The following is a 108,761-nucleotide window of genomic DNA, read 5'->3' on the forward strand; positions in this document are numbered from 1 at the left end:
CTAAACTTCTAATTCCATTTAAACTTTTTAAAAAAGATTTTAGCTCCAGCTCAAAGTTTGGTGTTACTTTTTCTATTAAGTATTGTTTAGGTGCTGTGATGGTTGATTTTTTATTTTATAAAACAGTGCTGATGAAAATTTGTTTCTGCTTCAGTGTAATATGATTCATTCATGATCTCAAAGGAGTTACTCAAGTCGACGAAGGGGAGAAGGCTTATTTACCACCAGCTTGAATATTTACTAGATTAACACATCCCTAGCAGGGGAACTTGGAAGCTCACAGTGTCTATGTGAGTCTGGCAGGAAGGGGCATTAAAAATGGAAAATCCCATTCTAGTATGTAATTTCCATGGTGCTCTGAGCTCCTGAGCTGTTGTTCTGAGTGCAGACACACCTACAAAGTTCTGAGTTCTTTTTCTTTATCTTCTTAGTATTACAAAGTGCTGCCCTGTATATAAAGATATAGCTGAGACCCATAGTTACAAGCCTGTGATATGGTGTTCCACATTGTAGCAAGAATGAAAGTGCATGTGTAACGGCAGTATGGGCTCAATGGGAGCCTGCACCATGCTGCTAATAACAGGCTCCTGGCATTAAGGTCTGCCTCATAGAGGGGAGCAGTGTATTATTATTATTATAATCAGAAAGCTCTAGGAAATTCAGTCGGCATTGCCACACAGTAGAGGGTTGAGGAAAAGTGTGTTCAAAAACTGAACTGCAAAGCTGTAACCACAAGCCACCAACCACCCAGGGATACTGTGCAGGGATTTTCTGATTGTGTTGCCTTCTCCCTGTTGCAGCTTGACCTTTATCAGTAGGATCAGATCGCAATCATACACCCACACCATTTTTGGCAACAGCTCATGATCTAAATTAGTACCACTGAAATGATCACATTTACTGTGGGCGAGACTTTCTGTAGGAGCAGGAAAGAATGGAGGGAAATGGAAATCAGTCTCGGGATATGAATGACCCTTCATCACTGAACTCTCACAGTCAGCCTACATTTCATTAAAGGTAACAATGCTCATGAGAAGTAAAACAGCTGCGTTGCTGTGAATCAGCTCTAACCACTCAGTCACAGACTTTATGAGGAACCCAAATAATCTGTTAGCCCTGACTACAGTGTATATGTTTGATTGTGACCAGCCAGTAAATATCTTGGTTTCGGCCAGTGGAGTGCAGTGATTTGTGGTTTTGTGTTGCAGAAGCATGCATAAATTGTCAGTTTTATACCCTCAGAGCTACCAGCGAGTGGCAGAGAATCAGGTCTGGCGTTCCACTGACGGCCTGGAGAATGGTGATGCTGCGAGACCCATTCATTCTGATGTGCTCAACTGTAGCTGAAACATTTAGGTGTAATTGTGTAATTTGGCCTGATATGTACCTGGAGTTTGAGAGACCCTGGTTTAGGTTTTTTTAATGAATATGGTTTGATGAATTTTACTCTTCAAGAAAAATATAAGACCCTTGAGCCATATAATTCAAGCTGCAAATAAATGTATTTTCCAAAAAATGCAACACTGGCGTGTAACCCCCACCTCCCTCCACATGTGTTTAAAAGGTATCTGATTTTTTATTTTGTTTTTATAAATGTTACAGCATTTTATCAGCACCGATTTATGTATAGTCATATGATTAATAACAATATTTGTTATTTTTTTCTTAATTTCACCAACAACATTAATCAGTTATAATTAATGCGCTGTCAAAAAACTATTAATTTTAATTTCCTGTTACTGTGGATGACAGACATGTTAACAGTATTTGTTTATTTGTTTTTCTGCTGGATTTAATTAACTTGAAAGTGAAAATACATTTGGAGATTTAGTGCTCCTCTGTCGCTATCACTAAAATATTTTTCAGAAGCGTTAAAAAAAAAAAAAAATAAATAACAACGTTTAACACAACATATTAAAATATGGGAAGGAAAAATGAGAGGAGAGTGATATAGTGGGTTGGACACATGTCTGACCATTCCAGTTGATTTTGACACCATGGTTGTGGGCTGCAGATGCATAAAAGATGTTATCGCTTCTTTGGGAATTGCTTTACACAGCACATGGGGGTTTAATTGCTGCTGGCAATCAACCGTTTCCTCAGCCTACCATTCAATCTTTCAGAGCTTTACTGAATTTTTAAAGGCGAAAAAAAAAAAAAAACAGTTTCTGTAGCCTTGCCCTAAGTCTTCTTATATGAGCTAAGATAAACAACTCTGTTCTTTTCAGACTCTACCAGCAAAGAGATGAATTTTCATCCAAAAAAAAAAAAAGAAGGTGGGAGGTTCTTCTACCGTAAATCTGTTGGCACATTATTTGTGTTTTTTGAATAAGGGCCTGTATGGTGCTTAGATCAACTTGCTAAGATTTTAAAACTGCTCACGTTTTCTGACAGAATGTAATGATAAAACTGATCTCTGGTTAGTGTAAATGATTGTGTGTCGCCAGTTCTTTACGATTTCATACCTACATGAATGCCTCTGAATGTACAAATTAGCCACCATCTGTCACATCAAGATGCAGCTGAAGACTTCTCCTCAAATCTAAAGGGAAAAGGTAGCAACATAAAAACAGGAATAGCAAATTGGATTGAATAAAATCACTCTTCAGCTGTATTTGTTGGAGCGAGCCACAGAGGGTGACAGAGCAAAGAGAATGAGAGAAACAGGGCTTCATTGTTTCTCATAATAACTGTACTTTGTCTCCGAACAGAGACCTGAAACAATACCAAGCATGGGTAAACAGTGCATTCCTGGCAATGCACAACCAGGAACTGTGCTTTACATACCAAGCATGAGATAAACAGTGAATGACCAGCAATGCACTACCAGCAACTCTGCTTCACACTCACGGACAGTCTAAAAGGTGGCACATACAGATTTAGGAACCGTTCCACCTAATTCCGGGGCAGTAAAACCCAGTTAAGAGAAGTTTCAATCTTTAAAAATGTGTTTGTTTAACTTTGACCAATCACTCAATGATAACCACAAACTTTATTACACATTCCTCATTGCTGCTGTCTGCTATTATTTTTAGTAAAAATATCACCTAACTATTAAATTGATACATTATTGTTATTTAAACAAATGCATTCTGCATTATGCTAAGGTAGTCTGCATTTAGTTTTTAGAGTGATCCACTAGACATATCTCAATCAAAAACATATTTTTTGCCATGAACAGTTTGAAGTGGGCTGTTTTTGATTAAGATTTAACTTTTCGACTGAGAAATTATAGCCCAGCTAGTGCAACGAAATAGTAGTCGAACTATGTCACCCTGCACCCTTAGCAACGACGTTTTACTAAATGTGCCACTGAGGACCTTTATTTTGTTGGCTTGTGTTTGTGTTTTTTATCCAGCTTGACTGGATTGATATAAAACTTTGTGTTTGAAGAGTGGTTTCAAATTCTGTTGCCATCATATCCCAAATAGTCTTGAGGACAAGTTACATGGAGCCACCTGCTCTTTTCAGATAATATCAGGAGACGTGAACCATCTGTACACTCAGTGCATACTGTACAGCACACAGCTAGCGAGAAGATGTTTCAGTCCATTACAACAGCCTGCTCCCCATAGTAATCATGTACTTCCCAATGCAGAGTAAGTTAGCAGAATCTGATGTTGTGCGAAGAAATGTAATTGCCTTGTAGAGGGTTTCCTGTGAGGCGCTGGTGTTCCTACAAAGACCTGGGGGAAATTGGGTAGGGGAGAGGAAACCCAGTGCACAGGTGAGACTGAGCGCGAACACAATTCAGAAACACTGTGTCCCTAATTACTGTGTATTTACATAGCAGTTACATAGTAAATACATGTGAACTTACACATAATTACAGTGGTAGTGTGCATAGTTACAATGTACTTAACATCTACATCTTTTTGCACAATAAAGTACACAATTGTATTAGAAAAGGGTTAGGGTTAGGGTTAGGGTTAGGTTTAAGTTAGGTTAGAGTTAGGGTTAGGATAGGGTCAGGGTTAGGCTTAGGATTATATCATAGACAAAAATGCACACCTTAAATACATTGTAACTATGCTTAATAGCTTTGTAATTATGTTTAAGCACACAAGTATTTACTATGTACGTATTATTTAACTACATGGTAATTAGAGGCATTTAATGTAAAGTTTTACCCACTTTATTTAAGAAATAACAGGCTAGCATGATGAGAATTCATAAAATTCCTTTACTGGTACTGGGATAAGGAAAAAAACTAGGTCTATAATGCTTTTATAAACGTCTTACTGGACCAGTGACTAGTCCAAGATCGGTGCTAACTGGGGACTGCAGAACAATGTTAACTACACCCCTGCATGCCATTAAATCAATTCAAACTATTAACACTTTGGATGAAAACATTTTCTCAAAGCTTCTCTTGTGAAGCAAAGGCACAGCTGCAGGGATCTGTGCATGTGATGAAGCCAGCAAGGCCTGGAATGCTTGGACTGATACAATGTCCCGGGCTGGAATCCTCTCAGTGTGAGCTTTTTTTCCAGAATATTTTATACATTGTGAGTTACACTTTAGTTTAGAGGGGTGCCTTATAAAAAGTTGCATACCATCTAATAATATTAATTTTACTATTAACATGCGTAGGACATGATTAGAAATGAGACCATTTGAATTTGTTTTTCATGTCGGTTTACCTAAATGGGGTTTCATTTAGATTCAGGAATCTGATGCACTCCAGGCTGCCCAGCAGTGAACGGACTGAATCCGCTAAAGATGGTGCTGATTAAAATAAATAAAAACAAGTTATAGAACAAGGAGGGAAGGAAAACAGTTACCTGTAGAACAGTCAGCAGCCCAGGAGACGTGGAAGTTACTGGAAATCACCGGGCTTGGCACTGGTTTGTAAACTCTCTGGTTTCATAATGTCTGGCTGGCATCGTTGAGTGCAGTGATGGGCTCTGTGGTGGACGGCCAGCGCTGTCCCAGAAGATGCTTTGTTTTTGTTGTAGTTCCATTTATTCTGTTAGTTTTGTTCAGAAGGGACAAGCTCACAGTGGGGTTTTTATGCTTTTTAACATAATTATTTGAATTTACAAAGTTAAAGTTACAAACTTAATTCACTATCGGTTCATTTATTTTCTGGCTTCTTATATTTGATAGATGATCAGATGTTGTATTTTACTAAATATATTTCATGTATGTTTAATTACCTGTATGCATTCCATAACAAATGATCTTGATCACGTTTAAGGCCTGCATTCATGCATGAATTAACACTGCTCACAATCCCCCCGGTGGGAGAGTAAGAGGGTATGAATTAGTGAAGAATAAAAAGTTGATTAACTAGGAACAAATGGAGTGGAAAGGGAACTGAAATGTTTTTTTTTTCTATCACAATGAATTAACAGGGCTGAATTCACAATGAATTGCTTCAGAACTCAGAGGAGGTGTATAAGATATTCAGGTGTTATTCCTGTGATATTGAGATGGAATTCATTATGAATATGCAGTCATTAAGGTTCTCATCATACAAATAAATCAATAGTGACGGTGAAACAATCCATTTTAACTGCTGTTTGAAACAAGGTCTGTAATAATGAATCAACTGTATTTGACATTCAATCGTTATCCAACCCATTCAAGTTGTGTCTACTACAACTCACTATACACGTTTTTCTATCTCTGTTTTATAACATTTGAGTTTTATCACATCTCTTATGAAACGCAATGAGTTTTGTAAGGACAGGTAGTTACATCATTGTGGCTAACCCTAACCCTAACCCTAACCCTAACCCTAACCCTAACCCTTTCATCTCCTGGTGTGTGTTTTCCTTGTAGCTCTCATTCCAGTATCCTGTCCCTCTCTTCATTAATAATACCCATCTGTATGACTGCTTGCCCAACAATCCCTATTCATAGAGCTACATCCTCTTTGCTCCTATTAGTCAGCCTCTCAAGGGTTCCTTATGATTAACATGCCTTTCTCATTTCTATATCATTAATCTGTCCAAATAAATATGGCCAGGAAAGAGAAGATGCTTTATCACACAGTTGAATGTTTTTAAATCACATGCATGGCATCCAGATCAAGCCGTGTTTATCCACATAGAGCCGACTGAAGACAGAAATGGCATCCACTCTTTTCCACAGTATGTTTACTGGTATTCCGGGTTATAAGAAATGCTGAAACGAGGCATTGGTTTAACAGGGTGATGGTCCCAGCTTACCTGCACCCACAATCGTATTATTCTCTCTGGAACACGAGGATTCTTGGAATGCAGGAAACAGCAACTTGCTCGTGTTCACAGGCATTAATATTTATTTTGCCGCTGGAAGAATACTTCACACAAATTACAAACAGGTTGTGCACAAATTGACAAGATCCCAAATCAACGAAACGCCCTCCTGCTGACAGGATCCATTATTCAATAAATCGTTACACCTGGAATGATTTAACACAAATCAACTATATTATTTAACATTCACAGAAAACATTCATGTATTTTACATTAAACATCGCCTGCACGTTACTGTTTAACCTGCATGAATACTGTCGATAAACTGTCACATTAATCTATGTTCACTCGATATCGTTATCATTATTTGTTTATTTAGCAGGCGCGTTACAAGATACGAGACTAGGGTGTGTGAACTATGCATCAGCTGCAGAGTCACTTACAGCAACGTCTCACCTGAAAGAGCACAGGGAGGTTAAGTGACTTGCTCAGGGTCACACAGTGAGTCAGTGAGTGAGCCAAGATTCGAACCGGGGACCTCCTGGTTACAAACCCTTTTCTTTAACCACTGGGCCACACAGAAGCCTAGGCAGATTGCGAAGAACAGCTACATTTTTCCACATTTAGACCCATGACAATATAGGAGATCTCAAATTAAAAGCAAGACAACTGCATTCTCCCAGCGTAAATTTCTGGTTCTTCTTCAAATGCAGTCCTGTGCAAACTGATCTCACAGTACGGGAAATCAAGATCTCTTACTGACATGAAAATATTTGATGCTTGTGCTACGGAAATATTCAGCCATTACAACTTAATTATTGAGCGTTATAGGTTCATCCAATTGCAAAAAAACCCCCAAACAACTGCAAAATAAGGGGAACCTGCCGTGTACCTGGAGCTCAGTGGCTACTGATTAGTAACAAGAATGTTCTGCACACGGTCTCTAGTGATCATGTTTTGTGGTGAGGCGAGAGGGTTACTGGAATGCAGTGATAGTTGGACCGTCAGGTTACTTGCACACAGCGTTGCTTAAATATCAAACAATCTTCCGCAGCTGCAGGGAACAGAAGGGGCTTTATTTTCTAAAGATTATTTAGTTTTATTCTCTTCGGGAAGACAGGCATTTATCTATTTCCTTCCTTCCTTCATTATTAATAAACTTTGAAACTCAACTCCCCCTTGCCCTAAGATAATAACTATTTCTTTAGACAGCTCTCAAAGGATGAGCTCTGCCAAACAATCAGAAGTTATAGGCTGGTCAATAGTGCGATTATTTTAAGGGCTGCTCTGTGTGACGCGCTCATATATTGCAAGTTTTATAGCCTTAATAGTTTATGTAATTTGTGCAAAACCTGTGCAGGGGTGGACATCTGAAATGGAGTGTCTGTTTGATTCAGGGAGCAGCATACTGTACTTTATTAGTTACATATATAGTATGTGCAGAAGCTAATGTACAAAGCATATGTATGGGACACAGTATTATACTGCCACATGACCCATTAGACTTGTATAAGATGTGTGTGAGGATGCAACTATTCGGCAACAATCATGAGAACGCAGGAGCATGATAGTGGATGTCAGTTTGACTGTCTTCTCCCTCAAAGCAGGGGCTGCATTAACCACCATCAAAACAGAACGCCACCACAAGAAAGAACAACTCTGGTCGCAAGAGGGTCATGACTATGAAATCCACAGACGTGAGCAATATGTTGTGACAAGCAACAGTGCTATGGTGGCCCACATTGCAAAAACCTTCAACACTGGACAAGATACAACAGTTTCCACATGAACAGGGCCCTGTGAATATCATGGTAACCTTGCTTTCAAGTGTAACAAGGGACTATATTGGCTTGAATGAAATGGTTTTAATTATGTTTGTTTCACGTGTTACTTTCTAGAAAAACTGGTTTCTTTATTATCAAGCAGCAATGTTTACATTTCTGTGGTTTCTGTGCAACACACTGCAGTGGAGCAAATGAAGTTCTTCACAAGTTCAGAGTTCTTTTTTTTGGCGATCACTTATGAGTCAATATGCGACTCCCACAATTCAAAGCAATTAATCTGGAAATGAAGGGTGCAATAAAAACAGACTCCTAAAACCCAAGCACACCCTGGCTGCACAGGATAGTTCCAAGAATGTGGGGCAAGCATCGTGAACACTGCATGCAAGGTAAGACTTGTTTTGGAGACAATCTAATCCTGCTGCATTGCCATTTCTCTTCTGTTAACTCTTGTGAATTCTGTAAAGTCAAGCCAGATAACCCCTATCAGTGGCAGCCAATTCTTTGTAATCCCTCTTGTTTTATCCTTTCTTTCCATATGTATACTGAGAGATATGTTTTAGATTCTTGTCTTGGCAGTAGGATCAATCATTTGGTAAATAAACAGTTGCCAAGATGCATAAGAACATATTTTTCCTGCAGAATATTGGGATAATTAAAATTTTCAGCTGTAAGTGATTTATGATCTTTTAGGCAACAAACTGTCTGGTGCATTCTGCCTTAGTTTACTTTCTTTAAATGGGGATTCATTAAAAGAATGCAGCACTTCAGTTATTTGCTTGTTCTATGGTGTCATTCAATCAGACAATTCAAAAGTGCAGCATGTGGTGCTGTATGTTTTAAATTAACCCTTTGCGGTCCTATGATTTATTATGTAATAACACAGTTGGGTTGAAATATGATCTTCCTCACTTTAGAAGTGGGATTTTATAAAAAGAGGAAGAAAACAATTAATTATTAACAGAAAACAGAGATCAGAAATCCAGCAATCAGTAGCTGTTTTGGCCTTTCATCCTTTTTGAACTTCCACCTTTCAATGCTTGTTTAACTTGACAATTATTACCCGCGGATTCATTACATATTTATGAAGTGTAATCACTGTGGAATTCAACGTGTTTTCCCTCCTTGTTTCAATCTGGCAAGGCCAAAGCAATACTTTTGTTAGGCCTTGTTTTCTTTCTGTTTCCTTCTGCTTGCTTTCAACAATGTGTTTGCAGGACAACCATTCCCAAATGAAAAGACTTTCTGACCCAGCCAAGGCATGTAAACAACAATCTGGATTCATTGGTTTTGGGTTGCCCCCTTCCTGGTCCGTGATGTCACCACAAACGCCACTCAAGCCCATCTGATCAAGGGAACAAAAATGAGATTCTAATCTTCACATTTTTCAGTGTATTTAAGAACCACCCCTTGGATTATACGGAGGGGTGAAAGGCAAAGACCGTCCCATGTGAAGCCATGTTATTGCTGTTCATTGCCAGACGTCAAGCTGGAAACCCCAATTCCATCCATATAGCGTGTCTGCTGGCTTTGCTATCCGTACCTATATACTTCTTGCCAAGCAGCTGATCTGGCTGTTAATAATATCATTTACAAGATCTAAAACCCTAAGCTTGTCTGTTCATGGTATCTATTAAATCATAATGTGTGCCACAGTGCAACCTCTTGTTTCAAGAGTGCTGTCGCATGTTCTTTGAATGTAACTCTAGCTATCAAGATACCTAACCCAATTATTATTAACTCAAAGTGCTGTCAGTGTGGGAAGGAATTGTATATGCAGAATTGTATTTAGGTGTTTGTGCATCACGTTAATGGGTCTATATTTTGTACTAGGGACATGTCACAGGCAAATTTCCCTCTGTATAGAAGATGCAGGAAATTTACAATTTCCCTATTGTGGAAAATTGGGCCCATGAAAGTAATAATGACAGGCTCTAATATGGGTCAGATTTATAAATAGTAATATATGGGTTCAAAGCTGTAAAAGGCTAGGAAGTTCACTTATAACATATCTGACTGATCTGCCATCATTATTGCATAATTTGGGAGTTCGCAGAAAACAACCCTGGCTTTAATTGGTGGTAAGTTTTTCCAAAACACAATTATTTAGTCTATAACCAAATAACAAGGCTTTTGGAAACTCCTTAATCTAGTTTTATACTCTGGGTTTTTTTTCCCTCTGAACAAACGATAGCTCAAACCTATGAAAGCTGAGAGGGAGTTGAACCACAGAAAACGTTTGATGGGGATATCAGGAGAGCAAATCTCAAACCACAAACCCTCTGTCACAAAGACTGTGGTATAGGAAGGATCATTATTTTGTTTTATTATTTATTTATTTTTTTGCACGGTAGCTCACAACCAGATCAAAAGGGTTGTACCAACAATAACAATGTAATGTTTCATTGTCACAAAGAAGTGCGTGGGTAACCGCTAGACAGGTTCTGTTTATACATTCCTGTCGAGAGATAACCTCATCCTGTACTGAAACCCTTCTAGGTACAGTCAGTGCTATTTATCGCGTGTGTTCCAAAGCTTAATTATTTTCCATAAACCGATGATCAGCTCCTGAGAAGGAAATCACGCAATAAACAATAGTCAATGGGCAGGGTAGCATCGGTAATCAGCCAGTATCTCCAGCATGGACGCATAAGCAGAAAAATGGCGAATTTAAGAAACACGTTTTCATTTCTGAGTAGGATAAGAATAGTTCATCTGTGGGGAAAGACTACAGCCAACACAACCCTTCATCAATCCGTCCCAGAGCAATAAATACACACCGTGCTCTCCATCATGCTGTATGCATGCCTGATCTACTGTCATCCTCTTCTGATGCTGAAGCTATTTCCCAGGAAGGGAAACCTGTCAGCAAAGCAACACTATTAAGAATAATGTGTTCACAAAAGATCTCAGCAGTCGCTTTTTAAGAAAATTGACGCAAGCAGTAAAATAAGACACAGGAATGGATTTGTGGCTCGGTCAAATGTCTATGTTTTCTTTTTACTGTCAAGCTGTCAGTCAATAAATTGAACTAGTCTGATGCATTCATGTCAAGATGATCCATAAACACTGAGAACCAAAATTTTGTAATTGTGACCTAATAACACCTTTTTCTTCATTTTAACTCAGTTAATGTTAAGCATTTAAGGTTCAAAGCTATAAAAAAGAAAATCATTGTGCAGAAAAATAGAGTTACCACTACAGGCAATTCCCAGTATTTAACGTCTGACTGTATTTTTAAATAGACCCAGACAATTAAATGATGAATGAGACAGACCCCACCAACAAGAATGCTATCATTCTCTCTATCCTATATTTATACAATGCTTGCCAACATGTTGAGTTTACTTTTTTTTATCCCCAGTGAGTTGTGGGTGAACAAGTCCATTACTCTTCCTTAATTAACACTGACATTGTGTGTATCTAACAAGCTTACAGTACAAAAAAGAGGATAAGGTGCCAGTACTGTCTCAGACAAAACTCGATGCATGGTCTTTACGTATATTAGATAGGGAGGCATTTACTTATCGGGCAAACCTGCGGTTGGAACTGCTTTTGCCTTTTATATCATGGTAATCTGTGGGGATATCTGTAAAAGCCGGACAGAGTATATGGACTCACAGAATTATTATTATTATTATTATTATTATTATTATTATTATATTATTATTATTATTATTATTATTAATAATAATAATAATAAATAATAATAATAATAATAATAATAATAATAATAATAATAATAATAATAATTTATCTCAGGATCCTGAGTTAAAATAAGAAGGTAAACACCCTTGAAAGCCAGCTCTGACTTTTTACTCAGTACAGCTACAGTAACAGGCAGCCTGAGAAAAGAAACAGGAGGGACCCACAATCCCTGAGATAAAACATTAGAACCTCAGAATTTAGTGGCTGATGGGATGGATGAAGCATACTGCACTGCCTAGAAAGCCACAACTGAGGGCTTTGGCAATTAGAACCAGGCTGTTAGGAGATGCCAACTCTTTTTCAATCCTGAGAAGGACTGGGTCTGAGGTCTGGAAACTCCCGTCCAGCCCCAGAGTAATACAGCACACTCTGATCAGAACTCTGTTGGCCCTGTGGTGAGATGTTACAGCCCACCTTTGTGAATAAGCAACTGCCGTGCGTCAATTGCATTGCTTTTTGGATCCAACACACATTCCTGGTTTCTTTATGTTGGTTTTCAAAATCTCAAATTATAAATTGCAGATGACAATCAAATCAGGCCTTGGTATTTAGATTGGGAGCGCAGTGTGTTGATGTCATGTGTGATGAAAGTCAACCTGATGTAATGTAGGCAGCCTTTGCATTTGCCTATTGTGATGGAGACTGTACTGCAAGCAGGGTTTTTTGTCTGGCAGGCGAGAATTCTAAAGTTTGCAAATGATAAGCCATATGGAGAAGAAGAAAAAAAGGTGTTTTTGTTGCAAAAAAAAAAGAACTCTATATACATAAAACACACAAAACAAAACTCTCTCCTGTTCTATGTACTGTAACTACATATGCTAAGATGCGATGTCTATGACTAAGAACATTTTAAAAAAATGACACTCCATAAGGAAAAGACCAAAAAACGAACCCTCTTAAGAACAACAGCGTTGCCGCTCCTGTTCATTAGACTAGTCGACCCGCCACTGGTATTGTTCAAACCGGAAGATTATGATAAAAGGTTGGCAAGCAGCTCCCAAAACCCCAATCCACATAGAGATGAGAACATGAAGGATATGTGGGAGCTTCTGTAAATCAAGGGCAGTACATTAGGTCATTAGGTCTAGGGAACCAAAATGAAAATTATCCCGAGTTGTCATCATGACCCACGCTATACCATCAGACACTTCATCTTCATCACCTCCAGCAGTACCAAACACAGACAGAGCTCTTTGAAAGAAAGCCCCTTCAGAATGCATCTGAAGGATGATTGTTGGGGTGCAGAAGGCAGAATACGTACCAACACTCTTCAAAAATACACAACATGATCAGCAAGGCAATACTGCTAGTCATTTTGGAGCATGTTTAGCAAGGCCTTCCACATCTGTTAATATTTTTCATTTTACGATTAACTATTCAAACCTTTTCCATGTGGACGTCTCCCTGTATTTTAAACATTGTCACTCTTGCTGTAAAGCTGGTTTCACAGTTTGTTTTTACTAGATGCTACAGCAAATACAGCATATTTATAAAACATGCTCAACTCTCTAACAGTCTTACCCTGTTCTGAAGTAATGAGCACTAGCCAATCAAACAATCAATTAAATTATTTATTTATCCAGTTGAATCAATTGAGAAAGTTGTCATTTACAATAAGGACCTGGCTAGAGGCTCACAACACCACAGCGAACAACATGAAAAGCACATGAGCAATCAGTCTTAAGCTGTACAGTGAAGAAGAACGCTCCAGTCTGAAGACTCCATTCTCAGGCTTACAGCACTGCTATCCTAAACATTTCTCATCTCTCCAGCGCTGGCTTTACTCAGCACTTTTATAATGAGTGTAGCGTAAACACTCCAGTCTGAGCTCTCCAGAGCTTTCATTAACAATGACATACATATTCTACCCCCTCCAGCAGCATAACCCTTTAAGATTAACTGCACATACTGGTGCTGCACGTTCACCACAAATTCTTGGCAAAACAAAGTGGAAAAAATGTGTTCTCAAGCATCTAATTTTGGCACTTTATTTGAAGCTTAACATTTTCTTTTAAATGAACAGTAATTACAGCTGTTTGTATAGAGAGCAGTGCTTTAACAAAACCTGCTTCAATGAACAAATGCAAATCAATAATAAGGATATCTAAACATTGGATAATTGAATCTATGCTTCATATTACAAGTGCAAAATGGTATGCAGTGTATCCCTTCTGCAGGCTTTCCAGCAGGTGAGCTGCAAGACCAAACCAAACTTCTGATGCAACTTAACAAAGCAGTAGCACACTGTGCTGGTCACATATATTTGCACATGTTGGAACACTTGTTAGCCAATGAGACTGCTGCTTCTATTCGTGTCATTTTATAACACACGGTACAGTATCCCATGGTCCCTGCTGAAACTGGATTCTTTCTTGAACTTTGACAATCATAACATTCTCAGATCTCAATCACACCACTTCCTTCGCTCAACTCCCTTTTAGTTTATTATTTGAGATGGTTTCATTTATTGTGAAGACAGTGTGTATTGTTGAACTCTCTGGTAAAGGATTGTTTTTTTTTTAGAGCCCTGAAGAGCCTGGGCATTAGTTGCAATATTTAATGTGATTATATCTGTATTGAAGATATATAAGATTGTCTGAGAGTTTCACGTATAGACTTGCTTCATCCATCTGTAAGAGATTCTGTGGTGCCTTTGTGTGATTGCCTTTAGTTTCCAAATATGGCATCATTATAGCATCAACAGCAACCAACCTTGTTGCGTGTCCCACTGTTTTTCCAATGTCATGTGCCTTGAAGATATTGGCATATCTCAGTAGGTACAAGTGAAGTTTCCATTTCTTGGGAATATTGGACACACATGTACAGTATGTTGGTACAGTAACGCTATGCGGGTGGCAAAAAATAAAAGCTGTTTAGTGTTGTACAGTTCTGCCCAAAACTCATTTCACCCTCAACTTTTTTTTGTATATGTAGATTTTCCTTTTGTTTGTCACTGAGGTTCGTACTTATAAAGATGACGCTTCCCATGGGATACATATCACCATCTACATTACACGCTTCTTGAATATGAAATCATTATGGGCTCTTTGTGTAATACTCCATTAAAATGTGTTGTTTGTTAGGTAACTACTATTATGTGTTTTATGTTGGAGTGGTTAATAAAATAGGATATAACGTAGGTTTAAAAATATATATATATTGATTCACCTTTACTCTTTTGGAGGTGCTTCCCGCCAGGTTTTGGTGATGGTTGAACTGCACGCTAACACAATGTTCAGCCAGAGCTGGAGCCTTGTTGTGCTGGAGCACATATGACTCAGTGGACGTACATGACAGATGGTAAAGCCACATTTTATAGCATGATTCGTAATTCACAGCCCAGACTGTGTGTAATGAGTAACTGTAGACATCCGGCCTCATTATACATGGAAAACGCTTGTGTTGCCAAACTGCATGTCACAGAGTGTCACTGTCACAGACTTTTTTTCCTTGCATATCATCCTCCACATACCCTCCAGTTTTCACGATGCTCTGACAATGCTGCATGAATTATGAATCGTCCTGTGTTACACGACAGATCGTTTTACATGCAGTATCATAACACTCGTTTAGTTTTCTCTTGAGAAAAAAAAAGACTCAGTGGCAAAAATCGTTTTAGCCTCTGTAGTTTATATGTAATAAACTGACAATCCCTTCCAATCCAGTTTACATGGTGCTGCATACATGCTTGTGGCCCTTTCCACAAACATTTGAACAGAGAGGAACCTTGTTAATCTGATGAGCCATGGCAAGACATCTAAATGTTCCTGCTCCAGGAACTCTATTTCATGTGCTGATGTGTTGGCATTCTGTATGCCAGCTCATAGTGGACAACCATGGACCACGTTACAGTGGGATTTGCATTATTAAAAAGGAAATCAGTTGTCTCGTTGCATGCGCTATCTCCCATGTGTGAACACTGAGATGGAGCAGACTTAATTTTCTGGTCCGAGGTTGCCTCTGTTTTAATGAGTTGTCAACGCCTGCGTCGCCAAGGGCTCCTGGTTTAGAAGACATTTGATGCAAGCGAGTGCACAATTTTCTTTGTGAAACGGTCATGAGCTAGCCTAACGTATCTTTCCGGACTGCCCCACCCCAAGAATTTGGCATGGTCTTGATGCTAAATGTTAATTCAATCAGATGCAGGAGTTGACAGAGTAGTAAATAGAAGTTTATATGCAGTGCAGTAACTGAGAAATCATGGACTTTACTGCAGGACACACTGCAAGGCTTGGAGAGAACACAGAGTTCATTTTAGATTTGATTCAACATTTATAATAGCTTTTTAAGGATAAGGTCTGTGTTGGCATCCTTGTCCAAATCCATGCCGTGTTTTACACCCTCCGCGTATGCAAGATTCGGTTTCTATTTCTCTCTTTCTCTGCTTTTACGGGAAATTAAGACAGGAAATAGTGGCTAGAACAAAAGCACCTGCCATTGCTGACGACATTCGACGGTTACTTCAGGATTATCGGTGTTGTCGTAAATCGAAACATACCGAAAGATAGATTTGCTTAACCAAGAATCATTAGACACATTTTATTAGCATACTGAACTTCTAGTAACACATATAGGAGGTAATGCATTCGTTTCATTTCTACAAGTATTTCCACAAAGTGTCTTTCTCCTTCTGTTCAGAATGCTTTACTTTAAGACAGAGCTGTATGTTTTATATTTTTCCTAAATAAGAATCACATTGTTAATACTGTTGTTAGTGCACTGTACAAGTGCTGCTGTGAGAATCATCAAGCAGACTAACAGCTGTATTGCACAAGACTATGCAACACTGCAGCAAAATTCAGAACACAAATAATGATCATTCCTAACACATCCAAATCCTAGCAATACATTTGTGACTGGGTGTAACAATCTGGAGGTACATGCTTCACACTGTAAGGGAACAGTAGGTGGTCTGCATTGTTTTGTAGACCTATAGACATGTCATTGCCTAAGCATATATTATTTTTTTCTTGTAGGAATGCAATCTGGTGCAGGTGGAGAAGGCAAAACATTAGGGTAACATGTGTAATAGATAATAATAAAAAAGGGGGAAATATGCACTGTATGCTCACAAAGTTTCAAATGCAAATGGTGTAAAAGCTTTTCCCATGGAGTAGATGTCATAAAATGTAAGCAGTTTGTCTAATGAAATCAGATAAAAGTCACCACATGTACGTTTCTTTTTTCTTTTACAGCCAACTATAGTGATTTATTTAGGCTTGTGGTGTTTTTAGTTATATTATGTTGTGTGTTGTTGCTGATGAGAACCGCACTGGTGCCACTCCATGTCTGACTCGGGAATTGCAGCCTCGCTGCTCACACGCTGTGCCTGCTGTTGATTAGTGATGTCACTGCCTGTTCTGTCTCTGACTCGGGAATTGCAGCCTCGCTGCTCACACGCTGTGCCTGCTGTTGATTAGTGATGTCACTGCCTGTTCTGTCTCTGACTCAGGAATTGCAGCCTCGCTGCTCACACGCTGTGCCTGCTGTTGATTAGTGATGTCACTGCCTGTTCTGTCTCTGACTCGGGAATTGCAGCCTCGCTGCTCACACGCTGTGCCTGCTGTTGATTAGTGATGTCACTGCCTGTTCTGTCTCTGACTCAGGAATTGCAGCCTCGCTGCTCACACGCTGTGCCTGCTGTTGATTAGTGATGTCACTGCCTGTTCTGTCTCTGACTCGGGAATTGCAGCCTCGCTGCTCACACGCTGTGCCTGCTGTTGATTAGTGATGTCACTGTCTCTGACTCGGGAATTGCAGCCTCGCTGCTCACACGCTGTGCCTGCTGTTGATTAGTGATGTCACTGCCTGTTCTGTCTCTGACTCGGGAATTGCAGCCTCGCTGCTCACATGCTGTGCCTGCTGTTGATTAGTGATGTCACTGCCTGTTCTGTCTCTGACTCGGGAATTGCAGCCTCGCTGCTCACACGCTGGACCTGCTGTTGATTAGTGATGTCACTGCCTGTTCTGTCTCTGACTCGGGAATTGCAGCCTCGCTGCTCACACGCTGTGCCTGCTGTTGATTAGTGATGTCACTGCCTGTTCTGTCTCTGACTCGGGAATTGCAGCCTCGCTGCTCACACGCTGTGCCTGCTGTTGATTAGTGATGTCACTGCCTGTTCTGTCTCTGACTCGGGAATTGCAGCCTCGCTGCTCACACGCTGTGCCTGCTGTTGATTAGTGATGTCACTGCCTGTTCTGTCTCTGACTCGGGAATTGCAGCCTCGCTGCTCACATGCTGTGCCTGCTGTTGATTAGTGATGTCACTGCCTGTTCTGTCTCTGACTCGGGAATTGCAGCCTCGCTGCTCACACGCTGTGCCTGCTGTTGATTAGTGATGTCACTGCCTGTTCTGTCTCTGACTCGGGAATTGCAGCCTCGCTGCTCACACGCTGTGCCTGCTGTTGATTAGTGATGTCACTGCCTGTTCTGTCTCTGACTCTGGAATTGCAGCCTCACTGCTCACATGCTGTGCCTGCTGTTGATTAGTGATGTCACTGCCTGTTCCGTCTCTGACTCAGGAATTGCACCCTCGCTGCTCACACACTGGACCTGCTGTTGATTAGTGATGTCACTGCCTGTTCTGTCTCTGACTCTGGAATTGCACCCTCGCTGCTCACACACTGGACCTGCTGTTGATTAGTGATGTCACTGCCTGTTCTGTCTCTGACTCGGGAATTGCAGCCTCACTGCTCACATGCTGTGCCTGCTGTTGATTAGTGATGTCACGTCGCTGTGATTGACAGCTTAACCTTTTGCTTACAATTATAGCTGCTGTTGATTAGTGACTCCACTGCCTGTTCTTACTCTGACTCGGGAATTGCAGCCTCGCTGCTCACATGCTGTGCCTGCTGTTACTGAGTCACGTAATAATGATTGACAGCTTAACCTTTTGCTTACAATTATAGCAATTTGTGGACTCCATAGCAAATACTTACAATATTTAAAAATACTACTACTACTACTAATAATAATAAAATAAATAGTATAATCATTATTATTGTTATTATATTTAATAATAATAATAATAATTAGGAATAATAATAGATAATTTTAATAATAATAGTTTTGTTTTTTACTCTCTTACAGGGGGAAGCAAGCAGAAGTCATTGAAATAATATCACATGCCTAATGATTAAAATGCCATACTTCAGTGGCAAAGATTTGACTGAGTGCCAGAACGGTTCACTTCTGTCTGCTTCTCAGCTTTGCAACTCTTACATTCTTACATTTTCTAAAGCCTGTCACAGTGTTCGTGAAACTGGAGTGGATTAAAGTCTGAGTTATGTTCAATATAATGACAATGATAATAACTGTTCTGAATTTGCTCCAAAAGGCTTTTCAGTATGTTGCTACAGTCAGAACCCCTGTATTTGCTTATAAAAACGTACTTCACGAAATGATGGCCACTATAGAATTAACACATTTTGCATCTTAAAGCTGAATGAAACCAGCTAAATAATGTTACGTTAAAATATTGAATTGCATTGTAGTTGTCCATAGTATTTAACGAAAAAAATGACAAAAATTGACATTTTGAAATCTAACATGAAATACTGTGCTACTATTACTTCTTTTGGTAGAATTTTGCGATATAATTTTGTAGTTTCTTTGATTACATGATGAAAGCTCTGAATTATGTTTATATAGTTTTTATAGTTTCAATCCTAAAATTGTAGGTGATGCAAAACTTTTGGCCGTAGCTGTAGATCTACATTTTTGCAGGTAAGCCAGTTTGGAATTAAAATTGTGCTAGTGTGGTTTTGTTGAGAAGTGACCAAAGAACGAACAGCCCTGAGCTTTCAGATTGAGCCCAGCATTAGAGACCATGTTGAAACTGTGTAGATAACAAGTCTCCATTGAGCTTTGTGCAAGTGCAAGTTTGCTGAAAATATCTGGGTGTAAGTGCTGTTTCAAAATTTTATTTGCTGTTATATACAATCGATCAAATTAACCCAAGACACTGCTTCAAACTTAGCACAGAGAGAAGAACAAGAAATGGAAGTTTAGAACAGAAAGCAGGAAGTACTTTTTTTTTTTTTAGTTATGAAAGCATAGCCTAACAGGTGAAGTAGTGGGATCTAAAAGACTGGGAACATAACAAAAGACTACATGATGTGGTTTTAAATGAGTCCCCCCCCCCCCATAGGGGAGTATGGTGTGCTAGCAAGGGACGAGCCTTGAAGGGCCAAATGGCCTTTTCTTGTTCCCAAACTTTTCCTATGTTGTTATGCTCATATGTCTTTATATATTGTTCAACCACCCCCTGGTGGCAAAACACTGCCTTACAGGGTGTCTGTCACAGACATTATCCTTCACATATCATCCTCCAAGTACCTTGCAGTTTTCGTGATGCTCTGACAATGTTTATATACACATATATACACACACACAGACAATGATACTACTGACGAGATGAAAATAAATCACTTTGAAAATCTAGCCTCTTTAATTTGCTTTATCAATAAGTGACAATGTAATACTTAGCGTTACGTTCTGAATAAATTAAACGGTACAAAATGGTCAGAAACAAGTATCTAATTCTAATAGTCATTGACAGAACTGGGCTTGTGATAAGATTAGGGTGGGGAAGCTTGAATTGAATAAAGATTGTAGAGAGACCAGGATCAAGAAGAGAAAGAAAAGGAAGTGATAAACGGGGGACGTGATATAGAGAGGGGCAAAAGAAGCCAGCTTTCTGATTGTTTTCACACCATTATCATAGCATTTAAGTAATTTAATTGAACAATTTATTAAATATGGGAATCACCTTTTTTTTTTTTTTTTAACTAATACTTAAATAAGTTAGCATGTTAGTTTTCATAGCAAAGCACTGAAATGTAATATTCTAATTGAGCAGGTATATTAATTATTGTCAACATAAGTATTACAAAAGACTCTGCAAAATCAAAAAGCTTAGCAGTGCATTCTATAATAGGTATACTAAGAGCCCAATTCAGTGAGCTCTCAGCTTCTGTGAGAGAACGAGATAAGACTACAAAGTGGCATGGCATACAGAATTTACTGCAACAACGTATTGAACGATAATGACAACAAGACTAATACCACGGGATGTTTTCAGCACAGTTGTTTTGTTTGGTTATTTAGCAACGCTATAACGACAGTAGCGCCACAATTCCAATTTAATCTAAGGGGAAAACATGGACTAAGATGGTCTGCTCCGAGCACATTAGGGGAAGGCTCTAAGAGAGGAAGGAGGTTGTGACAGCGAGAGGGTTGTTTTATTTTAATTCTAGAGGGAAGGTTCCTCTGCTCTCAGACAGCCCTTGCAAAGCCGATTCGGTTGTTCCTCCGGTCGAACTCCACATAGTAGCGGCTGATGAAGTTGGCACCAAGGACCCAGATGGGACCAGTGGGCGGGGGCACGTCCAGACCTGAAAAAGTCACCACACACAAGTCCTCCCCAAACTTGGAATGCTGTTGGCAAGGAGGGGACAGGGAGGCAGTCAGTTTCACATAGAGACGAGCAGAGACTGTTAAAACTGTCCTCAACGCTACTCAGCTCTATAGCATGTTTATAGTGAGTCCTAGTCTAAAGACTCCATTCTCAGCTCTCCAGCACTGTCATTACCAGCACCTCAATAATAATGAGCACTAGTCAAAACAGTCCCATTCTCAGCTCTCCAGCACTGTCATTTGCCCTGCACCTGAACAGTGAAAGAACTATAAGAAGGAGAAACTAGGTTCAGTAGCATCAACATACCCAGTGAATGTAATCTTCTCCAGTCAGTTCATAGTCATGGCCTCCGAAGCTGAAGAAGATACTGGGCAGGGACTTCACTCTGCCACAGTCTACCGTGTACTGTAAACAGGAGAGGGCAGAAAGATAAGCAAGCAGTCCTGGACACAATAACACAATGATACAACAAATGATATAACTTATCAGAAACGCTAAAGAAGGCAGAGCCAGGACTGACAACTGCCTGCTTGTCCACAACTTTCACCTTCGAATTTATGATTTAATGTATGAATTTATGGATGGATCCATTAGTATTTAGAATACACAATCCATTACTTTGCATATCCAGTGTAATGCATAGCGTAGCGTATTCAAAAGTTATGTTCTTCCCTGGGGAGTGTGAAGCACTGACAAGTGCAGCGCTTTGATTGGCTGAGCCTCCTCTTTTTTCTACGTTACTGCTCACAGACACTTTTTGCTCTCTACACTTATTCCCATCAGTTACAGATTGTTTTCATGTTTATGAACTGAAGTTTGGCACAGTGGTGTAATGGGACCATATGTGAACAGAGATCCGTCATAGTTTACGGAAATGAATGTGTAGCTCTTCAACAGATCCCTGCAAGGAGAAACCTCTGTCTCATCAAGCGCTAAGCTGTGAAACCAAATGGTTGATCCAGGAGGCCAGCACGCAAAATGAAAGCTCCCTTTCACAGCAAACCCACATTCTGGTAAAAGATTTCTAAAGCCCGGTACAACTGTAGGGATTAGAGAGCCTCCAAAAGTGACAAATTACCAGGTACACTTATTATAGAGGGCTGTTGTAAAAAGGAAAGGGGCCATGATATATTTATTCAACTACTTTCCCAGTGAGTTATTTAAAAAACACCCTAACCTCCACAATAACAGAGCTCATATTTATTCTGAGATGATGTATTCTTTTTATTATTTAAGGAATTTACCCATGACCAGAAAGATGTGTTAATTATTTACATTTATTAAATAAGCCCTTTGGCATTCTGGCAACTCCTTCTACTACAAAGATGAAATTTGTTGATAATAATTCATGGAACTGCAAAGGCTTAGGGTTTAATTAATAAGGTGCTGTTATTAAAGCAATGATGCCAGAAATAACAAGCATTGTTAAACAACTTGACTATGACTGATGAGTAATGGCTGTCATTCTGCTGCTATGAAGCAGCTTTACATGTACTATACCATGCATGTATGTGCTTATTACTGAAGGCTTTTGATATACTCTACTACAATTTCCAATGATTTTAGGGTGCACCACATTATACACCAGCTAATTTGCTTCTCAAATCTAAATCTGTATTGTTCCAAGGTCGCTGGGGTAATTGTACAACTGTTTTGCAATTCCTAAAATGTTCCCATAGAGCTACTTGAAAGAGTCGCTTGAATTGCCCTTTTCGCTGACCTCTCCCTCTGCCAGTTCAGTCGCTCCAATGGCTTTCATTAGGATTGACACAGAGGAGGCGGGGCCTGTAATGTAGGAGGAGCCGGTGTCAATCACAGCCGTGCAGCCTCCTTTACAGAACAACAACTCCATGCCCACTGACACCCTGCAAGAGAAGGGGAGAGGATGTGTCAGAAAGAGAGAGAGAGGGAGAGAATGTATGAGAGAGGGGGGAGAGGGAAGAGGCTGAGGGACGGGCCAAAGAGATAGTGTCTGAAATAATGTGAGAGAAAGGAGGAGAAAAAGGCCTGTTTGAGATAACAGATCAAATGCTTTTGCAGCATTTTGTGAAAGATCAAAATGGCGGTCTGCGTTGCAAAACTAGCAGCAAACAACACTTCGTATACTAACTTTCCAAGTTGCTTGTTACTAGTTTTGTGTCATCTTAAGTTACCAAACTGGTAACAAAAGGGTGTATATGAAAGGTTGCAGAAAAGACAGTGGTAAACCAGCAGGTTAAAAAGGAAGAGTTTGACAGTGAGAGTGCTGAGTGATTTATGGAAGCTGCTGTTGATATAGTACCTATATCAAAGTGTTTCCTACCCTTTCATCTGGATCTCCCACTTTCCTTTCTTGCTGGTGCTGAGGTAGTTGAATTCTCCGGTGTAATAGTTGGGGTCCGTGCCCCCCAGCACAATCTCTCCACCTGGCTTTTTGTGGGGGTCCCTGCCACACAAGTGAAAACATTATTTATTTATTTTTTTTACAAGCCTCTTTTTGGAATGCATATTGATTGTGTCTGAGGTTTAAACTCTATAGGGGGTAACTCTGTTTTAAACGCCAACTCACTACGGAATGGGATTGACCCTGGGAAACCCACACAGTTCCCAAGAGTGGTTTGGATGCTACCAAATTCAATCTAATAATTAAAAAATTAATGTTTCAATTATTAGCTTGAACACATTATTTTATATATTCTTTTAAGATAATTTCTATATTTCACTGCAGCATTTGTAATGTCAAAATAGCACAGTTCGCTTATAATTAATATTGTTTTTAATGTTATAACTTGTACTCACTAAGAGTTATGCCCTAAAGACAATGTGGTTTTGTAGGAAGCTATCTTGACAAGTAATCATAGAGGAATGTTAAACATACCTGCTATAATACACTGAAAAGACCTCCTCTTTGAGGCTGTGCTGAGACAGGATCTGGTCGAAAACAGGGGTGATACCGTCAATGGCCGAGTTGGGGTATCCCATCCCCAGAACTCCATCAAACTTGGCAAAGATGAAGGGCAGAGCTGGTAGAGCCGTAACTTCAGCAAACACCTGGATGACAGGGATACCTCCCACCTGAAGGGGGCGACAGGGAGTCGTGAGAAACATGACCCTTTCACAATAATTGATGTACCTTATGCATATATATATATATATATATATATATGGTATGGAAATTTATAATTTCTCGAAAACAAATAATTTTAGGAAAAATCTTTTGTAGCAAAAGTTTTGTTTTTATGGATGAGGAAAACATGTTACAAGAAATAGATATACTGTACAAATATTTATTTCAGCCTTTTTTTTTTTTTTTAACAAAACTCCAAAAACTCCAGAAGTTTCTAGAAATGATACATTTCCACTGGGATATGCAACCTTTGACTACAAGTGTACATACAGTATAGTGTGTGTAGTGCGTTAACTGAAAATAGCATTTGTAAAGTGTTCTAGACTACTGTTGGTTTATTGTCAAGAAAACCAAACTTGATTTAATTCATTAAAAACTTCAAAACTTTCCTAAACGCTGCTATAAAATAAAGTTTTCCTCTGACACTGACTTGCTAGACAGAGACTATGGTAGCAGCTAATACTTCATTCTGATTGGATCCCCTGTCTATAATTTTCCTAAGTACGCCTGGTATGCTTTTTGCTTTGCACACGGGTATTGTCAAGGAATAGTTAAGATGATGATGCCAGGTGTTGCCTGCAGGGGTCAGGAACGACCTGGCAGTAAAATATTGAACCCCACAGTAAATTCACGTATAATCCCACAAAGGTTAAGTTTTATGCGTTTTTAAATGTTATCACTACAGATTAAAATCATTATCATTAATCATTAATAAAGTATTGACGGTATAAATGAAAGCATGGCATGGACCTTTGATTTGAGACCAAACAGAAAGTACGAGCAAGACATCTGAAATATTTTAACGCAGTGCTCTCTGTATTGCTTCAATGTGTGCAGACTGTAACAAGGTAGAGGCTGGGAACGAACCGGCTGCCCTGCTCACCGCAAGTGCGCGTCTTGACCACAATGCAAAAGCGCTGGGGAAGCGTGAATAAAATCACCAGATGAATGCATCGGCACTGCAGGACAACACGGGATACAACAAAGGCCATAGAATAGGTTCCATGCGTTTTGGGACCCTTTCAAGTTTCTCCGCTTACCACCACCAGGTCTTGACTGAGGAAGCCCCTGACGTTGCCAGAGCCGTACTGAATAGAGAAAGCCGTCCCGTTCGCTATGTGTGTGTTAGACTTGGAGGAGTCGTATCTGTTGTGTGAAACTGGGGAAAGCAAACACATTCCAGTTATTGATTTATTCAGGACTAGTGGCATGGTAGACTGCAGATCATTCAAATCTACAAATAAACCGATCTGCATAGTATATGGAATATGCATTTTGTAAAATACCTTATGTCACCCAATACTGCTCTCTAGGGGTAATTGGGGGTAAATGCTCGTAATTAATAAAACACAGTACTGTGTTTCACAATATTTGAGCGTATCTTTCTTCCACACATAATGAATGGAAATGCAGAGCTGCCACATATTGTGCCAGACGTTACACGGTGTTATGTTGGGCACTCATTATAGAGAGCAGTCTGTGGGACGTGTGTGTGTGTGTGTGTGTGTGTGTGTGTGTGTGTGTGTGTGTGTGTGTGTGTGTGTGTGTGTGTGTGTGTGTGTGTGTGTGTGTGTGTGTGTGTGTGTGTGTGTGTGTGTGTGTGTGTTATCCGTCTCTTATGTGTATCGGTATGGGCGGTGTGTGCAGCTGTGCTGTATGAGGACTCACAGCAGGCAGTGTACAGGGGAGAGCAGCTGTAGGAGGGCACCCACAGGTTGGAGGAACCGGTATCAAATACCACGTTGAAAATCTGGGGCGGGGAGCCGATACTAATCTCTCCGAAATACTGAGTCTGGAGCAAAAAGGTGAAAAAGAGAGAAGAGAGGGATCAGATTTAATACCTACATTTACAGACCTCTGTGATTTTTAAAATAAAGTTATTACAAAAGTAGAGAGAATAGCAGGTTTATGCTCTTACATCATAGTAGTTGGTGAGCGGGGTAGTCCCGTTGCTAGGGTGTGGATTCACGGCTTCCTTCAAGCGCAGTTCCGCAAAGACCTCCGCTGGCGTCACTCCCATGACGCGCAGGGTCTCCCGCACTGAGGGCATCTTCCTCAGAGCGATCCTGGAGAGTGAGGGGGAGAGGGGCTTGGGCAGGGGGTTAGGACCTGGCTAAGCATGCTGCTCGAAACGACAGTGAGACACCTATTGCTTAGATCCGGAAGGTATCTGCTGTATTCCCACCTCCATCCAGGTCTCAAAGTAGTTTATTATTTCACTATACTGTATCTGTAAACCCTGGTATTATAAAAAGGCATATACTTATGTTAACTATAAATATAATGTAGTCTAGATATGAGATGTACAGCCACACTAGCACAATTTTAATTCCACAATTTTAATAATAATAATAATAATATAATTTAGATCTTTTATTTAACAACATGTAATCAAATACACTACAAAGTGATATCGCAAAAGTGTACCTGAAGCCATAATAGTAGTACAGTATTTCATGTTAGATTTCGAGAGGTCACATTTTTTAATTTGTCAGGTTTTTTGTTAAGTATAGGGGAACTACAATGAGGTATGTAATTCAATATGTTAACGTAACATTATTCAGCAGGTTTCATTCGACTCTATGATTAGTTAATTCTATAGGGTGATGCAGAACCTTTGGCTCTAGCTGTATTTCAGTTTGCTTGCATTGTAATACCAGCAGATGTCAATATAATACTGTATCAATACTGATTAGGATCATCCAGACTGACTGCAAGCTGCCAACAGAAATTTTCCCTGTGCAATGTGTGTGATTTTTTTTTTTTTTTATATGCCCTTCAAAATGTAAAATATAAAACAGTTCTCTCATCACATCACCCAAACAGTCTTCTCCAGCCTAAATCACTTTTAAAGGATAAAAAAAAAAAAAGAAAGAAAAAAAAGTCTCTTTTGGGGTTAAAAATTAAATATTCTGAGATTGTGCCCTTGCTTTGGTCACATTCACTGCTGATGCTGCACATCTGTAAAACTACTCAAGGTTGATTTGTTCTGGAATCCCATTTGGTCTTCTGGAGTACGGCTGACTGTGCTGCTTACCTCCCAGTCCCTCGGCTCTAATCATTAGGCCAGGGGTACACAATCTCGCTCTTTTGAAATTCAGGGCTCCCCTGGTCTTTGCCCCTCTCATATCCTATACTACACCATTAAATAAACATCCGTCAAGGTCCTAATCAGTTCATTTAGATTTTACTTCGATCACAGCCTGGGAATGAGCTCAATACACTCCTCCAGTGTATCACAGTATTTCACTTCATAAAACCAGCAGCATGCAGAGAAACCTCTAAATGATTTGAATATAAATTAACAAATGCCCTTACCTTGTGATGGCTTGGCTTGAGCTTATCACCAGCGCCAGCAGAAAAGCAGCCCACCAGCGCATTGCAGTTTGAGTTTGCAGTGTAAAGATTCAGAATTGCCAAGATCCAACAGTCTGCGTCTCTGAAAACTGCCTTTCACGCTCTTCCTTTTATACCATCTCTCTCCTGCGTTTGACTGTGACCCGCAGGCCCAAGTTTTAGTGTGCCCCCCCCCAAACACCAGCCCCTCCTTGCTGGATCAGGCCCAGAGCAGGGCAACCTAGGGGTCGTGCTGAGACAGAAAGCAGTGACAGAGAGACCTGTCAGTGAGGTCCAGAGAGTGCACTGCTTCAACAGGAGGTACCCCTCATCGCCTGGGGTTGGGGAGCTGGAAGTGAAACAGTGAAGTCAGAAAGAGATTGAGAGAAATGGGTATTTTTTACCCCAAATGACCAACAGCCCAGAGACGGAAGAGCTGTTGCTTTTAAAGCTAGTGGTTACAGCTGAGGGACTAGGAGGGTAGCAGTGTGGCTGAGGAACTGGGAGGGTAGCAGTGGTTAGAGCTGAGGGACTGGGAGGGTAGCAGTGTGGTCTAGTGGTTAGAGCTGAGGGACTGGGAGGGTAGCAGTGTGGTCTAGTGGTTAGAGCTGAGGGACTGGGAGGGTAGCAGTGTGGTCTAGTGGTTAGAGCTGAGGGACTGGGAGGTGTGGTCTAGTGGTTAGAGCTGAGGGACTGGGAGGGTGAGGGTGGTTAGAGCTGAGGACTGGGAGGGAGGCAGTGTGGTCTAGTGGTTAGAGCTGAGGGACTGGGAGGGTGTAGCAGTGTGGTCTGGGAGTGGTGGTTAGAGCTGAGGGACTGGGAGGGTAGCAGTGTGGTCTAGTGGTTAGAGCTGAGGGACTGGGAGGGTAGCAGTGTGGTCTAGTGGTTAGAGCTGAGGGACTGGAGGGTAGCAGTGTGGTCTCTTTGATTAGAGCTTAGGGACTCGTAATCCAGACAGATTCTGCATTCCCCTAACTGAAGGTACATGGCTGTTGCCAGTAGCAATAACTTTACCAGGACTAAACAAACACTGTCTCCTCAGATGCATTGCTCTCTAGGCTGTCCCATATAATACAGGGTTCCTGGGAGGGGTCTCAGTCTTGTTCTCACAGCTGAGCGGCTTTCTACTGGGATTAATCACAGGGCCTGCAGCTAGAAGGAGCTTGGCTTCATAGTCCTCTGATGCACAACACAAACTGGTATTATTCTGCTGATGTTACAGAAAGAGGAATATCAGGCTGTTTGTGTAACTTCTGGTACACGTCATGCCGTCTTCTTCAGGAGCAACGCAAAGACTCATATTTATTTCTACATGCTGGAGTCTTGTTTCACAAGTATTAGAACTATATATATAGTTCAGACATTTCCAAAAAATATGTAATAAAAGCAAACAGTTCAGCTGCACATGAGTAGATTTTAAAACTTTAGGAAGATTGAGCATGCTTGTCGTAGAGGATCCATCCAGTGTTTTGAATGAATCCACTCAATTGCCCCTCTTAATCTTGTGCTGTGTGTGATGAATGAATGGCTTGTTTCTTTTCTGTTTATTCTGTTTAGCCATATTTGTGTTGCTTGAGACACACCATGAGACAGATTGCAGCAGGGGTGAAGAAACAGTTGCTCTAATCAACATTTGGGCTGACAGTTCAATCCACAGAAGCTTGGATGGAAGCGTCAGTAGCAAGCTGCCTTGATATGTGCATTGTTTACATACGTCTGTCACCCAGGTCAACCCTGCTTTATCAAAAGCAGTGTGAAATCACGTAACCAACCCGCATGACACCGGGTCCTGATCTGGGTAGGTTCCGACCCGGGTAGAGCATGCCAATGTGAAAGGGGATCGTTGATATATGAAATGGTAGCTGTATCAGTCCAGCGATGATAGACAGATGGAAAGAGATGGGATACCTTTTATTGCACTAAATAAACAACAATTAATCACAAGTTTTCAAGACCTCAAAGGTATTTCATACAAGTGAAAATAGGAAAGACAGATTGATGTTTAAATGATAGTACAAACAAAATAAAAGTTTTATTGTTTGAAATAGCTGGAACCATCGAATTTTCTGCACTCTCTCTCTCTCTCTCTCTCTCTCTCTCTCTCTCTCTCTCTCTCTCTTTCACTCATCTAATTCCTGTGAGTTAGACTCAGTTCCCACAGCTCGCCCAAAGGTCAAACCCAAGGTCAGCGCTGTGTACACAAGCCTGCTCCGCTCCGACGAAAAGATGTTAATGTTCACGTCAAAGAGATGCAATAACAGCAGGGGCAAAGATTGCATCTACGCGCGGCAGTCTTTCCCACTGCCAAACAGTGCCAGACAGGGCAACAGTACAGAGAAACTGACTTTAACGAAACTTGAAGAACTCACATCTTCAACCAAAGAGCAAACACAACAACAGCCAGTATCCATGGACTACATGCCCCGGAGGGGAACGCTGTATATTACATAGCTTCCAAAACATGCTTATATTTTAAAGCATTTATTAGACCCAGCGGAAATACTGACTATCATTGGGCCTGGAATTCAGTGTAATGACTATGGCTCGTTTAGATAGATCATTGCAGACTATAGATCGATTTCATTACTCCAAATAAGTTAAGATTACGTTGAAAGAGAAAATTGCTCGTCGATGAAAAAACAGCTTATCTCAGTCTGTCTTTTCAATCTGGCATAAACCACTCGACTGTTTCTGCTCTCTGGCAGGACTCCTGACACATAAACAAAGGAATTGTGGTCTAGTAACAACGGCCGTTTTCAGTAGAAACGTTACTGCTTAATAAGCAAAGAGCACTCAAACTATTATACTGGAATTAAAACACTGTGTCTCTTATGACTTGAAAATATGTAGAAGTAGAAGATATTGAAAATATGTAGAAGTTTGGTTCTGAAAAATTATGCTGAATAATTCAACACTCTTACGAGATGTGGACTGGACTTAATATCTTATGGAGTGAGGGATTTCCATGATGAATAACCTGTATTAACTAAAGAATGAATTATAAATCCAAACAACAGGCTGTAAACCAAAATAATAGGTTTTAGTCGGCATTTGAATTTGAAGAATTTGCATGTTACTTAGCAGTCTGTTTAAGCAGATGTCATTGATAACTGTCCAATCCCTTCTCCAAATCCATTCCGCCCATTCCAGGTTGTCGGAGACCGTTAGCCAGATGGCCAGTGTGAGGATTGCAGTGAGAGCTCTAATGCATGTTTTTGGAAGGCAGAGAGTGGCACTTATGAGCCATCCTGTGACCCCAGGTCCCATGTGGCCCCAGGAGCTGGTTTCCCACAGTCAGAACTTTGAAAGACCCCGGGAGCGAATCACAGAGGACACAGGCTCTGCGTCACTCCCCTGCACCGGCACACGCTGCCCAGACACTGCCCGCGGGCGTGGGAAAACACAGGGGGTTGGGGAGACGAGGTGAGCCTGCTTACCAAACCAACCCAACAAGACTGGAGAAGTGCCACAATAAAACACTTACATTGCATTCAGTAAACAACATACAGTACTGTACTGCATCACAAATTATGTCCCTGGAAAAATCACCTTAAAGAATCATATTTTAAATTCTATTTTATATTTTTGTAGTCTAATAATCTACCTGTATACATTTAATATAAGTAAATTATTATTATTATTATTATTATTATTATTATTATTATTATTATTATTATTATTATTATCTAAAAAATATCTAATATCTGAGTACTAGTATGTGAGATTAAGCAAAAATGTAGGACTATTCTATTATTCTATTATTATATCCTTGGACAATTTCGGATTACCTTGTGTAAAGGCTTGACGATTGCTTACATCCTAAAGCCAAAATATTGTCTCTGATCTCCGGCTTTCTACATGACTTACACTGTGTGTCTGCCTTCTGTCTACAGCAGAGGAGCGAGGACAGCGATCCTCCAAAAGCCAAGGCATTGGAGGCAAAACCAGCCCTCTCATGTTTACATGTCTTAATAGAATATCAAACGTATTGTTCAGTAAAGGCTAAGGTATGTCTCATTCCCAGGGTCAGAAGTTTCAGAATTGCTCATTCTGAAATTGCTTTGTGATTGATAGCAATCTTAAACAGATGGGTGCACAGAAAATGACAAGGCCATTGCAAGGCTATGCTTACTAAATGTATGCAATCCTTTTCTTCCATGTATTCATTCATTTATTTTTTAAATTAAAATGAATAATGTACTTGGTCTCTCGAATTGAGGATCTTAAAAATAACCAGTTATGAAAACTCTTTCTAGTATTCTTGTCTGTACAAATATATTAAAAAAATCCACAGGGGGGGGGTTCCTGTTTTAATAAATGAAATGATGTCAGTATTTTTGTAGATGTAGACATCTGTATATTTTGTATAATGCTTACTCTCTGTAGTTTGGTTGTAAAACTAAACTGTATTTTGTGGGATAGTAAAATAGCTGGAAACGGAGGACTGTGCTTATTCATTGAAGGTGTAGCAACTCTGAAGCAGTTAAAATAAGTATATATTAACAATCGTCATTAAACACGGGGTGAATATATGTGAATACAAAATAGCTAAACCGGAACGATTTCACAATTTTACTGTTTCTGAGCGAGACAACAAACTAAGGCTGGTCACCTCATGCTTATTTCTAATGGCTGCGAGTCAGATTTCTAGGGAGCAACATGTGCACTGTGAAAAAGAGGACCGGTTTTTATTTAGCTAATCAAAGGGATTACCTTGACATGAACTTGCCGAAGAGTTCTCTGGTCACTGAAATAATGATCACAACAGCTAAGCCTATGTTAATCCTACTACCAGAGTACTGTCTGAAAATGGAGAAACGTGTTAATATTTTATTGAGTGGCAATGCTGTGATAACATGCTTTACAGCCTGTTTACATACATGTCAATAAAATTGTTGCTTTTAGCAGCTGTCCAATTGAGTCACATTCTCACAGAACCTCTCGATTGAGAAAGCGTTATACGAGCCAAGTGTAATCCGGGAAATACCATTCCTTGGTACTGGAAACAAATAAAAGGAATGGCTTTCCTGGAAACACGTCTCCTTCTTTGTGATGAGTTATACAGTAACAATCATTATAATAAAAGAAAACATAATATTTAGTTCCACTGTATATAAAACAGACTGGATCTACCATCGTGGGGATAAATCATTTCAGAAACAACAGGGAGATAACTGTGTTCTCAGTGAATACAATCCACAGTCATGTTTTTTATACTAGCGAGGAAGGAAGTTGTTCTGCTAGATGTGTCCTCTTGTTGTAGCTGTTGTGTGAGAAGAAATACTGGACGTCACTTTTTAATGTCCTTGTTTTGAATTAGAAAAGAAATAACGGAAAACCAGGCATTTGTCATCCAGTGGCAGGCTGTGCTGTGCATCAGCTGGAGCCTTTGTGATGTTCCACGTGTACATTGGTTCTGAGGATTAAGGGCTCATCTACAATGATTTTTTTTTTTTTTTTTTTTTTTAAGGTGGTCAACAGACAAACCACTCAAACATTTGATAAAACTGTGTATCCGTCCTTGTTTCCGAGATTTTTTTTTTTTTTTTTTTCCGACTTCTCCTTCCAGATTTTATTAATCCTATTCAGGACGTCATATCTGAATTTCCATCTCTATAATAGCAATGCCTATGGCTCTGATTGAAGTGGAAATGCTAGCTCAAGGTAAACTACACTGTTGTGACACATTAGTAAAATGCTGCCACATGGCAGCTTTTTTTCATTGTGTTTGATAGTACAATACACACTATGCTATATAACAAAATAATAAGTTTTAGTCTGAGCAATTTGCATGTTACTTAGCAGTCTGTTTAAGCAGATGTCATTGATAATTCCCCTCTCCAAATCCATTCCGCCCATTCCAGGTTATCGGAGACCAACAGTCAGTGCTGATTAAAACACAGGCTTTATAATGTTTCAAACGTTACCCTGCGTGGTGTTGTTGACCAGGGCACGTCCTACTGTATGTAGATAAAGTTTAGTGGTAGTAGTTTGAAAACATAACTGGGGCACTGTCACGGGTGGCTGGTGGGTGACATCAGATCAGGAAGAGACAGACACTAGTATTGTGGGTTTATTTATTAAATAAAACTAAATAATTGAACAAACAAAACACCAACCAGCTGAACACAGTTTCCTTCATTTTTATTTTTTAATTCAGCAATTACAGTTGAAAAAAAAACCCAAAACATTTTTATCAATGTTGGACTGGGATAAACATTTTAAAAAACACACAGGGTGGTTATTCTGCGCTGACAGTGATAGAAAGCAGGACTTCTTATTTAAGAGGTAGCGCTGAAGAGCTAAATGTCTGATATGCATGCTTAGGCACTGGAATGAAAGATCACCTATAAATTTTTTTTTTTTTTTAAACTAGAAAACAAAATATTTAATTGACTTCAAAATTGCTCGGCATTTAAGGGCACGGCATCCTACTAAAACTCAACAAAACTAGTCCAGTTCCATCCACATGCAAAAAAATAAAAGCTTTGCTATAACTTCTGTTGAAGTGCCACATTTGTGAGCAGAATTTGAACTTTAATACAGGCAACCCTGTCATTTGGGTTTAAAACTGGGGGATAAGAGTGGAGAACCAGTGTTGCAGTTTGAACGCAGTAGTAGCTACAGCTAAAGGACAGGTCAATTTGGGTTTGTGTTGGCCTCTGCTGCTCTCTGTGCTAGCAGGCCGGCTTGACGCTTCCCGTAGCGGAGACCGAATGAGTTCCAGTTGTAGGAGGACATGTCCTTCTCCCGCTTCTCTGCTGGGGGGAGGGGCCTCACTGGAGTTGGGCGTTCTTTCAGGGGTTGCTCCGCCCTGAACAGCAGGCTGGCCAATGACATGGGAGCTTTCCCAGGGGACAGGGGAGTCCCCAAGGAAAACGGGATCTTTTTCTCGCTCAACATGTCCAGCATAAGGAGTTTTAGCAGCTCTCCTGGAAACAAGCAAAATGTATTTACTTTATATTATTATTATTATTATTATTATTATTATTATTATTATTATTATTATTATTGCTATTATTATTATTATTATTATTAATTGGGGTTATTACTCACTGAGGCTACAAGTCTCAATTACAGGGCAGATGACTGCAATCTAAAACAATAAGTACAGATATAGATTCAAGTACAATAATAAATCCCTCTTGCTTTGCTATTGTTAGTTTATTGCTGTATTTTCATTTGCCCCACAAAACCAGTGTGTAAAACTCAACCCTGTCTCGATACAATAACAAACTGAGGCTACTGCTAGTTCCATATGTCTCAATCTGCAACCGGACATTGCACAAATGCATCATTGTTTTGTGTGATTGCTATTTAATACAGCAACCTGTGCATTTTTTGCAGTTGGAGTTATAAAACCCTTGTGCCCAGTACAATGTAAGTGCAATAGGTGACCTTCACTCTCAGCTTGAGTTGGAGAGATTGAGTTCTACCACCGAGTTCGAACCGGGACTGAGGGAGTCCCAATTAAAATGGATCTGATCTCATCTGATGGAAAAATCTTAAATGGCTTTCGTCAGCCCTTGAGGAAGATGGAAACTTAGCATATGACTCTCAGGGTGACCATCTGGCTTTCCTTTCTCTATCTGTCTTGGTTTAACTAGTCGATCGCGGATATTCTGGGTTAAAAGTATCCACTATGGAAGGGGTACCTGTAGCAGAGGCATAGACCCATAGCTGCATTCTGGGTTTGAAAGGTTTGTGGACCTACCTGCAGGTTTGGGGTAGCTGATTGGTGGTCCATCTCCCAGGGGCTCTCCTTGCTGGGCTCTGACCAGCAACACCAACAATGGGAGCACCAGTAAACTCATAACGGAGCCTGGGACGGGCGTGGAGGTCAGCTGATCTGTCTGTCTATCTGTCGGTCAGCTGTTTGGATACTCTGGTGCAGTTTAGAGTTGTCCTGTCTTTTGCTCAGATCGTGTATTTCCCTGTAGACAAAATTCAGACACAAGCTAAACTTATAAGCACTTGTAATGTTTTGAATTTTCACAAAACAGAGATTTTTTTTTAGGTGGTCTTCCTGACATTAAATTGAAACTTCAAGTAAATGTTCCTGTACTAACCTTACATACCCAAACAACAGGGATACAGTCTTTATATATAACAGTTTAGCTTTTATCTTGAGAGCATGGTTAGAAGTAATATGCATTGGAAAACGTTTAAATATCCTAACAAGTTTTTCCATGCACCAGTACAATCTCATTGTTGAGCGTTTGTGGGTTTTGTTCAGAGCAATGACAGAATACAACCAGTTAGAGTTGATCCCTTGGTAAAGTTTAATGAGAGTACACCAGTCCGAGCAAGTCATTCATTTTACAGTGTGGAGCTAGATGCACACTGATGAAGAAAAAAGGGATCAAACATCACTTACTTCATCCAGTTTTGCATCACCCTATATAATTAACTTAGTTTGCTTCAGAAAGTCGAATGAAACCTGCTGAATAATGTTACATTAACATATGAACTGACACACCACTTTGTAGTTTTCCCTATACTTAACAAAACACTGACAAAAATTTAAAAATGTGACATTTTGAAATCCAACATGAAATACTGTACTGCTGTTATGGCTTCCGGTAGACTTTTGCGATATCATTTTGTAGTTTCTTTGATTACATGATGTTAAACAAAAGATTTAAATTATGTTCATATCATTTAATATCTCAATCCTAAAATTCTAGGTGATGCGAAACTTTTGGACATAGCTGTAGAGCCAGCATGCAAGTTAAAAATTCAGGTGTGATTCTAAGCACCATATGAAGAGTTTGAAGATGCCATGAGCATACAGAAAAGACGATAACACCGCTAATCTCCTATTATATTACAAACCAGGCATTCCCTACCTTTTAAAAGACCTTGAAGTGTTTCTAAGTAACCCTAACGTGTATGCGTTACAGACTGCAGTAAATCCCTTTGAGAATTGACCCACACTGGGCACACTGGGAAATTTCCCATATGAAGGCAGCACATCAAGCTGTGGCCAGCTGGCTGTGAAGATGAAAGAGACTATGGCCACGGCCACCCTGCTCACCTGGGAGCAGGGAGGCAGGGAGAGAAGGTCATATCAATTGAGAAGGGGAGAACAGCGTCGGTAGATGAAAGTAGTTCCCAGTGGGAGGGTAGGCACTCTTCCACCTCTAAAACGCACATCAAAAGGATTTGCGTCACTAGACTGGAGGTCGATTTTACACCCTCCATACTACAAATCCATTTGTCTAGCTATAAAAAAGTAGCCCTGCTCACTATTGGTGGCTTTTTGTTTTGGTAAAGTGATTATTTAATTAGCTGGCATAAATTAACACAGATGAGGTCTACCAAATCACAAAAACCATGTTTTTTTTTCTTAAACTTAAAAGTTTTCTATTATTGACAGTGGTCCCCATAACTCTATACTCAAATCTAGTGGCACCTGTTTTATAGAAACAAACGTTGCTGAACTTTTAAATCAGTTTAAATTATCAATAGGAAGAGCATAGTGAATATACTTGATCAGCACTGATACCCTTGAGAAAGTTTCACTCTACCTATGCAATACCTGCAAGTGATCATTGCACTGTACTGTTGCAATGGCTGTTGCTTTCACTGCACTTCATTATTTTCTATACAAATGCATTCACTCTTCTCCACTATACTTGCTTGCTTGCAGAACATACAAGAGAGTGAATGTGAAGACCATGCACTTTGCAGATACCTGGTAGAGATGAGTGCTTACCTTTGTCCTTGTCTGCTTGGAGTACGGGGGGAGCCTCGTTCTCTCTCTGCAGCTGAGTCAATCTTTAGATCTCACACAGGATTCAGAACTGGCGTTTGTCTCTGAAATGGGCTCCCTTTTTATATCTGCCCCAGCTTTGCGTCACTCCTGCTAGACCCTTCTTTGAATCGTCCACCGCTCTCATTTTTTTCCAGGGACTCATTTCGTTGCACTTGTTTTACAATTTGCTTGGCTTCTTTCTCCGAACAGGTTGAAACAGTGAATAGCGGATTGAAATAAACCTTTTTGTGTCTTCATAAAAAGCAAAAAGATAAAATACCATAAAGTGTTGTTTCATCTCCATTTCTTTTTATACAGAGTTACTTTTAGTTACTATTGGATTGCAGACTGCAGTTTCTTTTAGTTATTTACACAGTGAGTGAATCAGTATTAGCTGAAGTGGTATTCGAACCCAGGACCTGCTTACATCTGTGGGTTTGTGATGGCTCTGCCCATGGGTGTCATCCATGACAGTCCTGATGTGAGTTACGGTTCTGATACTAACTAATAAAACCGAGAGAAATGGAGTGCCTTCTCTTAGACTGAGCTCCCATTACTTCTGCCCCATTGGTTTCATACCTCCAGGGTTGCAGCTGGCTTGATGTTATACAGACGAGTGACATGGACGGAGATGGTGTTTCTCAGCCCATGAAACTGTTAGTTGCAATGCCATAAACCTTGTTGCTTTCTCTTTCATTCTGGAAGAATCATTTTCGACTATTTTTTTCTTTCTAATAATAACATAATAAAATGGAGGCCTGTCTTGCACTTTCGGTAGAACTGTCCAAAGGGAAAATAGAGGACTAGCCACAGTGACTCCTAACAGCTGTACCTTCAGTGACTCTTCAAAAGGAACAGATATGCATTTACTGCAAATGGGTCCATTTTAAGCCTTGTGGCGACGTGTATAAAAGACCAGAGTTCAGTCACAATTTCAAAAGAAACTATATTTGATTGACAGCGTCGAGCACCAGATCTCTGAGCTTATTAAGCCCCAAAAGCTTGTAGAGAGACATAGGGGAAAAGCAACATAAATGACTAGTGCATAAACAAATAATATGAGAGGGAAGCAGGGTCTTTACACTGTCACACTGCACAGTCGAAAGGATAGCTGTGTAAAGGGTAATGGAAGGTGGGAAAAGGCTATGTTAATACTATAGAAATAGTGAGATGTTTTCCATGGCATTTTACATCTCTCTCTCTGCTGTAGTATTTGTTCCCACTCCCGGAATGACAAATCAGAGAGGACACATTCAAAGTTTAATGACGCAGGTTAACACATTTGTGTATTAGAAATCACGTATAAGAAATCAGTTAAGGATTTGTCAACAATCCAGTTAATCTTGTGTTTAACCCTTTCATGCATGACAAAAACAGTTGGAAAAAAATAGTTTTGAACATAATAAATATATTTTTTTATTGTCATTTTTTTTCTATTTCTTTTGCTTTATATGGATATCCTCATATACAGCTCTGGCCAAAAGTTTTGCATCACCCTATAGAATTAACAATTATTATTTTGTTTCATAAAGTCCAATGAAACCTGATGAATAATGTTAACATACTGAATTATATATCACTTTGTAGTTTTCCCTATACAAAATACTGACAAATTAAAAAATGAGACATTTCAAAGTGTAACATGAAACACTGTACTGCTATAATGGCTTCCAGTAGACTTTTGCAAAATCATTAGATTATGTTAAATAAAAGATCTAAATTATGTTCATATGATTTTTTTTTTTTTTTAATTATGTTTCAATTTTTCTATTCTAGATGATGCAAAACTTTGGCCACAGCTGTGAGGCTATGCATTTGTGTCTTCCATATGTCCCCCAAGACTGGAAGAGGGTTATCTGTCCCCATATGAGGATAGATTTTTTATATGTGTTTAATGGTAGTTCTGGGTACAATCTCTGGTTTTGCGGTTTATAATAAGTATTCACTTGTTGATGCTTTAAAAATATAAATGAAGTGACGTGGTTACATTAGTCAGGCTTTAAAAATCATTTTGCGACCTGGTTCTTATTTTGCCCCTTTTGAAAATCATGCTGTGTGTGTAGGGTTTTTTGTTACAACAGAAATAACAGCACAGACTGGGCAGACTGCACCAGATGACACTAAGAGACACCCCGTACACAAGGCATTAAATAACAGCGGAGCACAGTGAACAGTGCCACAGGTCTCTGTCGCCCACGACTGCACCATCGCAGGACGCAACCTGACACTTGCTCGACTCTCTGCTCGAAAGAGTCATTGGTTTTGTCACTTTTATTGTTTTAGGTTTATTTCGGATTCTTTTACGGATTCATCTTCTTTTTTTGAAGGCTTGGAGAAGTGCAGCTCCATGTTTCATTCTTCAACTGTCAAATTAAATAAAGCCACCCCTTCAATTCCCCATTCGTTATGAAGAGAGTGTATCTCAGTTTGCCTATCCTTCCTCTAATAGTAACAGCACCAGTTCTTCTTTTACGATGATGCTCTTTTCTTTGGTACTGCACTAGGTTCTTGTGGTCCAGGTCACACCATGGAGCTGCTGTTCCCTGCTAGCTTGTTAAACAGCTGGAGAGAAACAGAGGAAAGCTGGCGCTAGCCTGGTGCATGGTACAGTAACTACTGCTACAGGTACCATTCAGAAATGATGAGGAAAGCAAGCTTAACATAGAGAATCCAGTATGCAAAGAGCGCACACCAGTGCCACCTAGTGGTTACTTAGCAGCTCCTTGAAAAATCTCCACTGTTATTTTTTAAACAGCCTGGGCAGAGGAGAAGATTGAAACTCATCAGAATAAAATTTAAAAATCTCTTACCAAGCTGAGGAATGGAATATTAACCAGCGAGCCAAGGAATCCAAATGCCACTGGGAAGAAGGTCCTTTGGGTTAAAACAAAGAGAAACTGAAAAGGGGAGATTCAGTCTTTTCAAATGTAACCCCTTAACTAAGTGTTTTAACAGTTACCACACTGCTGTGGTGCCCTTATCCTCAGCAGTTACAGCCCCACTCCATGAGACCAGGCTCATGTCAGCACTGTTTACCCACTCCGGGTCCTCCTCCCAGACCCTGAGTGAAACTGGAGACCCCTCTCACTCACTTGAAGAGCTGCACGAAGCCGTAGGTCTCTATCACCATACCGACAATGGGCCAGCGCAGCAGCACCAAGGCCACGCCCCCCAGGAAGAAGGCGGAGCCTCTCAGTTTGGAGCGCTGGAAGAAGAAGTTGAACATGCGCTGCAGTCCGATGATCACAGCAAGCCCCGCCAGGAAGAGGATCTGCAAAAGCAGGCAGGAATCCCGTCGTTCCTTACTCAGTTTATTTGAGTACTACTGCTACTCTATGTTTGTTAACAAGCTTAACTCAAAACACCCTCTGTTACAATGTTAATCGTTACAGGTGCCATTTTAAGAAGGGTTACCTACGTAAGTTCCAAGTATGTTCAACTACACAGTTTCTGAGGTGTACTGGCAGTTCAGTAGGATAAAACAAATGAGAACACTTACAGTAATGGTAATCCCAATAAAAATTATGAAATTGTGGGGCTGGCCGTACAAAGATCAGGCCCCAAGTATGGGGCTGGCAAAAAAAGCAGTGACTTACGTTTCCAAAAGCCAGCAGGACTGAGTCGAAGTACAGCAACACGCCAAACAGAAGGAAAAACACACCGAACCCCATGAACCCCACACCCACCTCTGAAAGACATGGGGAGGGACGAGGGATAAGACACAGAATAGAGGGGGGGTGCAAACAGACTGGCAAACTGCACCTTAACAACGCGCTCTGCCCACACCAGCCCTTAACCAACTCCTTAATAATGATCACTCCTCAGCTCTCCAACACATCACCTTAACAAGCATTCCACTGGATAAGGGCTAGGGGAAGTGTGTCATTTTTTAATGGTTCGACAAGAACAGTCTTGGATGTGAAGACCAGCAGTGAAGTAACAAAAACGACGAGTGAAACTAAAACAAAGATTAACAAGAAGCGAGGGGAGTACTTACTCTGAAATTCTGTTATTGAAATCATTCTGATTTCAGTTCCTCGGAGAGAGTAGTGCTGCGTCGACACCCACAAACCACAGCTCTCGCACTCTGACCCCCGGTGCTGTCATCAGCACACCTGGCCAATGATTAACCAGCACAGGGCAAGCCCTGATAGAGGGCTATGGGTGAAGAACCGGTGGAAGAGGCGAGGAACCATGGTTTGTTTCCAAGGCTATTTATTTTCACTTTGACTATGGGGAAGTTCATTTTTCTTGCCACAACACTATATATTCACTTCCTGTGCAGCAGGTAATATGACTTGTATCTGCTCACTGGCTTTATTGATTATAGCCTTTGCAATAAAATACATAAATCATTTGATAAATGCAAAAAATGATTGTTGTTCTTGGTGAAAAGCATTGTTTGTTTTTGTTAAACCAAAGCAGCATTTTAGTGATTTCACAATGCCCCCTTGTGCCCATTCTGTAAAGGGACGCTAACTAGTAAAACATATCTTTAAACGAGCAGAACTGGGACTGCATGCACAAACATACCCTGGTCTAAGGTGAAACAGCTTCCTTAGTAAACATGGCTGTCACTTGTAGGCAAAATCCCTTCTCAGACCCTTGTCCTTTTAGCTTTCCTTTCTTTTTGCAAGAAGACAGTTCAATCGATACTCTTCCAGACACACAGAACACATTAAAACAAAGAGAGACAAATTATTTTTTTCAACGCTTTTACCAAATCTGGTTCTGAGACCTACCCAAGAGTTATTATTTTTGTGCCACTGTCCTTTTAGCAGCTTTGATAAAGGAATACATTACAAAATTGCAATGCCAATGCTGCATACAATCACAATACACATATTTGCCTTCATCACAGTTGTGGTTTTTACTCTGCTAGGAGGATTGTGGCTTTAGAATTGAGAACTCATACCATTGAGTTGGGATTGATTTGTTTAAAATGTTCTGTTCCTTGATGAAGCAAGGAAATGCCACTCACTTGCACAGCTTTTTCAAAACTCACAATTCATGTTTGAAGCCGTTATTATCCACCTCCAAAACTAGAATTAGATGCCACAATATAATTTGCATACAACTTTGTGGAGAGCCTTTTTCTAAAGAGAAACATACAGTAGATTGATCATGTCAATGTCATGTACATGAAGGGGGTATTATATTTAGACACATCATAATGTATAAATATATGGAGATGTGCTGTCAACACTCTATATACACGGTGTGTATGCGTGAATGGAAGAATCTAGCCCCCCCCCCCGCCCCCCCCCCCCCCACCCCCCACCCCCCCCCTATATATATATATATATATATATATATATATATATATATATAGCACTTTATATATAGCTTTGGTCCTTTTTGCATTCTGAACCGATACTTTGTTATAGCTGTTTTTCATTTTTCATAAATACACTAATGAATGTATGTATGTGCAATGTTCAGCATATAGTATATTCAATACTAGTTGTACTGTTGTATTTATGATTTGTTATGCCAGGATCCTGGTTTAAAGCATTGAGAAGAACATATCCATGCTGAATGCTGTAGATTTAAATGAGATGTGTGCTTACCCATGATATGCATTTTAATTACAGCCTTGTAAGAATGGTGGATGCATATGGTTTATGATCTCATACATTATCTAGTAATGTAGATACAACACTGGGCACATGAGAGTGTTAAGGTTTACTGTTATGATTTATTAAAACTCCTTCAAAAATAAAAATAATAATAAGGAATTTGTTTTGCTTTTAAATACGTACATCTTCAGGTTAGCTATAAACAATGAATGCATTCACAGGAATTTAAAGACGACAGCTCTTTTCAATGTGACAGGTAGGCAAGTCAGCACACCGAAAGGGAAACAAAAACGGAGAATGCAGTTTAAACCCAACAGTTAAAACGCTGGACCTATGCCTGAGTTTTAGAATTGCTTTGCCTGGATTTCAAAGGAATGGTTTTGGATTTAGGATAGGCCAACAGCTTAATTGCAAAGGTCACAGATGTACTGTCCGCAACAGGCATGGGGCTACTGTTGCAATATCTCATTTTTAGAGATCGCCTTTTTGAAATAATTCACTTTGACACCAGAATGGTTTATTTCAGCACTAAATCAGTGACGTCAGCTGGTTTGCACCAATCAGAGTTTGTGAATCTTGAGTTGTTTCTTCCACTTACAATATTTCTAGTCAGGCTCTTTGCTGACAAGTTGACAGGACTGTAGAAGTTGAAAGAGTAGCGTCATGGAAATGCTTCTGCCAGGGTTAAGTGGCGGTTTCTCCTTTTGTCCTTCCTTATACACTGACGATAGGTCTTTGAATGTAAGGATAAGGCAGATGAAGCCCAAGACAGCAGCCAAAAGCATTGACAAGCTTGTCGCTATCAATTCAGTCACTTGGAATGTAAGCTGGTGACCCATCTCGGAGTTAACATAAAACTAACGACATCACAAGAGATCATTAATGATCAACATAAAACAATGCACCTTTATAGAGCAGGCGTTGGTATAATTATATCATTGAACTAGCAAGCTTAATATTCTAAGGTCACTTCTTTTTCACACCTTTTCTTTTATAGCAATTAGCAATAACATCATGTTTGTAGCTTATTATTATTAGTTACTAGTTACTATAATGCAAAGGATATGTATATAATTACATTCTATTATAGCTCTATATGTTTTATCATTATAGACGTATGAAAGAAAGTGCTGGGAGGTACTGCATGGACATCAACAAACATTCACAGTTGGCAACAAGCCCTATTTAACGTGAAAGCCTTAGACTTGAGAGATCTAGATGTGTATAAAAGAGCACTGAGCAAATCACCTCCCGCACACACACACACAGGCAGACGCAGACACACACACACAACTGAAGCTGGAATGGACAGGTTCAGTCTGTGCTTATGCAGTTGCTACAGTCTGCATTTTGCATTATGTTCCACTCAACGAGACTGAATCCATGGCTGCTGGTGCACTGGTACCAGTAGAAAAAGGACTGGGGGGCAGTTTGCACACTGGTTCAGTTTCGATCCTGTTTGTAAAGCTTATTTACCAAGAAAGCACAGCCAAAGCATGAGTTTCCTTCTGGTCTAGAGTACATGAAGGACTGGGATGCATATTGTGCAGTCAGAGGTCCACAGAGATGCTGGGTGCGTTTAGTTGACCCCAAAGTTTTTCATCCCAGTATGAGACAGACTGTACTGCACCTTTCACAGGGAGCCCCACTAACCCTCACTAGATATTCAGCTTCGAAGTCGATGATGCTAAGACTGCAATGTGCGATTCCAGACTTTAAGGACAGGGTCTGCATGAAATATTTTCCCGCTACTTCAAAAGTCTTGGACAACAAATTGCACATTCAAATCTCTCCACAGAAAAACAGGGGGAACGTGTAGTTCTCAAACCAAATATCTTACTCCCAACTGCAAACCATTTCTAAAGCAGATGTAGATCCCTCCAGTCTGGCTGGTTTCTTGTATGGTAAGAGACCAAAGAGAAGGCAGGATAGCTGTACCAGACGATTCTGGTGCCCCCTTGTGGTGGGAGGGACAGCATGACAAGCAGTGCCTCCTGCTTCCTAGTTTATAGGGTTCGAAGTCTCCTGGGCTTCCAGGTGTTGAGATTGTTTTTAAAATTCTCGTACAGCTGTAAAATAAATGAATGAAAAAATATACTCTCTCTGGAAAAAAGGGTTTGTTCTTTTCACTTTGCTGCTTTTTTTTTTTTTTTGGCGATCTTTAAGCGCTCAGAACGTTGATCCGTGGAACTTCACAGCAGACAGGGCCTGAGCTGAAAAGAGAGAAGGCGTGTTACAGATTTCCCAGTGAGTTCCAGTGGAATACTGCTGGCAAGGCTGCTTACTAAAGCTTTATAGTTTTTTGCTTTCTAGACTGGAGAAGGTGATCACTCAAATTCAAACTGACAGATCTGTGAGGTGCTCCTGAGTGCTGCGAACCACACTATGACATTTCAAAATATGCATACGTTTTGTTTTACAACCAAAACTTTGGCCACTTCAATAAAAAGATCACCATCGTCCTGATTCTCTCTTATTGATAGCAATATAAAGCTACCTTTTGATATTATTGCCACTCTTCTATTCACTATTAAGACCACCATCTGCAGTCTCAAACATATCAAAACAGTATTAAATCGCCTCTCTAATAAGACCAACATGCTGTAACCTATCAAACCCTCTGCAAACTTGGATACAACTCATTTGCACTTTTGGTTCAGATTAAAAATAAATAACTATAAGAAATCAAGACAGTAAATTGGATTGGTATGCATGGAAGAAAACTACAAGAAGTAACATTGCAATGACTTGACAAATGCTATGATTATGTATCTTCAATATTAAGGCCACCACCCAATTAAGACACATGTTGTTGGTTCTTTGATTGACCTTTATAGTGAGGACAAAGGTCAAGGAAGGGTCCATACGACCCTCTGGTATGGTTTTCTAATAACAGTATAATGAGATTGATTCATTTTTCTGTTGTGTTTTGGTGGTTTGGGTTAGTCAGTGCTAGTCAATGCACACACAAAGCAGTAGACAATGCTTTGTGTAAGTGTTGTGTTGTGTCTAGAATCGTTTGAACTGTGATATGCTTTTCCCATGGTGTACTGCAGTATACTTTCAAAAGGGGTGCTTTGACTTTATCTGATATTAACAGCTGTCAGTTACTGATTGACGTACAGGGACTTGGAGTTCACAAACATGAAAAATGTGAGCGGAGAATCAGTAATTTAATATATGTGTTATTTAAAGGAAGGCGAAGATTTGTGGTCCAAAATAAACAGTTCCCCAGGCAGTGATTTCCAAAGTATTTGGCTAATGAAAACTGGCAGTCTTCAACTAGAAACATCCTGTGGATTATGTTTATAGCTCTGGAAACGAGAATTAATTCTTCATTTCTAGCAGTCTATGGTAAAAACAGTTCACTGGGTGGGGCAGTGTCTGGTGAGTGAGGGAGAGGTTTAGAGAGATGATTCAGCCAATAATAATAATAATAACAAAAACAACAACAACAACAATAATAATAATAATAATAATAATAATAATAATAATAATAATAATAATAATAATCCTTTTAGTGTAGTTATACATGTAATGGCCTTCGTTCAGTCGTGGAAACCAATGACATTTTTTAGGCATGCTCTTTAAATCCAGGATGAATGGGATGACCCAATCAGTGAGTTTGCTATCCACTACTATGTCCTGCCTCAGTGTGGTGGGCGGGACTCACCTGTGCAGACTTAGACCTTCATGAAGTGGGAGGAGTCAGTGAGGTCAGCGATGGGGGGAGGGGCTGGGTCGGTCGGGGAGGTTGGAGGGCTGGGGGTAACGCATTGAGCTGGAATGGAATGGTATGGAATCAAACCCAACAAAATATAAAATAAAAAATAAACATGTCATGTGTGAGCACCACCGCTACCCAAACAGAGCTGCAGCACCAGTAAACACCAGGCGAGGGTGCTATTCAGACAGTATCACACTTTGTTCTGCATTTTACAAGGTAGAGTACAGTCAACACACTGTCAGAACAATCAGAAAGGATGACAAATTTAAGTTTTAAAAAGGTCTCCTAGCAACTGAAGAAAGGCACCGTTGTGTATGTGGTTTCTTTTGGTTGCAAATATTTGTACAAATCATGAGATGAAGGAAATGGATTGCATGGATATATAACTGAATTCAGTCTCTCTTTTTGTTTTTCTGTCTAGACTGCAATCAGAAGATATAAAGGGTGAACGGCTGCCATTATAGTACAGTGGAGTACACAAAACAAAATCACGTCTCAAAAGAGCAAAGAGTACACAATGTGTGAACTGGGTTATTCTGCTGTAACGTTTTCACATTCCCACACCTGTTACCAGCAGTGCACACCAATTTAAATACATTTTAAAAGGCATAATGCATGTTTTTTACGGCCGACTTGAAAAAATACTGCAGAATTACTCAATTGTTCGACTGCACTCTCTCAGCTCTGCTTTGATTCAGTCCGCTCTGCTATGGGGCCCGTGTCATGGTTTTGTCTGGAAGTGCCCTGAATTTAGACTCAAAAATGAACTCCTGCTTTGCGAGCCAGATTGGGTCTGAACCACAGAAGGGAATCCTAAGTGGAGAGGCTCTCCGGATAGAGGCCAGTCTGTTTAAAGCTGACTCGTCTCCTCACCAGAGAGCAGGCGACTGCGTCGGGACGCCTCAGTAGCAAGAGCACACGAGATCTCGATCCGCTTCTCCTGCTCCTGCCGCTGCTGCTCTGTGTCGGCTTGCCCATCCGCTGGGCCGTCCAGCAGAGGCACGATGTTCTGTAAACTGATGACAGGAGGGAGGGGGGCGGAATGGGGTGAGAACAGGAGGGAGGGGAGCGGAATGGAGAGATCATAGGAGAGAGGGGAGCGGAATAGGGTGATCATAGGAGAAAGGGGAGCGGAATGGGGTGAGAACAGGAGGGAGGGGAGCGGAATAGGGTGATCACAGGAGAGAGGGGAGCGGAATGGGGTGAGAACAGGAGGGAGGGGGGCGGAATGGGGTGATCACAGGAGGGAGGGGAGCGGAATAGGGTGATCATAGGAGAGAGGGGAGCGGAATGGGATGAGAACAGGAGGGAGGGAAGCGGAATGGGGTGATCACAGGAGGGAGGGGAGCGGAATGGAGAGATCACAGGAGGGAGGGGAGAGGAATGGAGAGATCACAGGAGGGAGGGGAGAGGAATGGGGTGAGAACAGGAGGGAGGGGAGCGGAATGGGGTGATCACAGGAGGGAGGGGAGCGGAATGGAGAGGTCACAGGAGGGAGGGGAGCGGAATGGGGTGATCACAGGAAGGAGGGGCGCGGAATGGGGTGAGAACAGGAGGGAGGGGAGCGGAATGGGGTGATCACAGGAGGGAGGGGAGCGGAATGGGGTAAGAACAGGAGGGAGGGGAGCGGAATGGGGTGAGAACAGGAGGGAGGGGAGAGGAATGGGGTTATACATCTACAACTTCAATCCTCTAATCCTAATATTGGATGAAACTGAAGATAAAAAATTCAAGTCATGTATAACAAACTTAAGCGAATTTGTCAAAGAATATAAATTTAATATAGTATGGCTATGGCCATTTTGCAATCACCTAGACTTTTAGGATTGAGACATAATAAAAAAAAAATCATAATTATCAACACAATTTAGATGTTTTATTTAACATCAAAGAAAATACAAAATGATATTGCAAAAATCTACCAGAAGCCATAATAGTAGTACAGTATTTCATGTTAAATTTTGAAATGTCATATTTTTCAATTTATGTCAGTTTTTCGTAAATGGAAAAATACAAAGCAGTATGTAATTTAATATGTTAACGTAACATTATTCAGCAGCTTTCATCGACTTTATGAAGCAAAATTCTACAAGGTGATGCAAAACCTTTGGCCCTAGCTGTACAGAGTAAACTGCAGAGTAAATGGTAGCACAGTGATGCCGTTTGTGTTAAAAGGGCAGCATACTTGGACTTGGCGATGAGGGTCTTGATGCGCTGCACCTTCTTCTTCTTCTCGCGGATTTCATCTGGACTGAGGGGTAGGTCAGGGTCACTATCCAGGTATCGCTCTGGAATGGGGACTTTGTCTGGCGTCGATAGCTGGGGAGAGAGGGGTCTGTCAGTGCTACACATCATCTAAATGCAGTCAGTCGTCAAGGTCAGTCAGATCCATGAGTACCCCCGACACTAACCTCTCTGCTGATGTCCACGTTGTAGTGCTCGGGTTCGATCTCCACCCGGCGCAGTCGAGCGATCTCCTCCCGCGGAGACTCCATCCCCTGCCCTCGCACCGCCACCTCCAGGTCCTTGATGTCCACCTCGTGAGAGGTCAGCCGTCGCCGCACCTGCGCCAGAGCAAGCCAGTCAGATAGGGGCAAGGAACCACAGGCACCAATGACAACGCGGCAGGGAACTTCACCTACCAATCATTTCTGGCCAATAGAGGACCCCCCACAAAACAGGGAGGACAGGCACAAGTAAGAAGCAGACAGAGAACATCTACCAACCAGAGCAAGAAAGAAAGCAAAGAAAGGTATTTTTTGTGGGGCAGAAAGAGAGCTTGGGTGTCTACTGTGCAGTTTAATGCTAAGAGAAGGAGGAGAGGTAACCAGCCTGCTGGTGCATTGTGCAAGATGAAGGAGGGATCTCGACTCGTACCACTCTGTAGTTGACGGCAGGCTTGATCCCATCAATCTGCTGGTTATTAGAAAGCTGCAGGCTGTTTCTCTTCTCACGCATTGAGCTGCTCTGGTGTCGCTTGATCCTCTCATTCTGCTCCTTCACGCTCATCTTCATCTTCACCTCGGCAGGGAACACGGCACTCTTCGGGCGCTCCTGTAGGGTAAATAAATAAACCATTGCAGGGTACATATTTCAAACTGGACCATGGGATTGCTCTGTGGGTTCTGATACCACCCTCTAGTGTTAGATGGTAGTATTGCACTGTGGGTCAGCATGTCTTACCTGAGAGATGTGTCCATTGGGCAGTTTGATGTTGTCGCGTCTGCGGTTGGTGAGAGACGGAGAGCTTGTCTCCTCTTTGAAAGGAGACTTGGTCCTGGGAGGAATAACGCCCACTGCAGACAGCATGGAGATAAGCAGTTGTTGTTACTGTGCAACAACTATACACACACGTAGTTCTAATGTAAAAGTAAGGCCTGTAAGTTGTGTAACAAAGTGCAGGTAAAAGTATAGGATGGAGTATATATTCCACCGCGGACTGTACACAATAGCTGTGTGTTGTAAAGGAAAGTGTAGTTCACTTGTCATAGAACCCTGAACTACATTTCCCAGGATACCATACATGTCCAAACAGGTACTTACCTGGTGTTAATTAAAAACAGTTAAGGTAGGTACTTAAGCAGGGTTGAAGCAACAGCGCTGGGTCTTTGACAAGGCTCAGTCCTTCCCACAGACCCAGTGTGCTGCAGCAAACTCCAAGGTATCGTTTCTACCCTTTATTAAAGAGAGACAGAAAGTGTATTTGGCTCCTGCTGTTGCGAGTCTCCTTTGTTTACACTAGAAGACCGTGGTAAAGAACCGACAACTGAGACTAAAAGCGCCCCACTTTGTCTCAGTTGGTATAGGTTGGCATAATAGTTAAGGCAGAAATGCAGACAATACGAATATCAGCATTTAAAATACTGTTATTATTTTGCAATAGCGCAATTGTTCTTTAAGAAAATTCCCAATGGGAAAATGCCATTTTTTTTTTGCCCGCTCCTACCTTTGTTCTGATTGTTCAGCTCTGACTCTCCAGGGCTGGGTTTCTCTGCTGGCGGAGTATCTGATCGGAAACTGAACTTCGACTGCAAACAAAAAAGAAAGAAGCACTAAAGGCTCAGTGTGTGGACAGCTAGGGAGTGCTGGTGTGAGCGCAGTTCACAGGGTAGTGTATAGTAGTCTTTTTGGTGGAATTGAATCTGGCTGCATGGCCCCGGTGCAGGGGGACTAGGATTCCTGAAATGTGCAAAGCTCTGCTCTGTACCGAGTGTTCCACTCCCATACCAGGTGTGGCGAACAAGATCATCAGGCTTTTCTGAACGAGAAGCATTCAGTTATTTCTATCAGTCAAACAGGAAAGAAAACAACGAGTGGAGCGCTGGGTCCCACATGCAGTCATAGGAAGTCTTTAAATCAGAGAGGGAAGTTTTCAGTTATATAATTTTATCATTAAAATGTTCTTCTGGTTATTTTAGGTCTGTATGCAACATATGCATTCTGGACTGTTATTGATAATATTCTGTATTATTATATTATGTGTAAGGATTCAGTAACAGGCAGCCAAATTCAACCCAGAGCTGTTTCTAAACACAAAAACACACACACACACACACACACATTAGACAGATCACCACAAGGACACAAAAAAATAAATTTAAAAAATGAGTATGGAGCGAGGGGGTTGGACAGCACCTCCTACCAACCCACAGCCCTTTCCGTAAACTATCAAGTGCTGTGTACAATGACAACAACGCTGCAGTGTACAATGACAACGCTGCAGTGAACAATGACAAAGCTTGCTGCATCTGCCAATATGTTTTACTCTGACGCGCTTTATTATACCAGTTTGAAGGGACCAGCGTAGTAAAGCTTGTTTCTTGAACAACCTTATATTGGTCTCATTCCATTTACTCTTCCAGGACCCATGGATTTAAAAGGTGGTCAATTAAATAAGGAGGCGGGGTGGTGGTGAACGAATGAGCATAAAGAATCTGGTACAGAAATGAAGTGGTGAGTTGGGGGATGAGCGGGAGGTAGCGGGGTTGTGGTGGGAGTCGAGGCTCGACTGGTGTTAGTGTGTCCGGTCCGGGTCGGTACCTCTCCCAGTCTGCGCTCATCCTCATCCTCACTGTCAGGCCGCAGTCTGGCTCTGCTGCTGAGCCACAGGGTGTTTTCGAGGGGCAGGGGTGGGACAGAGGGGGGGGTGGTAAGGAGGGACTCCAGGGGGAGGTAAGATTTGGGGAGCGGGGGTCGAGGAGGGCCCATGTCCTAAAGCAGAGAAAGAAGGTGACAGAGACAGATAGAGATAAAGCAGAGAGCGTTAAGTAGCCAAGCCAAGCTGGACACAAAGCAGAGACACTGAGGAGGTAGGCTTTTGGGTAGGTGGGGGTTAGATATGGTAGGGTCCTTCCGTTGCTTGACTGTGCAACCCCAAACCCACACTTTTCTGTATTTCAACAAGAGGGACTGTTTCAGGATTTCTGTGATTTTCCAACAGTGCAAAATGTCTAATAAGTTTTCATGTTTTGATAGAATGTAGTGCCAACCCTATGAACAAACCTCTAAAATAAGTCAAGAGTTTGCATTTGACATAGCTGAGCTCCTGTGACCCTGGAAGTAAAAGAAAACATCATAATATAATTGGACGGACATCGATTTATTCATTTTTTTTCCCTGTAATGATCTAGTAACATCGGGGATGGTAGATATTTTTATAACTGAAATGTCTGGAAAGTAAGCAGCAAGCAAGCAAGAAAGCAAGCAAGCACATGTGAAACATGAAAAACAAAGAACAAGAAAAAAACAACATAAACAGAAGATTTTCTGCAGGACCTTGAGCCTACAAGAACCAAACTAAAAGGTATCCTTGTCTTGAGGGGTTAAAATGCTCACATGTGATCCCAGGAGAGCCGAGTGAAGGCAGTATCAGAAAGTTGTGAGAGTGTGAATCTAAGCAGGCGCTACTCACCTCAATGACGACCTGCTTGATGGGGGAGCCCTGAGACCCCGAGACTGGAGAGAAGGGACTCAACGGGCTGGTCAGGCTGACGGAGCTGAGGGGGCTGGCTGGGCTGTTAGTGCTGAAGGACCCAGATGCCCTGCTGGTCGCTGAGAGACAAAAACAGAGAGGATGTACTACCCAAATGGTTTATCATGAGTACCCCATTCTGCCTCATTAAACTAATCAATCTGAGACCTTGTTCTCCTTAAATGCCACTATTGTGAAACCTTTCACCCCCTTTAGGGTAGACCTGGTATACTGTGCATTGTAGATGCAGTGTTTGGGTGGATACGGTCTCTGGTTGGCAACAGAATAAAGGATCTTTACAAAGTGCCAGGAAATGGAGATAAGAAAGGTGTTGCTTGCATATTTCTTCACAAAAACAAAGAAAACAATACGTCATTCTTTAACTGCTGCAGCACTCTGTCACAAGAATCAGTGAGGCTTGAACTAAGCCAACTAGGATTGATATTGCACCAAATATATCTTAACTTAAACCAACCTTCTCCAATGCAATGTGTCCTCTCAACTTCCAGGTCCCCGGTCCCTTCACGACTGGCCCCAATACCTCCCGATTTATCACTATCAGTTAGTTATGGCCCTGGTGCCCAGTTTGTCCCTGTCTGTCCTCAAGTCCCGTTACCTCTGTACTTGGCGGTGTCAGTCCCCCAGGAGGGGTTGTTCTTGTGTAGACCCTCTAGCACATCCTGGATCCTCCAGAACTCCTTCTGTGTGTGTCTGTGAAGAAGCTCGTTCTGAAACGAGGAGCAGTCTGTTAGGTTGAACACTGAACACAAAAGAAAAAGCCCAGGAACCACCATCCTCGACCGGTCATATAAAACAAGCGATGGAGAAAGGGTATTGGGACACTAGGGTCACAGAGATATGTAGGACAGGCATCTCACCAATATGATGGAACACAGTGCCAGCCAGTGCAATAAACTGCATTAGGTTATCTTAAGACTAGATTATTTATATAAAAAAATGCATCCAGACAAACACAGACATAACCTTTTGCACCTAAACAAAGCAAAAGCTTACTGCCCATTATCAACCCTGTGACAGCGCAATCTGAAATCCAGAAACAAGCTTGAATGACTTGCTATCATCCCAATCACAGTGAGACCTCGGCAGACGTGGTAATCAAACCCACACAATGATCCTGGAACATACACACGCACTGCCTCAGTCTCTTCTAAACGACACAATCGCACTGTCCATTGTTAATCCATGTCAGTATTACACTGCTGTTCCACTGCTATTTTCATTCACAAGACCTCCCACAGTCAATATTAAAAAAAAACTATAATTAACCACATAGAAAATACACATACTGGATTAATGCATTAGTGATGAGCACTTTAAATAATTCAGGCACAGTTGGTGAATAATTGATTTGGAAAGCCTGTTGTAAAGAGTTATGACCTCAGGTAATTATTAAAGCAATGAGAAACATCCTGCCTCTGCCTTAACACAACATCAAAGCAGCCAAAACAGGGAGCTGCATTTCATATCCAGGTTAACAGTTAGTGTTTCTATATTATTGTGCACGAAGGTGGACAAAGAGAAAAGAGGGGTATGCTCTGAAGTCTTTGTGAAGCCCTGTAAGGCAGGTTAGCTGTCAGTTTACCTGCCCTCCTGCATGAAGCTGCTCCCAGAGATCGCTGTGCACGGCCCCCACCTCGTCCTCCAGAACCTCAAACTCCATCTGCGCCGTCGCCAGTACCTGTGGGTGTGGCATTGAGCACAGTGAGCACTGCACTACACAAATGCCATTCACACCCACTTACAACATCGTCCGCTACCCCCATCTGTCAGTACAAGCCAATCTCTTCCATTGCTGGCAACTACCTAGCTGGACTCTTTCACCAAAGAAGACCTGACCCCAGTACAGATCCCCCACTATTCCCCATCAATACAGTCCGATCACAGCTACCCTGGGATCTTAAGCGCCAGGTATTTCAGGGATTCTTTGACTAGTACAGATCCCCAAATTCTAGGCTCTGGTACAGTAAAGTTCAGCAATTCAGGGACTCTTTCATCAAAGGAGGGCTGGCTACAGTACATAACCCCGAAGCCTAGTCTCTTCAATCACACCCTAACCCTTGGCTCCAAGTCTCCCTGCCTCTTCTTACACTGGAGGCCTGTGACAGCTCCCCACGGATGTTGATCAGCTGGTTCTGTAGAGCCTCTTTCTTGAGCTGCAGCTTGTCTACGATGCTTGGCTGATTCCGGTACAGGTCCAGCTCTTGGTGAGTGGCAATCAGCGCTCCTTCCAGACCGTCCTAAGGAAGAACAAACAAACCCAATATTCACCATTCTGGGACCGTCTGTTCCTTACCTCTGCAGTTGTTCCCTCTACAGTCACCTGCTTGCACTGCTGTACACCGGTCCATTTATCTGTGGGTATTCATCTTATGCAAGTAGATTTGCTTACTGATGACGTTTTATCATAAAGGAAGGCTGAAAAGACTATCCAATAGAATTGGTCCACTGGGCGCTATGTTGTTGGTTCAAAGGGGTGGTGGTTAGAGTTCTCTGAGTCTGGTTACCTTGTCTACTCGCAGGCTCTGCACGGTCGCCTCCTTGTCTTTTAGGATCCGGTTCTGTTCACACAGCTGGCCCAGGAGTTTCTGAAGGAGAGACAGAGTGTGAGAGAGAGAGAGAGAGAGAGAGAGAGAGAGAGAGAGAGAGAGAGAGAGAGAGAGAGAGAGAGAGAGAGAGAGAATCAGAAACAAGGGCAGTGGGAATCCACACACTTATGTGAAATTCTTCTGCAGTTTCATCATACAAGACGGACAGAGACGGATGGACGAAGGTTCTTACATCAATATCAATTTCGTTGGTCTTGTAGGCTGGCAGCATGTCCCTGTAGACTTCGTGATATGGAGAAACCTACATGAATACAGAGAATGCAATCATTAAAAATCCCTCCTAAACCACACTGTTTCATAGGGAACCCTAACCTCACACTCTCTGTTCTATGTCCCCTTTCTTTCTATGAGTCTGCAGCTCTCTATCACTGTTCTCCATCTCTATCCATTATTATCTCAATCCACCCATTAAGGGAGCGCGCTTGTCCTTGGTGAGAATGATGACTGCCAGCATCTTACAATGCTGACCAGATGGTTGTGCCCCAACGTCCTTTTGTATCCCGCAGATTTGTACATCAATATGAACAATTCTTTTGGTGGTATAACATGCTAAAGTGGCATACTTATTGTATTATTCACACCACAGGTGCAGGTATTGTGCATGTTTATTAAATGAGAAAGAGACTCTTGCACTTAATACTGATCAGCGGCTGACTTCTTATCCATCATGTCGGTATGTTGAGTACCTGAGAGTCACTTGTTAGCTACAGTAGCACAGGATACACAAAAGGTACAGTATTGATGTGTTTCATGTGAGCTGTCCACAGTGATCCATCACAGTGATTTATGCAGTACGAAACAGGCTATATGTTATAATACCTCACTGCTGTGGATCCACTGTTAGTGATCTAATAAGATCCATCTTATTAGTGATATGGAAAGATGACACACAGAGAAAAGGCATGATAGGAATGAGTTAATTCTACACCACAGTGTCAGTCATGGCTGACTGACCACGCCCCTCCCCCGAATTCTGCACCAGACTGTCCGTGTCTCACCAGGGGTCAGGGTGCTAACACTTCACATATATAACGAGAGATTCGGGGAACAGAAAGAGACAGGCAGGCTTTTAGGATACTCAATAGTCCAGATGAAGAGCTTCAGTCACAGCATTATATGTTCATGACATGACACTGCCCATGTGAGGAGCTTTAGCGTCTTCCAAGCAGATAGGAGTACATGGACAGACTTCTCACAGTATCTCCACACACCATGAGTGTGTGGAGATGGGAACAATGTCCAGGGGGGTGAGGGTTTGAGCAAGCTTGCCACCCTGGTGAAGAACCTTTCTTGGGCCACTGGGTACATATACAGTGTGAGATATTTTATATATTATATATACACACACACACACACACACACACACACACACGGTATATATAGTGTACACCTTATATACTATGCAACAAGTATATATATACTACCGTTGTTTGCATATATAGAGTATATATGTTTGCTTTTACTGCAGTATATAAGTTTAAATGTACAGTTAGCCCTGTCTATTGTTAGCACTTAGGAACGCAACAGGAGCACGAAGCACAGGCTCATCTGTACATATTAACATTTTCTTATTCACCTTTAATTACGGGAAGCGAGTGGGAGATGCATTGTTTATTTTTATTGTCTCTGCTGTTGGGGGAGGCCTACCTGCTGATCAAGGTATTCCAGATTTCTCTGCAACTGCAGGTCTAGGATATCCTCCTGAGCCCAGCAGCCACGAGAAACAGACACAAAGAAACAGTGAGGCGAAGGGAGCAATCTGAGTCGCAAGCGTTGAGCACTTTATAAAAGGCAGCAGTGAAATGAAAAGGTTACAACAAGAGAAACGCAGGAGTCCTCTGTGCATGATTGCCTCGTGTCCCGAATTGTGGGCTGAGACTAGACACCTACCATTTTGTCCTGAAAAGACGGGGAGGCAGGGTAGTTGTAGCGGTACATTTCCTGGGTTATTGACCTTCTGTCCCGGGGATACTCGTACTAGACAGAGAAAGACAAAAAGAGAATAAAACAGGGCAGTAACATGCCAACCAATAGGAGAAACATCACCAGTCTTCAAGTGAAGTGTGGTGATGGGCATATCATGGGCATATCGCTTGTAATCTGTGTGTAAATCATTAATAAAATAAGACAACTGAAACCACCAACCCATTTCCATGCACCCAAAACATGAATGTTCCACACTAAACACATATCAACTTGTCAAGCTGCTATCCATCTAATCTGAAGGTTATTATATATAAAATGTAACCACATTTTGCCACTTGCAATTACTATCCAATTCTGTAGTCGCTTAATAGTCTTAATGGTAAGATTGAGAGCCGCTGCTTCAAACACAGCATGTAATTACCTTTGGTGAGCTGATGGATCGCCTCATGGTGTGAGCAGCTGGGTCTGCGTATATGTGGCCGTCTCTGTGGTGGCCCCTCTCAAAGCGGGCGCTGGGGGAACGCACGGGGGAGAAGGCTCGGGAGCCAGGGGGGTAAGGACCCTGAGAGGAGGAGGGTGAGCGAGGCACAGAGCGTGAGCGAGGATGCAGGGAGAGGTGATGCAGGGAGCTCTGTGCAGACTGCAACTGAGCATAGTAGGCAGGGTGCTGGGCAGGAGACACAGCGGCCAGGTTGGGGGCTGTCCAGACGTATCCTCCCCTGACCCCCACCTCCCGTGTACGCTCCTGGGGGTACACGGCTCCATCCCGCAGAGATCGACGCCGATCCTCAATGGCCCAGTGGGGAGGGACCCCCTCGAAGCCAGACTCTGAGCAGATGCTGTCTGGGCGCACCCCTGGTGGGTACATCCCAAACTCATTCACAAACTGGGGGCCATACACCCCATAATACTCAGTTGGGGTACCAGGGCTCATAGAGTAGTAACGGGTTGGACTACAGGACAGAGGCAGAGAGAGAGAGAGAGAGAGAGAGAGAGAGAGAGAGAGAGAGAGAGAGAGAGAGAAAAATAGTTTAATTTCTCAAAAGACAGTAGCCTAAAGTTTGTGTTATTATAATTAATTCCCCTTAACTGGGGCCCTGGGAGAGGGGGGGGGGTGTGAAATATCAATGCATGTAAAAGACTCCTGGTTCACCCTCTTACCTACGCAGGTCCCCTGGAGGTGGAACAATCCTTCGCTGGTTCACCCACTGCTGCAGCTTAGTCATGGAGCTCTTCCTTTGTGCAAGCCTTTCTGGCTGTGTGCGAGGCACAAACCCTCTCCGCAGCACAGCAGCCTCGCGGGAGTCGCGAGGGTCCCGGGGTGCCTGAGGCCGGAAGGCTGAGGTATGTGGGACGTGTTCCCCCCAACCGTTGGGCTGGCGCTGCCTCCTTTCTCCCCTCTCCTTCCCTCTGCCATCAAGTTCAGCGGTCATGGGCGACCTGGGTGTCGGGGGTGTCATGGCCTCTGCAGGGATCGCCCCGTTGAGCTCTCGCTTGCTGGACTCTCGAATCTCCGCTCCCCGGCCATCACCCTCCCCTCGCTGCCGAGGCTCTGCCCCCTTTGCCACAATCACCATATTGTCAACCGCTGGGGGGATGTTCTCCGAGTCGTTGCTGAAGGAGGGAGAAGAAAACTAATTGTTACATTTCAACGCTCAGCTCTTCCCGTTTAAAGAGAAAGAAATAATTCAGCTTCCCGCAATCTGTTTCAGCTGATCTCGCAAGAGCCTGGTAGCTCAGATTGATGGCACCCGACCTTAACAAAAACAACTTGGTTCTGGTCAAGCGGATTTACCCATGCAGCAAAATCCTCTTCTTACATAGACTTCCCTACTGAATTTATATTTGCACATAAGCCAACAGGAACTTCATTGATAGCCACAACACATTTCCTCAGTGCAGGGAAGAAAGACAATTCCTAGCTGTGTCTCTGTAGCCTCTCTGTGGTTAAGAAAGAAGATCAGCTTCACGAGGAAAACAATTAGCAGCTTTTTTTTTTCAATGCTAAATGAATATTTTTTTGATTTTTAAAGTAATTTATGCACCACTGCCGTGTGCTGTTTGCCAGGGTGCACTTGCTAAAGAGATGTTACAGGTGGGTGTCCTGTGCTACAGATAAATTATAACATCAACCAAAGAGGATCAAACCGCTGTCACACTGCCTAGCAAGGCCAGTGCAGGGCCAGCTGCGAGAGCTGATTACACACCATTATTCCTCAATGAATTAGGTCAGCATGGAAAGAACCTCAGTACAAATATTATGTGCACTGGGGATGAATGTATTCTTGTGTAAGTGAGTGTACAAAGAGTGTACCTCTGTAGGCGAGTGTAAATGAGTGTGCGCATGTAGGGAAACTGTGTACCTGTTGGTGTATTTGCCCAGCCTTTTTACAGAAAATATATATTTTTTTTTTTTAACTTGGTATTAATTGTTAATTCAAATATGATTTTCACTACAAGTACAGTAATTTACTTTCTTTTAAGCATTAAATACCCAGCAGTTGGCAGTGCTGTATCAGCTCATGGGTTTGTTCTGAATGTTGCTGCTTGTACCTCTGTGTCAGCTGGATGTGGACCTGGGCAGCTTCACTCATCACTCGGACCCAGGTCTCCTGGTCCTCCTGGCTCTCCGCGCTGAAGAAGTAGGTCCTGACCCCGGCGTGCTCAGCCTGCGGACAAAGCGAGGAGCTCCCGTTACTGTGGCCGTATCCCTCCTCCTCCCGGCACCACGAGGCCTGCAACAGAAACAAGGAACAAGCATTAGACAGGCAGTGCAGCCAGGCAAGGACAATCAACCTACAAGTGCAGTGTGCTTCTTAACACTCACAAGCAGGTCCATCAGTGGCATAGATAGTTTTCCTGCACGCGACAGACCGACTATCCAATACCATTGTCTGGTCCATTACGGACTGAATTGAAATCAACGTGGCAGTGGACGTATTTCCTATATTTAAATGATTTAGACTGCGCAAATGGGATTTTTGGAACCTCTAAGCAAGATCATTTTCCCCAAGTTGCATTTTTGTTTTCTTTCCCAGTTTATTTGGAGTTCAAACTACTCTCAACATCACGGATGCCTTATTTAGTGGACTCGCAGTTCTCTGGTATTGCTATAGGTTCTAATTCAATAACTGTTTAGCAAGAGAAAATAACAAACATTCAGGGAAAATATAAATTGAAGCAACAGCTGAACATGGGGCAGTAGGTACCTTGATGGTCAAGTTAATACTGTTTCATATTTAACCATAATTATTGGCATAGATTTATATCTAAAAAGTTAATTGAATCAAACCCCTGTGCTAATGGTGATTACCAGTCAAGGGCAGCACTTTTCAAATAAGCTTAACGTTTTAATTACTGGTGAATAGATCTGAGATAGATTTACTAAGCGTGCATCAATCCAATACAGAATAATAATTAAACAAACAACAAGGAAAAGCAGTGAATGTTTGAAAATGACAGATATTCACAAATCCCTTCACTGAAGAAAAGCTGCTGCTTGATGATCCTGACATGCAGCTGAAATAGAAAAAAATAACAAAAGACAAGAAAAAAAAGATACATCACCTACAGTAAGGGGAGCTCATCTTGAAATTCAGACAGGCACACTGGAGGACACTGCTCAGGGGTCCTCGCACAACAGGTGTGGACAGAAAAAAAGAGAGAATAATGGAAGTCAAAGAAGAGCACCCAGCTAGCAGCAGAAGTGTGGCCGAGGGCTCTGGCACCTGGTTAATCTTTCACCTGGAGCGATGCACATTTTCATTTTGATTCAAGTTCTGGTCATGTTCCTGACAGCATCGCAGCTGATATATTGCAGTTCCTTTCCTGGAACTGCTAGTACTCAGTTTAGCACAGTCATTTAGAATTTTTCCAACACGTTTCTAATGGTTACACTTTACATTTTTAATATGAGATTATATATTTTTTAAAATCCCAAACACTATTGTGTTTCCTGATTTTCCAAGCATTATCTCACTGCAGAAAGATATAAAACATTACCAATAATCTCAAATTCGAACCACAGGGCGGCACTGTTAGCTTATTTATTTTATTTTTATTTTAGTAGAGGCCAAGGTGGAAGGACCGACAGGTGTAATAAATAACAATCGAAAACTTCACCCAAGTACGTTAACTCTGCAGGGAGGTAAGGCATCATTTGTGAAGATTTTACATACAACAAAGCACAGGCAGGAGATACAGTGCATACTCTAACGATCATACATTTTGCAACCTACTATTTAAGGTAATAAAGACACAAGACTATTCATGTGAGAATGGGCCAATCTCTTTAGACAATGTACTTGAGATAGGATGGACTGGTACAGGCACAGTCATTTTTAAGTTCCATTGCCAAAAGGGAGGCTTTGCACCTTGGTGGATTTGGAGTGTTCACTAAAAATGACTAGTATTGCTGCTAACCAGCAAACTCTAAACAGAGTGCCCTGGTTCAGTCTGGATACAGATAACACTAATATATAGCCCTCTATAGCAAAAACTTCAGTCACATGAGTGATTTAAAACTGTGAAGATTGCACAGCAATTTCGATCCATTCCCGCTCCATGGCGACAGGTGAACCTGACAGGATTGCAGGTGGATCTATTAAGCTTACAAGAGTGTTTCAAACTGCTGTGCTTTTGATATTTTAATAATCCCAGAATAATCAAATTATATTTGAGTAATAATGGCAATTAACCACTGAGGTGCTGCTGTTTTCTGTACAGCTACAGTATGGGGAGAGTGGTGAGGAGGTATTCGCGAGGAGGTGTGGAACAGCACGCATGATAAACTGTAACTGCTCACGGGTTTACTGGTCCTGTAGGTACAACATTTGAACCCTCCAATTTACAATTCCAAAACAGCAGAAGTGGTTAGAACTAGTCAAAACCCAACTGAATCTTCTCAAAGTCAATTCAGTTCATCCTTTTCGAGAGTGCCATAAATGTGGAAGTTGTTCAGTTAACAACTGATTTATATTTTTATCAGTATTGTTTCATATATGAAACTGGGACTTTGATGAATGAGCTTTTCTTGTTTATATGCTCATGTTGTGCCCTGTATAATAATTGTATATATTTTTTTATGGTTTGTGTACTTCTCTATTCTTTCACATGCTCGCCCATGCTATCACTGTACTGCACTCCACTTTGCCGGAGTTTCACCAGGGTACACCACAGTCTTTTTTATAGAGGTGGAGCTGTTTTTTAAAATAAAACCAGCTACTGTACTCTAACCTGGTAAACAGGGACACAGAGAAAGATACAGAGAGGGGGTCCAATTCAACATGTCAAAAGAACGTGGGCTACATTCCTAAAGCTATTTACTCAGCACTGCCATTAGCGCATTTTGTTCATCGTAAACAATAAAAACCCAATTACAAAATGGAATGGAAACCACATAACTTTCAAAGCTAAAACGAATGCTTGTTTTGTCATGGTTTGACCACTTTATTTTTGCGTGATTTTATGTAACTTGCTATTGACGATTTGAGGTAAATAGCTTTGAAAATGTAGACCTATGTCTGAAGTTTTAGTTTTTTTTTTTTCCTTTACAAGTTAGGGCTATATTTTCAAAGCATATACTCCAGCTTTTCTCATTTTGTTAATTAATTAAAGAACAGCGGAACCGCTCTGAAAATATGGTCCTTGGTTTGGATTTCTGTTTGTTGAGTAGCAATGCAGATGGGTGTAATGTAAACAGCTGCAGATCATGTAAAACCCAAAGTTAACATACAAGTGCAGTTTTTTGCACTCAATATGCCAGTGTGTTGACTCTGGCAGGTGGACAGCTGTGTTTGGGGTACATGATGACAGGTAATGTGGGCCAGCAACAAGATACCCTTGAGGCAAAAAGTTAACTGACTCCCCCCCCCCCCCCCCCCCCACGACTTCAGCTAGTCATGTGGAACCTTTTAATTGACGTGAACACAACAGGGCTGCCCGGCATTAGCCACAAAAAAAAACAAAAAAACATGTCTTCTATAAATACCGCATGTCTAAAAATGACTTTGATATGACTTTGTTTCAAGTGAGAATGATACATTGTAATTCTGAAAATGATTAATCCCTGTTCTATTATTGTTGAATCCTAACAGTAGAAAGATGTCTCCAGAACATTTGTGTTATAAAAACAAAAATGCTGCACCATGCCGGTAGACAAACAGCCAAGGTTATTCAACAACCTACAGATAACCCACCACGGTACAGCTCTTCCTGCGGGCCGCAGAGGGAGGGGGGTTGAAGGAGTTAACAGGCTCTGGGGGGGATAGAGCAGTCACACCGTGCACAGTGCAGAGCTGTGACTGCAACAGTACGGCTATCCAGGAGGAAAACAACTCATTATTCATGTATGAGCTGCGATGCTTGGTGAGAAAAAAAAAAAAAAAAAGCCTTTTAAAAGAACTGAACCCTCTCCCTCAATTTTATTATACCATTACCTAAACAGTCCTTTAGAAATCCGAGCACAGCTGTTAGCTATCACACCCACTGGGGATCTGAAACAAACAGCGTTCGGTGGTCCTAATAAAGCACTGCAATGCTTTACCTGGATCCAGTTCCATCCACTGTCATACGACTGAAAACATCACCACTGTGTGCTGGTGTAGATGCCTTTGTGCTGCCATTTCCCCTCAGTACAGAACCATTGCCATCCTAGCACCATTGCATTGCCATAGAAGATCATTTGGAAAGGATTGGGCTAGTGTTGAGGTGTAGGGTCTCTCAGTGGAGAGATGTAAACAGTACACTTGAAGTAGTGGTTCTGCTTGCTTTCTTTCTGCTAGATCAAGTTGAACTGACAACTGCTGGAAAACACTACTGACAAAGTCTACCACTGAGCTTACCAGAACTTCTAACCACGTTCATAATCCAAAACTGCCACCAGGGGTGCCAGTGCTCCTGGGCACAAGAGCAAAGGTGAGGTTTACAGAAACAATGTGAAAGGGAGGGGAACAGGGTTTGGGATACCCTTGTTTCCACTATCCCTGCGGGGAGATCTGATTGCACAGTGCTTACAGCATTGCAGGCACTGCAATATCAAGGCAGAAAAGGCAGTAATTACTCCCCGTTATATAACCCCCCCCCACACCCACACACACACCCACACCCACACCCAAGGACCCCAGATTGACTGACTGACCTTAAAGGCGTGTTTCCGGTTGATGTTGTCCGACGGCTGGAGCAAAGATATCCAAAAGCTGAGCAGAGGGATGCTTCCCAAAACGGCTTCCTCCTTCTCGTCTGGATGGCAAACCAAAAAATGAAAATGCAGATTTAGATTAACTCCGACAGTGACAGCAGAAGCTGGTGATGCAGTCCTCTGCGTGAAAAACTTCCACGCAGCTACCTATGCTTGCCGTAGAAACCTCTCCCATAAAAATGTTATTGTATATTCTCAAAACTGAATATCAGGGTGCCAGTGTAGAGTAAAGCTTGCAGCAGGTTGAAGGTATTGTACAGTGTACGGATGTGTATCAGCTCAAAGGTTAACACAGAAGAATCAGACTGCACGGTAATAATCTGCAGAGTGTTGCTGAGCTGCTCTCCCTCTCCTTCTCTCTCTCCCTCTCCTGCATGCAGTGTGTTGAGAATGAGCTTTGCTGATGTGTTTTCTGCTGTGCAGCGTGATTGCGATCAGCCCTTGTGACTCAGTGTTTTTGGAATTCAGGCCTGGCCCCTTGCCAGTAATACCTGTGCGGCCACAGTCGAGTGCACAGCTCATCTGAAAATAGACAGCTCTGTCACAGATGTACACACACACCCACATACACAGACACACACACACGCACGCACGCACGCACACGCACACGCACACGCACACGCACACGCACACAAATACAAAGACAGTCAGACAGACACACACACACACTATTGGAGTTGCTTTTAATATGGAGGATTCACAAACCTGCCAACCTCACTGTGCAACTGACACTACCCAAAGTTGTTATATATATATTATTTTTATTATCTCAGAAGTGACCAATCTTCTTTGACCCCTTTTTTAATATCGTCTACACTTCTAAAGATTTAGACTGACAGCAGAAAAACAGATGGACATGCACTGCCTTGTTGTCAAAAGCCACCTGAGGCATACAGGTACCTGGTAACATTACTACGCTTGTCAAATCAACAAAGCCACATAGTACAGCTCAAGCACTTAGTCACGTTCATCAAAACAACAACAATTACTCTTTATAGGTTTCTGGAGCCTTAATGCAGGCTTACGCCTCAATTTTTACAATTCCCTTGCCTAAAAAAAAAAAAATTACCCCCAAAAAGGTCGACAAACAAATATAGACACGAAGCACCATTCCATAAAACTATGACTAACCCTAAAAAAATGTCACCTGCTGTTTTTGTTCAAATGTTGCTTTGCCAGGACTAAACGGTCCTAACTGAAGCAGACAAGTAGACACACGCACACACACACACACACACACCTCAGGCTACTGTCAGCTTACACCTATACAGCATGTGAATCTGGACCACAAGTACAGTCCCACCAATGAGAGATCTATGTTTTGATTTACAGTCAAATCTGTTTGTTTCCACCTTTCTTATTGCAGACTGACACGCAATCACGAACAAAGACACACATGATAAACTGCATGAGAATGTTAGCTAATACTGCATTGGAAAACAACATTTGGTAGAGTGAGAAGAGACAGTAGAGCAAATACTTCGGCAAATATAATTTGCTGGTAACTTCAATGGCATCTTACAGGCATGCCCTGGTCATGTGACGCTGTTCTGTTCCATGCGCGTCTTGCTACCACCAAATTTTACTGTCCTGTTAAACACTTTTGAACTAGCTTGCTCAACTAATCTATTTTTTTTTTTTAAATCACCCTGTTAAACATCATATATAAATAAGACACTGCATGCACGCGCACACTGCTTTTCTTTAAGCAAAGTGGCCTCTATTTCAAATCCTTACAGAGAACCATTTAAAAAGTCAACACTCCAGTGAAGAAATGACTCAACGGAGTAGCTAAGAACCTTCAGGCTGCTTCTCAGTGTTTCGTAAATTTACCAGTTCTGTTTTCAGTTAACAAAAATGGGTGTAAACCAGCAAAAAGCTTTTATAATTGGCAGCTCAGCAAGTCAGTGTCAACAGTTTCTGTACTCAATGGTTATTTGTCATAAACACAGTTTTAATAGACCGCTACGGTGTGTCTATGAAGACAAAGGGAGGGCGGTAAGGCAGGGACAGACACAGAACCTATATTTAAGCTGATGCTTATAACCAAGCCCATGTCACACTGGGTCGCGACCTGGTGTCATGCGGGTCGGCAAATCGTTTTCAGACTGTTTTTTGTAGAAGCAGGGTCAACCCGGGTAAAAGAAACAAGTACGCAATACCCTAGAAGCAGCAACAATCACTTGACCACACTTTCGTCTGTTTTTAATCCGTCTCTGCACTGGACTGGCATCCTGTGAAATCCTTCAGCCAGCCTCTCGCTAACTGCTTCTTACAGACGCTTCCATACAACCTTCTCTAGATTGAATCGTCGGCCCAAATGTCGATTAGAGCAAATGTTTCTTTAAGTCACGCCACGCCATCCCTGTAGTAATTTGGCTAAGGGTGTGTCTCAATCAACAAACTGTTAATAAACAAAAGTGTTTCTCAAGTTCCTTGCGGAAGTGAAAAGTTTATTCAGGCGTGGCTGTGTTACTTTTGATTACAAGCACCCACCATGCGTTTTGTATCAGTCGACCCGGGTTAAACCTTGTTGACATCCTGAAGTGGGTCGCTTGATAACCTGGGTCGAACTAAGATCGGTACATGGTTTCACACTATGCAGGATTGTGACCCGGTTCGCCAGAACCTGGGTTTAGACCCAGGTAAGATCGCCAGTGTGAAAGGGGCTTAAGGGACATTTTTCTTTTATTGTATGCTGTGCACCATTGTACTGTACTAGCCTGCCGGTTAAACATGACTTGAAAACTTACTGAAAAATAAGCTTTCTCCTGTTACTTAAAACTCTGTTCCAGTTATTTCATACCTCTTCTGTAGTGTTCTCATTTGTATCAGAGGTTCTAGTACTGTTGTTACGTGCCAATGCCTGTCATCGTCCTTTCAGAATGACACATCTTTATCTACATCTGTGTCTTGAAAAATGCATTATAAAACAAAACATAATTGAAGGGTGTGTTGAAAAACCTCTGCAAGTTAGATCAGAACGCTGCACCCAAAAAAAAAAAAAAGTTACCAAAACAAAGAAACACAAAGCCACATCTGATTAGCACCTTGTTAAACAGATGTTATCAATATCCCTGGCCTGGCAGGGATGCGTGTGGGCTGGAGGATGAATCAAACACAAACCTGCCGCAGTTTCAGGCAAGCACTGCAGCCAGGCAGTCAGCCGGCTTCCTTCTTTACTGAACTACAGTATTCTCTACCCTCAGTGCTCTCCATTTCATTAGTGCCTAGATCATAGAGTCTGGGCTTCACTGTGGAACAAACTAGACACACCTGCTGTTGTAATTCCATGCTGAATAAAGCACACCTGTGACTAAACTCACTGTAAAACCTTAACGTCTTCTCTCTTACACACCGACAACCCTGCTACTCTAAACCCTCTGATAAGCTTGTCCCATATATGCCCAGTCCTAGTCAGTTGTAAGCACCCGTATTTCAAAGCGAATTACTGAATTACATTGCGTACCTTTGTAGTAAAAGAGACAGCGGTCCGTCAAGACAAACCAACGCTTATTCCACTGCTTCACTCCATTGCTGGCCTACAGGGGACAGGGATTTAGACTTAGTAAACCATGGGTATACAGCACAGTTAATCCAAATGGGCATTAGAAAGACACAGCATTCTCAGAAAAAACACAATGCAGCCAATAAAGTCTGTAACACTTTATATGAAGTGTCTCTAATTACTATGTATTTACAGAATAGTTACTTAGTAAATACATGTTAATTTACACAATTACAATGTTATTATGCATAGCTACAATGCACTTAATGTATAAATCTTTTTGCACAGCATATGGTTAGTGGTTAGGGTTGGGGGGGTACGGTTAGGTTTGGAGCTATATCATGCATGCACAGATTAAGTACATTGTAACTATGCAAATCACATGTATAATACCACGTGTACATGTATGTAGTAAGTACACATGTAAATTTACTAAGTAACACTTAATGTAAAGTGTTACCTACTATGTAAATACACAGCAATTAGAGACACTTAATGTAAAGTGTTACCAGAAGCGAAGGATTACTGAGGTACCTGTTTGTAGAGCCAGCCCTGCTTCATGACCTCTGCCTTGGGGTTCCTACGCATGGAATTGGAGCGCTTCCCAAAAGTGACGGCTTTCTTCGAGGAGCGTGAGGCCTGGGGGGGGGGGGGGAATGACCATCTTCCTTTACTGTTTTCAATACTTTCTATTATTTCCCACCTAAAACTCACATAGGCATTCCCAAAAAGAAGAGTCAGTTTAATGCATTATACTAATTCAAAACAGAACAAAGACAAAGGCCGCTATTTTACTCTGATAATGTAATACATTTACTCTGGAGGTAGGGGAAGCCTGAGACCCGGTAGTGTAACACATATGTTAGGAAGACGTTGAGATTGCTCACCCTGCCATTGGGCTCCAGGTCCGATACCATGCCGTGACTGGATGCGCTCTCACTGGTGATGCTCACTGGCCGCTTACCACTCATGTCCGGGTTCGAGCTGCGAGACGCACGTGTAGGACAGGTGACTTCACACAAGCACTTCTACACACAACAGAGCTGCCTATAGGCTGAAATATACTCGGTTAATTCACAATTAGGACATGTTGACAGTACATGTACTATACTTTACTTTATATTAACTCTTCACTAATTCACCAGTTTGAATATTTCACAATGTATTTAAAGAATTTTTTGATATAGGTTATAGGACGGTAACCATGCTTTTTAAGAGAATGTCCGTTTTTCGCCTGTTTCTCTTTAATGAATATGCAGTCCTCAAAAGCATAGCCAAAGAACTAGAAATTCTAGGTTAAGAGTGTTTTTTTTCTTGCTGTTTTTATTTTTTAAAACGGTCGGAGTCTTTTTCTTTTAAAACAAGTTTACGAGGAGTATTTCAATTAACACCCTCAGGCAAAACGTTCAGCTGAAACATCCGCTCTCATCCAACAGAATGTGAAGCCCAGGAATGCAAATGAGTCTTGAGCTGACGAGCAACAACACGAACCCCCTAGGGGGGGGGTTATGGTTGGGGAGGGGGCTATGGTTAGGGTTAGGGTTTGGTGGGGGGGGTACATTTCAGTGTGCTCAGGTAACTAAGTAACAGGATGCACATGAATCTGGCAGAGTGCGTCTATTCATTAGGCATGTCTTATAATAATCTGACTTTGATACCTTCATATAACTATGTATAAAATTCATCGGGTCTGTCACACAAGAGACTGCAAGGGGATCCATTCTCAACAGAATTAGAGTCAGGCAACAAAAACTCGTAAAGGAGCCTAGTCAGGTATTTTTAGGGCATGCAAACATTTCTAATGCAATGAGATACACATATTAACTGCTGCACGCTGGTACCTTTGCTGTAGGTCACATGGTCTGATTGCAGATAGACTATTTGAGAGATTTTGAACTACAAGACTGAAGTGATTCAGTACCACAGCAACTTTTACACTGTAGCATTGTTGTTTTAATGCCAAGATTTTACAATGACCTATTGTTAGTGACTCTGCATATAACGCACAGTTCACAGCCTACCTCTGTAGAGCGCTTTGTGATGGTGGTTCACTATGAAAGGCGCTATATAAAAATAAATATATTATTATTATTATTATTATTATTATTATTATTATTATTATTATTATTATTATTATTGTTGAATCTGTAAAAAGGATTCAGTGTCAATTGTTGCTAGGCACAGCTCAATGTAAGGAGCTACCAGGGTATTTAAATAAGTCTTTTATTCTTCAGGATTATTAACCAGTTATTATATTTAAAGATGGTCTTAGTAGTTAATAAACTGCTAACTCTGCATATTCCTATTCATTTGTTAAAGATCAGAAAATGCAGAACTCTTAGACATTCCAAAAAATGTGTCTTAAAGGCGGAGCTTTTTGCTGCTGCGCTCCTCGTGTGTGGAACTCTCTTCCAGCTGACATTAGGCAATTTGAAACATTGGACTCTTTTAAGCCTGAATTGAAAACATCCTTTTTTTCAGGTGCTCTTATATAACTGGCTGTAGCTGGAGTGTACTGTACATGTGAGCTCTCTCGTTTTGTTTTTAACTCTGTACTGTGCCCTGGGTTGCTATAGCGTGAAGGTCACTATATAAAGTGTGATGTGTGATTTTAGTTGCTGCTGTTGTTTTTAATTTGTCTTGTGAACTCACAGTAGTTGCTGCTGCAGTTTATGTGTCTCCTCTGCGTTGAGGTGGTTCACTGGGTGTCTAAACGTGCTGCTCCGGTCATTGTGGCTGCATGGAAATACAACAAGCAATCAGTACATTATATTATAATTCACCACCTGCTCCCTCAGGCTGCTCCAAACCGGCCATTGACAGAGATTCACACTGCTTGTTTTGCAGTAAGTCAATATCTGCACTCGTGACTTACACAAGAGAGGGGGAATTCATAAAAGAAAATTGAATTACTCATGTTAAGAGCCAACACAACACCACCAAAACATGTGCACGTGTAACATACAGCCTGCCTCACAGAATCCCCCATGCTTCTACAGTGCTGGCCAGTGACGCGTTTACTATCAGCCCTCAGCCAAAGTCTGCCAGATCTGCTGTCTTACCCATTCTGACTGAAAGTGCCTTGCAAGAGGGAGATGCAGATTTCAAATATTACAGAATACATTTTAGCGAAACCATTTGCATCACATCCGTCATGACACGTGATACAGCCCATGTACACAACAGCGCATGCTAGATATCGCTGGCGAGTCTAGTTGTTTGTCTCTTTATACACCCACAACAGATGGAAAGCTGTGCCTTGCTGTAAATATAACAGGGTGAATGTGGACCCTCTGCGCCCGTACTCATTTACAGTGGAGCTCAGTTTTACCACTGGCCCCGAGCGATGGCTTTAAGATGCAATGCTCGCTCGCACGAGAAGGTAATAAACATTTGCATAACAGGACAGATTTACGAGTGGGAGGCAGGTGAGAGGGTGGGGTTTTCAAAATACCTGCTGCATACAGTACCCTGGACGCCCCGAGGCAGCCAAGTCCCCAACACCCACCTCCAAAAATTCACCACACCCAGTGCTATGAGCAGTAATCTGTGGGGTCAATTGAACTGTACAGCAGAGAAGTGAAATGATGTAACCATTATTCAAAACCAAAAAGGTCCCATCTACAATTGTACATGTACACAGGACACTAAAGAGACTTCCATTACTGTCAGATGGTGTTTCGATGATATTTAAAAATACTGCTGCTCTAAATGTATTAATCTAGTAAGGGTTTCCGCCCTGGTGTTATTTATTGATCCACTTATTAACATGCATACTATAAAAAGAAAAAGGTGTCGATGTGTCAATCACGCACTCGCAAACAGACACATTTTCAGGAACACGCGCTCGTCTGCTCACTCTCACAAACACACACACACACACAAGCACGCATGCAGAAAACCACTGTGCGATTACACACTGACAAAAATGTGACGTCTAACTCCTTTCCAAATGAAAATTGTGCCAGCATGCTTGCTGCCCTACACACACACAGCATGTGCCTGCAGCTTGCTTACAAACACACATATATCCACAACCTACTGTATAACATAACTGCACCACATGGCAGCCCTTCTTCTTTGCTACAGACACAAACAAATTCATACTCTCGGGACAGATTAACAATTCCATTAGCGTGGTCTCTCCAAGCACGCACATACTGTACACACACCTCCACCAAACACACAAGCTGCTAGCTCCTACCAGCACTGCATTGCAGTAATCACTGACCTGCAGCTCCTTTATTCAGTTCACACCACAGCTGCTAACCAGCTCTTAATGATAAACGTCTCCCTATTGCTGTTCAAAACCCAGCAGAGGCAGTGACTGACCTACCTACAAACCCAACTACCTACCTCACTCTCCGGTCTGCGCGAAACTTCAGCATCTTCTTCTTTTAATTACACAAACCAAAAAAATAAAAAATAAAAACAGACAAACAGATTGAAGGAGAGGAGGTTTAGATGGCACTGAGGATGGGACTTGTTTATCTGAATTGTTACTGCTTGTCTTTCTTTATCTCCTTTGAGTTTGTGTGCTCCAGCCAGTCTCCCTTTCTCTCGTCTCTCCTGTCTCTCTCTCTCTCGCTTGCTCGCTCGCTCTCTCTCTAGAACTGCGGGGCTCAGCTGAATTGGTTACTGGGTCTCTCGATTTCTCTGTCTTTCCTGGTTCCCCCCCCCCCACCGTAGGGCCAAGTGAAGAAGGGAGACACACATTGCAGGCCTGCAGATTGAGCCCCCTGACTGGAGTAGAGCTACAATAAGCTACAGACAAGCAGGCAGGCAGGCAGGCAGGCAAGCAGGCAGGCAGACTGCGCTGTGTGAGGATTTGCAGCTCGGCCTACCTTAAAAGGGGACGGGGGATGGGGGTAAAGGTGGACGACACAAATCAGTCAGGTGCTGTGCTTCCATCCTCCCTCCATCTCTCTCCCCCGCAGGCTATAAGGGGACAGCTACTTGTAACACGTGCAGGGGCTGGAGCACTAGAATTAAGCCCTGTCTCTCAGTGCTGGATGTTGTCAGTAATTTCAGGGGAGGGATATGGATCAAAAAGGGGGGTCGCCAGCACACACTGCTTAAAAATGATGTGGCTCTCCTAAATAATATATGCTTGACGAGTGCAGGTCACTCCTAGGCACAATTTTCTTGTCATTTCTGTATTTTATTAATCTGTCACTGATACCAAATCGTGTTTTCATTTCGACCAACGCATACAAAACCACAAGCCTGTCTTTGCCTCAAAGCTGCACCCTTCCAATCTCCCTACCATACAAACCACTGGAAATCTGCCAGGCTCACAGAGCAGATGTGAGGGAGTTTAGAACGGAGAACATATCATCCTTACATCACCCTGACCTCCAGCAAGTAAAATAGGGACAGTGTGCACAAAGTCTTACTGGGGGCTAGTAAATATATCTCAGCACTTCTTATACTAACTACGTACCTGTAGTTTCATATCATATTATGCGTGCTCTCAGTCTATGTGAATTGGCTACAGGGTCGGCTTCTGAAAAGGTGTTTCTGTAGTGAAATCACAGAAATGACAGCTGCACACCCCTCACTGCCACTTCAGAAATTTAGGGTTTTAGGTGTCTTTAAGAATCACCCTGTGGTTGAAACAGGACTTTACTGAGTGATCCTGGTAAGAAGTGATCTGAACAGAATCAGAGAATGATAGAGGACTCCTCTCCCTCACACGCTCTCAGTGCCTGGCCCTGCAGAACTTGTTTGGCGATTTTGAATGCTATTTATCACAGACCCTCCATTGCCTCACGACGCTGCACAGATAGCTCCTCTTCACCTTCCCCAGTAGTTCATCCTTAGCCTGTTGTTTTTTAAGAGACCGCCTCCCTTCTGTGCCTCTTTACCTCAGCCTTCCTACCACATGTTGGGGCTTTTCTTATTTCCTAACTGGACGTATTTTTAGCCAAATGAAAAACTTCTCAACAAAGCATTCCAGCCCCAATGTTTCCCATCCTCTGTGGGCAGGAATCTCAAACTCAATTACATCTCGGAAACGAAGAGATCCTTGTTATTCTAGCAGGATCATATGACTTCTTTCAAGTCAGTCGGGGGCCATACAACAGAAAAAAAATAAACTGACCACATTTAGTTTTTTGTTCAACATATCAGTCTCAAAAAGATGTCCATTACTAAGCTGTATTACTGTACTGAAATGGCTGTCTCTCGGATCCCCAGTACTGAATTCTCTGCATTTGACAACTCAATGATACATTCCAATCCTCTACACAGTGTTTTGAAGCTATGCTACATTGCACTAGATGGAATATACTTCCAACCCGATTTTCTATATGGTCCACATAATTGCTACTTGTAAGGCTCTCATCGTGACAAGGCAGTCTCCTCTCCGTCTCCCACACTGTGCTCTTTATGCCCCAGCTGTACACGCAGGTTTTGGGTTGTGTGTTTCTCTTTGTTTCTTGAAAGCCGTTGACAGGGAGGGGTGGACTGTATTTTAGTCTCAGGCAGGTGTGCCTCTGGTAAGGAAACAACATGTTTATTTCCCAAGCTTCCCCAGGAATGAATCCACGGGCCTCAGCTGTTATATAACAAGCTATATATCTCCCTGTCCTGCCCAAGCACCTCTGCGGTAAATTAGGATTCCTGCAGCTCAGTGCTGGATTGCATTGACTCAGGAGGGACATAGAGAGACAGACAGAGACAGAGAGACGTGCATCTGTATGTTAACAGGATAACAGCAACATTGTCTTAATATTTGTGTATGCACTACCTGTTTAGAAATGGTTTTAGAAATGACTGCTAGGGGTCCAAATGGATTCTATTTGTAAACTGCTTGCACACTAATTAATTGACTGACCAGCGATTCTACTGTGCTTTGCTCTGAATCATCTGAATTATTATCCAGTTACAGCACCATCACGTTGCAATGGGTTCTCACGCTGAATCCCAGTGCGTTCTCAACGCACAGTGACACTGCGGCATTCCGATAAAGTAAGGCTCATCATTTATTTATACACTACACTGGTCTGAACCTCTTGTGCAGGATGAATACAATATAAAAAACATAAGCAGAAATAGCATCCTCGGGCCCCGGGGAGCTCCAAGATGCACGCTCTTTCCCCCATTCCCTTCTGTCAGCTCACTAGGTTATGTAAGTGCCTATTGAGGAGTGCTGCTCTCTCTCGCCACCCTCTCTGAGAAATCAGCGGTGCTGGCGAAGAACAGCACCAGATATACCATCTCTGAGCTTGTCAGGGAGGAGTTGGTACCTTCATACTAGGTAGCAAGCTTTTTTTTTTTTTTATCCTTTTTTGAATTAATCCCTAGGTCAGGTTTTATGGGGGACATTTTTTTCATTAATAATAATAATTTTAAAACGTGGTTTATAAAAGAAAACAGATTCTCAAGCCAAGAAGGATGAAAAAGTGTTCAAGTCAAGAGTGTAACGAAGCAAGTTTGTTGCCAATGAGACCCCAGAGGTTTTTTCTTCAATGTATCTGCTCTAAAAGCTCCCTCTTCTTTCTGCTTCTCTTCAGCTGGCTTCCCTCCAGAAGGAGAGGCTTCGCTGTCCTACAGTCACCTTGAACTGAAAGCTTGCAGTGGGGAGCTCGCTGTAACCTACACCAGCCAGCCCAGAGACATCCACCTAAACACATCGAACCCTGGTGCTTCACAACAACCTGGAGACTGCCACGCTCAGCTGGGACCTCACGCCAGGTGGGCCGTGAACGACAGCGCTGTGCTATTCTATCAGTGTCACTGCTAGGTCGTCAGGGGACGGTGGTCTCAGCACCAAGCATTAACCCGGCCTCTCGTGGTGTAAGCCTGTGTTCTTGCATTCTGTTTGGCCAATCAAAGAGCTCACAGGAAGACATACTGTACAATTAAAGATAGAGAAAACATAACATATCAACATGCATCTATTAGTGAGAAAATATTACTGCACTGTTCTTTCCATGTGGCTCCACCTCTAACCCAAGTGCTCCCCTCCAGACACTACGTGTGTTGTAAAGCTGTCAGGATCTCCTAGACAGACAACACTGTTGTTTGTTTAATGCAAAGCCTTCCCAGAGTACCTGCATCTTGACTCCCTCAAACATGCTCTCTAAATCCCAGGCCAAGACCAAGACTTCTCAATGAGCCGCTGGAGGTCATCCTGATGCTGTGTGGATGGCATGACGACTTCAGCAGTGCAAACTCCCACAGCGGTGCAGAAATTCACTTCAAAAAAGGTGAAAGGAGGCCAGACTGCCAGTTAAGATTGGATCTGAGATAAAACCTGTTCCTTTCATGTAGCGGCAGACTGCGTCAGTCAAGGGAGATAAGCTGGGTGTAATTCTCTACTGGGACAGTAATCTTAAAGTTCATGGGGTCTATTTACTGATCTGAAACAATAGCAGATCTTTATGACAGGGATTACTGAAGGCCACACCTATATACCACCCTTTGTTTTCACACAAATGAAATCACCCCTGTAATGGTGCTTACGTGCCATTACGGGTAAATTACCAGACTGTCTTACCAGTGCGTTGAGATGTAGCAGCACCTAAAGACTAGTATCAGAGTAAAGCACTGCTCAAGGTTTATGAATCTCGTATACTGTGCAGTTGCTATAGTTTACCCTGGTTTGCCATGCTTACGAATATGCCTCACTATTCTTTACCATGCCTTTTCTATGCTTTTACCATGGTCAACTTTTATAAAGGATACTTCACTCCTTGATCAAGAACTTTGCTGGTTTAAAAAGGCCCCTTCTTGGTACCTTGATATTACCTAAGGAGAGTATATTGAAAACTAAATCATTGAGATGGTTCAGGTATTGTTGGGAGATTATAATAGCTTGGCTAGGCTGAGAGCTGTGTATATATGTACATGTAATGGACTACAGGATATCAACTGTGGGTGTGTACGATGTCACGCAGCAGCAATGTAATCTTAGCTACGTCTCTTTTTCAAAACAGAACGTAATGGGACGTCCAAGTTAAGTAAAGGTTTCAAATCCGCCCCTGGCCCCCTTAAAAATCACCTCAAACATGCAATCCCTCAGCATTCCTGAAACCGTTCCGATATCTTTCATTAGGAGCATTCCAAAAGTGCGCTGACATTCCAAACACACGCCACTAAAGGTTAATGACAGACTGCAAAACAGGTAGGCGACGTGAAGGCGCTGGGACGCTCTCTAGTGTGTGCACTGTACAGTATGCTCTACATGACCAGCTATACAGACCAGCTCTTTTAAAGTAGTGGGTGCAAACGTCTAGACTGAAGCTCACATACAGTTCAAATTGACTAAGGTCCTATTATTAGTATTATTCATTTCAATGAAGGAAGGTGACAAATACACCATCACTATTCTTCATACCAAGGCAGTGCCTCAGTGTTATAATTGGATTTCTATAACAGGTATAACACTGTTTAAACAACAACAATAATAACAATACTTTAACTATACATATTACATATAGAAATGCATCTACGAATACTAATCTATTGTTAATCACAATGCATTTAAAAATTGAAAAAATGCAGAAACCTGAGCTAACAGGTATTGAGAACAACCTGTCATGGACACTAGAGGCTAATCCACCCAGAAAGTAGACAGGGTAGATAAGCAACAGTGCCAGAGCAGGTGGGGTTTGCTGAAAAACAGAAACCTTGTCACGTTTTGGAATCTCAAGCACGGAAGCCCTTTCCCCAAACATTAACCAAGGCCATGGATCCTTTAGGAATGCAGAGCAAATGTACACGTACTTAAATCAGCTGGGTTCACCTTTGACGACCTTAGATAATGTGAACGTGGAATCAGTAATGATAACATTTTATTGTGGTTTGCCTACTAAAACAGTTGCCAGTTCTGTACCTGGCTGTAACCTAAGGTTCTCCTATTCTAGACAACTTGTTCCTCCTTCCAGTTGCTACAAGCGAATACCAAAGCTCCTGTATCATCAGCCTCTACAAGTCCTGACTGACTCCCTGCCAAAGGAATTCAGTGACTTGGACAGATTCTCCAAGACAACACCATGTGTGCACCATCATGTGTACTGAAGCACTCTTTAATCTTATTTCTCGTGTGAAATGTGCAAACTGGACAGAAGCAGCTTTACCAGCTCCCAGACCCCGCTGCAAAGCTCATTCGATGTGCCCGTTTATGAGAGCGATACATTCCTAACAAATAAGTCACAAGAAAAGAGCAGACCAGGTGCTGATTTATGTTTTTAGGCTCAATGCCAGAAACAAAACTAAACAGGATTGAAAAAAAAAAAAGATAAAAAGGTAACAGTGTCTTGTTATCATAAACAACGCTTGTAACTTTTATCAACTCTGCTGCTCCTCTCCCCCAGGAAACACCGGACGCTGTGGATACAGTTACACACACTGTTATATATTGCTCCTGTTTGTATTCTTTCCAGCTGCACTCATTAACTGTAGAGGTATTCCATACTCAATACATGCATTGATCCCCACAGCCAGAAGAGTTATAACAAAATGCATGTCTTACATTAAAAGATTTTAAAAAAAATAAAAATAAATTGCATTTCGCAAAAAATGGGCTTAAACCAGCGAGGTCTGCATTGTAAGTTTTGCCCGTGCTTTTCTATACTAGCCAGGAATATTCCACAGCCACACACATCCGCAGCCCCACCCTACAGCACACATTGCACACCCTTGTATGCAGCCAGGTACCACGCTGTCTGGCTGAGGATCTGAGTTCAAACACCTGCGGTGTAAATCACACTGACTGTAATTACGCAGAACACTGAAAGAAGTCATTTTCATAAAAGAAGCTGTGTAGTATTATTATTTCTTTAAAATATATAAAGAAAAATCTTAATAAAATCACCTTTAATTTTTTTATATTTTGCAGTCCATTGTCAGTAGACTGACAAGTACCCTATTACCTGTATTTACACTTTTGTACTGCCCAATAAAGTCCAAAATAAGGCATAATACTGCAGTTTATTGCAGCAAGGCTGCAGTCTATGGCAGACACAGTACTCTTGTCTGTCACTCACCAGACACAGTGGTTGTACAGTTCAAGTTCCGGGTCTCTCTGCGTTCTGCCTCGCTCCTCTTATTTGTTTAAAAGCATCTCTCAGGAGTCCTGCGGGGAGGGAGGGGCTGTCAACAGGGAAGCTGCACCCACCCGCCAGCACCCCCCACAACCAACCAAACAAGACCAACGGAGCAGCAAAAGATGCACTTTGAAGCACATGTCTGTAGTGAACTGGATTTACTGATGTTTTAATGTTTTAATCCCTTCAAAAAATCTAATGAATGAGTAACACAACCAAACTGCTACACTAAAACCTTCATTTGTGTTTTTTTGGCAGGTTTCTGTATTTTAGCACTGACCTTGTCAATCAGTGCAAACCTTTTGCCTAGTGGAGAACTACTTCATATACTATATATATATAATTTTTTCTACTGCCACACAGCAGTCTGCAATACCCAATTAAACACAATAACCCAAACAGTGATTGCAGACAATGAGCAAGCTGCTTCAGCTAGAACAGTCTCACTGGTAGAGTGTGGCTGTTTTCAAACAGCAAAATCTAATGAAAAATAACTTGACACAGGCTAATTTCAAAAGATTCTCTTTAATCCAGGGAACTGCCACCACAAACACCCCCTCCTTCCCTTTAGCTTCTATAAATCACAGCCTGCTCTCAGTGAGTCTGGTTACTGTTGCTGATGTCCTGTCTCTGTGCATTTTGCAAATGTTTAAGCAGTTGCTAGGTTCCGTTTTTTTTTTTGCAATAACACTATAGTTTACTTCTCCTGTCTTTTCTTTTCATGGCTTTTGTGTTTCTGCCTTGCTGTGTGATGCGCTGAACTCAGGACTGCACAGCAAACTGCTGCACGCTCAGGTTACAATCAGAGTTTTCCTCTGAGTCCAGTCAGAATGCCTAAAAAACAATACCTTCCAAAGCACAGCAAAAGAGTTTCCCTCCTTCCACTCCTGTATGATGATAACCTAGAGTCACCATTGCATATATATCACAGACATGCACATGCAACACATTGAGTAACATGCTTAAAAAAAAAACACAGGACAAACCTTTCAGCAGGCTCTCTCTCGCTCTCTCCTTCCTCTCTCTACCTCCCTCCCTCTGGCTCTCTGCACCTCAAGAAAAATGCAGGACCAGTCCAGTATGTGAGGAATTTAAACAAAAACACTGAAACAACCCCTTCGTTACCGCAATTTCTTTTCTTCTTGAACAGCTGAACTTTCACACATATGGACTGGATTCCCGAGCAGCTGGACTGGAGCTAAAGGCAGCAGTCATGTTTCCAGACTGCCTGTTCTACACACAAACACTGCTTCTCAACACACATTCCCTTCAATGATTAACTGATATCGAGAGACAGGTCTGTCAGTAACCCCTTCAGCGCTGCACCTGAACAGATGTGCTGGCTCTCAGCTAAGACAAGGCAGTGTTGTGTTATTCGAAGGTGGATTGAAGAAGAGGTGGGTAAATTAAACTTTCTGCATTTTTATGACTTGCTTGTTAAATATTTGAAAAACCACTGCTTGAGGTGGATTCTGGGGCAAAAACGAAAAAGTTTCTATTTGTTCAAATAACAGAATTTAGAAAAGTGGCTGTATTAAAAAAAAAAAAGGCAAAGATCAGTAATGCAGAAATTATCTTAAAAGAAAATAAAGAGCACACCTACATTAAAAATTTGTTACAGCACTATTTAAAATGTTAGTAGAAAAGTTGTTCACTCCCATCAATCTGCAAATCCTCCTGCACCTACCTTTTTCACACAGGTTTTGTACAGATTAACATTATTCACAGTGTTTTAAGGGACTGGTGTAGAGTGCAGATGACTGTAAGGTGCAAGGTGAAGAAAGCATGACACGGATAAAAAAAGATACAGTTTAATAATAATGAATGAAAAAGTATTGCCAGTAATAATAAACATACACCCACAATTAATACTACAACAACTAGTACTAATGCGACAACTAAACAAACACCAAATAAACAACAAAGGCAAATAAAAGTCTCCCTCCTAGGACAATGAGACCTGGTTCCCCCGACACCTCCGCACAATGTGGAAGCTTTGAAGGTCAACGGCAGTTTGCGTGATGCACTGCCAGAGAAGCCCAGACTGGAAGAACGTGTAAAGTGTTCACAAAGCACAGTGTGTGTCTCGGTGATTACAGAGGGGTTCGAAGCCTGTTCAAACACCCAGTCCGACCAAGTCTCTGCCCAAGACTAAATTGACGGTTGGTTGCTTCTGTGAGCTGCTGCATTAGATTTATGATGCAATCTTTAAAATTACACCGTTGTTGGAATTTTTGAAGTCGTGCTTTTCTCCCTAGTCACTATTTGCTGTCTACTTTGTAATTATTATTTTGGCTGCTTAGGGAATAAAATGCAAAAACGAACAAGTGGGCTTCACTGGGCCACGTTGCTGCCACCGGTCCCTCAGCTCTAACCGCTAAGTCACAGTACCTCCAAGCCCCCTGATCGCTAACATTTACTCACACTGCCTCCTAGTCCTTCAGCTTCAACCACAACATTGCATCGCATTGCCTCTCATTCCCCTAGTCGATTACTCCCTGCTCTATTGCCCAACAAGCCTTGACACTCCACATGCAGATACATCAACATGGCAAGGGCCAGCTAAATTGCACTTTTATATTTACATTTGCAATAAACAGCAGAGGGGTTTTATTATTAACAAGTGCAGGTTTGCTGAGGTGGCACTGAGAAGGTTGTGGGAACACATTCCTCTCACCAGTGTGCTGATGTTTGTGCACTATAGATGCAGCTTAGAGCTCTGGAGAACACACTGAATTCAAGCCACCTGAATCGGGCTGTAATGGGCTTGCCAGTAGTTAAGTCTTTCAACACTGCTTACCTGCCACAGGACTATAAAGGTCAACGGCGTTCAAAACTGCAGTATAGGGAAGATAACGGCAGGTGAAACAGCAGATCAGTAGTCTTGCACCTGCCCATTGCTGTATATATTCACGCTTATTATAATAGACTGAAGCCATTTAATTGGTTATCACAGGGTTATTATATTTCTGTTTCAGTGCTTTAAGAATTGAGGTTGCTGTCTGGGCAGTCAAAATGTTTGCCACAGTATGCTTTAAAATTGTATTTGTTACATTGTAAATGTAAATTTATTGTACCACAAAAAAAAAAAAAAAAAAAAACCCAGCAACAATCAAAATTCTATTTAGAAAGACATTTGTTGTAAAACACTAGAACAGAAACATTGTTTTCCTTGTCTGTGTTGTTCACATCGCAATTTCTTTTATAATAGTCCCTCTTTCTGAGGTAAGGCATCTGAGAGTGCTTTTGAAAACCATTCCCACACAAAATGCATTCATCAGTGCAGACAGATGAATGAAAAAACCATAATGCTTCAGCAGCACCCCACACAAAAACAACAGAGATTCAAACAATTTCATGTCGATTTTATTCCTAGCTTTTTCATGTTTGGTGCCAGTTGGTGGTTATTAGGGCTATGTTTAGTAATTGTTTATCTGAGATGCTGCCAAGCATTGCCAGCCAATGGCTTGATCCCTCTATCCAGCGGAGCTCAATCCTCTTTGCTTTCGGCTAGCTGGAGTGGTGAAGTCCACTGGTCTCCCCTGCAAGGACATTGTATGCCATGCCAAGCAGGCTGCAGCTGCAGGGGCAGAGCGGGACCCAAACAAGAAAGGGAGGGAGAGGACAGGGTGTTCCTCTACCAGCCTGGACCATGAGCAGTTCAGAACATGAGTAAAGGGCAAAGACACAAGCACCTGATCCAACATTACTACCCTGGGCAACTGGAGAATTCCAGAAGACCATTCCGGAAAAAACGTTGGTGTATACGCATTACTAAGTTGAAATAAGCAGTAGCGGTGTACAGTATATCTCATGATCTTAAAAGAACCACGTAATATAGTCATCTTACTGTTCAGTTTCACTGGGTGAATCAGAAAGCACCCCTGTGGCCTCAATAGAGCTCTAGAACATGTCATCTCTCTAAGCACCACTGGTACATCAGAGTGTAACTATGAAACTGTCCTCTGGCAACACTGTGATACTTCAGGCCAGTACTAAGTTGCTTGTTAAACATCAGTATTGTCTATTTCTTAATATTTTAGCATGCATGAAATGAAAAGATGCAGTGGTACATTACAAAACAGAGGGGGTGAGTCTTATGCACCACGTTTTACAGTAGATGATACGAAGGGCAGACAGACAGCACATCAGTCCACGTCTCACAATAGAAAGCTTTCTTTCAGGTCCAGTTCCCAGCTGGTTTATCTGCCTCGGCTCCACACACAGCTGGTATGTTTACAAACACGCCATTGCCAGACTCAAGGACTAGGAAAATCTTGGCAGGGATCCCCCAGCAACACAACAGCAACAGAAAAACTGGAACTTGTGTTAGGGTATGTCTGTCTGTAACATTCCACTGGGTCCACTTACTGAATCTGAGTCAGAGAAATGAAGTAAAAGCAAAGACTAACTTTATCACAGTTTGTACACAGTATGTTCAATTCAATCTCTAAAGCTATTCTTTGTCTGATGGCCCCAATGCTTTGCATTGCAATTCTTCTCTCTAGATATACTTTGTCCATTCATTTTAGACACAGTTATAAGGGCAAGGTTTCAACATGGGGTTTCAATAGGTGGTCTCTGATATTTGGTGTTAAGTGTGGGATCCTTGACCTGATCCTGCACTGAAGTTATATGGCGAACACTGGGGGTGGGGGGTGGGGGGGTAATAGTTTCCTTAACAGTGTAACTAAAAGAAATGTGATAAAATTGTCAACTTTTTTGATGAAAAAGCCAATGTCTCTGCGTCTTTAGTGTCACATGACGCTGATCAACGCTGCTAATCACTGATTGATTGATTGACTGATTAAAGGCTAATATAAGGATTTTTAACTGACTCAAAGAACTGATTCTTAATCTTATAAAATTTCCAGCATTAGATTTGAAGCTGGAAGATCAGTATTTTTTTAACATTAGCTTCCTTCTCCCAGGCCATTTTTTGTTTTTGTTTTTTTGTTTTTTGTACCAATTCCTGGACAGTTGTTTGACTATTTTCAAACAATTGGGTACTCTGGGCTGGGTGGATTTGCCCAAAACTGGGATTAAACTTATCTGCATCACCACTTTCGTTATGAAACCGCAAGGTCAGAACGGCTCTGGTTGAACCATGTGTTAGTAATCCGAGTATCAGCCTGCCGCCCTATCACACAGCAGGAACGATGGACATTGCAAACATCACACCGTGCAGCCACACTCTCTCAAGTTTGTTGTACCTAGGGACTGCCACCCAAGGAACTCTGCTCTCCCACTCCCACTCCCAGATAAACATGTTTGTTCTGGAAGAGAAACTGTCCATCTGGAGAGGGAGATACAGACGGATCCAGCAGCTGGAAAACTTCACACTAATCTTGTATCACCCACACAACCCTACATACACACACTCAACTCAAGTGACCAGACCAGACCAGGCTGCCGAAAACGGGCTTTTTACACTGATTTTTATTTACTGGTTTCAGGTCACCAGCTTACGAGAACTAGTAGTCACCCCTTCCGTCTCAGCCAATCAAAAACTTCATTAGCAAACAGTCCGATAAATCTTATTTTGTCAGAGCAAGATGTGCCTTCTCAAGGACAAACAGCAACTGGAACAAATTCAACATCAACCACATTTTTCACTGGGGAGGGGGTTTGTAATACTGTCAGGGAATACAGCTTTGAATTGTCAACAAAATATGCACAGCATTTATCTTCCTCCTTTTTTAAATAAAGATGATTTATTAATATTCGTCTTCAACCCAACCAAAGTGCAACTAGTCATTAATAAATGGACAATAGGAAACCCGATCCAGTATGTGTTATTAATTTACAGTGACAGTGCTGGAGGGCAGAGAATGAAGAGTTGAGGAAGAGAACTGGGTTCCATTACCATGTGCTCTGCAGGGCAACTACTGTTACCTCTCTAATGAAACTTGGATCTCCTCCCCCTCCCTCATTTTACCTGCAAGCCTTCCCTCTCCTTCATCTTTGCAATGGAAACAGCACATCATTAAAACGCTGTCTTTTTTCTATTCTCAAAAAGAAAAAAAAAAAAACAGCTGGTGTGAAGAGAACAGCAACAGGCCTGAATGGAACTGCTTTATCCTGGAATATTGCATTGGATAGCGGCTGTGGATTGGGTCTGATAATCGGCTTCTCCAGCAATCAAATGCTTTAGAACAGAGATTCTCGAAACTGTTTTTCCAAAACGGACTTCAGGTTCTGATTGGGTTCCTATAGTATGCCCAGGGCTCTCACATCCTCTGGTTTGGCTCTGAGCTCCGTGCCACCTGCAGCCCCCCTTTAGCCCAGTGGGGAGAGAGTGAAGGGAATCTCTGCCCTGGAATAGAGAAAGAAAGGCATCTATTGTCTGAGTATCATCTTCTAGGTATTCAGCCATGGCTCTGCCAAACCTCACAGAACAGAACTTCTGACATCCCTACCTCACAGAGCGCTGCAAGCACAGCTCCACGAAGTTGCTATGAAGAGTCTGCTTAGAGACGCAGACCCACTGAGGTGGCAAGGAGACTGGTGCAGCTTTTCAAAAAGCACCCCTGCTGTTCTTCATGCTCACAACTGTTCTGGAGGAAATATTTCCCTCTCTAACCTGTCCAACAGTTGAAACTGAAAAACGCCACGTTAGCGTAATTATTAGGTGGAGTAGGAACCGTTGCGGGAGGAGGAACAAGGAAGAGAGTGGCACTTAAAAAAAAAAAAAAACTTCTGTCCATTTCTAGCGGCGCATCACTGTCCGTTCCTAGCACTCCCCTGCAAGATCACAGTGCCAGTAACCCTCCATCCAATCCTGCTGTGTCTACACTCCCCCGCTGTAGTACAGAGAAAGGGCAGGATAAAGGTTTTGCTAGACCTCCTGCAGCTGTGCTCTGCCCGGGTTCCAATTAATGTTGGTATCAGCCATATACAATGGTACTAAAGGGTTAGCTTGCGGAATTGGAAACTGACAATCATTCCTGATGCAGAGAGGAAAACTGGAGCCCAAAGGATTGCTTTATATCAAACAACGTCTAGCTAAATTTAGATACCATGTCCGGCCCTGTAGGAATGTCCAAATCAGATCCAACATGTCTTTTCCACTGTTTGTGTCTGATAGAGGTGCTTCTGCGGCCAAATGTAACAGCTGTAGGGCGAAGCACTGAGGTGGAATTCAAATCCTTTTACACTCGCTCCCAGTCCTTAGCTATAACCACAAGGCCATTTATTAGCGTGAATGTATGCTAATTCTACCTGCCAGCATGCACATAATACAATACATGGATCTTGAACACTAAATATTATTTTTCAGTCCTGATTATGACAGCTTTTGAGAGCTCATGCTGATTCCAAAGTGATATAAATTGATGTTATGATGAAGCCCTCTGGTTTTAGGCTACATGCATTGATTTTAAACTGCTCAGCGTTGATTTTTAAGCTGCATCAACTCGATGGTAAATGGATGAGAAATACAGCCGGCCGCTTCAGAAAACAGCGTATTGATTTAGAACACTACATATTGATTGGATCAGCTCCGCGTGGAATTCACACGCAATCTGGACTTTTCACATCAGCTGATAATGATGGGCTCGGGAGCGGCGCCCTGTCCGAGTGACAATTGGCAAGCTAGCTTAAGAGGGAGCCAAGTGGCATTTATCCTTTTGTAAAACGAAAAATAATTTAAGGTAGAGGTAATGGAAAACTGTCAGATACAGACAAAGACACTTTGACTCTTGAGACTGCCTTCATTTTAAAATAACCAAATGCACTGTGATTTAGATTGACAGCATCAAATATCCTAAATCAATCATCACTGCAATATTAATACACTGCTCATTCCAGATTGCAGTCAGGCGCACACTGCTGTGTAAAAACTTGCTTGTGAAATGCACACGGAAATAGAAGCCTGTTTTTTTTTTTTGCTTTGCCCAAATATATTGTTACCCTAGCAAACATATTTTTCTAACCACAACAGATGCAAACAATAACAAAATCAAACCATAAAATACCTTACTGATTTAAATTTGTGAACTGTAATTATTATTTTTTTTGACGGTGTTCTCAACTCTTTTAAAAAAAAAAAAAAAAAAATCCCAAAACAGGTTACTCCATAGGTATTTTTTCTATTAAAAACACACACATATTGTACCTGTGAGGCCCTACCTCTATACACACACACACACACACACACACACACACACACACACACACACACACACACACAGTTTCTAACCTGCTACATTACAGCCTGCTTATAGAAGTGACACGTTCCCCACTGTTTTAAATGGAGAAAGCCTGAAGAAAACAAAAGGGAATTGGAAACCTTTTTTTTGTCTTTTCTTTTTAGTCGTCCCGACAGGAACACAAAGCGTGTAGTCCGAGGTTTCTCTCGCTCTCTTTCATTCCTTGCAGTCCATGCAGGCTCCTGTTTGTGATCTCCTAGAATACAGTGTGACGAGAGAGATAGAGAGAGAGAGAGAGAGAGAGAGTGCTGCAGGGCAGAAAAGACAGATAAGAAACCTGAAACCACAGGTTGTCTTCAAACTCTCTCTCTCTCTCTCTCTCTCTCTCTCTCTCTCTCTCTCTCTCCCCTGACATCATTTCATTAAGTAACAGAGATTGATTGGAACTGAAAACAGAATCCCCAGTAGCTCTCCAGGGTCAGAGTTTGAAACCCCTGCTCTATACTCTACTGACAGTGATACGAGATGTCTACCCATTCAATCCTATAAATCTACCTATATCCAAACACCCTAGAAATCAGCACACAACATGTGTTACTCGGTTTCAGCAGTGTCTCGCCCAAAACCCAGAACTAAATCTGGTATGATTAGGAGCTATTGCTACACAGGTCTATTTCAGTGGCATGAATAACAGACCCTTTTGATCTTTAGATTGATTTCCAGCTTGAAGAGATTACACTGCAGACGGTTTTGCAATTACACCACAACGTTTACATGGAACCAGGGCAATCTTTGGAAAGGGCTTGATCCCTCCTTATTTCAGTCTGTCTCGTTGTTTGAAGTTGATACTTGCTGCCTCTTGCCCTGGATCTGAATGAGACATTCTTAGTGTGTAATACCCAGGTAAAAAATGTTAGCAAAATTACAATGAACGCTTCTCTACGAAACACCATTGAACACTGGACAGCAGCAATCCAAAACAGATTTCCTTTTTAAATGCTTGTTTTTGCCTCATTTTGTTGGGCTGGGAGGACAATGCCAAAAATGCAAATTTCTATTACCTTATTCTGAACTAAACTACCTCCCAGTCCCTTAGATCTAACCGCTAGGCCACACTGTAGCAGTCAATTCCATTTCAGTCTGTCTGTTGTATTCAATTTGGACAAGCAGAGAGGGCAGCAATCAGATTTCATAGTTTACTTTTCCCTGGAATTCTATGCATATTTGGCCACATAATACATTTCAGCTGTAAAATCGCCAAGTGCAGATTTGCACAATAATATGTTAACATGCAACACTACTTTCCTTGTTCCAAGAATACATGAATGTAATATTTCATTGAACAAAACCAACCAGATTTATTATCACGACCCACTATGTCATACAATAATTAAGAGCTTAGAGTTACCAAATTACATTGCTTTACTGGTCAGCTGTTTTGACTGGAGTTACATTTTTCAACTGTGCCACAGAGGTCTGCATTTTTGAGTGGAGTAATCTTTCGTAGACCTGAATAGAGGTCAGCGGTGTTGAAAAGGAGAATGCTCACTGCAAGGCTGTTAGTAAACACTTCCCTGTCAGCCAGTGGTCAGGGGACCTCCCTGAACCTGAATGGTTATAATAGTAAATCTTGGCTTTCAACAAATCTCTCCAGCGCAGGATGACGGCAGCGTAATGACTCCTCACTGAGTGACAGGACAATGGGGCTGTTTGGAGTTGACTGCCAAGGTTGCGAAGGCTGAAGGCTGGTAGAAATTATGTGTAATTACCGTTTCCCACTTGAGAAACTTGTTTAGCGTTACTTAAACAGTCTAACTCGTTCCTAAATGCCCTTTACGTTTCTTTAACCTGGGCCTCAGCATGACAGAATCTAACAGAGACCTCAAGGTATCTCAGATTGCTGCTGCTTCTCATTGTCCCATCATTTTGTCACATTTCTGACATATTCAGGTTGACGAAAGCATTCTCAAAATAAAACGAGTTTTCATCTCGTTTTTGTAGCAGCAGATTTGTTCCAGGAGATATCCAGTCCATTTCCCCTTTTATGCAATCAGACTTGGCTGCTGGAGCTCAAAACAAAAGTCATTTGTGTTTGTGTTGACATAGCATGATATGAACAAGGGTGTCTATCTGTATGACATGCAGGCTGTGTGTGCTCCTGGTCATCTTAGTGACATCACTGCACTGTCTTGGGATCATTCCAGGAGCTTGCTGCATAGTATTTCTCTGCAATAAGTAATAATCTAATTTGTGATTGTGTTGCACTTGAATGATTTGAAACTGGCATTACCATGCATTAGTGATGACACAAGAGAGCATACGTATTTTCCAGGGCATAGAGGGCATAGAACAGAGAAGTTCATTTGCCCCTGCCCCTGCCCCTGCCCCTGATCAATACTAATACACTTAGGGGAAACATGCCCCATATTTTAACTTCCTGCATCAACCCTGTTTTAAAGAGCAGGTATTGCATAAGGAACATGTACGCTGTTCTGTGATAGCTCTGGGTTTGACTATGTTTTCTCAGGGTTTGGCTTGTTCATCAGCCACCATGAGAGACTTCTAAACCCTGATCATCTTGAAACCGTCTAACTTAAGGAGGAGTCAGGAGAAAAAAGGCAATCACTGATTTTGAAATTCTGGAATTTAAGATCAAACAAAACAAGGAAAATATATTTGCTGCAGTAGATCAACATTCAACTGGTACTGCATTTTATGCGTGCCACACCAAAGCATTTCAGATTTTTGGCAAAACACAGTATTTTAAAAGCACAGTGAAATCAGCATTTTTCACCCTCTGTCAATCACTTTATCCAATTCTGGATCGAAAAAGCGGAGCACAATTCCTGTCTCCGCACAAAGAGTAATGGGCAGAGAGTATTTTCCACCTGGGAGATTACAAAGCATTCACTGTATACAGCCTGGTTAATTACGCAATTGCATTTTTTAAACAAGTAACCCATTGCTAGGAGAGTCAACAGATTACACAATGTATAGTTTGCAAAAGGCAGGGAGGGTCACAGCGAAATCCTTTCAATGAGCTTTTAATAACTCAGAAACAGGTGCAACCGGAGATCAATGCAGGTCCAAAGGTAAAGCCCTAACCAAACACTCCGAGTGATGAGAGTTTAGGAGATAACAGGATTCACTGAGAAACACGACAGATGCAGTAGGAATGAAATCAGACTGAGATCTGCAGTAGTGTCCTGCCAGAACAACCTGCACTCCAAGGACAGCTGCTGACAGAACCAAGCAGCCAGACAGGACCGTCAGACATGGTTAGTATCACAGTAATACCTTAATAAAGATTTAATAAGCACCTTATAAATGAGCACCAGTTTCCACTCTCTTCGGCCCTGTCACTTTGCATCTTAATCACGAGTACTTGAAGCTCTATCCCTCTTCTAGCAGATCTAATATATTTAAAGCCCCAGTTCAATAGTTCGCTATAACAATAGCACAACAGTGTGAAAAAATAAAGGATGTGGGAACGGGCACGGAAAGGTTCTTTGACAGTGCTAGTAAAATGTAGTCCTTGCTCAGCCTTGAAAACCTACGGTGAAATGAATCAGAAGTCAATTAGGTGTAAAGTTTCATGTGAGCACACATTCAAGCAGCTCAGAGACCAAGCCCCCTTGCTGATCAGCTGCAGACAAAGGCAGAGCTCCATGTCGTTACCTAGATACTGAAGCAGGGCTACAGCAATGACTGGGCGTGGTTACTGGAAAAGAGTCCATGAGGCATGCACAGCTGACACTTCCCTGGCACAGACGAGAGGAGCCAGAAGAGATGATCAGATTTAACAATCAGGCAGCATGGCACGTTTCACCTCTACTGTACACTGCCTAACCAAACCCTAACCTTAACCCAAACCCATTGCAATAGTCTGTATTTGTATTTAACGGCTCTGAGACTGATCATTGGGATCTTCAGTTCATCCGTCCTTTTGTGGATTCAGTTTATGGGCTGAAAATGGCAAAGAGTCACCACACAGGCTAAGGGCAGAGTCAAAAAAGTGACACATGTCATAAATCACGTCAGGCATGCTTCCCTGCAGGTTCGACACAAGTAGATAAGATCCACACCCGTTTCCTTTACAAAGTTCCAGTAAGTGCACTGTGACTAATGCACAGCTGTTCAACAGCTGGTGGAAGGTACTGTAGATGCAGGAGACTGCAAAGGATGCTTATTTGTTGTTTCTTGGTTCTGGACCAAAACCTGTAGCAATGGTGCTTGCAAGAGGAATGGCTCAGCGATCAACAAGCTCATTCTACATTTCAGATGACTTGGCAATCAAACCCAGGATTCTACAGATTTTTTTTTTTTTAATTAGAATTTTATTTTTTTGTTATTAAATGAAAAGCACAAAAAATAATCCCAAGAGGTTCCAAAGAACTTCATATCACTGCTGAGAATTTCCCAGTGATCTGAAGACCCTCAATTCTCACGCTATAATAACCACAGCCCCGTGGAAACCACTGGTACCCAGTGCCTCCATTGAGCTCTGGGGAATGACTAAGAATGCCAGCTTACTCCCTAACCCCTCTTAAGGGAAATTAAACTGGGCTCTGCAGCGATGGGACGGTGGGAATGCAGTTGCAAGAGCCGGGCTTGCCAAATAAAAACCCAGTCGCAATGAGGCAGTGGGATGCCCTTTTTATTTGCACGCTTCTGACAAACCTAATACACTAGAGACAGCCTTCCTCTCCGTCCCAGAGACTCTGCAGAATGACCGACGTGAACACAGAGACGTTACAGGACTGCATTCCTCACTGCCGTTTTACACTCACACTACTTCAGCATGTATTCACTGATTACCTTTTACAGTACAGCAGACAATGCATGAAAAGGAACAATACAACAACATGGTAGAACTGCAGAACTTATACATTAAAAAAAAAATCATAGGAGATTTCTATAGTCTGTGTTTTTGTACAGTCTCCTAAAACAGCGCCAAACACAATCCCCTTGTGAATGATCTGATTGGCGCGTGGTGGCAATGGTAATGGTCTTTCACTCATTTAACCATTTGGTGCTCATTGTTAAGGCTCAAGGTGGCAAATGATGCTGGATTGTTGGCTTACAGAAGGTTCAGGGGTCTGAAACAAAACTAGCACTCAGCAGTGTACACTTCTGTCTACACCCACACATCCATGTACACAAAGCCCCAGTTTCTGCTCTAATAATGCACTAACCACTTTCTTAAATTACAGGGTGGTGTCTGTGCTGTCAGTGCCAACATTGCATTTCACAATCACCCTATATGCAGTGCAATTTAAGCTGTACTACTGATATAAGTTATTGCGGTCAACACAGCACTTTACAATCTAGAAGCTCCCCAGAAACAAGCTTTTCTTAAAACATAGGGCAAAACTACACTCTCCAAAATGTCTCTGTCGGGTTTATAAAAGCAAAAAAAGAAGAGTCTCACAACCTTTAGACTGTTGTCCTGTTGCAGGTAATTACATTTCATTACCGTGAATTATTAATGGAAGCATTTGCATGCAATAGTGGCATACCCAGTGAATGCAAGAGAACATTAGCCACATGTGCAGCACGAATGTTTAAGGGTTAGACAGAGGTCTTGAACATGCGTTACATGCTACTGGAAATTAATATCAACGGGCATCAGCAACGGGCTGGACTGGCGTGACATTCATCCCAGAGTAAGACAGATCGAGAGGGAAAGAGGGACGCAGGCTGCTGGCTGTGCCACGTGGCAGGTTGCAGAGAGTGACAATGCAGACAAAGGAAAGGGAGAGCACTGTGAAGAATGAGGTCCCAGGGGAAGGCTTGTGCCTGAATCTTGTAATCATCTCCTTTTAGTGTAATCCGTCTCCAGAACGCCATCCAGAGAGACATAAACTCTACAGGCAAGAGCTGGGCGTCTCTGTGTAGCGGCAATGGATTACCAAGAATTCCTTTAATGACGTGCAAGGCAAATAAAAAGCTTCTGGTTATCACTAACCTGTCAACCTAAAGACCACGCCAAATCTCAACGTGTGTTCCCTGGTCTCAATGAATAACATGTTCTGTCATTGATCTGAAGATCTTCATCTGATGGACGCATTCCAGGCCATAGGGACACTGAAGTGAACATGATCAACTGCATAAAACAGCTCTGTTCTATACAGTATATATTTCATTTCTTACCTGGTTAATATTGTATTATATGTGCTCTGTATGACTATCTTGTGTTTTTATGCTTGGGTCTTTATTTGCCAAATTTATTATTCCAGCAAGCACTGTTGCTGAAAAGACTCCTCACGGCACATTGTGTGTACGTGAGGTGGGGGAGCTTATTAGCATTGTTCTCTGCACTGAAGCGCATAGGTGGAGCCTTGTGCAATGAACACATTAGAGATTCATCACAACATTCGTATCCACTTTAAAAATATATAATGCAATTCAACTTAGCTTGCCTGACTGCATGAAGTTTTCAAATACAAAAACCTGGACACTGGTGCAGGATTTTAGTCTTTGGAACTCAATTCCTTTGTCACATCAGATTACTTGAAATTGCCCTTACTGTAAGTTAGCTTCTGATTGCAAAGCTCCTTGAGATGGTGTGTGAAAATTACAGGAGAGTTATAGTTGTACTTCGAGGTCGCCAGTTCAAATACAGCCAGAGGCAAACAAGTCCAAATCCATCTGGGGCTTGCCAGTTATGTGTAGACTGGCGTGCACTGAATAAACCTGGTGGATAGGTGTCGTTTCAATGATCTCATGACTGCCAGTAGTCTTTGAATTTAGAGTGAGCCTAGTTTCTAACGGACAGGGAATTACAGCACAGAAATGGAACTACTTAGGCATCTTTGCAAACCATGTTAAAAGGGGCTTTTCAAATAGCTGATTTCCACATCTGTTGAAAATTGAAGTACGGTTCAGTCCATTGGCAGGCACCAGACTTCTCAATGTGAAACCAAACGCACTTAGCTTGATTGCAAATGAACCGCACTAAACTGCAGGGAGCTCTTCAGCCCTGTCTACACTGTTATTACAAATCCCCCATCCCTCCATCCATTTAAGGACAGGAACCTTTGCTAGCATCCCACACAATGCAGCCTGTACCAGACGCGTGGGTTAATTGTATCACCCCCTGAGCAACGTGGCTGCGCTGCCCACCAGTATACACAAGATCAAACAACTAGCCTTGATTACCCCACAGTAAGAACGGTTCTGCATGTGTAACAAAATGTGATTTTTGGTCATTAAAAAAAAACCCTGTTGTATACATTATTTCATAGGGTTGGATCAGAGAGATGAACCGAAAATAGCACCAATACCCATTATAAAGAAAGCGTGCTTTCATAGCAGTCACAGTCTCTGCTCAGACCTGCAGCAATCAAGAAGCCCAGAGCTGAGCTTGAGTGATTTATTATCAGGGATTATTAAGGTGTTGGCTCGCAAACAAACTGGTGTCCTTAAACAATAAACTAATACAAAATAAAAAAGGCTTACCTGAAAGAATTCTGGCAGCAGCTGCCACTGTGAACCAGTCACACCTTGTCTTGAAGGTAAAGAATTCTGATTCTTGCATTTCTTTATCCTTCCCCCTCCCTCACACACACACACACAGAAGCTCAGGTGTGCCAGTTTGAATCAGCCAATCACTTGGGAGTGTACAAATCCTAGCTGACAGCCAAGGAGCAAGCAGACAAGACCCAGGAGACAGCCAGAGTCGAGAGATTGAACCATGCAGAAAGCAGGCATGGGTTACTGTATGGAGCCAGGCAGGTAGAGTTCTCTGTTAGGGCTTCTCAGAGCTGCTATCTGTAATGGACAAACCTGCCTGACAACCAGAAGATGAGGAAAGGGACTGGAAGATATTTTCACACACAGGTTTCAGCATTGTCAAGGGTTCTCCCAGCTAACGCAACAGCCTAAGGACACCGCTATCATACACTAATTCCAAACGTATCAGATCACTAGATAAGTAATATGTTCCAGTGTAAAGCTTATTACGCTATATCTATACTTATTTATATATCGTTCTTTCTTCAGGGCCCTTAGTAACTGTGTTATGTAAGGCATTGGTATTATCTTGGCTAAATGATCCCACAAAACGTTCACGATAACTGTAGTTATGCCATTCGAGCCTGGCGTTTCCGCTACAGCATCTACCAGTCCTCCCACAGGCTTTATTCATTATACAAGCTGGCCTGATCCTTTATTTTTGTCCATTTCTACTCTTTGCTTGGTCACATTAATCCCCTTTACCCTGTCCAGTGGACTGGTTCTCAGCCATGCAGAACACTGAGATTAGGATTAGTCTATCTGGCAGTGCGGGGGTGGGGGGTTCCAGTGAGGTTTGACCGGGTTGCATCAGGGATGTCAAATCTGTAGAGAGCTTTAAAGAAGAAGAGGGGATGCTCTTCTTTGTAATCAGGTATTTGGCAGAGCTGATGGGCTTCCTATCTTAAGGGAGGTTCTTAATGGAGCTAGCACTCCAGGAAGCTCTGAGTGAAAGGTAATGTAAAGCACAAATGCTACAGTATACTGTATTGACTTTCTGGCAAGTAAGATGGCAGCCAAGTAGACTAAGCAATAGAGCAACATAACGATTCAGAAAAGGTCAAGAATGTCTTTTGTAGATATGTGTACTTTATTATTGTAGTCAATTCCCAATGCAGACACAATGCTGGAGGCACTGGAAACACAACTATTAAAGGGGTTCATGCACTTGGCCCAGTCAGATTTCATCAAGTCAGAATCCTTAAGGAAACCAACATCTCTGTTAAAACAAAGCATAAACTCTGCTAATGCAGGAAGTAAAATCAGGCTTACTGTGAGTCTCTGAGGATCAGAACACACGCTACAGGTCAAATGATTTAATGATTGCCAACTTTGGGCAACCTCTGCCAACTTTGTCATTCGTGGACTTGCCAAATTGGTGAATGAATACTTCGGAAATAATCCAAAATGAATCCAGGAAATGAGGAAGTCTGTAAAAGACCATGCAAAAATAATACATGAGTAAAAAAAAGAAGAAAAAAACTACTGGAATAAGCATAGAAAAAGGGTTTCTTAAGCTTAGCCGACAAAAGTTCAGGGCTGGTTCAGTGTGTGCCGGAGCAGGGAGGAGGTCTTTGTGTTGTCTTTATACATTCTGACGCTGGTGCCAAGTGCACTCTAATTTACAGTAAAGGGGAGCGGAGCATAGCTGGGAAGAGCTGGCCTCCCATAGACCCTCGCAGAGAGAGACAGAGACTGAGGATTTGAATAGCGTTTCAAGAAAGAAAGAAATAGAGATTCACTTTTTATACACAGTGCTCCCTAGCCATTTCACAGTTTGATAATTCATTAATTCAGTTAATTCCCAGTAAGACCATGCTGATCGTGGTTGGAATCTCATGAGCGGGTTCAGTTTGAGTGTGTCTGGACAGATCAGGTAATGATATCTCCCTTTATTCAGATCCACACACACATCTCACACTCAGCTACAGTTACAGGCCTTGAGTTACTTACTAGGAGAACATGCACAATGTGTTGTAACCTTGTCTCTGCAGTGAAGAAAGACACAAACATCAAACTGAGGGCACATTTCCTGTATTCTTATCAATACGAGAACCACAAGCTCTCAGTATGACTGTGTCTCGGTCTCCAATAACAACGAATGTAAATTAAATTTTAAAAAAATGTCTTGAAAAGTAAGGAAAACAGTTACAAAACAACTCAGAAATGTAACAAATCTCTTCGTTTCACCATCCCGCCCACCTTCTAAAACAAATATTTGTTTAAAAAAATGTAAATAAAAAACAGGTACATTAACGACAAGTAGTTATGCTGTAGAGACAGTTTGCTAATGTTTACTTTACTGTGAGGCTGGAACTCCATACAAGACCATGCGTTTATTTGTATTTTTTACAGATCATATCATTTTGCATCTACGGTGTAATGACTATACCTGTATTTTGAAGTGTACGCCAAATACGCATGCTTTTTTGTTCCCAACAAATTAAAAACAGATGCTTTGCAAGAGTCTCCCAGAAGTTAAGCTCACGCCCACACAAAGCAAAAGAAACTGCACAAAGCAGCCTGCAATAATTACGAATGGGTGCACATGCTGGAGCGCGATATCACTGTACAAAAAGAGGATCTACTCTCTCCACACAACTAACCCGGCTCTTGATAGCGCATCGTCAAGAGGATCACTGTTGTAGATTATTGGAAGCTTGCCCAACTTGGTATTCAGATGCATAAAGTTTACTTCCTCAATGGGATCAGCTCATAAACCAGAATAATCCTGACGAACTCCATGCCAGGCATGTCAAACTGTGCCAAATGATTTGGTGATACTGTGATGTTAAACTAAGGACTCAGTTAAGACCAAGAGACTCTTTTCACTTATCCAGACTCAGACACAGGACTTGAGAGAAACCCATTCTGCCACCATCTAAAAAAAAAAAACAGCATATCAAAAAATAGAAACAAAGGTGTGTATTCACATGCACTATTTACCGCTGCAAAAGTCAATACCGCGATTAAAATGGTTTGTTCATGAAGAAACAATTTGACAGAAACTGCAATAAAGTGTCTCTTTGTGTTTCTATTAGAGGAATCTGCTATTGTTAATTTGCAGATTAAAACAATGGCTGGAGCACAATAACCCGTCCTAACCAATCAGCCGACACCAGAGAATCCCACTTGCCCCATTGCCTGCTCAGACGGACGGGTTGCTCAGAGGGGTGTGGCTGCTCAGAGGGCGTGGCTGATCAGAGGGGTGTGGCTGCTCAGCGGCACTGTGTGATCCAGGCATCAGCAGTCCAGTGGGAGCGTTGTTCACGTGCTCATAGTATCTGTAATTTGCTTGCTTTTCTTGAATGAGCGCACAAGGTCTCGCTATGATTAGATTAGCCGGGACCCTGGAACCCACTCCATTACAGCACAGAGCATCTGGAAGGCAAATGTGGATCACACATGTAGAGGAAGAATTTAGTAGGCTCAGCTAGCCCTTAGTGGACAGTAATCCAAAGAAGACATCACACAACTGGAGATTGCTTAAGTGATCTCGACACATCACTTACTGTTGATTATTACCTGTGATATCTGATTAGGAAATTGATTCCTGATGGCACCTCTTCATTCAATTACACCTCATTAGAAGCCTTTAAATAGTTCGTGTCTTACATGAAATATTGTTGTACAAACATGATATGACATGCCCAGGACCAGGCCTGGTTAACTGGTCTGCTGTGTTGAGTTCTTTTTCCCAAACTGTCACTGCTGTTTCAGTGGGGTTATTTTTATGACAGCATTTTGCAGATCTGCATTGTCAAAAGAGCTGCAGCAAAGGCTTACATTTCTCTGATTAAGGCTGGATTCCCTCAGCCTAATCAAATCGACTGACGTCTCATTTCTGAAGAGCACAGATTGAAAATATCTAATTGGTGTCAATTTGAACTAAATATACATGCTTCAATCCGCATGGCTATGCATTAATAAATATACAACAAAGAAAAAACAGACTTAATGAAGTCTTATTATTGAAACCAAGTCTGAATCCATAAAATTCAGACATGCTCATGAATGCTGCTGTTTCCTGGTCGCATTTAAAAAACTAAAACACGGACGGCGATTAAAAATAGAGCTTGGGTTTTAATAGAACTTCAGTGACGGTTAAAAGAATGTGAAGCATATCTGATTATTTCACTTTGGCCCGTTCTAACCCTTGTCCATTTTTCAGTGAACACAAAAAGACAAATGTCAAACATACATAGCTGAAAGGACTGTTTTTTAATGTAGCTGGTTTTGTTGGTACAGTACTATATTTCCAACAGAAGCAGTATTTTAATTCAGAACGATATGATTTTGAAAATATCTCTTACCAAATGAGACGGCTGTGGACACGTGGACTGTAATACAGGACATACTTTTAAATCCGCTACATATTGTAGCAGTCTGTAAAATTCCCCGTTAATGACCCAACAGCAAAATGAAATCAGAATGTTACCCATGCACAGAACTGCCTAAAACGTAAAAGGCAATGCAATTTAGCAAAAGATTAAAAAATAATTAAAACAGTATCCAAAGTCAGTATTCAAAATTGCACAATATAGTGCTTGGAAAAATAAAACTTGGGTTGCAGAATTGCTGTGACATTCGCCTTGTGGTTAAATGATGTCACAGAACCCCTTGATGCAACTGCTTTCTTATACTTCCCTGCAGCCCATCTATTATACTAAGTGTATAAATCACAGTACAATGTTGTTAGATCAGTAAAATAGGTCTGGTACTGAACACCAGCTCTTTAACCTTGCTGCAGATTGAAGCTTGATGCTGGATGTACAACCATGTAACAATGGTAAGAATCTAAGGGATCTTGCTTCCCCGCTGTTTATTATGAACTTGACTTTGTGACAGTGAGAGAGCCTTGTGCAGTGTATCTACCTATTAATTTATAATAAATATGATCATTGTACCAACTTGTTTTCTGTATAGATTAATGAAAGCATGCATACATTGAGGTTTTAAATGGGCAAGCATCCCACGTCTGAAACAGTGATTCCTGGTGCAGAGGAACCAACCCTTCAGGACACATTTTCAAAGCCATTTACTTCAAAACATCAGGAGCACCATTTTTGTCTGAATCGTAAAAATAAAACACAATTTACAGTTCTAAACTGTAGGTTCCTTCATATACTGAAGTGGATTTTATGATCATGTAGATCTTTCATCCACAACACTTACTACTACTAAATACAAAAAAAAAACAAATTCATTTAAAAACGTATAAGAAACGCCTTCTGATTACTCACAAGCCACTAAGTTACTTTATTTCTGGTTTAGCATCTTTATTGAGTGTGTTTTTACTATCTGTAAAAAAAAAAAACAACCTGATAATCAAGCCCATTATAAGTTAATTTCAGAGCTGCACAGATAAAGGGATTATAACCTCTGGTCGACCCTAGCAGGCTCTCTCTCCCAACCTGCTTCAATACAATTTGGTACAATGCTGCTCCATTCGTGACTCACAGACTATTCATTTATTGCAAACCCCTATGGTTGTGTGCTTCTGTTATCCTATTAGCTCAGGCCCACTGCAACACAAACACTCTGATCTCAGCCGCCTATTCCCTGTCTCTCGGCTAACTCTGTATCCCCCCTCCATCTCTATCTCGCCCTCCCTCTTTCACACCCAAGGCTGGCCGAAGTCAATTACTTATTGGTTGCCGCAGAACCCAGCAGGCCACTTATGGCCACTAGGCCCGTTTATTTATCAGCAAGGTGAGCAAGTTAACCCTATAACCTCAGCGAGTTATTACTCGTTGGCCTGTCCACTACCAGGAAACAATGATGAAAATGTTCCTGTACCTAACTTGAATGCTATGGCTTTGTATAAAATTAAGGAAATGCCAGAGAAACTGTAGACTATAAAGAACTGGAAAAATATTCCAGAGTTAAAATGGTTAATGCTCATATTCTGAGTCACCCAGACAAATGCACATAAGTCTGGTCAATTCCCTGTGGAGAATAGAAAATTGCTCAGGGAAGACTTTATATGTATTCAAGCTTCCCCACTAAGCAGCTGTAATACCAATAGATCCTAATAACCTAAATCCGTGCATGCCTGACTGCCTGGCTGTACTGCCACTGGGATCAGACTGCACAACAGCCCCCCTGCAAAGGAGAGAGCTTGATGAGTGGGGCTGGGGCTGGGCTCCCTCATAGAATCCATATCTCTCTAGCTTGCCCTTGAAGTCTGGTTAGATGAGACTGACACCCTACTAATCACCATGCCAGGGTCTGGAAGATTAATCCACCTGCCGGGGAGCTGGATCTTAATGTTAACACTGAATCTGGTTTCATTCACGTTCGGCGCACATTCAAGGTGGCAATTCTGAACCATTTCATGTGAATTTTTATGTAATGTTATAAAAGCAGCATGAAACTGCTTAGATTTTGTCTGCTCTTTATCATAAATAGTCAGTGAGTCATGATGATCTTGTCAGCTCATAGTTATTCATCAAATTCAACCCCCCCCCCAAATTTAATTAGCATTCCATGCATAATACATGAGTAACAATGGCTCCTTAAAACAAAGTGTTACGCTAATGGAAATTCCATTGTTTGAGCCGCTGAATCGCTACGACAGAACAAGCAGCGAAAACGATGAGCTTTGATTCAATGCAATAGCGACATCCCACTGGACTGATATCCCAAGATGTAAGCGTGAAACATCACAACGCTTGTGATCCGATATTAACATCAACAATCCGTAGAACAAAGCAGGAACAGCAACTCGGGAGAATGTTAGAAAAACACAAGGAGTTCTATTATGCTTTGACGTCTAATCACTCACTTCCAAAGCGAGTCCCTGAGCTACACAGACGATTACTGCAGACAGATGGCAAACACACACACACACACACACACACCAATTAAAAAAATAGAAACTACAGAAGCGCAGTCCTATCAGCTATAATGAAATACCATGGAGAAGAATACAAAAGTCTCTCATTATTCTGCTCAGCAATACAATTGAGTTTATTAGAAATAAATTGTATTACACAAAAGAAAAAAATATATATTATTTTACTTCATCTCCTATTAACATTTATTTTTACATCATTATCTTTACATTTCATTCAAACACGCTAGATAAATTTATGTCACAGTAAAGATTGTTTTAATGCGGTTTACTCATGCATAATGCTTTTTCCCCATACCTCTTGCTATTGATATGAAAATGAACACAAATGATTTCATACATACATGGATTGTATTGAATTCTGACCGTTTCCCTGAAAGTCAAATCCTAACCTCTGGACTGAGATTGCAGTACTCTCTCGCCTGCTTTACTGCTGCTGTTCCAGAGCGAATCTGCATTCCATGCATTTTTAAACAGGGCTTCCAATTTCTCTGCATAGACACACACACAGACCCTGGCAGCCTCTCCACACATGGTCCAGAGTAGCGCTGCGATTCAGAGAGGAGCAACACAGTCACTAAAGGACTGCAGGTGGCTGTTTATTAGCACAGACAACACCATCTTTATAGCGTGCAGATTATATATTGTGCATGAGCTGCAAGCATTACATGATGTGGAAATAAAACATCTGGACAATACTGACTGTACAATATACCCAGCCCTGCTGAAAAAAAATGAATACATCCCATTATATTTTGAACAAGGTATTGCAATCATGTACCAAATTATTTTCTCTTAACATATACTATATATACATTGCAGACAGCTAGCTAGACAGATACAGTAGATACATATGCAGTAGATAGATAGATGGACATTGCACAGTGTTAAATATGCCCCCTGTCTTAATCAAACCCCTTTCTAAGACAGAATTCATCAGCAGACTTACCCAGCCACCTGCTGTTCCCTCCTCTTGCTTCGTAAGGTGCAGTACTTTAGAATTAAAATCTCTTTTCCCGGACAGCGTTGATCAGATCCAACATAGACAGGTACGGAGAGTCCTTCTCTGGAATGGACAGCAGCAGCCGCTAAGGAAACTGCAGGAGAGCTGCAAGAGTCTAGCGACAGATCCGACTGGAGAGGGATGCTGCACACAAACAAGCATCCTTTAGAGGAAAGAGAGAGAGGGGAGGGAGGGCAGGCAGCACTACTGAGCATGCCCGGAGAAAATCCCAAGGTATTTAAATGTCACATGACACTGCCAGAGCTGTCAGCGGCAATGAATAACAGCTCGTTAAAGAAGGAGGAAATAATAAAGGGAAGACAGGGAAGGGACATCGGTTAACCCCGCAAATGCTAAGTGGAAAATCAATCCTTCAGCCATCACAGATGAAAAGATCTCTAATCAGAGACACACACCCCCAACTCCACCCCACCACCATGAACACTGTCAGTCAGGGTGGGAGGGATGTTTCTATTGGTTACATTAGGGTGGGCTTGATTAACCCCTTCACTGTCACAGGCCTCTCATCATATTCTCATCACTTCATGAAAGCTGTAGGACACAGGATCCTGATAAGAAAAATTGCAAAAAAGATGATGGATTCATGATATCCTAAAGATCTAAAACGATCTGCCATTATCAAGTTGCTGTTTTCTTCACCAATTACAATTAAAAACGCAATGGAAAGACGTGGCATTTCAAAAGGTAAACAGATCTCTGCCTGTATGTCTGGCCAACAGGTGTGCAGGATTCAACTTGACATGACTTGAAGGTTGTAAGATTCAACTTGACTGTTTACGTAACACAGGCATGGATCTATTGCAATGTCGTACTTATCACAAATTACTACTAAATGTTTTGGGTTTTTTTTTTCTTCTTTTTTAATAAATATATCATTGAGGTTTTATAGGAAACCACCATGAACACACAAACACAAACACAAACACACGGGGGTATATATATGTATGTATGTATGTATTAGCCCAAATATAAGGCAAGGGTTGTTGTTTTTTTTTTGTTTGTTTTTTTTTATGAAAATAAGATTTGAAAAATCCAGTCAAGGCTGTTGCGAAAGTGCGTATTGAGTACAGTATACAGTAATGAAAATGTATAAAACAAGTCGCAGTGATCATGTGGAAAGCAGTGGATTGAAAGGGGGTCAAGTATCAAGGGATTACAAAGAAGTTATGATGTAATTTTTAAGATCACGGTTACCAGAAAAGCAATTATCGTGCTTCTGAAAAATCCGTGTTGAACAGCCTCTCAGGGGAAAGCGTTTTGTGCACTGTGTGCGTTGTCTGTGTTTCTTCATTTTCTTGCTTGCCTAACGGGTAAGTTAGTTAACAGTATTTCAGTTACATTACTGTTTTTGACAGAAACTTACACTCATAATATCGGCACTTGCTTTTAAAATTATATAGCGACTTTAATTATTGTGTGTGAATCATCAGGATACAAAACATGTAAATAGTTGTTATGGCATTACCATATTGGAATATAAACCTGTATTTCTGGATTGCCCGACGTAATGATGAGCAAAGAAACGTTTATTTTTCCATATTCATTCCTGAAGTTGTCTTATCTGCTTACTATAATGCCATCTTATCAATCCTTGTGTCCACTGTACATTATTTAAATGTTTGTAGTTTATCGTCTTTGAAAAGTTTCAGTGTCACAGTCAGTGGCCTGTGATCACAGACAAAATATGACAGAAACGGGTATTACAGGCCATCACTAAACTAATATAAACTAATTACAGAGTATAGATACTAAAGCATATATTACTGGTAATCAAACACAGTACAGTTTTGTTAATTACACTCAGGTCAGTGTTGCCGATCCGTCCAGGTTTTGCAAGGTCCACAGCTCCATTTCTTATCGATCCCCATTTAGTCGCTGCCTCTGTTGATCAGTGGAATCCCGTTGCCTCACCAGCGGTTAAAAAAATGTAGGGTTGTGGCCCATTTTTCCTAAAATTAATTGGGTCTTCATCTTCCATGTTTTCAGCGACAGTTGCCATGTGTGCAGTTTCATACGTAACTTCCGGTTTTATTTCGGCCAGTAAGATTTTTGAGTGGGTGTGGCCATACACCCCTCAAAATCCATCATATCTTGGTTGTTTAACAGCATGAAATCTATACAGAAATGTACTGGTGTGTTTGACCTGCAAGATGCACTGAGATTCACTCAGCTCAATATGATTGTGAGTGTCTATAGCCATGCAACTGTACCTCAAAACAATAAAACTACTACAGAGCTGACTATAAGCCACACACAGTATGAGTGCCAGTATTGTTACTGTATTTCAAAGCTTTTATGCTGGACTGCATAAAACATGCATGGTAATAAACTTGAAATCTCATATTTCACAGGCATCCACAGAAGTAGTCAGCAAACGCAATGATTCGAGATGCTTCCTGCTAAACCACTAACACTGTCACGTAACCCAGGCAGTTACAAAACTATCCACCTGTGTATACCTCCCAGGCAACAAACACAGGCAATGTCCGCTAGTGGCACACTACAGCACACCAGAAAACCGAGCTCAGTGGAGGGAGATCTTTGCTGTTTCTGTCCCACATTATGTGCACTGTTTAATGTTCTCAATCAGAAGCTGTACTTGAAACATTTTTTTACACAGACCTAATTTTATTCAAAACACCCAGCATGCTAAGCAAAGCATCATGCAAATGCCGTTCCCTCCAACACTGAGCTCTCCTGTCCGAGCCCGACTCCAGTCCTTCTATCACAATCAGCATGTCTCTGTGGCAGGAACACAGGACACTAGCCCTGTCTCTCAAGCTCCCTGACCTCTGTGCCTGCCTTGGCTCGCTGCCTGTGTTGTAACACAGGGAGAGGGAATACAACGACTGGGCTTCTATATGCAACTTCTACCAGATTGTCTGAAGCAGCAGCTATTTTAGTTCCCCTGATGGAGTTACTACTGTAGTTTAGCAGCTGGTGATAAGAAGATGTGGAATTGAAAGAGCCCACTGCTTCCATCATATTTTGGCCATGCAATTTGAACGCACTTTCTCACCATTCCCTGAGCATGCTCAGCATGTTTCCTCCGCAGCACCAGGGATTCTGCCAAGCTCCCACGTAATCAGCTTTCACTAGGGAAACTAGACTGTCAGTCTTCTGATGTCCCGGCATGATAAGCCTCTATCAAAGTTGACGTTGATGTTTCAGCTGCTCCCATGATACCCACCTCCAGCTATGGATCTCAATGTCAGCCAGGTGCGGGGGGTGGGGGAGGCAGTTGATAGACAGTGACATTACTCTGAATGTTTCCGGTTTCAGTGAATGCAGCTGCATGGGGGTTCAACACAATCGAGCGGTATGATTCTCAGCCTCTGGAATGTACAGGAACTGGAATATAACAATACAGCAACATCTCAAAACAACCCCTATCAGATTTAGACTGAGCTCAGAGCCTTACTTATGTTATGTATGATTGGGACTGATCTCAGTATAATGCAATGGGTACAGTAACTATGAATGAGGTTCATTTTACTACAACACAGCAGTACTTGAATCATCAACGTCAGATTACCCAAGCCATACTATCCTGACTGTTAACTACCACTATTTTAGGCTTAGATCTATGAACAGACATACGACTTCTGAGCTGGAAGGGATTGTACTTGTCCGTCATCAGTCCTAGTAATTAAAACTACATCGACGTCACTAAAATTATCAGGACTGTGGCAGCAGCAAGCAGGTCTTAACTGAACTGACTGGAGTTATTGCAGGAGTTACTCAGTATGTAACAAGTCTCACACCAGTATGTATGGTTACATATCTTTATGCAGGGAACAATAGGGCAGTTCCAGTAATCCCGATGACTGGTATTTCTCAGTAAAGTCACATGAATCACTTCCTCAGAAGGCTTACCTCACGTTAAAGAATCCCACCAGCATTCTACGACACATTCCGTGGGCTGGTGACTGCTTGAGAACAGCGCCCCCTTTTGGATACCTGTAATCACTACATCACTTTGCAGTGTTACAAAAACACTAAGCAAAGGACTCCATTAACTTCATGGCTGGAGGGGAGGATTTGAGAAATGATTGTAATTTACAGGTTGAAATATGGTGCCAAACACTGGTGGAATTTAATGAAGGGCTACCTCAATGAAAGGGATAATTAAATTCTATTGTAACTCTCTGTCAATGTTTAGGTTTTGATTATGGTCACCCCTGGCTGGTACAGTATCTTGCTTAGGTTTTGATTATGGTCATCCCTGGCTGGTATCTTCAAGATCGTCAGTTGTTGTTGTTGTTGTAGTGTATGAGCTGGCTGTGCTGTCACTACGATGAACATCTGGGAAGGAAGTGCGCAGGAATGCGTTGTTCAGCCTTCCTGAAAGGGGTTTGTTTGGGGTTTAAGGGAGGTTATGTTATAAAGGAAAAGCTACTTGTTAGGAATTTCTGGGAACTTTTGTGGAACAGATTTACGTTTTTTGTATCATTTTTCTTATTACTAAAACTTGTGTTTCCAAATAAATTATAAGATTAACATTCCAAATTGCTTATACCTAGTTTAGCAGAAACACAGTAAATCTCAATACTGTAATGTTTTTTTTAGAGAAATGAGCTAGGGGTTATATGGAGGTCAGCTAATTTAAGTGTTTGGTTAGAGCTAGCACGGTACTGTGGATAGGTCTGTACTAAGTAGAACTATTGCACTGGGCGTTTCTCATGTAACCAGTGTTACAACGCTTCACCCCCAGTGATCTGTAATTTACCAGGCCTGACACCATGCTTCTAATATTCTTTGCTATAATTTGCTATGCTTTTGCCATATGGGCTGTATGAAGCCCTCTGCTTACCTGGTACATGAAGTTTCACAATGCAAAGGTATCCGGCGCATAGGGTGGTGATTCCAGTGGTCTTGTCAGTTCTGAAACTGGCTGTTGTTCCACTCTTCAGGATGCAGTCAGCAGGTGCAAGAGGCTTTAGCCACTACAGACCCTCATTCCCTGGATAATAAGGTCGCCTGAAACACTTAGACAGGTTGAAACCCTACCTGGAACTAATGTACCAGAGACTCCGTTTCAATTTTCTGTTTTCTCTCCATCTAATCCTGTTATACCGGTATACCTACTTGTAATTAGTTTATTTTTCTACTTAACGTTGCTCTATTTCATGAAGCCACAAGAGGGCGCCAATGATCCACTAAATGGATTTTCTATGCAACTGCTACTCCAGTTAATGGTTGGGTAACATTTATGTTTATTTTGTTTAAAAATATGTCTCAGATATATATTTCAGATATATATATAAACACACACACACACACACACACATATATAATTGCATAATGTGTGCAGCAATTAAGCAAAATACATATAATTAAGCAGTGGATTCATGTATTGTCCTGCATTAAAATGTTACTGTACATAAGTAATGGCTGTCTTTTTTGCAATGGTGGGCTTACAATAAATTATATATATTAATGACTTAAATATTATTAAGTCAAATAAAGACTGCAACCTGTTATGCTTGTCTTACACGGCTGGGTCAAGAGCTTAAACTAGAACTCCTACACGCAACTACCTTTCTGTTTAATTTTGTCTGGAAATAAACACAGAACCAAAAGTAAAAGTGTGAATTCATTTTGATTGCTGTTTTTCATTTGTATATAAACCACACCTGGACTGCTTCGACATTAAGAGGTTAGTAATACATACTAGAAGTGACCCCTGCTTTCAAAAAAATCGAAACGTAGATTTTTTTTTGTTTTGTTCTTTGGGATTGGGATTAGGTGGTAGAGGGTTCCAATTTAAACAACCTGAAATTGGGAGCTGGATAAATCTTTGAAACCAGAACAATCCCCTGGTTTTTACATCTCTATTTATACCATGTGATCAGTCAGTACATCCTCTGCACACATCTGTCTGTTTTTTATTAAAATCAGCAGCAGGCTGTGGGATCACTCTTGTTCCTAGGGATTATATTTAGGCAAGGGTAGAAATTGAGGGATTTCTTTCCTAAAAGACTATTAAAACCCCCAAATTAAAAATACCCTAGCCCTCCTAAATGCAAGCACTGTGTAATCCCAGGGATTAGCATTCCAACAAGCAAATCCCTCCCTGCCATGTTCTTGCAGTTTCTGTTTCAATGCATGGGTGACAAGTCAATTCAGTGGGTATTCAATTTCAAGTTAAATGCACCCGTACAGCAATAGACTGCCCCTGCAGGTCAACAATAAACTGGGTCTACCAGCACCCCAGATTGGTGCGAGTGGAGCGTCTATATTCTCTACACTTTAGCCTGCCAAGAGGAAAGGATTTACTAGTTGACTGCTTAATTGCAGAGTGGCTCAAACTAGCAACACAGCTGAGATAAAGT

At 41.6% G+C, this 108,761-nt stretch overlaps 4 protein-coding genes across 15 annotated transcripts; all 4 read right to left on the reverse strand.

Annotated features, from left to right (window-relative positions):
* Positions 1–19,344: 19,344 nt before the first annotated feature.
* LOC121304643 (renin-like) lies at positions 19,345–27,653 on the reverse strand. Its single transcript, XM_041235903.1, has 9 exons — positions 27,517–27,653; positions 26,117–26,264; positions 25,867–25,990; positions 25,239–25,357; positions 23,950–24,146; positions 23,395–23,517; positions 22,813–22,957; positions 21,399–21,497; positions 19,345–21,112 (listed from the first exon to the last, which is right to left on the reverse strand). The coding sequence occupies exons 1-9, from the start codon at positions 27,576–27,578 to the stop codon at positions 20,951–20,953; spliced, it is 1,179 nt and encodes a 392-aa protein (XP_041091837.1). The 5' UTR covers positions 27,579–27,653; the 3' UTR covers positions 19,345–20,950.
* A 6,082-nt stretch (positions 27,654–33,735) lies between these two features.
* LOC121304788 (metastasis-suppressor KiSS-1-like) lies at positions 33,736–37,600 on the reverse strand. The gene is made up of 3 exons (XM_041236180.1): positions 37,253–37,600; positions 35,249–35,468; positions 33,736–34,466 (listed from the first exon to the last, which is right to left on the reverse strand). The coding sequence occupies exons 2-3, from the start codon at positions 35,346–35,348 to the stop codon at positions 34,174–34,176; spliced, it is 393 nt and encodes a 130-aa protein (XP_041092114.1). The 5' UTR covers positions 35,349–35,468; positions 37,253–37,600; the 3' UTR covers positions 33,736–34,173.
* A 1,456-nt stretch (positions 37,601–39,056) lies between these two features.
* LOC121304767 (vesicle transport protein GOT1A-like) lies at positions 39,057–42,494 on the reverse strand. Its single transcript, XM_041236152.1, has 5 exons — positions 41,289–42,494; positions 40,888–40,979; positions 40,384–40,562; positions 40,102–40,165; positions 39,057–39,853 (listed from the first exon to the last, which is right to left on the reverse strand). Exons 1-5 carry the CDS (start codon positions 41,311–41,313, stop codon positions 39,812–39,814), a joined length of 402 nt encoding a protein of 133 aa, XP_041092086.1. The 5' UTR covers positions 41,314–42,494; the 3' UTR covers positions 39,057–39,811.
* Positions 42,495–42,969: 475 nt separating this feature from the next.
* Positions 42,970–103,312, reverse strand: LOC121304642 (pleckstrin homology domain-containing family A member 6-like). Of its 12 annotated transcripts, none has more exons than XM_041235900.1 (27): positions 79,868–80,098; positions 78,822–78,910; positions 70,480–70,563; positions 68,715–68,874; positions 68,362–68,466; positions 67,789–67,861; positions 64,260–64,360; positions 59,675–59,856; positions 58,283–58,735; positions 57,543–58,074; positions 57,086–57,172; positions 56,843–56,896; positions 55,368–55,436; positions 55,094–55,174; positions 54,677–54,826; positions 54,172–54,267; positions 53,185–53,296; positions 52,509–52,648; positions 51,638–51,808; positions 50,544–50,625; positions 49,781–49,893; positions 49,475–49,651; positions 49,009–49,161; positions 48,783–48,916; positions 47,471–47,613; positions 46,544–46,651; positions 42,970–45,083 (listed from the first exon to the last, which is right to left on the reverse strand). In XM_041235900.1, the coding sequence occupies exons 4-26, from the start codon at positions 68,796–68,798 to the stop codon at positions 46,554–46,556; spliced, it is 3,390 nt and encodes a 1,129-aa protein (XP_041091834.1). In that variant the 5' UTR covers positions 68,799–68,874; positions 70,480–70,563; positions 78,822–78,910; positions 79,868–80,098; the 3' UTR covers positions 42,970–45,083; positions 46,544–46,553. The 12 variants fall into 12 exon arrangements, with proteins under 12 accessions (XP_041091834.1, XP_041091832.1, XP_041091824.1 ...); XM_041235898.1 differs by having other exon boundaries at positions 68,715–68,881; XM_041235890.1 differs by lacking the exons at positions 78,822–78,910; positions 79,868–80,098 and adding an exon at positions 102,352–103,309 and having other exon boundaries at positions 68,715–68,811.
* Between the last annotated feature and the right edge of the window lie 5,449 nt (positions 103,313–108,761).

Source organism: Polyodon spathula, chromosome 39, assembly GCF_017654505.1.
Source record: "Polyodon spathula isolate WHYD16114869_AA chromosome 39, ASM1765450v1, whole genome shotgun sequence".
NCBI lineage: Eukaryota > Metazoa > Chordata > Actinopteri > Acipenseriformes > Polyodontidae > Polyodon > Polyodon spathula.

What these genes read in the sequence shown, in the direction of transcription:
- LOC121304643 (XM_041235903.1), bottom strand. Translation starts at nt 27,578, where the DNA reads ATGCGCTGGTGGGCTGCTTTTCTGCTGGCGCTGGTGATAAGCTCAAGC. An exon ending in TCAAGCCAAGCCATCACAAG is followed by an intron (nt 26,265 to 27,516) that starts GTAAGGGCATTT and finishes CTCACTCTCCAG; the next exon opens with GATCGCTCTGAGGAAGATGC. An exon ending in CGCTCACCAACTACTATGAT is followed by an intron (nt 25,991 to 26,116) that starts GTAAGAGCATAA and finishes TTTTTGCTCCAG; the next exon opens with ACTCAGTATTTCGGAGAGAT.
- LOC121304642 (XM_041235890.1), bottom strand. Translation starts at nt 102,620, where the DNA reads ATGCTCAGTAGTGCTGCCTGCCCTCCCTCCCCTCTCTCTCTTTCCTCT. An exon ending in AGCTGTCACAGGCCTCCAGT is followed by an intron (nt 54,268 to 54,676) that starts GTAAGAAGAGGC and finishes CCACACCCACAG; the next exon opens with GTACTGGCGACGGCGCAGAT. An exon ending in CTGCCGTCAACTACAGAGTG is followed by an intron (nt 49,162 to 49,474) that starts GTACGAGTCGAG and finishes GCTCTGGCGCAG; the next exon opens with GTGCGGCGACGGCTGACCTC.
- LOC121304767 (XM_041236152.1), bottom strand. Translation starts at nt 41,313, where the DNA reads ATGATTTCAATAACAGAATTTCAGA. An exon ending in TCCTGCTGGCTTTTGGAAAC is followed by an intron (nt 40,563 to 40,887) that starts GTAAGTCACTGC and finishes CTGCTTTTGCAG; the next exon opens with ATCCTCTTCCTGGCGGGGCT. An exon ending in ATATTCCATTCCTCAGCTTG is followed by an intron (nt 39,854 to 40,101) that starts GTAAGAGATTTT and finishes GTTTCTCTCCAG; the next exon opens with CTGTTTAACAAGCTAGCAGG.
- LOC121304788 (XM_041236180.1), bottom strand. Translation starts at nt 35,348, where the DNA reads ATGAGTTTACTGGTGCTCCCATTGTTGGTGTTGCTGGTCAGAGCCCAG. An exon ending in CAGCTACCCCAAACCTGCAG is followed by an intron (nt 34,467 to 35,248) that starts GTAGGTCCACAA and finishes GCTTGTTTCCAG; the next exon opens with GAGAGCTGCTAAAACTCCTT.